This window comes from Solanum dulcamara, chromosome 6 (genome assembly GCF_947179165.1).
Source record: "Solanum dulcamara chromosome 6, daSolDulc1.2, whole genome shotgun sequence".
Classification (NCBI taxonomy): Eukaryota; Viridiplantae; Streptophyta; class Magnoliopsida; order Solanales; family Solanaceae; genus Solanum; species Solanum dulcamara.
In genome coordinates this window covers 2,935,738-3,063,730 of record NC_077242.1, presented here as the reverse complement: position 1 = coordinate 3,063,730, position 127,993 = coordinate 2,935,738, and the positions used below count along the sequence as shown (strand labels likewise).

General features: G+C 34.1%; 10 protein-coding genes across 15 annotated transcripts; 5 read left to right on the top strand and 5 right to left on the bottom strand.

The window, feature by feature from the left end:
* Positions 1–1,098: 1,098 nt before the first annotated feature.
* On the bottom strand, positions 1,099–5,492 carry LOC129891972 (TPR repeat-containing thioredoxin TTL1-like). Its single transcript, XM_055967482.1, has 7 exons — positions 4,353–5,492; positions 3,172–3,367; positions 2,901–3,082; positions 2,491–2,824; positions 2,163–2,367; positions 1,973–2,079; positions 1,099–1,864 (listed from the first exon to the last, which is right to left on the bottom strand). The coding sequence occupies exons 1-7, from the start codon at positions 5,264–5,266 to the stop codon at positions 1,712–1,714; spliced, it is 2,091 nt and encodes a 696-aa protein (XP_055823457.1). The 5' UTR covers positions 5,267–5,492; the 3' UTR covers positions 1,099–1,711.
* Positions 5,493–24,750: 19,258 nt separating this feature from the next.
* Positions 24,751–30,902, bottom strand: LOC129893177 (probable beta-1,3-galactosyltransferase 14). 3 transcript variants are annotated; one of them, XR_008767396.1, is made up of 8 exons: positions 30,279–30,896; positions 29,321–29,473; positions 29,157–29,239; positions 28,940–29,039; positions 27,478–27,591; positions 26,774–26,916; positions 25,974–26,160; positions 24,751–24,925 (listed from the first exon to the last, which is right to left on the bottom strand). XR_008767396.1 is itself a non-coding variant. In XM_055968667.1 (7 exons), the coding sequence occupies exons 1-7, from the start codon at positions 30,644–30,646 to the stop codon at positions 26,069–26,071; spliced, it is 1,053 nt and encodes a 350-aa protein (XP_055824642.1). In that variant the 5' UTR covers positions 30,647–30,896; the 3' UTR covers positions 25,712–26,068. The 3 variants fall into 3 exon arrangements, 1 of the variants encoding a protein (XP_055824642.1); XR_008767397.1 differs by lacking the exon at positions 24,751–24,925 and having other exon boundaries at positions 25,712–26,160; positions 27,453–27,591; positions 30,279–30,902; XM_055968667.1 differs by lacking the exon at positions 24,751–24,925 and having other exon boundaries at positions 25,712–26,160.
* A 673-nt stretch (positions 30,903–31,575) lies between these two features.
* LOC129893128 (increased DNA methylation 1-like) lies at positions 31,576–55,500 on the bottom strand. Of its 2 annotated transcripts, none has more exons than XM_055968622.1 (9): positions 55,197–55,500; positions 51,193–54,053; positions 45,178–45,301; positions 44,803–44,885; positions 43,779–44,020; positions 43,167–43,253; positions 32,815–32,914; positions 32,253–32,454; positions 31,576–32,140 (listed from the first exon to the last, which is right to left on the bottom strand). In XM_055968622.1, the coding sequence occupies exons 2-9, from the start codon at positions 53,884–53,886 to the stop codon at positions 31,719–31,721; spliced, it is 3,954 nt and encodes a 1,317-aa protein (XP_055824597.1). In that variant the 5' UTR covers positions 53,887–54,053; positions 55,197–55,500; the 3' UTR covers positions 31,576–31,718. The 2 variants fall into 2 exon arrangements, with proteins under 2 accessions (XP_055824597.1, XP_055824598.1); XM_055968623.1 differs by having other exon boundaries at positions 31,576–32,137; positions 55,197–55,498.
* Positions 55,501–61,299: 5,799 nt separating this feature from the next.
* Positions 61,300–65,705, top strand: LOC129892032 (protein DJ-1 homolog B-like). Its single transcript, XM_055967555.1, has 8 exons — positions 61,300–61,510; positions 61,664–61,864; positions 62,659–62,808; positions 62,910–63,092; positions 63,886–63,966; positions 64,514–64,714; positions 64,791–64,931; positions 65,260–65,705. The coding sequence occupies exons 1-8, from the start codon at positions 61,346–61,348 to the stop codon at positions 65,455–65,457; spliced, it is 1,320 nt and encodes a 439-aa protein (XP_055823530.1). The 5' UTR covers positions 61,300–61,345; the 3' UTR covers positions 65,458–65,705.
* A 1,562-nt stretch (positions 65,706–67,267) lies between these two features.
* Positions 67,268–71,670, top strand: LOC129892033 (protein DJ-1 homolog B-like). Its single transcript, XM_055967557.1, has 8 exons — positions 67,268–67,620; positions 67,760–67,960; positions 68,703–68,852; positions 68,952–69,134; positions 69,928–70,008; positions 70,558–70,758; positions 70,835–70,975; positions 71,307–71,670. Exons 1-8 carry the CDS (start codon positions 67,456–67,458, stop codon positions 71,502–71,504), a joined length of 1,320 nt encoding a protein of 439 aa, XP_055823532.1. The 5' UTR covers positions 67,268–67,455; the 3' UTR covers positions 71,505–71,670.
* Positions 71,671–80,055: 8,385 nt separating this feature from the next.
* On the top strand, positions 80,056–85,822 carry LOC129892201 (cold-responsive protein kinase 1-like). 2 transcript variants are annotated; one of them, XM_055967757.1, is made up of 7 exons: positions 80,056–80,139; positions 81,168–81,312; positions 81,774–81,889; positions 81,970–82,180; positions 82,282–82,519; positions 84,363–84,513; positions 85,135–85,822. In XM_055967757.1, exons 2-7 carry the CDS (start codon positions 81,240–81,242, stop codon positions 85,498–85,500), a joined length of 1,155 nt encoding a protein of 384 aa, XP_055823732.1. In that variant the 5' UTR covers positions 80,056–80,139; positions 81,168–81,239; the 3' UTR covers positions 85,501–85,822. The 2 variants fall into 2 exon arrangements, with proteins under 2 accessions (XP_055823732.1, XP_055823731.1); XM_055967756.1 differs by having other exon boundaries at positions 80,120–80,304.
* A 364-nt stretch (positions 85,823–86,186) lies between these two features.
* On the bottom strand, positions 86,187–88,726 carry LOC129892146 (ABC transporter G family member 10). Its single transcript, XM_055967697.1, has one exon. The coding sequence runs from the start codon at positions 88,480–88,482 to the stop codon at positions 86,620–86,622; it is 1,863 nt and encodes a 620-aa protein (XP_055823672.1). The 5' UTR covers positions 88,483–88,726; the 3' UTR covers positions 86,187–86,619.
* A 10,820-nt stretch (positions 88,727–99,546) lies between these two features.
* LOC129893100 (uncharacterized) lies at positions 99,547–106,516 on the top strand. 2 transcript variants are annotated; one of them, XM_055968594.1, is made up of 6 exons: positions 99,547–99,756; positions 102,915–103,102; positions 103,281–104,730; positions 104,865–104,978; positions 105,841–105,989; positions 106,071–106,516. In XM_055968594.1, exons 2-6 carry the CDS (start codon positions 103,013–103,015, stop codon positions 106,269–106,271), a joined length of 2,004 nt encoding a protein of 667 aa, XP_055824569.1. In that variant the 5' UTR covers positions 99,547–99,756; positions 102,915–103,012; the 3' UTR covers positions 106,272–106,516. The 2 variants fall into 2 exon arrangements, with proteins under 2 accessions (XP_055824569.1, XP_055824567.1); XM_055968592.1 differs by having other exon boundaries at positions 102,898–103,102.
* Positions 106,517–107,632: 1,116 nt separating this feature from the next.
* Positions 107,633–111,044, top strand: LOC129893101 (malate dehydrogenase, mitochondrial-like). Its single transcript, XM_055968595.1, has 7 exons — positions 107,633–108,033; positions 108,596–108,769; positions 108,881–109,049; positions 109,165–109,226; positions 109,405–109,526; positions 110,015–110,132; positions 110,750–111,044. The coding sequence occupies exons 1-7, from the start codon at positions 107,779–107,781 to the stop codon at positions 110,888–110,890; spliced, it is 1,041 nt and encodes a 346-aa protein (XP_055824570.1). The 5' UTR covers positions 107,633–107,778; the 3' UTR covers positions 110,891–111,044.
* A 212-nt stretch (positions 111,045–111,256) lies between these two features.
* On the bottom strand, positions 111,257–116,742 carry LOC129893099 (transcription factor GTE4-like). The gene is made up of 5 exons (XM_055968591.1): positions 114,293–116,742; positions 114,145–114,190; positions 113,936–114,040; positions 113,744–113,809; positions 111,257–111,660 (listed from the first exon to the last, which is right to left on the bottom strand). The coding sequence occupies exons 1-4, from the start codon at positions 116,348–116,350 to the stop codon at positions 113,748–113,750; spliced, it is 2,271 nt and encodes a 756-aa protein (XP_055824566.1). The 5' UTR covers positions 116,351–116,742; the 3' UTR covers positions 111,257–111,660; positions 113,744–113,747.
* Between the last annotated feature and the right edge of the window lie 11,251 nt (positions 116,743–127,993).

Sequence of the window (127,993 nt, the reverse complement as noted above, 5' to 3'; positions counted from 1 at the left end):
AATGATCCCTTAGAGTTTGCTATAACATTATTTCATTATAACGATCAAGTTCTCTTTAGAACCAAATTTTCATATTATGTTATATTATATATTCTCTATTATTGCATTTTGCCATAGGAGTCAAAAAAATATTCAGAAGAACATCTTTATAGAAAGTTTGATTGTATATAGATTTTTATAATTGAGGTGTTTAGGTTAACTTGCATACACGTTAAACTAATTTCATGGATACCTATAATATTTTACCATCTTTCATCAATACAAATATCAGATAATTGCCCACCAAAACTTGGACATATAAAACGAAATCATTTGGTACTTTTACCTTCGCTAGATTTGAAAATCAAAATTTAAAGTTCTCGATCTATTTCATTGACTACTAAGTCAATCCTATACGGACATCCCATATTCAAATGTCAAATCCTACACATCCCCACCTAAAGCCAATGATGAGGTAGGTTTAGGAGGACAATAGATTAAGGAGTTTGTGTATTTCATGTGAGCAAAATAATATACGAGCATTCCTTAAATGAAAATGCTATCTATCCCAATTCCCAACTATAACCTAACATGAATAAGGTGATAATTTTTTCCCATTTATTCAAGTTTCCGTAAATAAAGTTATCCAATATCTATATTATTGACTAATAACAAACTCAATAAAATAGCTGTGTGCGCAAAATGACTCGACCACTACATAAGTAAAGATTTTGAAGGATGGAAATAGACAAACCAAGAAAGGGACAACAGCAACAACCCCCTTAATTAAGAGAGTAATTAATTCTATCAAACCCTGACACTACCCTCTTTGTTCACCAGACCCACCACGTCATTAGAACCGTCCATCAATTTAAAATTTGTGTACTTGTGACAAGCTGGAAATTTAGAATCTTTATGTGCAATGACTATATTACCCCTATACCTTATCATTGAGAAATTAATATTATAGTGACCAAGATTGTACTACTTGCCATTCTTCAAGAGGATTGTAAAAGAGAGAAGAAAATTATACGTAATGCATGGATTAAATGGTGTGCAATCAAAAACCTCTCTATAATTAGAGTCGTATAAAGAACCTATAATATAACATAATAAGAATTTGAAAAAAGTAAAAAAATGAGAACTTTTATTGATAGAATAGTTGAGAAAAGAAACATAGTATCAATAACATCATCATATTCATCCTTCTTTCACTAACCCATAAATAGCCACCATATATCCAATCACCCCCCCCCCCCCCTCCTCCTACTTGGCCTCCAATAGCTTTTGTATATATATAATCATATATATACATGTTCATGATCATCATCCAAAGCCAGCCACTTCATCTCTCTAAAATGGCCATAAAAATAATTTTACAAAGTTCACTATTTCTCCTCATGACTGAAGTTTATACTAGGGAAGGGCAGCCTAAATTTTTTTTATAAGAAAAGTGATTTGAAAAGGAAAAGAAAAGAAAGATTAATGGAGATGGGAAGAAGTTGGAACCAAGACAGCAATGAATGAATAAATTGAAAGGGAAAAAAGGAGACTAAACTAATCCCTCTGAAGGCTGCTTGCATTTGGCTGAATTGGCTCCTTAATGAGATTATTATGTAGTAGTAGCTCAATTTTGTCATAGGTAATGGCAAGAATTCCGGGTGATTGGAATGGAGAGATAATGTAAAGGGATAACAGGGCGATGAAGCACGATGACATTGTAATCATGCACTCAAATACTGTAATGCCTCACCGACGATTCTAACACCTCTTGACTTGGGGAGATCATCTCCTTCACGCGGCTTCCCTTTTTGTAAATCTTAAATGTTGGTACGATTCTAACATTCTCTGCATTAGCAATTGCCGGGCTCTCTTCCACATCCACCTTCAATATAAAAGAGGAAATGAATATATAAGGTTGCTTCATATGTATATGCATATAAGATAGATAATCAGAAATTGCTGCAAGACAAGACATTGCTAAAAAAATTACCTTGAGAAAATTTATGGAAGGATACTTGGTGGTTAAAGTATCTAAGAAAGGAGATATCTGCTTGCACTGTAAGTTAGATGCTGCTTTAAAATGGACCACAGATGCACCTGCAATTTCCAATATAATAATTAATCTCTGAATTGCAGAAAATGACTGGGTTGAGCTATAAGTGCAGGAAATTAAAACATACAAGGTGATGAAATCGCAGCTCGGAACTGCTCGAGACCAGAAACCAATTCCACCTCCCCACCAAATTTCATATTGTGAATGTCTTCTCCCCGTAGTTTCTTTAATGCAACTTGAGCGTGGAATAATGATTCAGCAACCTCAGTGTCATATGGAAGCTCTTTCCTCAAAACCTCATAATCTCTAACAGCTTCAGCCCATCTTTCTAGCTATAATTTATCAACAGTCGAAATTAATTTTATTTACTCAACGGCAGGAACAAGCAAGTGATAATATATTAATATTCTTCGAGGAACACATATATTAGAAAAGATTTTAATATGGCATGTTACCTTGGTGTTTGAGGCAGCCCTTCGAAGAAGGGCTTTAGTGTAATTTGGTTGGAAAGTGAGCGCTCGATTGCAGTCGTCCACAGATTTTTCCCACTGCCCGAGTTTATACCAGCAAGCTGCTCTATTACAGTAGAGAACTGAATTTGAAGAATCACGCCTGAGACCTTCCCCATAAGCAGCACATGCTTCAGTATACCTTTCAGATTTAAATAGATCATTGCCACGAGTACGAGCCCGTCCCACCGACCTCGTATTGTTGAGAAAAACTGATACTTCAATATTTCGAGGATCAATATGTCCAGCTCTCTCAACTGCACCGATTGCACTTTCAAACCTGCAAATATTCATGATCCAATTTTTCTAACTCCCGCACAACCATCTAAAAACTTAGCAAATCACTCTGTACTGACCTTCCCATTGCTAGGTCAATCTGAGCTTGAACAAAGAACATGTATGCCTCTGAAAGCATCCCAAAAATTTTTGACTGCGGTAATCCAGTAGATGGTTCATGCTTCCGAGTAATTGATAAGCTCACCTCTGCATCCTCTACTTGATGTAGCTTCAAAAGAGCTTCCGCTCTACAAGCAAATAGCTGTAAAATTCAATTTCAGTAATTCAGTATCAGCATTCAACTTTCATGCATCATTTTCTTCTACATTTGAACCACTAGAATTGCTTTACCTGAGGAGACACATCTGCTCCAGAAGTAATTGCTGCATTGACTTCTCTTAACGTGCTTGTCCAATCACCAACTCTTCGTGCGTCAGTGCACTTGCCAATATACTTTTCCACTGCTTGCAACTTCTGCAATTCAACTTGATCTGGCTGATGCTTTTGGAAACAAATGTGACTTCTGGCTTTCTCAACCTGCCCGAAACTGCAAGAATTAGATTGCTTACATCACAATGCAAAACAAGCAAGGTGAATTCCAAGAATCTAATTCAGATAAGGAAGTGGCATGATGCTAAGCAAGCATGAAGAAAATTAGGTGTTCGACAATAGAATTGTTAGTGGAAAAGTTACCAACATCAAACTAGAGGTATATAAATTGAAAAAGGAAAAGAATTTAACTATTAAGCTGAAGTCCAATGGAAATAAAGGCGACTACAAAAACACTAGGCCTGCTTACACTCATTGCATTTATGTGAACAAGTGTCGCCATAAGACATAAACTTGAACTAGGATGATGCTGCCAGCGATTACTAAAGATGACTGATAAACCACAAAGTAAGCAACTACAGTAATCACAATAAGATGAACAACAACGTGGTGTTTTGACCAGATAAGAACCAGGAAAAAACAGTATTGAGAGGGGGTAAAACAACAGGAAAAATGGTGGAAGGACAACCCAATGAGAAATGGGCTGTCCTGTGAAAAATGGCCAAACATAAGGAATAAGTAACAATGAAAAAGAAAAAATGGGCAAACATTGGGTATAAGTAACAGTAATATGGCCAGAACAATCCAAAAGAGGCCAAACCATCAACTCCAGATCGGCTAAAACCTAAGTTGTGCACTCTTCACTTTGGATGAAGCACCTGTGTCGGATTCTCCAAAAATATGTACTTTTGGAGAATCTGGTAGGCACCCATTGACATTTTTTACCATTGACATTTTTGAAGAGTTCCGACAACATAGGCTAAAACAGCTAAAAGGTGCATCCGCCCTTGCACAAGTGAAGATCAAATCATGAAAGTTCATAAATTTTTTACTTCTAATTGGATAAATCACAGGCAAGAAATTGCAACTTATGGCATTAGACATGTATAACCTACAAATTATTCACACATTGCGAAGATTTGTGATAATCAATAAGCAAAACATCATAAACATTCTAAAGATTAAGACTTTTATAAACTTACCTAAGTAACAAAGATCCTAATCGATGGTGTGCTCTTACATATGATGGATCCAACCTAATGGCTTCTTCACACTCCCTCACCGCCTCCGATAATCGCTTCAGACCGATCAAAGCTGCCGCCCGGTTACAATGGTAAGCAGCATTGCCCGGAGAAATAGCTATAGCTTTATCATAAAGATTTAAAGCTTCAACAAAATACCCCTTTTTATAATTCTCATTTCCTAATCTCTTCAACTCCTCTGGATCATTATTCAACATTCCTCTTTTCCCTGTCTCTCCAACCATTAACCCTCTCGAATTCGCCGTCTGGGTAGTACCGGCGTCAACCCCACCGACAACACCGCCGCCTGATTTTACACCGGCACCTCCGCGCATTATGCTGCCGTGGCCGTAATAACCCGTTCCAGATCCTAAAACATCAGTCTTCGATGACTTGCTAGCCATGCCGGTTTTCAGTATCTTGCCGGAGGGACAGATGTTTCCGGTGGGAAGCGTATTTAGTGGAGGTGAATTTACGACATTGCCACCACCGGAATAAGACCGCGCGTGACCTGGATATAAACCACGCGCCTTAGGTGAGCTCTCAACTGAACCTGATAGCTCACCGGAGTGACTGGAATCGGACTTTTTCGGACCCAAATGAGATCCATTCCGACCCGATACCGATCCAGATCCAGACGAACTAGAGCTGCTACTAGTCGTAGTCGTAGTCGTCGTAGTCGTCGTAGTAGTGGCAGTGAATGCACGCGGTCGATTCCGTAAAGGAGAAACAGGTGAACCCAGATCGAGTTCTCGAAAATCGGGCTTGTTAATTTCGACTTCATTTTTATCTTCAACGCAAGTCAATGAGTTCCTCAAGCGATCAGTTACCCCATCTACCCCCATTTCTGACATGGGTCTTCCAGAATCTGCCATTTCTAAAACCCCTCAGTTCTCTAGGCCGGAAAAATGCGAACTTGAATAGTTCAAAGTAACCCCAGTTTGTTAGTATAATGAAATGAACCTCAACAATTGAAAGACAGGATATGGAGAAGACATGAGAGAAAGAGAAGAAAAAAGATGGGGATCTCGTGATATAAAAGGAAGAAGCAAAGAATGAATGCGAGCGTTGGGAAGAAAGAGTAAGAGAACGAGAAATGGAGTTTCTTTATAGAGAGAAGATGAAGAAAGAGAAGTTGATTTATGTGTTATTAATTTATTATTATTATTTGTATTTTTTTTTGGAGAGGGGGAAAAATTAAAATTAATGGATAATATATAAATATGACATTTAATTTGACATTAGTTGACTAACATTTATTTTCTTCAATTTTAAATATGCACAAATAGATATTTATATAAAATTAAATAGATAAAAATATGTGTTTTACATGGCGTCCTATGTGGCACTTCACACTATACGTGGCGTTTTATGTGTGTTACGTCATTTAAATTTGTATAAATTTGAATAAATAGATAATTGTGTCTTACGTGATGTTCTACATATTAGTTCACATAGTACTTGACGTTCTATATATATTACGTTACGTAGAAAATGTGTCTCCTTATTTTGTTTTATGCAAATTTAATTGTCTGGTCATGTATATTGAAAATTGAAAAGCATACATATTTGTTGGGCTTAGTCATCATTATTAGGGGTGTATATAGGTCGGTTTGATTTGGTTTTTCATTAAAAAATAGTCAAATCAATTATGCTGATTTATTAAATTTATAAACCAAATCAAACCAATCTAATGTCACTTTTACAGTTTCGACTTTAATCGATTCTTTCGGTTTTCTCAATTTTTACAGTTTTTTTTAAAATTACACCGTGATTGAAAAATAAATCAAACGGAAGAGGTTGTTCCCTTGTTAGTGTGATTTAATGCCGCACTTGAAGTTCTTAATTGAAGACTGTTTCCTTGATCGTGTGATTACATTGCTTAATGACATTTCAAAAATACTTGAATAAATAAAATCAAAAAAATAAGTCATACAATGTCATCTTCAAGACATTATCTTAAGAAAAACATATCAAAAACTCAGGTAAAAACACAACAAATGTCAATTTTGTTTAGTCATATTACAAGCCCAAATATGAAATAATATATGTAAATATTGAAAGTTATAAACTAATTTTAAAAAATACTTACAAAGCATATTATAATTTAAAATATTGTGTATAAAAAAATAAAATTATATTGTATTGCGTCGATTGATTTGAATTCGATTTAACTTTTTTTCTATTAATAGCAAACCAAACCAAATCAATAATGTGACAAATCAATCAAACCAAACCACAAATCATTTTTTGATCAAATTGAATTAATTGGTGGATTCAATTTGAAGTTACCATTTAACTTATACACCCTGATCAACATTATGGATCATATATATGCTGCTTCACGAGACAACTTTACCTTTGTCACTCTTGGTTTTCCCCTCTCTCTCTCCCTCATTCACTCTTCTCCCTGACCCCTCTTTTTCTTCCTCAATAATTTACTACTCCTTGTTTTGTTTTGTTTCTCTTCTTTCTTTTTTTTTAATGCATATATTCATACCCCCTCAACTTCTTCTTCTTCTTTTTTCTACTTTATCTTTTGAATCTAATATTTATATTGAGATGTGATTTAATTTAAATTTGTATATTGCAAAAGAAAAAAAAGGAATCCAACATGTTATAATAATTTTAAAAAACAAAGTCACTCAAAATCAAATTTGCATCTCTAGAAAGGAAAAACTGAGTTTTAACCATTGACATCATAAGCTTTATTATCATTTTAGATACGATGATTTATATTTATATTATTCCTCATACATATATATAGGGAGTTTCACTCGAAACCATTGAATATCGTGACACCCTTAGTCTTCAACATAGATCTGTCCTTGAGTATCAATATTGAAGTCACATTAGACTCCAATTTATAAATATATGTTCTCTTTTTTTAGGATAGCACTTTGCTAACGATATTTTCAATTTCTAGATACTCGAACCATCTAGTTAAAAATGGAACAATTCAACTTCATCACTCTTTCTTCTCCTTTATCCCTTTTTTTTATAAAAAAAGGAAAATGGTTAAAAATATTCTTATATGTATATTAATTATTAAGTGAGAAAAGTACGTGTATATATATGTGCAAACATATAATATGCATTATTGGTTTGATAGTAAATCTTACCATAAGAAATGTTACAGGCTTTTTCCTCAATGGTCCAACTTTAACTATATGTGCCAATGTGGGCACAAACATAACATCATTGCATCTACTTCTTTTTTCCGCTCTTTGGATTTACATCTAATTAATTTCACTTTTTAAAACTTTCATGGTCTTATCCATCTATGTTAAACATGTCGTATAAGAAAAGGCTTTGCACTAATATTATTTAATTAAGTAACATAAGCTTCATGCACATTTAACAATAGCATTTGGACTTGATCTATGTAGTCTATATTATGATACCTTTCTATCCTCAAACACATCTTAACCTAATAGCCCAGACAAATAAATAGATTTCTTACTTATATTTAGTATTTAGCAATTCATGTCTAACGTAAGTATTATGTTATGTAGGACGGATGTATCTACTTGTTCAATTTTATACAAATTTAAGTATCTAATTATGCACACTCATGCTTATTCTCCATTAAATCTGCGTGGCAAAATATCAAGAAGTCCAAGGCCAATTTTTTAACAAGCAGGACGATGTGGCACAACAAAATTCCTTTCAAAATCTCTTTCCTCATGCTTAGGCTACTCAAAGGTACATTAGCCACTGATGAAGCACTTTGCAGATTTAAGGTTCATGGAACCTCAAAATGCTATTGTTGTATAGAGGGAGCCAATGAAACTATAAATCATTTGTTTGGAGTTGGAGCATTGCATGTATTCTTTGGAAACATTTCTCTAATGCTTGTGGAATCCTTCACAACTCTGATGAGAATGTCAAGGCTAAGATTATTAGATGGTGATTGATCAAACCTGTCAATAAAGTTTACGAACTCCTCCTCCAGAGTCTTCCATCTATTATTTGCTGGGAAATTTGGAAATATAGGTGCAATTTCAAACATGAAGGTGTTAGAACTCCTATTCCTAGAATCATTGATCAAATCTCCAACCTCCTCCATTTGATTATTAATTCTCAGTTTCCAGAGCTTCCACTTTCTCCTTCTATTATCAGCATCTCTCATCTCATAGATCACATCACACCAAAGCTAGAAATCAAATTGGTGAAATTGATGAGACCAAACTATAATGAGCTAAAACTGAATGTGGATGGCTGTAGTGAAGGGAATTCTGGAAGTACTGGAGGTGGAGGAGTTCTTAGAGACTATGCTGGACAAATGATTATGGCTTTCAGTGCGTATTTTGGTTTTTGCTCAATTAATTTAGCCGAGGCTCTAGCGTTAAAAACTGGCCTACGATGGTGTCTAGATCATGGTTTTCATAGAGTTACTGTTGAGTCCAACTCTTTCTTGATTATTCAAATGTTTAAAGGTAAGATCAACCCCTTTTGGCAAATCAAAGATGATATTCAACAGATTCAATCCATGAGTTGACTTGGTCATTTCTCTTTCACTCACATCTTCGGAAAAGGTAACACTATGACTGATTTGCTCGTGAATATGGTTGAACAATGAAAAACAACTACCTTCTTCACTGAGGCTATAAATCTTCCATCTAAGATTACATCCACCTTAAAGAATGATATAGTTGGCAAACCCAACATTAGAATTCGAGTGAAGAAGGGCAACTTCATATTCGACCCTATCTAAATTTTGTTTGGTTGCTTCTAGATTTATAGATTCTAGAATTTTTGTAAGCTTATGTGACGAGGAGCAACCTCCTCCTCTTTTCTTTCTTTTATTTGGATAAGTTAGAGAGTAAGAATGCGCCATCACTCCTAGTTTTGTAATGTGGAGATCAGGTTTCACTCCCCTCCATGCTCCTTTAGCTTATCTATTGAATCCCCTTTGAGGAAACCTTCGGGAAAAAAAAGTTATGCACACTCAAAGTTGGAAAATGTAAATGAAAGCTCAGAGAAGTTGAATGACCATGATTGGGGCCGGCTCTAGCCTTTAAATAATAAGGCATATGCCTTTAGGCCCCCAATTTTTGGGGGTCTCAATTTTTTATTAATTTTTTTTTATAGAAAAACTGATTATTTATGATAAAAAATCATTTTTTAAAGAAAAAAATTATATTATTTTATTCTCTTTACCATCATTCAAATAGAAGAAATTAAAAAAATATTGTTTTGTCTTCGTACATTCTCTCCGCTAACACTCGTATTATTTTATTCTTTTTAACACCTTTTGTGCTCTTCTTCTTCAAATTTTTGATGAGTTGGAGTAATACGTTGTCAAAAATATGAATCAATTATGTTGAACAAAGTGAGTTGCAAATTCTTTATTATATTTCTTAAATTTTCAAGCATTACAACAAACATATTAAGTGAAGTATATTAAGTTATCAACTTTTTGATATAATGATTGCTTCGGTGAAAAATAATTCAGCTATTAATTGATAAAATTTTACCTAAGACTAATAACTAGGAAAAAAGGTATTTGACGAAATTATTTATAAAAAAAAATATTAAGTAATAATTTGCATCTAAATAAGAAAAATAAATTTTAAATAAATAAATATAAAGTTATTTAGATTTTAGACCTCTAATTAAAATTTTACTTTAGGCCTCTAAATATGTTGAGCCACCCCTGGCCATGATCAACTCTCCACTCATCCAACCCCTACGGCTCTACCCCTTAACCGTCCCATCCCTTGTCAAGTTTAAACCTCAATGTGACCTCAATCATCTCATCCCTATTGTATTTTGTTAGATTACATATTAATATTCTATAAATAATATTTTTTTGTATTACTCATCGAACATCAAAAAATAAGTTAAAACACAATTTATTTTTAAGGAAACATCTCCATTGTACCCAACACACCCTAAGTAACAACATATGAATTGTCAATCACAAACTTTATAGTCAATGAAACAGTTAAATATATCGTTATTTAATTTCCTTTTCGATTTTCAATTATTATTTTTCTAAAAATGTAAGAGGTGATTCTATTCATAACTTGACTTCTTATATTCAAGGAATAAAACATAAATCATTAGACAAACAATTAACCTCAATCTATTAACATGATATAAATTAATGTTTTGAAGATTACGCATTAATAAAGCATCTCTACTCCATCATATCATAGGGTCCATATTTTTTAAAAAGAAAATATAATATATTTCCAAAAAAAAAATGAAAAGAAAGAACAAGAAAACTGAATTTGCTATGTAATTTGGAGACAATGCTTCCGTTAATTTCTGTTCTTAACAGAAAGCTAACCCAAGACCTTGAGTTTGACTTGGACCCGCATACTTTCTCTGTATCAAATTATTTATCGTGATTTATAAAAATAATTATCTCAAATTATTGTCATTTTAAAAATTCATGACAACATTAATTATTTTTTCTCATTTTATTCTTAGTAGTAATTGTTCTTGAACACTACAAACATTTTAAGAGCAAATATTTAAGGAAGAGAGATTATGTTTTAAAATATAAATAAAAATAAAATAATCAAAATCCTTTCTAATTAATATTTTTTTAAAGAACATCTAAAAAGAAACACCATAGATAATAATTGAGACATAAGAGTATTATATATTCCTCTTTAATTAGCAGTAATTTGTAAGTCATAACAGCGATTTCCTTCTTCTATTATTTTTTTTCATAATCCTTATTAATTTAGTTTTATAACTTTATTCGTTGGTGGTATAGAAAACAGTATATATACAGTCGAATTACTTAAAAATCATTTATAAAATTAAAGGAAAATATTAATTAAATTAATCATTATCTGTTTTACATTATCAATTATATAAATTATGCACATATCTTTTATTCATTTTCTTATTCTCACTTTCACATGGAAGCCTAGAAATTGGGATGGCCATTAAAATTACCAAGGTGCCCTTTAAGTCACACTTATTTTCTTTGTTAACCTTCATCACCATCGAGGATTGCGGTGACACCAAAAGATGTGTCATCGGGAGACGGATCTAAAATTTAAAGTTGATAGATTTCTATAATAATGTTATGTTAATATAAAAAAATAACTGAAATTGTATTTAAATATTTAATGAATATTTACACTGGTTAAAATAAATTAAGTTATCAGTTTGAAAGATGAAATTACTGTATTTTGAACCTACATATTACCTTTTCCATCTCATTTTCGTATCCAACTTTTGTTCAATGACTCAAGTTTTTATGACACAAATTAACGGTGGAAAAGTTCCATCATAGTTACAAAATTCATCATTTGAAAACCTAAAAAGGCAAAATTTTAAAAACCAAAAAGAAGAAGAAAAGGAATTAAAGTGAGGACGATATATCTTTTATGTATTGAGGCTCGATCATTCTTTACTTAAATATGATTATCTTCTCTTTACGTTTTAACATAAATAAACAACTTCTGTCAAAAGCAAAAGAGTTAGGTCAAATTTGTAGTTAAAACTATAATTTCGTCTTTATTTTTTTAACTATTGTGACATATTATATTGGGCTAAATTTTCTTCGTGATTCGAGCTTATAGAATTTTCGAGATGCCTTAAAAAATATACTGCCTTTTATATAGACATAAACTAGGATTTATGATCGAGTAATCTCCAAAATTCCTAATCGAAATAGAGCTCGTCTCGTAGAATCTTACAAAATTTCAATTTCTTGTAGTTTTGTGTGGTTTGTAAACAAAAAATTACAAACTCCACATCCGAATTCATATTAAAAATTAATGTATTTTTGACATTCTTATTTTTAAAATTAAAAGCGACCACATAATTAAAATGGGGAAGTAATTACTATTATAAAAAGAAAAAGAAAAAATGGGGAAGTCGTCCCACGTGGTCACTTCGATGAGCTCGAGAGAGTGATGTGGAAATGTCCACCTCAAAACTATCAATAAGCCTTTTTCTTTACTCGGCATTTACGTGAAAGCCACATTCAAACAGGGGTAATCTAGTAAAATCAACCCGTAATATTTTCGACTGTAAAAGCTGGCCATGTGCTGGAGTGCATTTTGCCAGCTGGCCCATTGAAATTCTTAGGTGTTTACAGTGGCATCCAGCTAAGCAGATAACGCCGAACTGCGACGGCGTTATTATGATTTTACTCTCTGCTTTTTTTTCTTCTTCCCAATAATCATATTAAACCTCCAATTAAGTCTCAATTCTAAGGCATCTGATTAAGAATGGTGATTTTACTCATCCTAACCATATTCTTAATGATTATATGCTATTCATTAATGTGTTTCTAGTGATATTGAACTTAAATATTTAAAATCTTAATTCAGATATTAATTTTTTTTAAAATATTTCATATTTTATTTTATAAAATTACACTGAATATGCATATCATTATATTTCAAGTGTAATATTAATTGATATTCATAAAATCGATAAGAGGAGTATTATACAAGCGATTCCCTCTTATCTGTTAATAGTTTTTCTTGGTTTAGTTTGAAATTATTGTCCAAAAAAATGTAGTGCTTGGTTCAATACAGGATAAAAATCCAGTTAGTTGATGGAGGAGTAACGTAAAGGCTAACGATTGGGACAGAGGCGTGGAATGATGAGCTGGCGATCTTCTCAATCCTTGCCAGGTCATCAATAAAAGAACTCATTCGAATTGGCTCATTAAAAATAATTGACAAAACATGAAGTATTTGAAACTAGCAACTAAGCAATTTAATTTTGAGAGTGCATATTTAGATACCTTAACATAATCTCAATTGACAAAGGTAAAAAAATAGGAATTATAGTAATTTCACCTATTTGATTCGAGCGGAGCTCGTGAGTCAGTTAAGAACCGTATTATTGGGGAAAGCTTTAAACACTTTTATTCATTTTCAGTGTGTCTCATGGACATTCAGAGGTGGATCCAAGATTTGGAGGTTCTAGGTGCCAAGTCTTAAAAATACGAATAAACGGTCGGTTTCTTCAATTGTGAATTACAATTCGGATTATTTATAATTTCGATTTTTATAGACAAATCGATCGAATATACATATTTAGTAATGTTTTCTTTTAGATATTCTAAGATTCAAGATACCTAATTAGCCGTTCATTTTTTTTTAGGAATTAGAGGTCTCATTCTCTAAAAATTTGACAAAGAAAAAAAAATTCCATTTAAAATATGAATTTATGTGAATCATCTAATATTGTTACCTCAGTATATTTATATTGCATGAATTGCCTTTTGTGTATTGTTGCATATATATAGTTTTGAAAAAATTAATTAAAGTAAAAAAGAGTCAATTTGAATTAATAAAGAATAGAAATAAATAATTACGTGTTTGAATCAAAGTGATGAAATTTATAGTGATGGTTTAATTTGGTTGGTTAGAATTAAAAGTGTAAAATACTTTCTAAAAAGAAAAAAAAACTTATAACCTGTAAAATCACACATTTGGAGTGATTAACTTATAAGTTTAGCCAAAACACTTTCTAAATGTTTCAAATTACTTTTTTTGTTTTAATCTATGTTGCATAAATTAACTAATCACGATATATATATATAATATGACATAGATTTTTGTAATTATAACATTTGATGTGTACAATATTTATTTATTTAACACGTGACGTGGAAGTGAAAGAAAAGGTACGCACATGGTGAAGAACTTTACAAGTAAAGAAATTGGATTGGCTGATTTGGCAACAAGGTGGCCATGTGTTCCCCCATTCTTCTTTTGGGCCACGTGGTCCTGAGGTGGCTTACAGCTGGAATTTTAACAACGTGGATGCATATTTTGGCCCCTTAATCAAGACCCAATTGATTTACTTGCGGACAGCATTCATCGATTGGTCGGTGAGATAAGAAATAATAATTTCAAAGTTAATTTATATCATTATTATTATATTCTAGCTCACGTAAAGGGTGGAACAATAATTTGGAAATAAAACATTACAATAACAAATATGTCTTTTTTCAAGACTCTTCCCCCAAAGTCCTCTAACAAATTCAAGGTTAAAATTGGAAATAAAATTTAATAAGTACTACCTTCATTTTATATTAGATGAACACTTTCAATTTTATACGGTGATTAAGAAATTATTAATATATTGAAAGACTTTATCATTTTATCTTTTGTTTATAACAATGCAATATACATAGAGTATAGAAATAGCTAGTACTGAGAATTGTTTACATTCAAAAGATTATATTAATTGTAGGGGTAAAATAGGAAAAAAATAATTAATTCTATCTTGATTTAGTAAGTGATCAAGTAATATGGAACAAACATTTTAATAAAATGATCATCTAATATGGAACGGATGTAATACTGAAAATCACCTTAAGCAATATTAGTAATTGCCCTTTCTTCTCGATAACAACAACAATAATATATTCAGTGCTAGTATTGAGAATTGTTTACATTCAAAAGATCATATTAATTGTAAGGGTAAAATTGAAAAAAGTTAATTAATTATATCTTGATTTAGTAAGTGATCAAGTAATATGAGACAAACATTTTTATTAAAATGACCATCTAATATGAGACAGAGGTAGTACTAGAAATCACATTAAGCGATATTAGTAATTGCCCTTTCTTCTCGATAACAACAACAACAATATATTCCGTGTAATCTCATGTAAGGTTGGGGAGGGCAAAATGTATACAGACTTTACCATTACCTTGTGAAAGTAGAGAGAGTATTTTCTGAAGATCATTGTCTCAAGTGCAACAAATCCAGTTATAAAGAAGGAGACAATGGAGAGAATAAAGCAAGTACCAAGGTAACAATGCGAAGTCTACCAGAAAGGAGTCAAAAACAATAATAAAATAATATAATAATCGAAACACAAAAAATAATATACTAGGATCGATTATTGGAAACAATGATGGACAATAATAGAAATCAAAAACCAAGAACTACAATAAAACAATTAGTACCATACAAACACTAAACGCCCTAAACAACGCAACACTACACTATTTTAAAAATTGTTGAAAACTAGTTTAGAAAATTTATGAATCTCTGATAGTGAATCTACAATAATCATGACTCATATCATTAATCACGAAAATCCTCATAAATAGGATTATTTTTTTGTCCACAATATAATATACATGCAGGTATACACCAAACATGTACATATTTTCTATTATATTATGTTTATCGCATTTTCACTAGTCCAATTCCTCATAAATAGGATTATTTTTTTGTCCACAATATAATATACATGCAGGTATACACCAAACATGTACATATTTTCTATTATATTATGTTTATCGCATTTTCACTAGTCCAATGAAGTAAAACTTGTTTGAGAAGTATTGTAAGTGATATAATGATTGTTTCTCCAATTCTTTTTCAAAACGAAATTTATATTAATAAACAAACTCTGTTCTGCATAGGGAAATTAATGTGCATCTTTAGCCTAATTAAGTCAAGTCGTGACTTAAGTTGCAAGTAACTGAGATATTGTTGTCGTTTAATTGCAATTAGTATAATTTTTTGCTTAATTTTTTGTATTCATCAGAGTAAATGACTCCTTGGTTAATTGAATAACGACATTTTGAATGATAATTTTTCAAACAATAATTGAAATGTGTTCCCTAACTTAGGGGGGCCGTCATGCAAAGGGATAGAGTTAATTATGATATGACAAAAATGGTAGGGGCTTTGTAAAACAAAAATTAAAATTGTTATTTGCTTCTACATTTTCTTTATTTTATTTTTTTATAAATATTTTTGGTACATTTGCTTTGTCCTATATATATATGGAAAGACTTAATAATGCTTTAACACTATTCTTAAAATTATATAGCCAAAAGATATTATTGATGCCTAGTGTTTCTGACGCGGCCATGAAACATCAAGCCTTAGATGAGCAAAGCAATGTGGTCATATGGAAGGCCAGTCGGGTCTTCAATTCTCCTGCACGATCGTGAGGAGACTCACCGCGATCACGATGAGTTATTTTATTTATTTATTTATTGATGCGAAGGAGCATGCCTACTTACTATTTTATAATTTTGGTTTAGCTGATCATTTAATTTCAATCAAAGTTGAAAACTAGATCAAGAATCATAAATAATTGTGTCTGAGTTAGGGAGAAAGCTAAGTTTAACCAAATGTGTATAAATTAATTATTGTATTATTGTTCGAAAAGAGCCTACTCAATGTGAATATATTAGTTAGCTTACGTTAATTATGTGAATTAATTAAGGCGTCGTTTGGTTCATTGTTTGCTTGTAATTTACATTTGGCATCATATTGAGTCTTCTCTTTTTAATTTTTATAAAAGAAGATGAATAAAATTCCTGCCATGACGGGAACCAAATTAAGCTAGGACTCACGTGAATCTTTATGATTTAATAACGTGGACAATTAATATAGGATGGAAAAAGTATTTTTTTTTTAAAATAAATTATTATTCATTTTATTAATGCCTCATTTATAGGTACGATGAAACAATTATTCAATTTGGATAAGTTTTTACCTTTCATATTATTTGTTTTATGGTTCGATTTATTAGATTTTCAAATTTATTTGATTGGTTGTTACTTAATTGTATTATATTGTATAATTTACTTTAAATATAGTTTTTGTTTTTGATGGTAACAACTATCCAATCAAGCTGAAATTGAACCCAATATTCAAAGTCAGTATATTTAAAATTCGTGAGCTTTATTTTATATGTATGTTTGCATGCGTCTGCTAACAAATTATTTTTATGTTACATCGAACTAAAAAATATAAAAACAGATTTGCACGCCCTCCGTCTCAAATTATTTATTGTGATTTTTTTAAAATATAATTTTTTCGAATTATTCGTTATTTTAAAAAATTCAAGATAAATTTTTTTTTTTTAATTTTATCATTAGTATTTATTGTTCTTAAAAACTGCAAACACTACTCTTGACTAAATAATATTTGATGACGAGAGATTATGTCTTAAGACATAATCAAGGATAACATAATCTCGTCTAATTAATATTTTTTAGCACAAAAAATAATTTGAGGCGGAGAAAATAATTATTTTGGATCGATCATGTTATTGCCAATTATAAAGATGCATGAGTTATATTTTGCCCTTATTTTTAAACAACTGATCCTAATTGGGGACTAATAATTCGTCGTCCTTAATAACCATGCTTTAGCACAGGTAATTCATTAAGCCACATGTAATCAACTAATCGTCATGTTTAGCCTCGACTGATGATTCATCTTTTAAAGAAGCACGATTATAAAATACGTATATCCCTCCTATCGCAGAAGGTAATGGAGATATTCTAAGTATTTCATTAATTAATTATACATCAACGTTTCAACAAATAACTTGTACTAGTGATCGAGATTAAAATCTTAGAGAAATATTGAATTTTCTATCTCATGTTTGTTTTTCGTGGGAATTAATTAGAGTTGTTTAAAATCGAATCAAAACCGATAAATTAAAACAAAAAAAAGTTATTGGTTTAACGATTTCGGTAATGGTTTTAATTTTTTTATTACCTGGTTATCGGTTCTTAACGGTCGAAGGTATTTTCTTTAACTGGTTAATCGATAACCCGATACTAACTTAATAATTTATATTTATTACTATTCGGTATATAAAGTCCTTCACTTAGAATTTAGTTTTCATACATTTATTTTTTGCTATCTCAAACCCTTGATTATTATATAATATTTTACATTTATTTTTGAGCAATGTTGAAATGATAATGAGAGAATAAGAGTTAGCTATGTACAACTGGCAGATTCTGTTATAACAGAATGTTCAGTAGGTTTGTTAGTTAGTAGAGCTGGTAGAATTAGTTATAAATAGAGCTAGTATATTAGATATTTTGCTTAATCCATTCATTTTGTAAGATCAGTAGTTATCAATACAAAACAGTTAGTTAAATTTCTCTCTAAGCTTTTTCCTAGATCTTCAAAGCTTCATCTGAAATGATGAAGTTTAACAAGCAAGACACAATTTATCAATTCATGTGCACGGTTCATTAGATTTATTACCTTGTTTCTTAGTAATTTTCAATGAATTTTTTTTGATCAAATCTTAATGGTTAAACTGTTAAACCGAGCCAATAATGATCAATAACCGATAAACCAATAAACTAATATCTTAATGATTCTATAACAATTTGGCATGTCTATAAATCAATAATCGATAAGTCAAATCAATAAACTTCAAAACCAAACTAAACCGACCGATACGCAGCCTAGAATTAATATAACTAGCCATTGAAGTGAGTTTTCGAATATAAGTTGAACTATATAGTATAAGAATATTACCTCAATATAATCCTTATGTTCCATGAAATAGCGACCAAAAACACAGCATAAAGTATTGACGTGAACTAAAAAAGTTTAAAGTCATGTCATTTTTATTGCCCTAAAGGTGATATATAAAGGCTGAATTTTACAGCCTGAAAAATAAAGAAGAATAATTTTTACAGCCTGTGAATCAAATCATTTTGTACTTTATCCACGTCAAATTAGAATTATATATCTCTTGAATATAATTGATCACTTCTTTACTATAGTATTATACACTAATTATTAATTAGGACAAAATAAAATAAAAGACGTAGACGAATCTGATTCCTTCAGTCTATATTACAAGCTAAATACATCGATAATTCTTAAATTCACTAATAAAAATCATTTAGACATTCAAATTATGACATGTTTAAATTATATTGAGCACTTAAATACATGATAAAATATTTTTATTAGTTACTTCGACTCAAAATTTTGAAAAAGCTTATGCGTGTGTTCTCAACCATTCATTACGTAGATAAGTTAATCACTTAAAATATGTCACTTCTTTTAATTAATTATATGTATTAGTCCCAATAAGCGTTAAAACCTCAAACATGTTTCAATTGATGCCAAGAAAATATATTTTGTGTGATTAACCTATTTACGCAATGAGTACGACACACGCAAAAACTTTCCTAAAACCGAAAGTGTCTGATCAAAATATTTTATCATGCAATCGTTCAAGTGCTCACTCAAGATAGATTATATATAATTCGAATATTTTATTAAAATTTACCACTAACAAATTTAGGGGCGCGATCAATATATTAAACCTAATTATTATTATGAATCCTCATTAAGAAAGAATCCCAATAGATATGATTAAAAAAAAAGGACAGTCCGGTGCACTTAAGCTCCCGCTATGCGCAGGGTTCGGGGAAGGGTCCGACCACAAGGGTCTATTGTACGCAGCCTTACCTTGCATTTCTGCAAGAGATTGTTTTCAAGGCTTGAACCCGTGACCTCCTGATCACATGACAACAACTTTACCAGTTACTCCAAAGCTCCCCTTCTCCAATAAATATGATTAATAACACATAAATCTTGAAATTAATCGAGATATATTCAAAATTGATTGGAACATCGCAATTATGAGAATATATACTCTATATAAGAAGAAAAAGAGGTACTATACAAAAAGAGGAATATTTAGGGGAGTAGAGTAGCTTTATTAGACTGTTAATAAAATAAACATACGTGAAAGTTACCAAAAGTTTGATATGCCAATCTGTACCTATATGTGTAGACATAATTTTAAATCACCTAGTTAAATTTCCCTCAAAACTATTGGTCCATGAATATTAAATTCCCTAATCAGCTTTTTTTGAATTCTTAATCATCCTTTGCCCACAGATTAGAAGGTTACAACCTAGCTAGCTAGCTACCAAAACTTCCCTAATCAATAGGTTGATTAACGATTAATCTTTGAAAAAGAAAAAGACTAGGAAAAGTGTACTATACAAAGAGAAAAAAAGCTGCACCTTTAGTGACGTATTCAACAGTTTTAAAGAAAATTCAATATCAGTTATACATGCATAAATTATTCTTTGATCATACATATACAATATAAATTTTTAACAAAGAGGTTCAGATAAACTTTCTTTTTTTAGATCCCCTCTAGCTCGCTATTATTCCCAACGTCCTAATTTATTTGACTGATAATGAATTTTTTAAAAATAAACTTTTGAAATTTATGCCTAAAACAAGTTTTGAATATTTATTTTGTTATAAATTATCTCATTAACAGTAAAACTTAAAAATTAAAATAATTTTAATTATAGAAAGATGATAACTTTTAGGAGAGACCGAAAAATGAATAATATAGGAAAGAGCGAAGTTAGCATTCTACTCACGAATTCGCCGGAATTTGATAGCTTTAATGCAAATCATATATATGTATTGAAAAATCCACTTGACATATATAAATTATTATTTTTTTAATAATTATAGTGTCTTGATTAACTTTCACGTATCTCGACTAGTTTTACTGGATATCTATCACCTGTCACCGATAGTAAATACCAACTAATTCTATCCATCAAGATTATACATATGATAAAGAATCACCTGATATTTTTTTTTCCGCTAAAAATTAAATTTGAAACCTTAATTTTTAGCTATTTTATTAATTAATAGGCCACACCCTTGAATCATCCTTAGGATGCACTTGACATAAATAAATAATTTATCTATAAAAATCATAAATTCAAAATTTTAGGTATCAATATAGTAGGAACATTATTAGAGTGGAAAGGTATATAGACATTTGAGAATTCCCAAATTTGAGGTGCCATGTGATTGACATATGGAAAGGAGAAGTGAGAACTAAACAAAAGAATGTATTGGTTTTGACAAAAAACCTCAGTGTGGAAGAAAGAAATGAATATTTATTGCATATTTAATTAATTAAAATAGTGAGTTCTATTTGGAGTTTTTTTTAATTGCAAAGATAGCCAATAATAACCATTAGATCTAGCAGGACACACCATGTTCTATCCTCACATGAAAGAAAGAGATTAGAAATATGAGTATCATTTAAATAATGGCTAATTCCTTATAAGTTTCAAGTTTGAACTTGATTAAGTCCAAAGATGGAAATTTGTAGTCAATATTTTTGTCCTTAAATGAACGTGTGTTTTGATTTTCGTGTATGACCATTTTTTTATGGGTACTTTTTTATGTTACCCATAAAAAATGTTTTTACAATTTTTTGTATTTTAGAAATAATAATTTGAGATCATGAATACTATTTCGTCAATTTTAATTTATTTGACTTAATTCAGAGTGTAAGGTTAAACTAATTAATATTTGATTTAGTTTAAATATAAAATCCTCAATTTTTTTTTTTTTTAAAATATAAATTTATTTAAAAATTACGTACATAGTTAATATGTCGATCGGAACAGTCAAGTAATTCAAAATATTTATGACTAAAAAAATATTTTTTGACCGTTAAATAGTAACTAAGTATCTGACTTTGATCATGAATTTTTTATTTTATTTTTTCGTATTATTATCTGAAAAGTTGGCTGGACATAGAATTGATACAATTTTCAAGTTGAATTTCTACAGATGTTTTCACAATTTTCATTCAATATGATTCATAAAATTTAAAAATAATCTCAATTTATATTCATGCCCAAACATAGCTTTAATTTTAATTTTAAAAAATATTATATTTTTTTTAATTTCACATTTTTTATGTCCAACATTTTTCTCATTATTTATGTCCAATCACTCACTAAGATAAATGAATTGAAACGAATATGTATAGTAACAACTAGCTACTCCACACCCAAAAAAAAACTCCCACAAATTATTAATTTTTCTTATGGAGTTATTGGATTATGTAGAGATATGGGACTTGTTAATTTGTGATATCCTTTTCAGAAAAGTTTGTGCCTTTCTTAGCTTACATATCAAACCTATCCTTATCCTAAATTCTAAAAAAGAATACATTATTAATATAATTTAATCTGTAAGACATATATGTTAGTTAGGATTCTTATCACAAATATTTACTTATAATTGACTTGATGTGATTAAATGCATATATAATTTTTACATTGTTAATACATCGAACTTAGATGTCGTTTGCCCAGAAATAAAAATATTCATCGTCTATTAATTCCAATCAATATCTATTTATAACTAACTCCATTAAAAAAAATAACTTAATTTTGATGGATTCTAATTTATCTTGAATCGATGACAAGTTTGAGTATGTAATTATTATACTACTCTTACTCATATTGTTGTTTTTGTTATTGTTGATCATCAATTATATTATAAGATATTATTTAACTAAACATGTTCATTATAAAATAATAATATAAATAATTTTAATAACTTTTATAACTTATGAATATAAGTATTTTTTTTAAAAAAATCATAAATTTCTTCCAAAATTTATGATGAAACGCCAGTCATCTCCAAATAGTCAGAACAAGAAAAGGATAAGAAAATTCTGATATTTGCTGCTTTACTCTTATCATCACCAAAAACTCCCATACTGAATAACAAGAATCTAGCAATGTCATGTTTGACTGAATAATTATTATTTTTTATTTTCTTCTCCGAAGAAATTGAAATGCCACGTGATTGAAGGACCAGAAAGACAAAAGGTTGATCCAATTTAGGATGTCTTTTTAACCTTAAAATATTTTTTTATTTAAAAAAACTAAATTCAGTAAGAACAGAAAAGAGAAATGAAAGGACTAAGGAGGGTACGTTTTTTTTCACAAAGTTCAAGAGAGAAAAACTACAGGACACAATAATGATCATCATTAGTTTTCACACTTTTCATCGTCTGTTTAACGATGGCTTTAACTTTTTTTACCCTCATTATAAAAATAATAAATAATACTATATAAAGCCGTCTTTAGTTGGCAGTGTCTCTCTTTACCTCTCCAGAATGGAATTTCACGAAGTAAATTTGAATTTGAATCAATCAGGATTTATTATAATGAATATCAGACATCGAGAAATCAAAGAACTAAAACAAAATAGAAAAATTTAGTTATGATAATATCTTAGTTATGGTGTGCAAATAAACAACAAATATATGGAATTATGTAAACATATTCCCATAAGTTAATTAACATACGTTTAACCTTATTATATGAAATCATGATAAGTCTAATTTCTTCTTTATAACTATTAAGTTAATTTAAAAAACTAACAACATGTAACTTTTTTTATATACAAATAAATCTGAATTATTAACTTATAGAAAAGAAGCTATATTAATAACTATAGAAGTTAAGCTAGCCTATGTTGGTATATATTCTTCTGACTTCTGTTCTCTGCCAGATTTTAATTTATTAATGTATGCAAAAATCACAAAGATGAACATTAAAAAAAATAAAAATTAAAACCATTGTGTAGTAATTATCCCAATTGTCTCTTCATGGGGTTCATTGGATTCCTCTTAAATTCACAAAAAAAACAAAAAAAAAACAAGGGGGGGTGGTTGAGGATTTGTTATTATTATTGGGGGTGGGGTGGGGTGGGGGGAGGGGTATGGGCATCATCAGAAATTCAGAGTAATTTAAGTTATTCAAGAAAATGGAGTTCTCCTCATGTTTGTGTTGTGAACATTTTTTGTCATCAAGTGCTTTTTTGGTTAGTATTTCTTCACTACCCATTGGACACTATTTGTTTTTATATTTTGAACTTAGTATATATTTATATTTATTTAATGTGAATCTTTATTGTTCAGAGAAGATGCCTCTGGCATATGACATTTTGTTGGATTTTGAGTTAATTTTTTTGGAGAAAAAGATGATAACATAAAATAATAATTGCATGTACATCAAAGGACATAAATTGGTATGTCAGATATGCTTAACTGGCCCGCTAGATTAGACTTAGGGTGTGTTGTGAAGAGTAATATTTTTGATGAAAAATATTTATTTTAAAAAGTAAATAATTTTTTTTAATGTTTAATATATAATTTACATAAATAATATGGGGGGTAGGAGTGAGGTGAAGGGGGGCGGCAATAATATGGGAGGTAGGAGTGAGGTGAAGGGGGTGGCGGGGTGAAGATAAAGTGTGTTGAAGAATGCGATAAACAAGATTAATATGAGATATCACTAGTAGAACTTGTTTTACCAATTTTTATTAGAGATTTTCCTAAATGAACTTGTTTTCTTAAATAAAATATTTTTCAATTTTTTTGACCAATCGAACATGGGAAAAAATATGTATTTTCATCCATACCAAACACACCCTTAACCTCGACTCAGAATCATTTTTTATTCATAATATGTTTTTACACTAAGCTTTAAGGGCGAAACTAAGGATGCACTTGTTCATTCGGATTCCTTTCGACGAAAAATCATACTATATATACAAAATAAAAATTACTTTTTTACGTAGATATAATATGTGTTGAATCTACATAGATTTTCATATGATTATTTCTTTATATTTTGATCTTTTTAGTGAAATTCTACCTGCACCACTAGTTACACCAACCTAATAAATACAAGTATATATTTTGATGTGAACACTTAACCAAATTACTTAATACATATATTTCACACTAATTTAATGCAAATTTTAGAGGAATGTTGTGGAAGAATTGGTCATGTGAAATTTGACAAATGGGATAAACCATAAATCTGGTGACCATAGTCTCGTGAATATTGACTTTGGATACTCTCTAGTCTCTACAATCATAAATATAAAGAGGATCTACACACAAGCTGTTCCTTAATATAGTGGGGTCCTCCTTCACCACCCTAAAGAAGAAAACAACAAAAATATATATAAAAAAAATTAATTTTGGCAATAACACTTATAATATGATAAAATCATATTAGTTAAGTGATTTAATGAGGTAAGAATACATATTATATAAAATATGGCTAAGCACTAAAAATCTATGTACAAATACCTATTATTATATGTATATCTACCAACTTGATGTAAACACGGAGTGCGTAATTTATTTTACCAATATACCATTATGCCAAGTTTTCTTATACCTGAATTTGGACAAGAATGATTTTTCTTCCAATATAACCGAATAGAGACAGATTTAATATGTAAACTCTATGATTTCAAACTTCAACGTTTTATTATTGAAGATATTGTATTTTCTCTAGGGAAACTTCCGTAGATGTACACTTTGACCATGGACGAAATATATACTACATACACTTCGGTTGTATATGTTGTGTATAAGTAGCTATACATAATATATGTATATTTAGTAAAGTATATACTATCTATATTGTGTACATATTTTGTAAACTAGATGGCTGGGCTGCAATTTCCCCCTTTTATTGTTATGGGTTCATTTTGATAAACTCTACAGAGTTGATAAACAGGTTCATTTTGTAATTTTACCAAATCCATGCAAATGTATTTTAACAACATATTCAGTGTAGATGGGGTATGAGGAGGGTAGAGTGTACGGAAACCTTATCCCTACGATAGAGAGGTTGTTTCCGAATGACCCTCGGCTCAAGTATCCTTGCAAATGTATATCTTTTCATGATTCTGATTTGCTAGAGAAACAATCATTATCATAATTTACATATGAATTCTAAAAAATCTTTGGATTGTTCATAGATAAATATTACTACTATCTTTTCCCTCCACAGTGCTCAAACAGGTCTAGGACCTCAAAATTACAACTGTGTAATATCTTGCTCCTACAAACTACTCCCATAAATCTCCTACTGCTACAAAACTCTGATCTCTAAATGCAACAACAACCGGAAAAAATATATATTCCTCAACTATTGCTGAACAGGGTAACTTACAAAATGGAGGTGAACTTACAAAATGCACGTGACATTCAGCGGAGGCAACTTCCAGCAGGAATGAATCAATCTGTAAACAATCTGCTAGCCTACTGTGTTTGATAGCAATGAGCTCTAATCATCCTCATCTGATGGCAGAGTAGGACTCTTGGAGCAGGCATCTTTTGCATGAAGTTCCAACATTTTCTTCTCAGGGTTACACAGCCCTAGAGGATAAAGTTAAGTCAAGAATGGTATCAGATGTTGGCAAGAACAAGTATTGCGAGTGAAATAAGCTGGTGCAGTGATGAATTAATTGCCCAAATGAAAAGCGCGAGTATCTCTTATAAAAGATTTTAAAAGGGATTATACAAAAAGAGCCTCTTAAAGATATCATCAAGTACAGCTCTTTCAGAAAACTGAGATTCACATTTACACAGACAGATCAAAATCAAGAAATCAAGTGTTAAGATGCAACAAGATGATAAACCAACTGATTCAATAGCCTTGGAACAGAGTCATATAATGAGACTGACTAAAATTATCAATGATATATATCTAAATAGTAATAAATCCAATATTGTGTTACTAAAATACGTGTCATTTAAGGAAATGGCCAAAACTAGCAACTTCCATAGAGAGTGTTGCATATTCAAATTCATGATCTAACATGCATCAAAACAAAAGATTTTTTTTGTCATTTATCCCCATGCCGTATGTTCAAATTCATAATCATTCAATATGCATCAGAGCAAAAGTTCGTAGGCTATTTGTCTCCGAACAAAATCACCAAGGGAACATATGTGAAGCACTGATTTTCAAAAGAACAAGAAAACAGACCTGAACACTTGGGAATGTCCCACACAGCAATGGATGAAGGGGTACACTCTGGTTCACATAGCTGTCGATTATTCTCATGATTGACATTCATTGCAAGCATCCAGGAACCAATAGTAACATCCTCATTGCTAAACATTCGGAAACTGAAAATTTAACAGCAACGGAGATAACTTATCAGCTATTATGCTTTTGACTGGGAATAAGAAGAGACACAAGGTTGAATTAAAATAGAGAAAAAGGTACTGAAAGCAGTGTGATGTGTAATATGTATCCAACTTTTATATCAAAGATCTTATGCTATCTAAATTTATTATTCACACCAATTAAGAATTTCAAATTGAAGAATTAATTGATGAAGACAATTTATATAACTATGGCAAGTCTTTCAATATAATAGCATGATAGATGAAGATGCAACACGTTTTGAAAAAACATAAAATAAGAGAGTACTATGCGGGTGTTATAAGATAACGCGTATTATAAGATAAAGACCTAACAAAGTGAAAAGAAGTTAGTTTAGTCTCCGCGTTTGTTAGTTCTTCTTCTTCTTATGTGATGAGAAAAATAAAGGTCTGCCCAGATGTAATATACCCAACAGCAGTAAACAGGACCTACAACTAACTTTCTGAAAATAAAAATGTATGGAGTAATAGTGTGCACTTCAGGATAGATGAATTACAGAATTTTGTACAAAGCCAACTTGCCTATTGTTCCTGAGGGCAACTAAACTCATAACAACATCAGCAGAAAGAGCATAAATAGGACCATAAGCATGGAGAAAATACTCCTTCCCGAGCATATATCCAAGTGGTTCATACCTGCATCAGTTTCAGAGAGGTTATATTTAATTATGTTTGCTAAAAATGGATGGAAATTTTTAGTATAATGAAGAAGGATCTTCACATGATAATTTTTCACCTATAGAAAGCATATGAGGGAGTCAAAAGTCCTCTGACAATGTTGCAGAATAAAGGGATTCATATCAAAGTTTGTTTATTTTTTTTGAAATTGGTAATGTTGTATTCCTCAGCAGGGATTCATATCAAATCTATAAATGCTACAAAGGATATGTACAATACAACTATCAGAAGAAAGAAAATAATCAGAGAAGATACAGAGGAGTTTCACATTACGTAGGTTTCCACCAGATCTGCCTTGAGACAATACTTGTTTACCATAATTCTGAACGAGAAAACCAATAATATACAAGACGAGACTACATGGTGTATTGGTGTATGCTACTATTTTCTTTTGGAGCCTTATATTAGTGTAAGTGTTTCTTAAGATAAAAATGCATCGAAAAGTGTCAAGATCTGCTGAGGCTCTCAGTGCTAAGCACAATTAATGCCTGGACATTAGTGAAGAAACGCGTAAATGAAAAGAAGATGAAAAAAGTTCTATACATTAAATGAAAGGGAAAATAACTATAAACTCAAACAATAATTATATGGACAATAAATTAGAAGATCAACAATTAAGTGAAATATATGAAGTAAAAATACTATGAATCAAGGTCAAGAACTATTTCAGATTTCTAATTCAATCGCAAAGATGCATTTTCAAATTTCTAAAATTGATTTAGCAACTGGTTTTCTTCTACTAGATTTCTAATTTCATATGTTTAGTTAGTATCATTCATACTGGTTACTTAACATTAATATTACACTTTGCCAGCTATGCTTGTTGTTTAGTGCCATCCTTTTCCATATAGAGCCAATGGGTGATGTAATGCTTGGCTTAGCTCTTGAGTGTCTACACTTAAACGCTTGTAAGCAAGGCATGGAGTCCTAAGCTTAAACAAGATTGCTAATAGTGCGCTTAGTTTTGTCTTCACCTCCTTCATCCATTTATATAGTTCTCTGTTTTTGGTGCACGGATTTGTTACAATCTTTTAGATTCGCTACCATGGTCTGCTTAAGAGTCAAGTTGTAGCATTAAGTAATGTGAGTTTGTGTAGTAGCTTGGTCGGACACCTAATAAAGATTGACACTACTTACTTGTAAGAAAAACATAGTCAACTCTCATCTCATCTTGTTGGTCCTCCAAAATAATACTGAGGCATTCAACTAGAAATGGAAGGACTAAGTTTCTACATGTATAGAGCAAATAAACTAGATAACATTATATTGGGAATATATTGGCATGCAGGCAAATTATGAGACTCACCATTTGAGCTTGGGGTCAGTGAAAACTGGACCCTTTTTCATGCATCCAAGGTATGTTTGTGAGTGAGGGCGCTCTTTGGCCAAGAGCAGTGAAAGGCGATCTGTAATAGAAAATTAAAGCAACTCAAGTACATCAAAATAATAGGACATGGTAAATGCATAACAAGAACCACATGTAAAGAACAGTAAGAACAGAAAAGGTTCAACATTCTAGTTACCTGGCCGCAAATATATGTCGTCATCAGCTTTCACATAAAATTCAGAGTCATAAAGCGCATAGGCAGCTTTAAAAAAAGCTATGCTGCAAAACAACTTGAGTAAGTATAGGTTTAAAAAAAAAGGGGAAATGATGAATTATTACATGAGAGCAGCCAGAACTAACGTTTTGTATGGAAGCTTACTGTACTTTTCTTCAATGTCTAATAGTAAAAAATCATCATATTGTGCTACCTCTTTCCTAAGCTCTGCCATTTTGGATTGATCACTTGTTCTACCAATTACAAATCTAAAAGTCAAGCCAGTAGCTTCTTCTAACCTGCAATTTCATTTCAGTCAGTTTAGCAAAGTACAGATTCATGAAACACATAAAGACAAGGCTGCACAATTGCATATAAACATAATAAATAAAGGAATAAAATTGAGTTCATTTGTGGAAATCTGGTTCTAGGTGCTTAGCAGAAAAGGAAAACCGTTTTTTTTTTCTATTTCGTTTTTGTCGCAAAAGGAGACAGAAAAGGTATCATCACCTTTTGGATTTATATGGCAGGAAGCTTCCAGTTCAATTCAACAAGAGCATGATAAAATTGTTTTATAAACAACTCAATTTACGCATGCTAAATTAAGAAAATGTCTTCTAACCGCATGTCATACACAGCAATTTATTCCCCATGACACAAGCATATAAAACTACAAGAACAGTGCTACCAGAAAGTAAAAACTGATACAGCATTCATAAAATCAACTAAACTAAACTAGATTTCTAATTTGATTACGAGAAGAAAGACTACATAGTAAATACTCCAAACACCTCATGCCAAGTTTCATAAATGCATATCTATTAGATAATGGGAATTTCCAAATGAAGATAATCTCACACCTATCCCTTCCATAGTTCCATTGTGTTCTTTTTTCTTAGCTAAGTCTGCAGTAATTCCATGAGGTTTTATGAAATCTCACAGCAGATCAATAAACTACAACAACAACATAACCAGTGTAATCCCACCAGTGTAATAGAGTTTACGCAAACGTTACTTACTGTTTCCAAAAGCAGATCGATAAACTAAGTAATAATTTGTTTTTATTTCAAATGCATTACAATTTACGGAGAGAAAGGTAAATACCTTTGAAGTCCTTGATGATCAGAGGGAAACCAAGTCTGCCGCAGGGACCGGCGGCGACCGGTGGAAGCGAACCCGGTTTGGATCCCAACAAAGCCCATAACTTTATGCCGCTTTTGCCCTTCATCTGAAAACCCACCAGTATCTTCACTTACTTTACTACCAGTTTTATCCCATACAACAGAAACAGATCGAGGTTCAGCATATTTACAATTTGACCCCAAACCCTGCTTCGAAATTGCAATAAAACCGAACATAAACCCAGCTATACCGATAAGGGAACAGAGGATCAGGACCGTCGATCTGCGGGAGTAGACGGAGGAGGAAGAAGAAGATGGCCAAGCATTGAAAGATTTAGGAGATGAAGGCATTTCAAATTATGAACAGATTAGCACATAATTTACAGAAATTGAAAGATGAAAGGTTCAGAAGGAAGCTATAAGGGAAGAAGAGCAAAGTTTAACGTTTCGAATTGGTGTGGGGAGTTGAGATTTTACCTCTGTAATGGAATTTGATGAGTTCTTGCAAATTGCAATGTTAGGTGTATTTCATTTCCTTCATTTTTGTCCTCTTTTTAAGAAATTAAGTAGTATGTTTAGATACCGTTTCCTTCTAGATATTGAAATATATCTACTAAAAGTAGTTTAGTCATAAATTTTTTATCAAATTTTCTTTCAATATATTCAAGTTATCAAAATTTTAATTATCTTTCAAGTAAAATGCATAAATTTAAAAATTTAAATTTTTAACTTGAAAATCTATGATCAAATAAGAGCTAAAAAACAGTAGATAGAAGAGAAGATCTTTGATGAGAAACAATTGTAAACGGATCACAATGAAGTTTTAGAAGCCGGTTATATGTTCTATAACCAATAAGATTATAGGGTACCCATCAAGAATGACACTGCACCCTTCCAAATTTTTAGACGATTGCAACTCTAGTAGAGCTTATTATTAGCGAACCTTCTCATTATAGGATAATATTACAATCGATTAGTTGGTTCTATTGTTAATATTAATAATTAAAGAATGACAAAATAATGTTATTATAAAAACTAGACGAGGAATAGCGTGATGGAGTAATTTACAAGTAAAACTAGTTTTAAATGCGTCTAGGTACCTGATTCATTAGGGGCTATTTCTGCTTTTTCTTTGATCAGGTCTTGAATTTGTTCTTTTCCTTGCCAAGAATTAAAATTTTTGACCACTTATAAAATAAATAAAAGAAAATAGTTTTTTCAAACATCTTGTAAAAATAAAAATCTCTCGTACTTTTTTTTAAAAAAGTAAAAATTGTAAGTGGCCTGAAAAAACAATTCGCCCATTTTTTTCATTTTCCGCATCGTTTTGCTTATACTTTCTATCCCGCTTGACAAAGTCAACTGGTGTAGAAGGACAACAATTATAAATTATCACCGTCATTTCTCATTCCCCTGCAACACATTAATTCACTTCATCTAAACAAAAATGGCTTTCCACATTTATCTGCAAATTATCTACTCTACAACCTACTTCCCCATGGCTGATATATGTCAGAACCGGTTCCTCAGAGAGTTTTGAGCACTTGCCAGGCAGAGCGTCAACAACATACTGGACTTCCACTAATTGTAAATCATTTGAGTCCGGCAGTCTGGTTTCAGTTTGATGCTCTGGATTAATGATATTTCTTTCACAGCCTTGCCCAGGCTCATGACCAGCAAGATTACTACCACCTTGATCTTGACAGAACTGCAAACTCTCAGACTGAGGTGGGTGTCTGACATCAGCTCCTGTGTTGGCATCTTGAGATGGCACACAATGTTGCATGGGCTCGATAATGGTTAGGCCATTTTCATGGCAGGATACTGTTCCTCCCGGATGAACTGCTTTCAAGAGTGAAACATATCAATTCCAGTCTTTAGAATCATACCAGTTGGTACTGTTAAAGAAAGAGAAGATTTCTTTAAAGCTGAAGAACATCAAACACTAAATACTCACCACTCGGTTGATCTGCATCAGTAACTTGAAACAAAGACTTCTTCAACCATACAGTTCCAGGGAACACCATGAGGTTGATATGACTTAGACTTCGTTTCTCACAATCTTCCAAGGGTTCAAAGCCAAAGCCACAAGTCCATGTTTCCACTAAACCTGGGATAGCTGATATTACAAGTTTCTCAACCTTGAACGACTTTAGCATCTGGAAGTCATCATCAAGGAAAACAAGTAATCATGCATGGAAAAACCTTGCTTCACCGTAAAATAAAAGATGATATGCATTGCAAATTCTACAGTCGAGGAAAAGAAGGGAACAAGCAAGGGGTTTCATAAGTATAGCATGTTAAACATTTATGTTAAAATAATTCTACACTTTATATAATATTTAATTATATAATTTTAATGCATTTGTTATTTTGTATTTTCAAACTAGGTATAGATTAGTAAAATTAAATTCCATAGGATTTACAACCATTTCTGGGGCTAAGTCCCAACCGGTGCTAAGTAAAACACTCTGAGTGGGACCCCCAGCGTTTAAAACACTGCTTCCCTGTCAAATTACCTCCAGTATAGAATTTAGTAGGCGCCTGCACATTCCCTGGCGGCGGTATTTACTGCATGTTGCAATTAGAGGCATCTCAGCAACTGTTACCCCATGGATCCTGCATAAGAACCAAATTTTGATTCAGAGAGAGATTCGTTGCAGCAGAAAAAATCCTGATTTTAGTGACACGGCTTTATCAAACGGACGGCAGGGAGGCCACAGCTTGCTAGTCACAATTAATGATCGGGATTATGGGGAAAAAAGTCTGGAGTAAACTATAACTCCTTTTGGCATCCCCATATGGTAAATGTAGGGATTGGATACTGATAGTTTAGAAATTTCTATGGCCTTTTTTTTTTTGGTCAGAAATTTATAGTCTTTTTCTTATTTTTTTTGGTCAGAGAAATTTATATACTAGTCGACAATGCTTAAAGTATTTTTATTCTAAGCACCTTCTGTAACAGACATGAATGCACCAGTTATCCAGAAACTTCCAGATGAATAAAATTTGAATATTTTTTCTTTGAAATTCCAAAAATATCTTTTTGTCTACCAAGCATAAATAACAGAAACAACCTACAATGCATATGCAATATGCACATGGGCATCTGATACTAAATCACAGTCCAGCCTTATAATTTTAAGCAGCCGATAGTAGAAAATACTTCTAATACTCGCAAGAACAGAAAATACTTGATGCATATCAAATTGAAAGGCATACAGTAAGAAACACAAACATAGCATACAAACCAAAAGATCAGGTCAAGATGGAACCGTGAAATTCAAATCGCAAGCTTAAGATGTCATAATAAAGTACTTGTAAGAAGCTTCAACTCCAAATGTATCGTTTTTCCTTCTAAAGTTCCAACTCCAATAGCATAACACTGACATTTTTTTCCCTTTAAAATAAACAAAAGAAAACAGGCCGCAAATAAAAGGTAAAGGAGCACATAGAAAATCGGAAAAGATGCATATGCTCCAAGAATATCTGCACATTGCAATAGAGGTGTGGAGTTTATAAAACAAGCAACGACAATGGACAGTTTCTGTAATGACCTTGAGGGTGATTTTCGTAAATTTGTACAAAACACGCGTGAACAGTAACACGCGTGAACAGTAACACGCGTGAACAGTAACTTTTTGGGCAGAAAATGCCCCTTTCTTCTCATTTCAATATTTTTCAACATTTGTTTGAGTTCTTGAACTCCTTGAGGTGATTTGAGAAGAGATTTTCGAGGCAAAGTGTTGGGTAAGTGATTTTTGACCTAAAACCTTCCTTTTTCATTAAGTTTTTGACGATTTTAACTCTTAAATTTTAGTTTCAAACCCCAAAAATCCTTGTTTCTTCCCTAATCCGAATTTAAGGAAAATTGTGATTTCCAACTCGTTTTGAGCTCTATTTTTATGGGTTTTTCAACCATGAGTTCCTTATTACCAATAGAATGGGATTGTTCAATAAATTTACAGATTTGACCCTTTTCGAAAATAGTTAATTTTTGGACCATTTTACCCCCGGTTCCGAAACCTATCAATATGGGTGTCATTGGACTCCTTGTGACGTGTATGTTTCATTGTTGATAGTGGGTTGTCATTCCGAGCGCTGAATTCGAGAGTTACTTGTCCGGTGGAGGTATTCGAGTGCGGTTTCGGCAATTGAGATAGGTTTGGCTATCTTTCTTTGAGATTGAGATGGGGTAATTAATCATTCATATGTTATAGACTTTGGGATGGGGTTGTAGTATGAGTTGAGAATGTTATATATATTATGATGTCCGTGTGGAGGCTTATTTATTAATGTGTTGCCGTGACGGGGTTTATTTGTATTACATAGCCCGTGTGGGGGCCTTATTTGTTATCTTATTTGCTTTGAGAGCATGTGAATTATGATTTGCCTAAGAGAGAGGCTTGAGTATATTATTTGACTTGTGATGCCGCCTGAGAGATTGAGTTGGGGGTTTTGAGCATACTTGAGTATTGAAATATTGTTGAGAAAGGGGTGAATATTTAAATGAAAGTGTGTTCTTCCCGTTACTATTTATTGAGGGTGAATATCATGTGTAGGTTAAGTTTTGAGAACTTTGAACATTATACCACATGTGAGTTGATTATTACTTCCATGCATATGTGTTTTGATGCATTCATCCTCATTCATCACATCATGAAACATGGGAAGTTGAGAAATATGGAAATTCTTTTTGAGAAAGAAAATGAAACACCTTTAAACCTTTGTATCTTGAGTCCCTGACCGAGGCAGTTTTCCGGTAGGGTAGTGGATGCATTGTGATCCCAACCTTTGTATCTTGAGTCCCTGACCGAGGTAGTTTTCCGGCAGGGTAGTGGATGCATTGTGATCCCTTGACCACGAGGAGGTGGCAAGGATAATGAGATATTGTGATTGAGGTATATGGTCTGCGAGACCCCCATGGGTCCTGCTTGGTAGCACAGCTCGGCAGGTGTATACGACAGGCTGTGCGACAGTCTTGATTCCACCGTACCACCACATCATTGCATCATCATATTGCATTGCATTGCATTGACATTTGTGCTGCTTGAATTATTTGATTAATTGTGATTATGAGTTGTTATTATACTTTATTCGTGCCACTATATATATAAACTGGCGGCACCGATGCCGAAGTGGGACTTTTCTATATGCAGGTGGAAGCGTTCCTTAGTTTATTTCATAGGTTTGATTAATTCCTTATACTCAGTCAGCTAAAACCTACTGAGTACATGTGAATTGTACTCACCCCTACTTCTGTGTCCCTTTTTGATGCAGATACTAGTCGGGGTACCCCACGTGGCAGTTAATATTCTAGCGGATTGTGTAATTCTCAGATTAGTGGTGAGGTCCCAGAATTCGGATCGTCACTAGTCTATCTTTATTTTTCAGTCTTTTGTATCATTCAGAGACTTATGTTGTATCTTCAGATTCGAACCTTGTATTAGATGCTCTTTATACTTATGACACCAGGTTTTGGGATAATTTCTTCATTGTTTTTTTTTCTTTTTATTTAAATCGTGGAATCACTTTCCTCTTTGGAAGTCTTGTATGAATTTTATTTTTAGGGTTACACATCAGATTGGGTTTTGAGATGTGTGCCATCATGACCTCAGTTTTTGGGTCGTGACAATTGGTATCAGAGCACTAGGTTCACCGGTCTTATAAGTTAAAGAGCAGGGTGTCTAGTAGAGTCTTGCGGATCGGTACGTAGACGTCCGTACTTATCTTCGAGAGGCTACAAGATACTTAATAGGAGAATTTCTTTCTTTTTACTCCCTTCGTGCGATTTATTCATATCAAGTGTTGTATACCTCTGATCTATTCCTTCTGCGCAGATGGTGAGGACTAGAGCCACAATTACTGAGGGTGAGGCTGCACCTGCTGCTCAAGCCCCAGTACGCGGGCGAGGTAGAGGACGTGGTGGAGTCAGGGGACGAGGCCGAGCAAGGGGAGCGGCACCTGCTCGTGGACGAGCTAGAGAGCTATCACCTGAGCCCATGTATGAGCATGAGGATGACTTAGAGCAGAAGACTGAGGAGGAGAGGCCATCCCAGCCTCCTGTGGTTCCCGATAGTACTCCGATGCTTCAAGAGCTATTGGTTCGATTATTGGCTAGACTGGATGGTGCTCCTACCTCTGGTATTATTTCAGGTACTATAGGTTCTCCTATCACAGTTGGTGCTACACCGCCAGTTCAGGGGCCTAGTGTAGGATTTCAGACTCCTGGTTCATCTTCAATGCCTTCTATTGCACCTCCGAGATTTGCAGCTCCGCCAGTTTCTGCTAATGCTGCCATGTCGGTAGCTGAGCAGAAGAGTTTTGAGAGGTTCGTTCGATTGGCACCTCCAAGGTTTGATGGTAAAGCCGGAGAGAAAGCCTATGACTTTTTGACTGAGTGTCAAGATAGGTTGTTCAACCTAGGCATTTTAGAGGCACATGGAGTTGCTTACACTTCATATCAATTTGCGGGAGTGGCCAAAGAATGGTGGAGGTCAGTTCTTGCTCGTAGACCTATTGGTTCTCCTATGATGAGTTGGGAACAGTTTACTGAGGTGTTCCTTGAGAGATTTGTGCCATATAGCCTTCGTGATCAGCGTAGGGATGAGTTTGACAAACTGGAGCAGGGCTCCTTATCTGTATCTGAGTACGAGACTCGCTTCCATGAGTTATCTCGTTATGCTATGTCGAGTATTCCCACCGAATTCGAGCGGATTCGCAAACTAGTGAAGGGATTCGCCGGTTATCTCCAGGAGGCTACAGCCTCTCTTGTATTGTCTGGGGGTACGTTTCAGAGTATTATTGATCATGCCAGGATGATAGAGAGTATCCGACGTGCTAGACAGGGCGGGGCCAAGAGGTTCCGTCGGCAGGGTCAATTCAGCGATCATTCCTCCAAGGGTAGAGAATATTCGGGTTCAGGAACCCATGGTTATCAGGGCAGACCAGTCCAGGCAGCTATTCAGGGTTCTTCGAGCTCCGGAGGTCGTTTTGACAATTCTAGTTATTCCCCACGGAGTTCAGGTCCTCGAGGTTGTTATGTGTGTGATGAGTTTGGGCATAAGGCCCAAGATTGCCCCAAACGTGCTCCTTCTAATGGACGGCCTGGGGCACCAGTTGTTCATTCTATAGATGCTCCAACTATTCGAGGTTCTTCGCAGAATACTAGAGGTGGCACCCATGGTGCTAGGGGTAGAGTACGAGGTGGTGCTCGTGGTGGTTCGCAGGCTAAGGGTGACCGTCAGTTATGCTATGCTATACCGGGTAGATATGAGGCAGAAGCCTCTGATGCAGTTATTACAGGTATTGTTCCAGTTTGCCATCGTTCTGCTTCAGTATTATTTGACCCAGGGTCTACCTATTCTTATGTGTCGAATTATTTTGATGTGGGTATTGATTATGTGAGTGAGTCCCTTATTGTGCCTATTACTATTTCTACCCCAATAGGTGAATCTTTAGTAGTGGATCGGGTATACAAGGGATGTTTGGTGATATTTTCGGATAGAGAGACCCGTGCAGACTTGATTTTATTAGACATGCTTGATTTTGATGTGATACTGGGTATGGACTGGTTATCTCCTTATCATGCTATATTAGATTGTTATGCAAAGACCGTGACCTTAGCTTATCCCGGTTTACCTAGCTTAGTATGGAAGGGTAATCCGAGTTCATACCCTAAGGGGGTGATATCTTATATTCGTGCTCGTCGCTTGATGGATAAGGGTTGTTTGTCTTATTTGGCTCATGTACGTGATCTCACCACGGAGTCATCTCATATAGAGACTACGAGGGTGGTGAGAGAGTTTATGGATGTATTTCCTACAGACTTGCCGGGAGTTCCTCCTGATCGTGATATCGATTTTGTGATTGATTTGGAGCATGACACTAAACCCATCTCTATTTCTCCTTATCGGATGGCTCCGGCAGAATTGAAAGAGTTGAAAGAACAATTGGAAGATTTATTGAAGAAAGGGTTTATTAGACCTAGTGTATCACCGTGGGGTGCACCGGTTTTATTTGTGAAGAAGAAAGATGGTACTATGAGGATGTGTATTGACTATCGACAGTTGAACAAAGTCACTATCAAGAACAAGTATCCTCTCCCTCGCATTGATGATTTATTTGACCAGCTTCAAGGTGCATCGGTGTTCTCAAAGATTGATTTGAGGTCGGGTTACCATCAGTTGAGAGTTCGAGAATCTGACATCCCGAAGACTGCATTCAGGACTCGTTATGGGCATTATGAGTTTGTGGTTATGTCCTTCGGGTTGACTAATGCCCCGGCTGCTTTTATGGAGTTGATGAACCGGGTATTTCGACCTTATTTGGACTCGTTTGTGATTGTGTTTATTGATGACATCTTGGTTTATTCCAAGAATGAGGCGGATCATGTTAGGCATCTGAGGACAGTCCTTCAGAGATTGAGAGAGGAGAAGTTGTATGCAAAATTCTCCAAATGTGAGTTTTGGCTTGAGTCCGTGACATTCTTGGGTCATATAGTGACCAAGGATGGTATTATGGTTGATCCAGCCAAAGTTGCAGCGGTTCGTGATTGGGTTAGGCCTACTTCGGTTACCGAGATTCGGAGTTTTATTGGGTTGGCAGGCTACTATCGTCGGTTTGTTCAAGGATTCTCTTCTATTGCAGCCCCATTGACTAGGCTAACTCAAAAGACCGTGGCATTTCAGTGGACTGATGAGTGTGAGGCGAGCTTTCAAAAGCTCAAGGAATTATTGACTTCAGCACCTATTCTAGCCTTACCCGAGGAGGGCGTGGCATTTATTGTGTTTTGTGATGCTTCGGGAGTCGGCTTGGGTGGTGTATTGATGCAAAAAGGTAGAGTTATAGCTTATGCTTCTCGACAGTTGAAGGTACATGAGAAGAACTATCCTACCCACGACTTAGAGTTAGCAGCAGTGGTGTTTGTTCTGAAGTTGTGGAGGCATTATCTCTATGGAGTGCATTGCGAGGTCTATACTGACCACCGTAGCCTTAAGTATATCTTTTCTCAGCCGAATCTGAACATGCGGCAGCGTAGGTGGTTAGAGTTATTGAAAGACTATGACATTACCATACTTTATCATCCGGGCAAAGCTAATGTGGTAGCGGATGCCCTGAGTCGCAAAGCATCTAGCATGGGTAGTTTGGCCTTTCTTAAGGCTGTGGAGAGGCCTTTGGCGTTGGAGGTTCAGTCATTGGCTAGACAGTTGGTCCGACTGGATATTTCTACACATCATGGTATTTTGGCATTTGTGGAGGCTAGGTCTACTTTGATGGACCAGATTCGTACACACCAGTTTGAAGATGAAAAGTTGAGGGCCATTCGAGACAAAGTGTTGAGTGGTGAAGCAAAATCAGCCTCTCTTGATCAGGAAGGAGTTTTGAGGATTAATGGTCGCATTTGTGTGCCCAAGGTTAGTGAATGGGTACGTATGATATTAGAGGAGGCTCATTGTTCCAAGTATTCGATTCACCCGGGAGTGGCAAAGATGTTTCATGACTTGAAACAACATTATTGGTGGTGTGGCATGAAGAGAGACATTATTGATTTTGTGGCTAAGTGTCTAAATTGCCAACAAGTGAAGTATGAGCATCAGAAACCGGGTGGTCCTATGCAAAGGATGCCCATTCCTGAGTGGAAATGGGAGCGTATCACTATGGACTTCGTGTCTGGATTACCCATGGCATTGGGTAAGTATGACTCTGTCTGGGTGATTGTGGATCGATTGACCAAATCAGCCCATTTCCTTCCGGTGAAGACTAGCTACAATGCGGATCAGTTAGCTAGGATCTATCTTCGTGAGATTGTTAGGCTGCATGGGGTGCCTATCTCTATTGTATCGGATCGGGGTTCAGTGTTCACCTCTCACTTTTGGAAGGCATTACAGCGTGGTTTGGGTACGCGACTAGAGATGAGTTCAGCATTTCATCCCCAAACCGATGGTCAGTCTGAACGGACTATTCAGGTGTTGGAGGATATGCTTAGGGCCTGTGTGATTGATTTTGGTGCCCGATGGGACCAACACTTGCCCTTAGCAGAGTTTGCCTATAATAACAGTTATCACTCCAGCATTCAAATGGCACCATTTGAGGCATTGTATGGTCGTAGGTGTCGATCACCCATTGGATGGTTTGATTCTGTTGCGGTTGATGCATTGGATACTGACTTACTTAGGGATGCTGTGGAGCGGGTACGTTTGATTCAGGGTCGACTATTGACAGCTCAGAGTCGTCAGAAGAGTTATGCTGATAGGAGGGTTCGTCCCTTAGAGTTCATGGTGGGTGATTGCGTGTGGCTTAAAATATCGCCCATGAAGGGTGTGATGAGGTTCGGAAAGAAGGGCAAGCTTAGCCCAAGGTTTGTTGGCCCGTTTGAAATCCTGAGGAGAGTAGGTGGAGTGGCGTATAAGTTGGCCTTACCCCCTAAATTGTCAGCTGTCCATCCGGTGTTTCATGTTTCCATGCTTCGCAAGTACATACCGGATGAGTCTCATGTGATTTCTTATGATGCGGTAGAGTTGAGTCCGGATTTGACTTATGAGGAGGAGCCGACAGTTATTCTAGATAGGCGGCTTCGTAGACTCAGGACCAAGGAGGTCGCTTCGGTCAAGGTGCAGTGGCAGCATCGGCCTGCTGAGGAGGCGACTTGGGAGTTAGAGTCTGATATGCAGGCTCGATACCCTCAGCTTTTTGAGACCCCAGGTACTTTATTTTATCTTATGTTCGAGGACGAACATCCTTTTTAGTGGTGGATATTGTAATGACCTTGAGGGTGATTTTCGTAAATTTGTACAAAACACGCGTGAACAGTAACACGCGTGAACAGTAACACGCGTGAACAGTAACTTTTTGGGCAGAAAATGCCCCTTTCTTCTCATTTCAATATTTTTCAACATTTGTTTGAGTTCTTGAACTCCTTGAGGTGATTTGAGAAGAGATTTTCGAGGCAAAGTGTTGGGTAAGTGATTTTTGACCTAAAACCTTCCTTTTTCATTAAGTTTTTGACGATTTTAACTCTTAAATTTTAGTTTCAAACCCCAAAAATCCTTGTTTCTTCCCTAATCCGAATTTAAGGAAAATTGTGATTTCCAACTCGTTTTGAGCTCTATTTTTATGGGTTTTTCAACCATGAGTTCCTTATTACCAATAGAATGGGATTGTTCAATAAATTTACAGATTTGACCCTTTTCGAAAATAGTTAATTTTTGGACCATTTTACCCCCGGTTCCGAAACCTATCAATATGGGTGTCATTGGACTCCTTGTGACGTGTATGTTTCATTGTTGATAGTGGGTTGTCATTCCGAGCGCTGAATTCGAGAGTTACTTGTCCGGTGGAGGTATTCGAGTGCGGTTTCGGCAATTGAGGTAGGTTTGGCTATCTTTCTTTGAGATTGAGATGGGGTAATTAATCATTCATATGTTATAGACTTTGGGATGGGGTTGTAGTATGAGTTGAGAATGTTATATATATTATGATGTCCGTGTGGAGGCTTATTTATTAATGTGTTGCCGTGACGGGGTTTATTTGTATTACATAGCCCGTGTGGGAGCCTTATTTGTTATCTTATTTGCTTTGAGAGCATGTGAATTATGATTTGCCTAAGAGAGAGGCTTGAGTATATTATTTGACTTGTGATGCCGCCTGAGAGATTGAGTTGGGGGTTTTGAGCATACTTGAGTATTGAAATATTGTTGAGAAAGGGGTGAATATTTAAATGAAAGTGTGTTCTTCCCGTTACTATTTATTGAGGGTGAATATCATGTGTAGGTTAAGTTTTGAGAACTTTGAACATTATACCACATGTGAGTTGATTATTACTTCCATGCATATGTGTTTTGATGCATTCATCCTCATTCATCACATCATGAAACATGGGAAGTTGAGAAATATGGAAATTCTTTTTGAGAAAGAAAATGAAACACCTTTAAACCTTTGTATCTTGAGTCCCTGACCGAGGCAGTTTTCCGGTAGGGTAGTGGATGCATTGTGATCCCAACCTTTGTATCTTGAGTCCCTGACCGAGGTAGTTTTCCGGCAGGGTAGTGGATGCATTGTGATCCCTTGACCACGAGGAGGTGGCAAGGATAATGAGATATTGTGATTGAGGTATATGGTCTGCGAGACCCCCATGGGTCCTGCTTGGTAGCACAGCTCGGCAGGTGTATACGACAGGCTGTGCGACAGTCTTGATTCCACCGTACCACCACATCATTGCATCATCATATTGCATTGCATTGCATTGACATTTGTGCTGCTTGAATTATTTGATTAATTGTGATTATGAGTTGTTATTATACTTTATTCGTGCCACTATATATATAAACTGGCGGCACCGATGCCGAAGTGGGACTTTTCTATATGCAGGTGGAAGCGTTCCTTAGTTTATTTCATAGGTTTGATTAATTCCTTATACTCAGTCAGCTAAAACCTACTGAGTACATGTGAATTGTACTCACCCCTACTTCTGTGTCCCTTTTTGATGCAGATACTAGTCGGGGTACCCCACGTGGCAGTTAATATTCTAGCGGATTGTGTAATTCTCAGATTAGTGGTGAGGTCCCAGAATTCGGATCGTCACTAGTCTATCTTTATTTTTCAGTCTTTTGTATCATTCAGAGACTTATGTTGTATCTTCAGATTCGAACCTTGTATTAGATGCTCTTTATACTTATGACACCAGGTTTTGGGATAATTTCTTCATTGTTTTTTTTTCTTTTTATTTAAATCGTGGAATCACTTTCCTCTTTGGAAGTCTTGTATGAATTTTATTTTTAGGGTTACACATCAGATTGGGTTTTGAGATGTGTGCCATCATGACCTCAGTTTTTGGGTCGTGACAGTTTCATTCAAGATTGTAAAGAATTACCTTACTGATGCTACAGCTACTGATATGTCATCTTTCTCCAGGATCATCGTGTAGAATCCAAGATAATTTAACCGAGCAAATTGTGACCTGTAAAGATTTTAAAGATAAGTCTGTCAGCACCACGTAAGTGTCAATTGTATTTTGTAACATTGATATGAACATAGTCAAATGACACCATGGATGCAGGACCAAAGGCACCTTTTTGATTTGGCTCATCGAATAGATGAAACTTCATACATTTGTTTGCATATTGTCATTATATTCCTTACAACATAATGCTTCAGATAAAATTGCTCTTATAAAGTTCTTCTGTCATTTCAATATAAAATATATTTTTTGATGGCTCAATATAAAATATATTATTCTTAAATTTATAGTTCAACCTTCCATTCAATTATTTTGGATGAGAACCGAATGAACAAGACATGCTAGGAATAATTCCTTAACTATCAAGTGCGGGTTTCGCAAAAACTACTTGTAGGCTGTAGCTAATTTCACAACTGCTTTAAAAGAATGTGGAAGAATAAGCATTAAGCGATATACCCAACCACACAGGTAAGCACAGCAGTATGCCAAGATAGAAAAGAATTGATGGGAAGCAGAAATACTCACCCCCAGCTGTATATCACATGGGGTATCATATCTATGCCAGTTCTTGGATCCACCATGGGAAGAAAGCACTCCTCCATAATCGTAAGGGCAACTGCTAACTTTGAGTTGCATTCTGCCTTCAAAGCAATAAACCGCTGAGAATGAACTCTGTGGTCACCATGAATGCACCTCAGAAGAGTCCACGAAAAGCCATCAGTCAGAAGATTAACAAACCCGATGCGAGAGTGCAGACCTTCATAAACCTGCAAAAGAATATCACTTAAGTTTTCCCGAAAGACAACTAAAATAATTCATAGTCAAGCTTGCAATGAAGTTGATATTTATTTCAGCAGAATTTACATCCTAGATTTCGTGTTCTCATCTAAAACAGCACCACCTGGGGGACTGATGACTTGAACTATAGATTTACCATGCCAATGTTTCATTTCCTTTATTAAAAGAAGTTCGCATAGGGTCCGTCATATTTTCTCATTTGGGGGGAGGGGGGGAAGCATTTTGCGAATACATACTTCAGATTTCAGATACTAGGAGTTCAAATAAATAAATATGATCAAGTATTTCAGATCTCAAAGAAACCATCAAAGAGAAGACTTAACAGGGTGAAGTTCTTTCATGCTAAAATTAAATACACTTATCAAGAAAAAGATCTAACAGGTGAACTTAATCCAAGGCCACAGAACAGTACTTTGGCAGTGAAAAACAGATGTTTTTTACTATTACTATTCATGGTGCAAGAATTTCTGTTATTAGTTTAGCTGTTACTTCTAGATAGACCTACTCATATGATACATTAATGATACAACAATCATATTTCATATCACATTCTCCTGCCGAGTCATAGCACATGCAAAAGGAACTAATAACCATCAGATAGCACTTCAAGACTCCACATTAAAACCCTCAAAGAGACAAAAATATGAAAGTTGATTTGTTTTATGTTACACTGAATTGCATCAGGGACTTGCATCATTGAACAAGCTTGTGTTATAATAAAAAAAAGGTAAAGCTGAGATGTCTAGCTCACCTCCTGACAGCTTTCGCTGCAGAACCATGTATCAGAGGCCAGACCACTTTTTGTAATCCTTAAATTACTGCATGTTTCATGATCTGTTCACAAATAATCAAAAACATTGAGGAATTTAGTAACAGAAAAACAAGGAAACTTCTGTGAAGGAAGATATATTTTTCCCGCTCCCATAACTGAACAAATGTGAAAGAAGATGATAATTCTCTGATTGAGGCTTGTGAAGTTTGCCAGATGCAAAATCTTAGTATTATTTGAGACCATGCATTCTGGTAAGAAGTGAATACAGAGCTCCAATAACAATATTTGGACATTTTCAGGCCTGCAATGGGAAAAGAATGAAACCAAACAAGTCAAGTTCATGGGAGAACGCACATTTATGTTCACATTGTGAACATTTTAATCCGCTGGGAGAACTCAATGCTTCACTATATTTAACCACGTCCCCACATTTCTGGCAAGTGCACTGTGAACAATACCAACTCCCTTCAGGAAGCTCCTGAAACAAGAAATAATGAGTTAATCTACTAGAATTTACATCTCTTGTCCAGTGTCGTTAAACAAAATTCAGTACTCAACTTTATATGATACGCAACAAAATCAAAGGAAAACCAGACATATGAACAGATGTGTTATTTTAGAAGGATCATACATTCATGCCTCGTGCAGACACAGAAACCAAAACAATATTGGTAAATAATTTGTTTTTGTTTTTTTTGAGAATGAACAATATTGGTAAACAAATATAGTACAGGTTTGTAGAGAAAACATGATACGACTTACGAAAATGGTAAAAAAGGCAGTACAAACAAAGTAAAAGAAGTAATTAAGAAGAAAAGTAAAAGTAAGTTATCAAACCAATCTAAATCAGAACATCACTCACAACCATTAATTTTAGCAGTTAAAAAAGTGAATCTTGCTAAAGATCACAAAAGTGAGTTGTATCACAACCAAAAGTTAAAACACCATCAAATTAGAACTAAGAGAAACACCAAAAAGCTGGTCAAACATAATCCCATGGTTCTTCAAACATGGTAACAAATGTCAACTAAGCGAGACATCAACAAATTAAGTATAAGGAAAGACCGAAGAAATAAAGGGCTTCCACCGTCTTTAGTCCTCCGTGTGTAAAAGGCAAAGGGCATGAAAATTTCTTGATTTTAAAAAAATCATAAGAAACATTTAGCCATTAATTTGTGTTTATAGCATCGCTAATAAATAAGCCAATTGACTGACTGTCATAACTCTCAAGGAACTTGTAGACGAGCATTAATGCAGAAGATTAGGATAGGAAATAACAGTGAATGGAAAGCCCATTCAGACCAAATTGAATCCTCCTCATTTCTCTCATACTACAACGGCCTAATATGGGTAATGATCTCTGTGCCACTTATTTGTTAGAGCTTCTCTGTGTCTAAGATAGTAAATTGAAACCTGGATCAAACCTGGCTGTTCTTAATAACTAGATCAAATTGAATCTACCACAATGGTGAAAGGGATCTGATCTAGATTCGTGATAAAATAGGGGGGAAAATACATACTTCTAGAGTTCTAAACAACAGCCTTACTTTCTAATTAAGCTAGGGCTCATAAATCTAGTTCAATTTAGCCAGTAGGTGAACTGTAGATAAGCACAAACTGGGACATTCCAAACCAAATAAACTGTTTAGATTGTTAAAAAGAAGCTGTGAATTCTCAAAGTACCGAATGACACTGAACATGTTAAACTTCATTGATTGTTCAGGAACGGAATATCAATTTGAATCAGATCAGGGTTGCCAGGCACGATGCCAAAATATTTTAACAAGCTAAGAAAAAAACAGGGAAAAGAATTTTGTTAAAGGTTTAGTAGGTCTAATTATGGGTTTCTGCACTCTTCTTAATTCAACTATAATCGTATTTACTTTTTAGAAAGAAAAAAAAGCTAAAAGAACCATTATGGTGGACAAAATACCATCTCTTTACATATGCTTGCTCCTTTTTTTTACACAAAAGAGAAGGATAACCTCAGGGGTAAATTTGTTGGAAGGATTTGAAAAGTAATCCTCTTACATAACTTATGCAAGTATTTGGTTGGCCATACAAGAAAAAAGGGCAAAGGGTCAAATTTGCCCCTGAACTATGAGAAATGAATCATATTCGCCCTTCTTTAAGAGTTGAGCTCACCGTTATTAAAATAGACTACGATGCCCTTATTTTCAAAGGGCAGAAACTTAGCACCCAATGCAAAGGGTCAAATTTGCCCCGGAACTATGAAAAATGGAGCATATTATCCCTCAGTTAATAGTTGGGCTCACTGTTACGAAAATAGACTAAAATTGCCCTAATTTTCCAACAGCGAAAGCTTAACACTAGTGATGACACGTGTCCCACAATTAAGGATAACTTTTCTTAAATGAGTGGCAAATTTGACCTTTGCATATTTCAGTGGTAAATTTGACCTTTGCATATTTCAATGGCAAATTTGACCCTTCTCCTTAATTTTGAGTTTTAAATTTTATTTGTTCCTCCTCTCTCTCCTTCCCACTACCTCTACCACCTATCACCCTGTCTTCCTCTTCCGACTTGAACATGCAAAATAGAATATTGTTTACCATCCCCATAGGAGTCAACGGAGAAAGGGTGATTTGCGGTAGAGGTAGTGGCGGGGAGACAAAAAGAAGGAACAACATACACCGAAAGATCCTCGGCTCAATAGAGAAAAGAGGAATTAAAAAATTAAAACTCAAAATTAGGGAGAAGGGTCAAATTTGCCCCTGAACTATGTCAAAGGTTCAAATTTACCGGTTAAAAAATAATTCTTAATTGCAATACACGTGGCATCACCAAGTGCTAAGCTTCCGCCGTCAAAAATGAGAGCAAATATAGCCCATTTTAGTGAAGACAAGGACATATTTGACCGCAACTAAATAGAGTGCACATATGTTCCATATCGCATAATTTAAGGGCAAATTTGACCCTTTGCCCAAGGAAAACAATTCATGCATAATGTTATGCAGCTTTTGGTTGGTGATATTAGACAAATATCCACATTTAGTTATGCGAAAACCTTTCTATTATTTTATGGGGAATAGAATAGAAATAAGAATTCATGTTAAGTAATATGCAGATTAAAGTATTAAAGACAAAAATGTCATTAAAGCAAGAAATACATGCACAGCAACATCATTATTGATCACCACATAACAATCTCTACATTATTTATAGCAGCATAACAATTCATTTATAATTTGTCATTGCATAATCCCCAAATTATAATCTCCATGGAAGTAGCACGTTAACCAAACCACCTCTAAAAACAAGCAGGACTAGTTTGCTAATTCCAGAAAAAGAGTAAAGCTCAATTTTAGCAGAATTTTAACAATCTGTTTGATAGAATAGAACTAGAACAATTTAATGTTTCTTTTCAGGAAATGCCAATAGTAACAAAATCGGTGTTGAGAACTGTCCTAGGACCAAGTATCAGTATCTCATAGGACTACTGGATAAATAATTTTTTTAACCTGTTAACTTTATACACTAAGATTACAAGTAATACCACCGAATGTAAGACAAATTTAAAGCTGATCAACCTGTAAATGTCATAATACTAAGTCACAAGCTATGTTTCTCGGACTCTTCAAAAATGTCATCAGATGTGTGTCGGATTCTCCAAAAGTAGTGTATTTTTGGAGAATCCGACACGGGTGCTGCATCAAAAGTGAAGAGTCCGCACAACTTAGATCACAAGTAATTCCATGAAATGCAAAACCAATTTTGACGTCGATCCTAAGATGCTCAGCAACAGAAATAGGAGACTTCAATTTTTTGTTAAAGGAATAAGCTCTGAAACTATTAAGTTCACCTTTCCATACATCAAAGAAGTTGCATACAGATAAAAAGAACACCCAAGAAGTTGCATGTCCTGTTCAGTCATTACTTTCAATTATTTCTCTTTTAAGAACATTCCTTTTCCTTATAACCGAGAAATACCCGAGGCTCCATGGCAGACATTTGAAACTTGGTGGATAATGAGCATGTCCCTCTAAATCTTTTCCACTCAAATACCATGTTTTCCTCTGTGGCAGGGTTTGAACCTGTGATGTACGTACATGCAACCCATAGATCACACATTGCGCTATTAGCACTAGAAAAGCACTGGGAGTCTTTGCACCACAACAGTCCTTATATGCATAAAGCGGAAAAGGATATTATTGTTTTTTATAAAGCACGTACTATTTGTTTATTTTACAACTGTCCTATATAATATGAAACATCTTTTTTTTTCTAACTTCTATGAAGGGAAGCAGTCCTTCCATCCAACATTTGTTTAATACATTACTTTTTGGATGTCCCAAACTGTACTCCCCTTTTCAATAAGAGACGCACAATAACTTTTTGACCTTCCAACATCACCTCCAATACACCTAAACTGGATAATTCTAAGCTTCTACAAAATAATACAATTGGAAACTTAGGGCCTTTCCAATGTCAAACACCTATTAAATCATTAAAAACATGCTCTTTTAGAACTCAAACTTGCCAAAAATGTACTATATTTAGATCATGGAGGGAGTATTATCTGCAAAACATTCAGGGCTTCATAACAATTTCCAGGCAATATTCATTTTCATCCCTTGAATGGACCAAAAACTTCCTTTTCTAAAGTATATAAGATGCCTGCTATATACCTAGAGTGCAATTTCAGTGACGTGACGCATGAGACAGAGGTGGAAGTGAAGATAGATGTTCGAGTCATACCCAAGAAAGGAAATTTCAAGTATCTTAGGTCCATAATCCAAGGAAATTCCGTACTTGCCTTAAGTTGGTAATATACCAGTACAAAGTGGAATTCAGGCCATTAAGAATGGGGATATCCATAAGTTCCATAGTACAATTTAAATCATGTGCGACTTCTCTTCTACAGTCTACACAAAAAAAATGCATGTTCAATAAGCATTTAAACTTTTTTTTTAGGAGTTTGGTAACTGTTTCTATTTCTGTAAATCAGTACATGGGTTGTACTGAAAACCATATTTACATAATGAACTCTAAAGGCACTGTCCTATCCCTATAATGAGTCTAAAACATCAATGATAGAGACAGTGTCATTAGAGTAAATCTGATTACACCAAAAAACAACAATAAGCATTTAAACTTTATAAAAGACAAGGATAAAGCTTTGTCCTCAAAACACCTATGATTTCTTTTTGACCATCTCGTCCAAAATATACACAATGGTATGTCATTCCCACCCACCCACCCCCAAAAAAAATAAACAATATGGTTTCTTTCTAACCACACTGTCACACACAAAAAATTCTTTACAAAATATACCAATGTAAGGCAAAATATACACAAAATCGAAGAACAATAGCACACTGAGGTAGGTGTAAGAGATTTTAGCGCATGAAATGCAATCTTCTCTGCAATGGAACATCTGTGGGTGTCCCTTTTTAACATGAACTGCAGCTTTTAACAGCATCAATGCTAAAAAAGAAAATATAATCAGGCCTACTTCAGTAGATGCAGACCACACTAAACATTACAGTTCTATCAAGCAATTAATCAACTATCCATTCCCCAATCCAGGGCCAAATCATTCAAATACTACTTCGCTGACAAACAATGGGGGCTTCTCTGAACTTTAGTACACTATTTCATTTATTTTAAGAGAGACCATAGAGAACAGGAAAAATGAACATGAAACAGATAAGAGAAATGCACAGTATAATCTATTAGTACTAATGCCATTAATATTCCACCTTGAGATAACTGAAATCAATTATGTCTATTAAAAAAATCCATCCTTAATGGAGATGTATTTCAATGTCCCATTTTCAGGAAGAGAAGCTACCACATACACAGAGATGCCGTGGAAACACATAATAAAGCAGTAATCAGCACATCCCTGGATATTAAATATCAAATGGTTCATGGCAAAGCTGTAACTGAAATGCATACAATACTGCTTCATCTTCAACAGACCAATGATAACTTCAAGAGGTCAATTACTTCCTCAAAATCAAACTTAACCACCACTATATGTTGGTCACTGAGGGTGTCCAAGGAACCTGTAGCTACATATGGGATAGCTGATTTAGAAAGTTAAAAGTTGATGCTGGCTGTTCACCAGCACTCTAATGATAAAACACATCAGAATCTTTTAAAGAATAAGACGGATTAGAAACTGTTTCCGAGAATATATTTCCTTATACTTTCACAATATAACGTCAGCTAAAATCATATAAGAACCCATGCATAAAGTGCAAGGACGGATCTTTGACATCTTACAATTTACAAGTGGACTAAACTTAAACGTTGAGCAAGAAAATTATGTATTCAAGGCAAGATAAAGGCATCAAACTGACTCGAACAAGTAAACCAAGTGAAAAGGGTCAAAAGACGAACCTGTGAGAACAAACAGGCTAGATGAAAAGTAGCTGGACAATTATCACAACAGATCAACTCGCCACCATCACCACATCGCCCGCAACTATCATCATTTTGGTCCCTTTCCTCAGCTTGGGCAGTTCGAGAAACAGCTCTCCGTGTCTTGTATTCATCTGACCAAGCCTCAAGCTGACATAAGGTGAATGGCTTACCATTCTCCATGAAAAGATTCAAACAAGGACGATTGAGCTTAAAACCAGCATGACTTTTGAACTCAGAGATGGATAGCACCTTGTCACAGCAATTACACAATATTCCATCAGTGGTAATAAAGCCGGTTTTTACCACAGAATCATCCTTCAAGTTCCGATACTGGATCATTTCGTTTAGGGAGACAACCCCAGAATGAATTAACCAGGATAACACAGTCCTTGAGGCAAAGGTAGGCCATTTTGCTTCGGGGAAGTGTTTTCCACCCTTGTTGAGGCTACGTAGAAGCAACTTACAACCACTTTTCTGGTTCTTCCTTTTCCTTAGAGGTTTGATTTTACCAGAGGACCTTTTGTTGCCAGATCTGCATGTCGTGTTTCTAAATACGGCTGAAATTAAGAGATCATCATCACTAAGACGACATCTCTTACGTTTCTTTGACCCAATTTTGCGCTTGCTTGTAATTACTTTACATTCAATATTTCCTCGCAAAGGATTATCATCATCAATATTCCCAGAGTTGACCCCCTTCATAGCTCTTGAACGTATTTGCATGCCAGATCCACTGAATTCATGAAATCCACTCTTATTATAAGATGGATCAAACTGATCATCTTGGTAACCATTAGTAAATTCCATTTCTGATAACTTTTTTGATTTCTTTGGGACCTTCCTTTTCAAGACTGAACTTTCTGCATGAGGTATACCGTTGGAAATTATTGTCAGAGATTTGGTGTCCATCATATTACTGTTTCTATGGACTGAATCAAACACCACAGGCTCCTTAAACATGGATCCTACCAAATTCGGAACTTCTCCACCGTCAAGACCACTCACTGGAACATTTTTGAAATACAAATCATCAACATGATCAGAACTCTTTACATCACTGCTTGAGAAGCTTTTACTGCTATCTTGCTGTGTAAGAACAGTATCAGATCCTCCAATTGAGGTTAGTGCATTTTCTGAACTAATAGGAACTTCAAACAAACAATATTCAACATGTTCACTGGTGCTTTCAGATCCACAAGCTGGTAAAGGAGTTAATTCCAGTACATCATTACCATTTTCCAAGAGTTTCCTGTATTTATTAGCACCTTGACTGTCAGTATCCCTTAAGCACATGGATCTTTCATTAGGATAATAACAAGATACGTCATTCATATATTTGCCTTCACCGATCTGCGAGTCTGTTAGGTTGAGAGAACTTTCATCACCATACTCCTTGAGGATCCATTTATCCGTCTCAAGACTTGTCAATGCACTATCTGAGACAAAAGACGTGCTGCAAGGCTGATTCTGCAAAGTCCTCTCAGCAAATAGAATTCCTGTGTCATCTACATTCTTTAACCTGTTATGTTTAACAGGAGCGGTGGCCAAAGTCATTTTGGCTTTAATTGTTTTTCCTTCTTTGAGAGAGCGCAATGCCTTGTCAATGAACACCACCGTTACAAAGGGATCAAGGAGACTCCAAAGCCGAGCCAATGCAGAAGCTGTTTCTAAGGTAGCCAGTTTTTCTTCAATTTCCATCACTGTAACTGAGAGGTCACTCAAAAATTGTGTCATATCAGACCACAACCTACAATCCTTTTCTGGAAAAATACCATCTGCATAAGTAAACAAACTCTGTCCACACAAGGTCCAGGCTCTCCAGAATTCACGGATTGGTCTTCCTTCAGGTGACTTGTAAACATACTCACCAATTCCATGAAATTTATTATTGCGTTTACGCCTCCCGATTACCCATCCTGCTGCTATGAGTAAACGATGGATGTGGTACCGGAGAAGAGGGCGAGGGTCATTTGGAGAATCCTTAATCGTTAACAATTCAGCTTCATCCAGTTCTACAAAGCAATGGTCCCTCCACTTTGGCTTGCCAGGTCGAAGAATTCCTGATGACTTTGCAGCACTTCCAACCAAAAACTTGGTTGCATAGCTCTCCTGAGAAGCAGGTGATGCAATTGCTTTACCAACAACATCCTTCCATCCATTTCCTTCTATTTTAGATGATCTTAATGCTGATGAATCCATTTCACCAAGCACGTGACTTTTGCCCCGCACAGTGTGCCACTTCTGCAAATAAGAACTTGATTTAACGCCTTGCTTCGAAGATTCAACTATATGACATATCTCACCCAGAGAAGGGCAGGAAGAAGGTTGCTGAGATATATCTGCAGGTACTATATCCAAGGAAGGTAATGGTTCGGATTCCTTTTCCGCGTGACTATTAATTAGCTCTTGTTCACATGGGTCTTCTCCAGAATCTTCCTTCATGTCATGAGAATCATGATGTACTGTTGAACCGGAATTTTCACCACACAAATGTCCAGGTTCATCTGTCTGGCTAGTAAGGTCGCCCTCCAGATTGATCATTCCGGTCATAAGACACCTTTTGGTAACACCCTCATTTCCAAAGAACACATCTGAAAATATCCGTGTCTCATTCACTGACCCATCAAAGCCATCATCACACAGAACTTCAATGTCTTTGTTGAACAGCATATTTGCTGAATTATTACTTTTCCACAATCCTAAAGTTCTTCGTGTATCCTTGGTCAAATGCTAACCATCAAAAAGGAATGAAGGACCAGCATCAAGCCTCACTACAGAATAAATCTCATTGTCGGAATGATCTGTAGTCTGGACATATAATATCCACTTGTATACTTCTGCACAGAAACAGAAACACAAAATTCTAAGAAATTCACAGCAGTGAAAAAATTCATATCCATGACAAATGAGTCAACAAGCAGATCTCTTTCCACACTAAAGTAATGCAATTCAGAAAAATCAAATCCTGATTGCTTATTCAAAACAAAGCCCAGAAACTTATTTAGCCACAATGACTACTGGTCTGTTGCCTCCAATATCAGGTTAAATTATCATTTCTTTCCATCCTCAAGTCATAAACACGATAAAAAAGATTCTAGATGAAAGTAGAGGGTTGGAGTAATTAGTATGGAGCAAATAGTGTTTCATGGACCAAGGAATATGGTGTTCCTGTCTGATTCTTCATAATTATATACGACGCTTGATCATTATCAAGGAAAGGATGTCATCTAAGACATGTTAATTCTATAAGAGGCGGCTGTCGTAACGAATTAAGAAAACATTGCTGCAGCAGGAAGCATCTGAAACCAAATGAAGTAACATCAAGGGTTTAACAAAGTAACGAACTGCCAAATTAAGGAAAACTAATTATTCCTAATCATGGCACAGAATCAGTGCATCAAAATCAAGGTTTTCTTTGTTTGTGCAGTGTTTTTGAAATTAAAAGTAGACATTGATTACAGTTAAATTCAAGCAGACTCATAAAATTATAGACTATAGACCTTTTATCCTTTTTTGTTAAGTGTTAGGCTATACAGAATTAGATAATCGGGAAGTTTAGATACTCAAAAATACTACCTTTCCTAATTTGATGCACTTTCATCATAAATGTATAACACAAACGGAAAAACACATCAAATTATAACAGAAATCTAACAAAAAAAAACACATTAGAAAAAAAAAACTAACAACATATACAGGAAGAGTAGCTGCCATTCAATCGTTCAGCAAAATGACCGAAAAAAAGAGAAAACCGTTCCGAGAAAGTTAAACATATCCAGAAATGATCGAAAAGGAAAACATGAATAAGTAATAATTCAGCGAAATTCAATCAAAAACGCACAAAATTCAGTAACTTTCCGGATCCATAAAGCCGAATCCAGACAGCTAGGTAGATATCAAGCATTCAATTAAACAAGAACAACAAATCCGCCGCTGCGCCGCATTCACCGCTTCATTTAAGAAGAAACCAAAATACTGACCTGAATTTAGAAATGCATTTCGCCGATGATTGTTAGGGTTTGGGAAACTCCGTGCGGTTAAGGACGAAGAGGATCTGACGATAAGGTCGTTAAGCGGTGGTAAAATTTTACCTCCACATCGCCGGAAAACTCAGAAGTGAAGAGGTGACTGTGTGAATGGCTTTGGCTTTGGAAAGACCGAATCGCGCTCCAAAAAGTACAAAAAGATAAACACCATTAACAGCGGCATCCACTTTCTTCTTTCTCTCTCTACTCCGTCCGCCATGTGCGTGAGTGACCTTATATACTCTTAACCCACTTTGCACTTGCTTGTCTGTTTGTTAAATTTTATGCTTGCGCAATTATTATTATTTTCTTTGGAAAAAAATATTTACCGCTTAACTTTTTTCGCCGTTTGAGTTTTGATGGTTTTAGTGGAATTGTTTTATATGAGCACGGCGAACGCATCGGTGACCCCTTAAAGTTGGCATCAATTTTTACTTAGACATCTCAATTAACTTTTGTTCATTTTAGATACCTTAAGTAAAGTTTTGATGTGTCATTTTGACACTTTGTGCTGACTTGGTACATTGCGTGTGCTGCAGCTATTTTGAGCGCGTGAAGAACATTTTTTAAAAATATATATTATTTTTTTCTTGTTCTTCTTCTTTTTCATTTTCTAGATGTTTTCCTCCATAACTTTGGACCTTGATTTTGTAATCTCATTGTCATTGTCTAGATCTAGTTCTTGTTTTCCTTTTATTGTTAATTAGTAACTGATTTTTTAAAACTAAAGTAGAAAAAATTATATCTTTGTAAAATAAAATTTTCAAAATAGTTTCTTTTGATAGTGTTTCTTGAGATGACAATATGGGTGGGGAAGGAGTTGGGGTTGGGGTGGGTGGAGGTGGAGAAGACGACAACGACTGGGTGGGATGGGTGAAGAAGACAACTAGGTGGGGGAGGTTTTTTTTTTTTTCGAAAATCACTTTTTTTAGAAGATGAATTTCTTCTTTTTTTAATTATTATTTGGGTAAAAAATGTCATATGTCATCAACTTAATGACCACTTTTTTTTCTACTCAAAAGTCATTATTTTAAAATTATTTTTGATATATATGCCACGTGTCTTCATTTAATTGGTCACTTTGACACATCATCGGCAAGTGTATTACACACACTTTAGATATTTGGGTGATTGTAAAAAAAGTGTCAAAATAACATATCGAAACCTTACTTGAGGTGTCTAAAATGAACAAAGCTTAGTTAAGATGTCTAAGTGAAAGTTGGTGCCAACTTTAGATGGCCACCAATGGATTCCGCTTATGAGCATTTTCATGGGTTGTTTTTTTTAGTATGTGTGTGTAAAAAGACGTTTGTCTGGACTCGAATTCAGTTGCATTAAAATGACTTGATGATATCATATACAATTCATAGGAACTTCATGCGATATTGTATTTATATTTTTTAATTAAGTAACATACATAAAAAAAAAAAAACGAATTAGATCTAGAAAAACATTTACCGATTGAAATATATGCAAGCAAATTGATAAGAAAATTGATGACGTATTTTCTTCGTAAATCTATACTTTTAAACAAGTTAAACTAATATAGTATTTAACTCTTTATACATTAAAGAAGAAACTTAATAATGATGATAGCAAGAAGAATCAAATCGGAGATATTGCTTGTGGGGGATCTTTAGAAATGATCAAGACACAATTGATATTGGATAATCTTGTAAGTTGAAGCTTACGTCAATTCCCACTATAGAATAGATATATCAAACAAGGTCTCAAATTAGCAAAAGAAAGGGACTATCAAATATTAGCAATAGAGAAGGACTGCTTACTTCTTGTCATATTTGTTGAGGATAAGTATATACAATATCATCATCTTCGTGTCATTATTAAAGATTGTTGATATTTACTGAAAGTAAACAATAATAATATCACATAAATCTCGAAAGAGATAAATAAATGTGTAGATTTTGAGTGAACGAAATTATAAACATGTAATAGATTTACTAATTTGAAAAGACACATTCAAAAATATGAAATTTATTCTTTTAACAAATTTAAGTCAGATACACTTATAAACGATACTTAAAACTTATTTAGATTTTTAATGTAAAAAAAATAAATTTATTTTCTTTAGTTAAATTTCTATTTTGTTGATTACGCGTGAATCTAAATAAATATCAATGTAAAAGCGGTCTAATGTTTCATTTGCTTTTATTAATGTTAAGATGCTTGAGTTTAATTATCAAGATATTATATTTAGATCTAAAAATTAAATAACTAAAACATGTGTTTACTCAAAATTTAAACATGTATAGTTTACTTTTAATTTGTAAACTAATAAATACAAGATTACCGGTGGGACAATCATCATTTATTCACAGTACCCCGATGAATACTTATTAGAGTTGCGGGTGGCAAATATTATTGATTTGGATACAAGAACTTGGAATACTCACAAGTTGGAGCACTCTTCTTCACTGATGAGATAGATTGCGTTAGGCGAATGCTATTGGAATTTACCCTCAAGGATGATTAATAAATATGAAAACTTGATAGAAAAGGACGATACACCATCAAAAGTGGGTATTCAGAGCTGCACAATGCTACTACACATGTCCTGAATGGACAATTTTGGTGGAAAATCTAGAAATTGAAAATGTCTCATAAGGTGTTGAATTTTGTTTGGAGAGCTTTGAATGGTGTTCTTCCAAATTGTGATAACTTAGTGAATTAGAAGATTCTTCAATCCGATATATGTCAAGCATGCCTCCCAGGGACACAAACAATAATGCATTGTTTAATCGAGTGCAATGTGTCAAAACAAGTTTGGCTTAAATCATTATTGGGATGGCGACTATCTGGACCATTGCTTTTGGATTGGTTCAAGTCGTTGATTGATATTGTGACCCTTGATCAATTACATGAAGCTATCATGATCCTATGGGAAATTTGGAATGCTAGAAATAATCTTGTGTGGAAGGGAAGTTCTTTACGGCCTGAAATTATTTTTTAAAAGGCAGTCCGATTTTGACAAGACTAGACTAAAGCAAGAACACCAAACTCCAGTTTTATTACGATAGAACCTAATTTTGCAACAAAATAGGTTCCTCCTGGTGAGAATATCTTTAAATGCAACATTGATGCTTCTTGGGATCTTGCTTTTGGAATAACTGGAGTCGGCATGCTAGTTTGGGATTCTCATGAAAGCTTCATCAGAGGCCGCTCTAGTCGATTAGGTAGACAATATGATTCACTTAGGCTGAGGTTGTGGGTGTTTGAGAAGCACAAGTTAGCTAAAGGAACACTTTGCAGCAATGACGATAATTGAGATAGACAATTTTTTGGTTAAACAAGAGCTGGAAAAAACCTATGGAAACAATTCGTACTTTGATGTTATTATTCATGATTGTAAAGCACTCATCTGTGGCTTTACTTCTATTTCTTTATCTTTTGTTAAAAGATCAGCGAATCAGTGTGCCCACTAGTTAGCTCGGGCTTCGAGTTCTATAACTGATGCTATAGAGTGGATAATAGATCCCCATCTTTGATTCACGATGTACTCAACTTTGATTTGATCAATAATTAATCAAAAAGCTTGTTTCAAAAAAAAAAACATCAAAATTTAATTAATACTAATAAATATCATATTTACAAAGATGCTTAATAGAATGGTATTAGTTTATTTGCACATATTTGTATAGATTGTTTATTTAATGGAACAGAATTCAGAAGTTTGTAATACTATTGATTGACAATTGCATGTAATATGATTATAATGCAATTGCACATAATATAATTATAATATAATAATTAATTAACGATAATCATGACTGAAAGAAAGAACTTGATTTTTCATCTTCTCATCTTCGTTTATCTTCTTTTTCTGCTTCTTTTAATACTTTTTCTCCTTTCTCGTTTCCTTCTCCACTTCTCCTTCTCTTCCTCTCCTTTGAATTCAGTTGCCTTCGTCTCCTTATCCTCCCCTTTATTTTCTTGTCGTCATCTTCTTTCTTATTTATTGTCTTTCTTTTTTAATAATTTTATTTTTAATTTTTTATTTCCTAATTTCTTTCCCTATAAATTAGATAAATCTTAAAGATATTTGAAATTTTAAAAGCAAAGATGTTATATTGATATGTATATCATACCCTAGACTAGCATATCACGATAAGATATATATTAAAATAGAGTTAAAGTTTTGAAAAAGTAAAGGATGAATCATGGAGCTTCAATTTTTTGATGATATTTTTCTTTAAAAAAAATATTGCGGAAAGGAAGAAGATTCAAGCATCATTAATTAATATGTTGAGACACTAATCATATTTAGTTACTTCTTATCGAATTAAGATTAATAGGAGTAAAATTTACAATAAAAATATAATATAATTTTTTATATAAAATTTAAGATGTGATAGTTTGAACTTCAGATCACGATAATAAAATTTAAGATTTGATAAAAGTTAATATATTATAATATTAATTAAATGTGATATTTTTAATTTGAATTTTTTTGATAGATCTCAAGTTATTATGTCAATGACTCGACTAGACCTAAGTAAGTACACAATATTAATAAGAATTGTAGTAAATTTTGTTATTTGACCATCTTTTTAAAAATAAAGTGTCGCGTGATTCCTACTCCTTCAGTCTTATACAAATTTGAGTGGAAATTTTTTTGCTTTCTTTACATGGCTTGATAGTCTTAGGTGAAGGTTTTTAAGTTTTGTTACGCCTCTTTTAATTAAAGAAAGAAAGTTATTTAAGTTATTGGATCAATTATTCAATAAAGAGAAAAAAGGTAAACAACAAAAGAATAATCTTCCTGTTTCTAAAAAATAACTTATGAAAAAAAAATGTAAATACCTAACACGATCCATTTAGGTTAATCTTGAGTCTCTTGAAATACTTAAAAGAAGAAAGGTAAGTCATGAATCCAATTGAAAGCTTTCCTTTTCTTTATTGTTGGACATGAAACTGTTCTTGTTCATTGTTTGTAATAGATTAGTACGTAGTAGTGCAATTGAATTGTTGCAGTTTGAACAAATATTTTTGAAGACAGTCAATCTCGGGATTCTTCTTGATATGAGGCATTGGCAAAACGTTTGGAAACTAATTACGTGTGAAGCTTAATCATGTGAGGTTTATACTGCATTTAATTTTACATTCTTAACATGTTTGACCATAATTCTTTGACAAATGAATGCTACTTAATACTTTTTCACCTATAGCAATAAAAAGATTAAGAAGAAATCAAATAACAAATTGTATGCATATTTAATATTTGAGATCACTTGATGTCTTCATGCTTTTTTGTCTTGTCTCAAAATAGTCATATTATTTTATTTAGTTATTTAAAAATAATTTTATTCTTATTCATGAAGAAAATGTTTTAATTAGTTTATTAATTATTTTCTTTATAGTATGATGGTAATGTATATATAAGAATTTGTGATTCTTTTATTGTTTAAAAGTTAAGATGTAAGTTGAATTTCATCTCATAATAACCCTTATACTATTACATTATTTAAACTTTTAAAATCATGTTAAAAGTTTTTTGGTCAATGAATTTCTTTAATCACGTTTAAGTTTTTTTTAAAATTATTAATGTGATTTTTAAAAATAAATAAATTTTGTGTTAATAGATTAAAATTTTAAATATTTCTAGGATTTGCATTTTATGTCTCGAGGCTTATGCCTAGCTTCATATAAAATAAGATATCCTGATTTACGCTCTAACTTCTTAAAAAACTAATTTGAACTTTGTTTTAAAGTTCATTACTTAAGTTTAATAGTTACATCAAACTTTAGATCAATAGATTTGAAGCTCAATTTAATATTACTTTATGGACTTATTGTTAACACATTATAAATGTGTATGTCTATAATTTTAAAATATATATATTTTTTAATTAGATTCTACTAAATTTATATCCAGATTTCTAATTTGACCTTTAACATATTTTTATATTTAACAGCCATCGCAACGTGTAAAGGCAAATCTATTATGATACGATATTCAACAACTAATTCCCACAACGTGTTAACACAATGCATCCATAGGACCCATGAGCAATTTTTATTAGCCATCTCTATCCTCGGCTCGAGTCTCGACCCTTCTTTTGCTCAAGCGTCTAATAGAAATAAAAATGGCAGCACCAATATTGCGACACCTCACTACTCCTTTCCCCTCCTTTATAAAACTCCACCAAAACCCCAAAATTCACTCATTTTTCACTCTCTCCACTCCTCCCAAGTCTAGAAAATTCTCTCGAGTAACTTCAATTTCAGCCATGGCTTCTGCTACTAAGAAGGTTCGTATTATCTATACTTTTCTCTTTCGGAAAATGATTTTTGATAAGAGACAGAATTCAGAATTTGAAGTTTACTCGAACGATTTCAAGTAAATATATATGATAATAACTATAGATTTGTTTACGGTTCCTTTATACATTTGTATGTTATAGGTATTGGTACCGATTGCGAACGGGACAGAGCCTATTGAGGCTATAGTGCCGATAGATATACTGCGGAGGGCTGGTGCGGAGGTTACTGTTGCTTCCGTTGAGAATCAGCTTCAGATTGAAGTTATGTATGGAATTAAGATTGTTGCTGATGCTCTAATTTCGGATTGCGTAGATACTGAATTCGACCTTATCTCGCTTCCGGTATGTTTATTGTTCTAGTTCACAAAAGTAGGGAAGAATCGGGGGTAGTTTTGTATATAGGATCTGCGGAGTTGAACATTGGTTAGATGAGCACACTCAAGCTGTACTAAATCATTTGCTTAGTTTCCGAATAGCTAATACCTGCATTATTTATACCCTCAGTTTATGTGTCTTAGTCTGGACACAGATCGTTCTCTTTTGAGCCAGCTCGTATTAATTGTCTGTTATATTTTGGTGGAAGACTTGAAGTACGGATTCTAGATAAAGTCGTCCTGAATTATAGAAGTCTATGTTCATTATTATGTGATTCAGTTTTAGCAAGACCATTATGATCAGTTGTGTAAGAGCGCAGATGCTATGATGATCATTTTATAATGTCCATTTTTGCATGTGTCCATGAAAATTGTTGTAACAATTAAAGAGTTAACAATTTTGCATTACATTATCTTTGTTACTTTCAATGAGGTTAAAAGAGACGTGCTAAAAAAGCAAAGTGCTTAGGGTTTGGGGGAATGTAAGAGGATAAAGAGGATGCATATACAATTCTTGTCCATTTTACAGACCTTTGTGTTGGAAAAGCAAGTAAATTCTTTACAGTTGTATTGGTTAGTAACTGGAAATGATGAATATTGCAAGAAGGATCTCTTCTTACATGTTCTGTCCCTTTTCCTGAGCGAACATGATGTATGATGCTTAAATGTTCTTGATACTGATCAAGTCTCATTCAGGGACACCTGACGATAGCCTCTGTAGTTATGATTCTTTTTTGGGGTAATATTTTCGCCATTCTGCAGGGAGGGTTACCTGGTGCAGCCAACCTTGGGAACTGCAAAATTTTGGAAAGCATTGTAAAAAAGCAAGCTGAAAAAGGAAAGTTGTATGCTGCAATATGCGCTGCTCCTGCGGTAGCACTTGGATCATGGGGCCTTTTGAAGGGGCTGAAAGTTAGTTCATTCATTTCTTTCCCTGCTTAAAACTCAAGTATGTTATTCTTTCTTGAAGGGACTGAAAGTTAGAATTGTGTTTTCTCTTTATTCTTTGATAGGCAACGTGTTATCCATCGTATATGGAGGAACTATCATGTCATGCCATTGCTGTTGAGTCCAGAGTCCAAAAGGATGCAAAAGTTGTGACAAGTCGTGGGCCGGGAACATCCATCGAGTATGCTGTTGCATTGGTTGAGGAGTTGTATGGAAAAGAGAAGGCTAATGAAGTTTCTGGCCCACTGGTATATTTCCAATCTCACCCCCTTCGTTTTTTATCATAGAAGTGGAAGCAATGTCTTGGCTTGACGTGGGAGACGGTATTGTAGACCTAAAATTTTGGATATTCAGGACTTGGATTTGCATCTGTGTCGTATGTTAACATATATATATGCTGAAACAAGCAAGTTAATTCCTTTCTCTTCAATGTATGATTCTTGTTTGAAGGAGATAAACTAACTAAAATGTTAAAATGTATCCTACTATGCTGCAATAGAAAAGAAGGTTGTTTCTGAATATTCTATGTCATAGTTATGTGAACAAGTAGCTGGAGGAACTGTGGGTGTTCAACTGGTGCATAATTGGCTGAAGGTTGGGTAGCATAATGGTTATCTTCTTCTTAGAATCTGATCTTTTGGAGGAGAGTAGAGTGGTTATGTCAAGTGTTGAAAATCAGAGGTCGGGCTCACCTTTGTTGATTTCGATACAAGATCAAGATGCAGAACGCAACTTTATGGCCTCATAGCTTTTCTCATCATATATCAATTTGGCCCACTGAATTGTTTTGTCCGGATGATTATCTTTATGTGTACAGTTGTTGAAATTAGTTCTTAGTTGGTTCTTCTTCTGGTATTGAATCTTTTGTTTGTTCATAGTACATTTTTCAGTCAATATGTATTCTATACATCCTGCTATTAGTCAATGCTTTTTCTTGATCATTTTAGCTTTGGTATCGGAGACCTAGATGCTTTCATTTTGCAGTTCTAGTATTTGCTTGGTGCCATTTATTTATGAAATTTTGGGATTATTCATATTCAGGTGATGCGCCCAAATCACAGTGAAGAATTTGCATATGCGGAGCTTAATTCAGTAAATTGGACATTCACGAGTAAGCCACGGGTAAGTTTTGGCTGAGGAGTGCAGCTCTGTCAGTTTCTCTACAATAATTTATGTACTTAATTTTTTTAATCATTTCTCTACAATGATCCACTTGGATTTTGCATATATTAAGATCTACTATCATGTGTATGTTGATACATTTTTAATAAGGATGTTTATGTTGATACATACATTGTTGAGCTGGTAAATGTTGTAGGAGAACTTTGTGAGTCATAATATATATATGCTCAAAAAGCAAAGGATGAGGTATTCTATGGGCATCCGTGTATAACCACGTCCCCAGAGTTAAGGGTTAGCAAACTTTTACGCAAACCATCATTCATGAAAGTCTTTTTCACCTTTGGAAGTAATAGCAATGTCCTATTTCTAGGTAGAGTGTTTAGCTTCTGAAGGAACAGCAATATGTTGTACTTATAGTATGTTATGAATTGTTCTTCGAGTTTTGGAGCTGAATCACCACCATGCTAATTTTCAAGTTCTTAACTTGTCAAAAAAATGTTCAAGTTCTTAATATTTCTTAAATTATCTAGAGTTACTTGTTTGACAGATTCTTGTACCTATTGCAAATGGTTCTGAGGAAATGGAAGCTGCTATTATTATTGATGTACTTCGGCGAGCAAACGCCCAAGTAGTAGTGGCATCTCTGGAAGATACATTGGAGATTGTTGCTTCCAGAAAAGTTAAACTAGTAGCAGATGTGCTCCTTGATGAAGCTGCTAAACTGTCATACGATCTCATTGTTCTACCAGTGAGTACAATCCTCTGGAATTCTGCTTCTAAAGCTCCTTGAAGTTCTTGTCTTACTGTAATATACGAATATGCAGGGTGGTCTTGGTGGTGCCGAAACATTTGCCAAATCAGAAAAGTTGGTTGACATGCTGAAGAAGCAGAGAGAATCAAGCAAACCATATGGAGCAATGTGTGCATCTCCCGCTCTTGTCCTAGAGCCCCATGGGCTGCTCAAGGTAACAAGACATCTCATGCTCTTGGATTTTGAAAGTTGAACTGTTTTTAAGCAAGCGATTACCTCGAGTACTATAATTTGTACATTCCCTTGGTTATCAGGATATAAAGGCCACAACTTACAGGTCTTGTTGGGCTTAACCTTGTTGAGCTAGGTTATATTGGTTCATCTTAATAGGCTTAAAAACAACAGTATTACATTATTGAATGTACAAGGGACTTATTGTTGCAAATCTTGCAGCATAGCATGCTTTGCATTACGCTGTTAATGCATTTGACTGCTTTATTTCTGGTCTGTTAGTTGACATGCATCATTTTCCTGCTATCCAGGGTAAAAAGGCTACTGCATTTCCAGCTTTGTGCAACAAACTCTCTGATCCAAGCGAAGCAGAAAATAGGGTGGTGGTTGATGGAAATCTCGTTACTAGCAGAGGACCAGGAACTACCATGGAGTTTGCACTGGCCATTGCAGATAAGTTTATTGGGCACAAGGAAACATTAGAGGTAGCAAAGGAGATGGTTTTCTAAGTATTAACTCTTTTTGCTGGTGTCTTCCGTCTTTAGTATCATATATGTACACCCATAGTTGTCGTATAATAAACTTTGCCATCAGTGTGCACTTCCAGCCTGTTTGGATGGTTGTTACTTATTTGTATTGCGGTGTAAGTGTTAGTTTAAATTATGTTTCTGTTGTTAATTACTTAAATTTTATTGCATTATATCATTAAATTCATTATTAGATACGGACAAAAAAGTCCCATCGATTTGGTAGGATTGCCCGTTACCTTATACTTTTCTCTCATTTTATCTTAATTTATTATTTAATAATTTTATTTTAATTTTTTATAGTAATTTTATCTCTTATCTTTTCGTGCTTGCCTTTGTCTTACTTGAAAACCCACATCTCTAATGTAGAATGCTTGGGAAAAAAATAACAATAGAAGCTAAAGCTATTATTTCTTTGGGTGGCATTATGTTGTCAGGGAAAAAATAATTTATTGGCGCTATTTTTTCAAAGGTATTTTTTGAAAAGCGCCCCTAACAATTTTTTTGTTCTTCGAAATGAACAAATTTTGAAAGCTCGGTTTTTTTTTCTTCGAAATGAACAAATTTTGATTGCGCGTTCAAACCAGTTATAAGCTAAATGTTGTGTGGGGATTGTTGGCTTAAAAGAGATGTGCATCATTTAATGATTATTTACCATAAATATAGTCACATTTAATTTACATAAGAAATAGTCAAAAGACGAAATATATATTGATTATATATTATGGCTTGTCAAAAGTCATTAAAAAATATATGGAAAAGAATCAAAATTATCCTCGATCTATTTGAAATAACTCAAATATACTATTTAATTATCTTTGGGATCAAATATACACTCGTCGTTACCAAATGAGACTACAAATACCCTTCCACTTAATGATTCACCGTTAAAACTGACGTGACAGTACCACATGAAAAAAAAAATCACATGAACGACCACGTCAACTTCTCTCCCTCTTACTCTTTAATTTAAAGGTATTTTGACCCATTTTTTATAATTTTAATTTTTTTTCTAATTTTTCCGCACCACCACATACCTTCTCCCTCCACAATCCCATCCATTTTTTTTTAATATTAATTATTATTTTAAAAAAATTTTCTACAACACCACATAAAATAAAAATTCAATCTACTTCATATTTAATTTACCTTTTATAAAAAATTTATAAAAATTAAAAGTTTAAGTGGTTAAAAATTTAAAATTTTGAAGGAGATGGTGGGCTGTGGGGGTCTTGGGGTGGGTGGTGTAAAAATCCCCAAAAACAACTTTTAAAATTTTTTTAAAAAACTTTTTTTGGGGTGAGGATGGTGGGGGGCTAGGTATGTGGTGGTGTAGAAAATTCAAGAAAAATTTAAAACTTAAAAAAAAATCAGATATTGACGTGGCCGTTCATATGAATATTTTTTTTCATATGACACTGCCACGTCAGCTTTAACGACTAATCGTTAAGTGAAAGGATATTTGTGGTCTCTTTTAATAACGATGAGGGTATATTTGACCCCCAAAATAATCAAAGAATATGTTTAAGCTATTTTGAATAATTCGAACCTAATTTTAACCATTTTTTCAAAAAATATATAATGACTATACAGTTATAACTTATCTATTACATTAAGTATATATTTACTATTCAGTTTCGATCAACTTAAACATTCATACTTTAGATATGAAATTCTCTTAATAATATTTCGAGTATTCCGTTACATTGGTTTTTAAAAAAAAATTAAAAAAGAAAAAAGAAAAAAAGGAAGCCGAAGAAGCAGCGTATCAGCGGAAAAGAAGCAGCAGAAGCAAGAAGCAAGAAGCAAGAAGCAGCGATGAAGAAGAAGACGGGCCAAATTTTGTAAGGAAATAATGTTGAATGGCCATCAAACTCATATCCAGACTTTTAACTTCGCGTCTAACAATACAAAATAAACATATTTTCATATTTAACAAGCATCCCCACAACGTGTAAACACAAGAAGCGTCTTATAAAAATGGCAGCACCAATATTGCGACACCTCACTACTCCTTTCCCTTCCTTTATAAAACTCCGCCAAACCCCCAAACTTCACTCATTTCCCACTCTCTCCACTCCTCCCAAGTCTAGAAAATTCTCTCGAGTAACTTCAATTTTAGTCATGGCTTCTGCTACTAAGAAGGTTCGTATCATCTATATATACTTTTCTCTTTCGGAAAATGAATTCAGAATTTGAAGTTTACTCGAACGATTTCAAGTAAATATATATAATAATAATTGTAGATTTGTTTACGATTCCTTAATACATTTGTTTGTTATAGGTATTGATTCCGATTGCGAATGGGACAGAGCCGATTGAGGCTATAGTGCCGATAGCTATACTGCGGAGAGCTGGTGCGGAGGTTACTGTTGCTTCCGTTGAGGATCAGCTTCAGATTGAAGTAATGCATGGAATTAAGATCGTAGCTGATGTTCTAATTTCGGATTGCGTAGACACTGAATTCGACCTTATCTCGCTTCCGGTATGTTTATTGTTCAAGCTCATAGTATAGGGAAGAATCAGGGGTAGTTTTGGACCTAGGCTTTGCTGAATTGAACAGATTCAAGCTGTCCATTTGTTTAGTTCCCGGTATAAAGCTAGGAATAACTAATACCTGAATAATTTATACTCCTGGTTTATCGGATCTTCTATTTTGAGCCAGCTTGTATATATTACTTGTCTGTTAATCCTTTTATTTGTGATATTTTGGTGGAGGACTTGAAGTATGGATTCTAGATAAAGTCCTCCTGAATTATAGAAGTCTATGTTCATTATTATGTGATTCAGTTTTAGCAAGACCATTACGATCAGTTGTGTAAGAGCGCAGATGCTATGATGATTATTTTATCATGTCCATTTTTGTGTGTGTCCATGAAAATTGTCAATTCAATTAAAGAGTTAACAATTTTGCATTACATTATCTTTGTTTCTTTCAATGAGATCAAAAGAGACGTGCTAAGAGAAGCAAAAGAGGATGCCTACGCAATTCTTGTCCATTTTCCAGACCTTTGTATTAGAAAAGCAAGTAAATCCTTTATGGTTGTATTGGTAGTAACTGGAAATCATGAATATTGCAAGAAGGATCTCTTCTTACATGTCCTTTCCCGCTTCCTGAGCCAACATGATGTATGATACTTAAATGTTCTTGATACTGTTCAACTCTCATTCAGGGAATAGCCTCTGTAGTGATGATTCTTTTTTTGGTTAATTTCGTCATTCTGCAGGGAGGACTACCTGGTGCAGCCAACCTTGGGAACTCCAAAATTTTGGAAAGCATTGTAAAAAAGCAATCTGAAAAAGGAAAGTTGTATGCTGCAATATGCTCTGCTCCTGTGGTAGCACTTGGATCATGGGGGCTTTTGAAGGAGCTGAAAGTTAGCTCATTCATTTCTTTCCCTACTTAAAATTCAAGTATTTTTTTATTTTGAAGGGAGTGAAAGTTAGAATTGTATTTTCTCTTTGGTGTCTGATAGGCAACGTGTTATCCATCGTTTATGGAGGAACTATCATCTCATGCCATTGCTGTTGAGTCAAGAGTCCAAAAGGATGCGAAAGTTGTGACAAGTTGTGGACCGGGAACATCCATCGAGTATGCTGTTGCATTGGTTGAGGATTTGTATGGAAAAGAGAAGGCTAATGAAGTTTCTGGCCCACTGGTATATTTCCAATCTCACCCCCTTCGTTTTTTATCATAGAAGTGGAAGCAATGTCTTGGCATGACATGGGAGACGGGATTGTAGACCTAAAATTTTGGATATTCAGGACTTGGATTTGCATCTGTGTCTTATGTTAACATATATATATGCTGAAACAAGCAAGTTAATTCCTTTCTCTTCAATGTATGATTCTTGTTTGAAGGAGATAAACTAACTAAAATGTTAAAATGTATCCTACTATGCTGCAATAGAAAAGAAGGTTGTTTCTGAATATTCTATGTCATAGTTATGTGAACAAGTAGCTGGAGGAACTGTGGGTGTTCAACTGGTGCATAATTGGCTGAAGGTTGGGTAGCATAATGGTTATCTTCTTCTTAGAATCTGATCTTTTGGAGGAGAGTAGAGTGGTTATGTCAAGTGTTGAAAATCAGAGGTCGGGCTCACCTTTGTTGATTTTGATACAAGATCACGATGCAGAACACAACTTTGTCGCCTCATATCTTTTCTCATCATATATCAATTTGGCCCACTGAATTGTTTTGTCCGGATGATTATCTTTATGTGTACAGTTGTTGAAATTAGTTCTTAGTTGGTTCTTCTTCTGGTATTGAATCTTTTGTTTGTTCATAGTACATTTTTCAGGCAATATGTATTCTATACATCCTGCTATTAGTCAATGCTTTTTCTTGATCATTTTAGCTTTGGTATCGGAGACCTAGATGCTTTCATTTTGCAGTTCTAGTATTTTCTTGGTGCCAATTATTTATGAAATTTTGGGATTATTCATATTCAGGTGATGCGCCCAAATCACAGTGAAGAATTTGCATTTGTGGAGCTTAATTCAGTAAATTGGACATTCACGAGTAAGCCACGGGTAAGTTTTGGCTGAGGAGTGCAGCTCTGTCAGTTTCTCTACAATCATTTATGTACTTAATATATTAATCATTTCTCTACCAGTTATCCACTTGGATTTTGCATATATTAAGATCTTCTACTATCATGTGTATGTTGATACATTTTTAATAAGGATGTGTATGTTGATACATACATTGTTGAGCTGGCAAATGTTGTAGGAGAATTTTGCGAGTCATGATGTAAATGCTCAAAAAGCAAAGGATGAGGTATTCTATGGGCTATCCGTGTATAACCGCATCCCCAGATTGAAGGGTTAGCAAACTTTTGTGCAGACCATCATTTATAGAAGTCTTTTTACCTTTGGAAGTAATAGCAGTGTCCCATTTCTAGGTAGAATGTTTAGCTTCTGAAGTAACAACAATATGTTGTACTTATTGAATGTTATGAATTGCTCTTTTGAGTTTTGGAGCTGGATCACCACCATGTTAATATCCAGGTTCTTAACTTGTCAAAAAGAATATTAAATTCTTAATATTTCTAAAATTATCTAGAGTTACTTGTTTGACAGATTCTTGTACCTATTGCAAATGGCTCTGAGGAAATGGAAACTGCTATTATTATCGATGTACTTCGACGAGCAAACACCCAAGTAGCAGTGGCATCTATGGAAGATACATTGGAGATTGTTGCTTCCAGAAAAGTTAAACTAGTAGCAGATGTGCTCCTTGATGAAGCAGCTAAACAGTCGTACGATCTCATTGTCCTGCCAGTGAGTTCAATCCTCTGAAACGCTGCTCGTAAAGCTCCTTGAAGTTCTTGTCTTACTTTAATTTACTAATATGCAGGGTGGTCTTAGTGGTGCCGAAACATTTGCCAAATCAGAGAAGTTGGTTGACATGCTGAAGAAGCAGAGAGAATCAAGCAAACCATATGGAGCAATATGTGCATCTCCAGCTCTAGTCCTAGAGCCCCATGGGCTTCTGAAGGTAACAAGATGTTCTCATGCTCTTGGATTTTGAAAGTTGAACTATTTTAAAGCAAGTGAATATTACCTCGAGTACTGTAATTTGTACATTACCTTGGTTATCGGGATTAAAAGGCCACGACTTAGAGGTCTTGATGGGCTAGGCTATATGGGTTCATTTTAATAGACTTAAAAGTTAACATATTACATTATTAAATGTACAAGGAGCTTGTTGTCGCAAGTCTTGCAGCATAGCATGCTTTGCATTACACTAATTATGCATTTGACTGCTTTATTTCTGGTCTGTTAATTTGGCTCTGTTAGTTGACATGCATCATTTTCCTGCTATCCAGGGTAAAAAGGCTACTGCCTTTCCAGCTCGGTGCAACAAACTCTCCGATCCAAGTGAAGCAGAAAACAGGGTGGTGGTTGATGGAAATCTCGTTACTAGTAGAGGACCAGGAACTACCATGGAGTTTGCACTGGCCATTGCAGATAAGTTTATTGGGCACAAGGAAACATTAGAGCTAGCAAAGGAGATGGTTTTCTAAGTGTTTAAACTTTTTTTGCCGGTGTCTTCCGTCTTTAGCATCATATAACTCCTAGTTGTAAACTTGTAGTATAATTTACTTTGCCATCAGTGTGCACTTCCAGCTTGTTTGGATGGTTGTTACTTATTGTATTATTGTATTGTGGTGTTAATTTAAATGCAATGTTAATTTTGATTGTTATTGTTAGTTAAATTTTATTATATAGTATCGAAATTCGTCGAATGATAATGTGACGATCGATTTGTTGTGATCGTTTGTTATCTTATATTTTTTTCTCATTTTGTTTTTATTTATTATTTAACAATTTTTTTATAGTAGTTTTATCTCGTATTTAATTTTTGCGTAGGTTATTTTTCAAATTGTTGTGTTATATTACGTACCTATCAAATAGGTGCAATAAATTTCTTTTAAATGCTGATAACGCGCGTGGTTGACTTGTTTATGGAACTCTGGAATTTTGAAATGGACTTTTATCACAAAAGGTTTGTGATGGGGACTTTTAAATCCATTGATTGTTTTTAATTTGTGTTGACAGAAAGGTTTGGAACTCTGGAATTTTGAAATGGACTTTTATCACAAAAGGTTTGTGATGGGGACTTTTAAATCCATTGATTGTTTTTAATTTGTGTTGACAGAAAGGTTTTGATTCTTTTGTACTTCCCATTATTTTCCAAAATTTAAGATATATTATAATAAAATATTCATATTAATCATTGTCTCGAGCGTGAACATATGCCTTTGCCTTACCATCTTTTTAAGTGTAGGAAAAGACCATAGATTATTCAAAGTCTTCAAGAATCCAGGCCCAATAAAGAAGTCTTCAAAGAATGCAAAACTTGTGCCAGTTAATGCATTTCTTTGCATTTTCATGGCACTACTCAATAGTCAATACCTACCTCACCGTTATGGACTCCAAATTGGCCCCAATTATAGATAGTCAACTATTCCCTTCGTTTCATATTAATTGACCTATTAAGTTATTAGTGATGCATCAAAAATTAATAAAATTTTTTTAATTTGCTATAATAAAACTTTTTTAATTTGCTAAGATTGACAAGTAAAATGATTTAAGTATGATCGTAATGTGACCAGAAGGTCACGGGTTCAATTCTTGGAAACAACTTCTGGCAGAAATGCAAGGTAAGACTGCGTACAATAAATCCTTGTGGTCGGACCCTTCCCTGAACCCTGTGCATAGTAAAAGCTTTAGTGCACCGAACTTTTTTTTTTTTATGATCGTAATATCCATTGCTAATTATATCGGCGTATCCCATGTTAATAAAACTCTGTTAGGGTTGAGCATGGGTTAGTATTCTGAATGGATTTTATTTGCTGAAGAAGTTGAAATTCATCAAAATAAAAACAGAAAATACATAAAATCCCCCTTAAACTTAGCCTGTTTTTTAAGTTGACAACTAAAATCTGTGGGCGTTCTATTACCCCCCACGAAACTACTTTTAACTATTATAAATATATTATTTTAGCCCGTTTTCTCAGCAGCCGTGTTATCACGTTTACCAAGCGCGTGAAAGAGTAAAATTCAGCTCCAAATCAGTGCAAAAATGACACGTAGCATAGTCAATTTGAACCCTCAATTACTGCATATGCTTCGTTTAAGGCAGAGGGCAACAAATTTGTAGAGCTCCAGAATTCTAAGCAAAAAGCTTTAGCTGAGTTGAAATAATTAATGTTGAAAATGCTCTGAGAAAACATGAATTCATTGCTCTACCCCCCGCCGGCCAAGGAGAAGTAAAAGAAATCAGAGGCTGAAACCGCAAAATTTGTAGTGGTCGCTGTGATCAGCTGGCCGTCGATCAAATTCTTCGTCGCCGATGAACCAAATGGCATAATCTTTGATGGACTGAGACTGTATTATTCAGTTATAACCGAATCTCTCCATGGAAATCCAATCTGAAACAACCAAAAAAATTACCCACAATTTAAATAGTGAAATATGTTCGATTTACAACTCTAGACTTCAAAATTTCTAAAAAGTAAATAAAATTGAAGTCATTAGAGAGTGACCAATTTGTTGCGGTAGGATGACTTTGAGCCCGTTTGGATGGGCTTAAAAAAAGTAACTTTTATGTATGAAGTGCTTTAGAACTTTGAAGTGCTGAAAGTTATTTTTATAAATAAGCAGTTGAGTGTTTGGATAAAAGTGCTTATGATGTGAATTTTAGGGTTAAAAAATAAAAAAAAATAGTTTCGGAATTTAGTTAAAATATAAGGGATATAAAAGTAATTTCCATGGTCAAAGAAAATGATTTAAGCACTTTGGAAAAAAAAGTTAGGAATCCTAACTTTTCATTTTTGACTGCTTTAAGAACTTTATGGCTTAAAGTCAGCATTAGGCAAACACGTCCAGAAGCTAAAAAGGGGCTTTAAGTTGGTTTTGACCAACTTAAAGCCAATCCAAACGGGCTCTTTGACTAATACTAACTTTAAGTCATAAAGTTTTTAAAGTCAGTCAAAAATAAAAAGTTAGGATTTATAACTTTTTTTTTCTAAGTGCTTAAAGTAATTTTCTTTGATCATGAAAATTACTTTTATATCTCATATATTTTAACTAAATTCTCAAACTATTTTTTTATTCTTTTAATCCTAAAATTCACATCATTGTAACTTTTATCCAAACACTCAACTGCTTATTTATAAAAATAACTTTTAGCCTTTTAAAATTCTAAAAGCACTTCATACATAAAAGTTATTTTTTTTAAGCCCATCCAAACGGGCTCCTAATAAAATCCAAAATGTACTGAGTAAGCTATTTTGGGATCAACACACCATGACCAATTTATAATCCAAATATCAAATTTATTCTCTGATGGATTTAATTTATCTTGTTCATGGTGGCATTTGAAAAAGACAAAAAACAGAGCGGTAGTTTGAGTGGAAAGAAGGAGAGAAGGAGAGAAAAATGAGTAATCCATTTGGGTTTGAAGGTTGAAATAGGAAAGGGTTTGTGTTTTACCCGATTTTTTATTAAATGAATTGTAAAAATTAAAATTATATTATTTAATTTTGGAGTGAACACACTCACAAGCTTTGAGATTACCGTTGATGTCAAATGGTGTATTTATAATGATTGAAAATGGTTTTATGGGCCTGCAAATTTTAGGTGTCTACTTGAAAAACAGGCATAAATTTAGGAGGGACTTTATGTATTTTTTCAAATTAAAAAATAATTTGATCGTAATAATAAAGTTCGCGAGGTATTTTCTTATTAAGTTTTGTTATATTTTTTATAATATATTTATGATCACTTGTGATTTTGGTCGGTAACCTGCCAAATATACATGGATAAAAGGGAGCTAGATACTTAAGCAACTTAGTTAGTGTCCATGTGCTAAATATAATTTCCATTAGAAAATTACTTTAAGAATTTTGATTTGCATGCAAGCCTTGTATACACTTCGTCTCTCCTCTTCTTTTCTCGTTGATGCACATTGACATCAAAAATTTTAATTTTACGAGTAAAATATTTTCTATCAAATGTGATTTTATCTATCTAAAACTTCTAGTTAAGGAGGAGAAATACTTACTATTACTTTCCAAGAAGCCTTCAATAGCTATATTGGGAATTCTTATAGTTTGATTGGAGAGAGAGTAATTAAAGTCGATTGAATCAACAATCAATCTGAAAAAAAATATTTTTAATTTTTGATTTCTTAAAAAAGGTGCAAAAGAAAAAAATGATAACTAATATAAAATAGAGATAGCAACAACATTGAATTCACTTATGACTCACTCAACCTTTAATTTAATCTTGAATTATGCTTCAAGGATTAGGAAAATGCCCTTTTTTTATAGAAAAAAAATGTATTTAAAAAAAATCTCCATTTCAACCTGATCCACTAGAGGTTAAATTCTAGCCAATAATTTGGAATGTAAATAGCATGACAAATATTATTCTGTATTGATTTTTTTCCCTTTTTAGTATTTTTTAATATTAACTTTCCGCGTAATGTGTTTAAGAAATAACATTTATTACATTACGTATCTTTAATTAAATATTACAAAATTCAAAAGTCTTCTTTACTTTTTTTATACTACAAATCAAGTCAAAATAAGAAGTCAAATAAATTAAAACGGATGAATTATATATAGATTATAATTTTTTAAAAAATTAATATTTTTAAAATGCTAAAATTCAAAATCTACTTATGAGCATGTAAGTAAAGGAAAGTGGCAATCGTGCGGTACTTAATATATTTTTCTTCTTCTTAATCATCAGAGGGGAGATGTCAGTATATGTTTTTTTAATTTTATTTTTTTAATTGTTATTATTATCATTATCATCTTAGTACTATTCTGTAATAGTTTTTTGTTCGTCTATTGTTGTTATCGTATTTATTATCTGAGTATCGCACTAATTTGTTGTTTATATTATTTTTTTGTATGCTATGTTTTATTTCTCTTAGCACTTTATTTTGTTGTTGTTATTATTTTTATTTTTTTATTTCTTTTCTAAAACTAATTAGTTGAGCCAATTATAAAATTATTTAGTTAGAAAATCTTTATGAGGAATGTAAGATTTTTTTTGTGCGTGTGTGTATGAATTCAAATTTAATATACCAAAGCAAACATCATGAAAAATAAAATAAAATAAAATAAGAAAGAATAGATAGAATTTTGTCATCATGGTGCAGCCAAACTTATCTTTTCTACTATATTTTTCTTTTATTAGTATATTATTATAAAGGTACTAGAGTTTAGACTGCCAATATATATTGGGACAGGTGAATAATACTACTAAATATTATTATTGAAGGGATTAGTTGAAAAAGAAGACGAAATTAGGTGATAGAATTAAAAAGTTAAAGAGAATACAAAGATTTCAAAGAAAATTTAAAACAAAAAAATTTATCGCTAACCAAAATAGTGAAAAGTAGAATTTTCATATAAAGAACTGACTTTTCAAATCTAAATGTAAAAAAAGAAAAGAAATTTTGACATAATTATTTTGACTCGAAAGATAAAAAGTATGATAAATATGAGACTGTACAAAATAATACTCATCAAATTTATTATTTTTAAGATTATTCTCTCACCAATGGTCTTAAAATTAAAAAAAAATAAAAAAAAATGATTCATTTGACTTTTCCTTCCCTTTTTTGGTATTCAAAGTCACATTTTTATTTCAAATTTTAATCAAATCATTAGCGGCTGCTAGTATATCTCGTGGTAATAAAAATATATTGCTTTTGATTAAATATATTATTATTATTTTGTCTTTTTGATGTTTACACTTGTCCATATTTTCCACGTACAAAATAAAGGACAACAGTTGATTTTTTTAATTATTTTTCAATAAGGGAGGGATATTTCTAAGATCCTGCTAATAACGTGCTAACATAAAAACAATGGCCTACAACCAGGGGTGTTCATGGTTCGGTTTGGATCGGTTATTGATTAAAACCATAACTAAACCAATTTAATCGGTTATTAAATGTCTAAAACCATAACCAAACCAAGTAAAATAATAACCACGGATTTGGTTATTGTCGGTTTGGTTCGGTTTGATTCGGTTATTCGGTTTATGACTAGCAGAGATAATTCAAATATTCTCTCTCTACATTCTTCAAATTCTTATGAAGCTCTTTTTTCCTCACGACCCACAAAGGTTCAAAACAGAAATTGAAACAACTTAAACATTCGGAAAAAAAAGAAAACAACTTAAAATCAATTTAAAATTTGAAAAACTCCTTACAAACCTTCTCAAAATTTGACAATCTTATACTTGGGGTCGAAGAGTTGAGGTTGCTCTTGAGCCTTCACTGTTAGTCTATGACTGTGAGTCTGTGACTTTGTGAGAAACCAACGTGAGAGGAACAAAAATGTAAAAGAAAAATAGATACTAGGGTTTTAAAGTTTTAACTTTTACTTTATGTTGCTGCTTGCTGGTCAAGTGCTTAGTGCTTATTAGAAATTTAGGATTTAGAATTTAGGATTTAGAATTGGGCTTGAGAGTTGGGCTAATGGGCTTGGATTGTTGGACTTGGACCGCTGTTTAGTGTTTATTAGAATTTATAATTGGGCTTGAGAGTTGGATTTGGATTGTTGGGCCTTAAAAATAAGTATATTAATATTAAGGGTAAATTACCAAACTACACACATTTTATTATTATATTTGCTAAAAGTCCCACTCCTTTAAAAAAATTACCAAAATCCCTTATTTTTAGTTTTTCCTTCATCTTTCAGATACATCACTCAAAAAACATTCTCTCTCCTCTAAATCATTTTCTCTCGTTATCTCTCCATTTTCAAGATCCAAAAATTTAAGAAATTTACTAAGCATATCCCTAATTTCTCGCCTAAAATCACTCACACAAGTTAGAGATTACAATCACTCACACAATTTCTCTCGTGCAGTCAGGACGTTTTCTGCCAGGGGCATAGATCTACAAAAGTATACCTCGTTCACCTAGCTTAATGCTTTTCATCTTCTTTCTGTATGAGCCTCATTAATGAAAATGTCTTTCTAATTAGTGCCCTACCGGAGGATGAATGGTTCAGAGAAATTGCAAAAGGAGCCATAAACAAGCTCCTAGGTGGTTCTGGATCAGATACATCTGAGATTGATGATGAACACATCATTATACATAATGAGGGGATGTCGAATATGTCGAATGGTTATGTATCAGCTATTCTCATGTATCAGATTCGAATTTAAGAGGAAAGTATATATGTATCAGATTCTCATGTATCAAGCTTTACTGCTTCTGATACATCTACAACCTATATCAATGTATCAGATGTTATGTATCAACCACAATTCAGTTGAAAACTAATACAACAATCTTCAATGTATCAACCCTTAATCTGTCGAATATGTCGAATGGTTATGTATCAGCTATTCTCATGTATCATATTCGAATTTAAGAAGAAAGTATATGTATCAAGATTTACTGCTTCTGATACATCTACAACCTATATCAATGTATCAGATGTTATGTATCAACCACAATTCAGTTGAAAACTAAAACAACAATCTTCAATGTATCAACCCTTAATCTATCGAATATGTCGAATGATTATGTATCAGCTATTCTCATGTATCAGATTCGAATTTAAGAAGAAAGTATATGTATCAAGCTTTACTGCTTCTGATACATCTACAACCTATATCAATGTATCAGATGTTATGTATCAACCACAATTCAGTTGAAAACTAATACAACAATCTTCAATGTATCAATCCTTAATCTATCAAATATGTCGAATGGTTATGTATCAGCTATTCTAATGTATCAGATACGAGGAAAGTATATGTATCAGATTCTCATGTATCAAGCTTTACTGCTTCTGATACATTTACAACCTATATCAATGTATCAGATGTTATGTATCAACTCATGTCATAAAGACTCAAAATTAAACCTTGTGCCTAAAAACAGTAACAACATGTCCTCCCTAAAAGTACCTTAACCAGATAAAGACCCTTTGTTTTCAAAGAAACAGAGTTTCATCTCCACCCTTCTTCCTTCTGACACAGAGTTTCCTTATAGACGTTGCAACAAATTTAGTCAAGAATCTAACCCCCAAACCTATATCAATACAAGATCTGATACATCGCTGTTATGCTCTGTTTTTAAAATTTTTTCATGTCTCTCATAACTGTTACTCTTTGTATGAATTATTTCCCTTATTTAGCAAAGTAATTGATTGAAACAAGGAATCTTAACTTAAATTATGTTACTATCCATAAATAACTCAACAACATTAATTATTCTACACCCCAAAACGTGATGTATCAGAAGAACCACAAATGTATCAGAAATATGGCAAAAATCAGAGAAATCGGGTAATTTAAGAAAAATGAGGGATAAGTTGTAATTGAACTTTTTCACTATGAGATTTAGGTAAAGTATACTAATATTAAATTAATAATTAAAACGTATAAAATATCTTTAATTATTTATGAAAAACTAATATTATACATATAAATAATTATAAATTTTAAGTATATAATTATCGGTTTGGTTCGGTTATTTATTCGGTTATTTTTTTCTATAACCATAACCAAACCAAATATTATCGGTTATTCATATTTAAAACCAAACCAAACCAAACTGAATGTCGGTTTTTTTATTCGATTTGGTTAAATTTTCGGTTTGATTTTGGTTTTAACCAAAACTGTGAACAGCCCTACCTACAATTCTTTAAGGGGTTGTTTGATAAGTATAGATAAAGTAAAATATTTTAGGATTAAGTTTAAAATTAAAATTAGCTTCATTTAATCAAGGTCAAATCTAAATATTTCATCTAACTTGATAGAGTATTATTTTATCTCATTTTCAGATAAAATAAAAAAGTTTTAAAATTATAATTTCAAGATTATAATCTCGATATAACTTCATTCCTAAATAGCCAAATCAAATAAGCTAAGAAATAACTTATCCTAAATTTAATATTAGAATAAATTTATTCAGATTTGATTGTGATAAAGTCGCATAATAATTTACCTCAAATTATAAAAATACTTTCACGTGAAATAACAATTCTGATATATAATGACAACTTTTATCCGTAAGTTAAACTCCTCTAAATATAGCAACCAAACTCATCTCTCCCAATAGTCAAACAAAAGCTTTTTCTCTCTTATAATTTTTTCTTCTGCTTGCTTCAACAAGTACGTAAATTCAATTTTGTGCCTTTTATCTTCAATTTTCATCTTTCTTTTCTTCCTTGTAATTTCACTATCTTAGTTTAGCTGAATTTAGCTGTTTTCCCCCTTTAAAACGAGCTAAATTTCACTTCTTTTGGAGATTTTTGTGCTTTTTGATTGATCAATAAGGTTAGTGATTTCTCTCTACGCGGATCTGGAAAAAAAGAAGTTAATGGATTATTTTGGAGTATATACAGTTATTCTATCCGTAAAAGTTTGAATTTTTCTTGTTTTTTTTAGTAATTGAAAGTATTTAGAACCTGCTGCGAAAAGCTAGCTTCGTAGCTGTTCGAGCAATGGATCTGCTTTTACGTCAGTTTTATTATTTGTTGTAAAAGGGGCATTTCAATTTTTGGGGGAATTATGTTCTATTTTACTAGTGCTGCAATTTTACTGTAAATTTTGATTTTTTTCTTTGAAGCTTTGGATTTTCATAGCTGTTATTGTTTTCTGTACGTTTTGTTGCCATGTCGTCTTGATTTTCGAAATGGGTGTCCGGAATTTCTGTTTATCTCTCCCTCTTTTTTCTTGAAGTCTGTAAAATCAATGGATGTATTGATTCACTGCTTGTTGTTTCCCCTCAGTTATCTTATTATCTTGTTGTTGTTTCTGTTGCTTCTTTTGCACTGTTTGTTCAGCCAACAGTCTTTGGGAAACAACCTCTATACCTTCTGTGCGGACACTCTAACCCCTGTGGACCCCAATTGTGGGATTACACTAGGTTTGTTGTTGTTGTTGTTGTATTAATAGTAGTGATGAAATGTAGCTCCTGAGCAGTAGGTTCAAAATTATGCTTGTTTGAAAATCTTTTTTGGGTTTGATATAGAGGAAATAAACGTATTGTTAATATGGTATGTCTTATTCAATTCGTTTTTTGGGTAGAATTCAGGTGCAAGATGTAAGTTTTTGTCCATTATGTGCCATATCTCAACCAGTAATAAAGGGAACTAAATTTTGGAGTGTTGATAATGTGTTGTTTTGTTATGTAACAGGCTTGGCAGCAGAGTTCTTTTTTCTGTGGGTTGACCTGCCCTTCTTTCTGTTGAAAGAGAAACACTGGTGTAATGACTTGTTTTGGTCTCTGCCTAGGAGGGAAAGCATCTCCCCCTCACAACCATGTTGTGGAAATTGATGAAGGTTGAGATTTCAACTTTTTTCTCAACTCTCACTTCTCTTTCTTGTAACTGTTGCCAGCTTCCATGGCAGTATACCATACTTGAGCGAGTTGTTGCAATTAGGATTCTTTGCTCTTCTTAAGCATGGACGAACATTGCCTTTTCCATATATGATCTCTCCATAACGATTCAAGTTGTTGTGGTTTAGTGGTCAATGAAGTGGGAGGAGAACCATGAGGTCTCATGTTCAAATTCCAATTGAGGCCAAAAATAACTAGGTTGCCACCGTCTTCTCATCTGCCTCGTTGGTGGGAAGAGTTATCCGGTGCCTGTGTTGGTGGGAGGTAGCAGGTACCAGGTACTTGGTGAAATAATTGAGGTGTATGCAAGCTGGTCCGGATACCACCTTTATAAAAATGATTCAAGTTGTTGCTATCATTCAAGACATGTTAAGGTTCCTCACTAGATTTAGAATTGTTGCAGAAATTTCAACCATTGAGAATGCAAGGGTGTACAGCTACCGGGAATTGCGTGCTGCAACCGAAGATTTTTGCCCTGTAAACAAAATAGGGAAAGGAGGGTTTGGTTCTGTCTACAAGGTATTTTGTTCTCTACAAAAAGAATTTTCAATTTTGCAAATCCATTCAATTAATAAGCTAACTTAATATTCTGTTGTTAGGGGAGGCTAAGAGATGGAAAAATGGCTGCTATTAAGGTACTTTCTGTTGAATCAAAGCAAGGTGTAAAGGAGTTTTTGACAGAAATAAAGGTGATCTCAAGTATAGAACATGAAAACCTGGTGAAGTTGTACGGTTGTTGTGCGGAAGGGGATCATAGAATACTGGTGTATAACTACCTGGAAAATAATAGTCTTTCCCAAACTCTGCTTGGTGAGTTGAAGTCCTTTGTCATTGTTATTTTTAACTTTTCTTTATTCCTTCTCTTTGGTTTGTACTTGTGGCAATGGTTACTGATGTTTGCTTACTCACAGGTGGTGCCCATAGTAGCCTCAAGTTTAGCTGGAAAACACGAGCTAAAATATGCATTGGTGTTGCACGAGGACTTGCATTCCTCCACGAAGAAGTCCAGCCTTATATAGTTCATAGAGACATTAAAGCAAGTAACATCCTTCTCGACAAAGACCTGACCCCAAAAATTTCAGATTTTGGTCTTGCTAAGCTTATTCCAGCTGATTTGACCCATGTTAGCACTCGGGTGGCAGGAACTCTGTAAGTTTACATATTGTGTTGCTTTTTATCTTCTTATACAAATTTCTCTTGGTGAATTATAGGTTATGAATTAAAATGACTAAGCCATTCAGAAACGATCAAGAATGTTCTGACGTAAGAATATCCAAAGAACAAGATGATGACTTTTTAGTATCATCTTTTTTCCTATGCAGAGTCCCATTTTAGCTTTATTATAGACAAGGTCAACTTTTGATGGGGTGGACAATGAATAGTGAGGTCCACTTGGTTGGATTAATTTTGACGGTGTAAAGCGGAAGAAGGATTTGGTTTGACTAGATTGGCATCCAAAATATTTAATGTGGTGTATTATCCAAAACCTCAATACCTTTTGGAATAAATTAGTACAAAGTATGGCATTCAGAAACCAACACCAGATCTGGAAAATTACCTCTTTCAGTCTGTGGAACTTTATTTTGAGTTTAATACATAGATTCTTCCTTGTGTTTGGGTAAAGGTTCTTCCAGTTTAGAAGGACCATGAGAGTGGCGGTTTTATACTTTTCTTGTACACACTCGTTGGGATCATCTTTTTCCTATTCATAGTGCTCCCATTTTAGCTTTATATCCCACAGATGAAGCTTCCATGTCTAGGAATACTATTTCCCTAGTCTAAACTATTGGAGGTGGATACTTTAGTTTGCACTTGAACTTGACAATTTACTTCTTTCTTTTTTTCCTAATTTTAGTCTTGATCTTTGAGAGATCAAGCATGCTGCTCATCTCATAGTCCTTCTTTCGCCATCTTTGTCCTTTATAATTTTCCTTGGCCTTTATTCTTGTAATAGAGCAAAGGGTTTCAGTTGCATTTTAATTTTTGCACTGCTCTTTCTCGAGGAGTTGTCACTGAGGCTGTTTAGTTTTTGTTTTAGTTCAGTGATAGTTCCGCTCCTGTGAATAACTTCATTATCTTAATTTTTTAGCTGTTTGAACTCAAGATGGTAAGATACTCTAGGATTGTCCAATGCCTGGAGTTGAGTGGTGTATTCGAGTTGAACTTGATGTGAGAGTGCTAAGTAATCCTCTGAGCCCTTATATCAGGAAAAAGTTTGTTATTGTCTTCTTTGTAGTGTAAAGTCAGGGTTATTTAAAGATGATCTTAGGATCAATTTGTGTGCGGAGCCGCAGAAAATTGTATACAGATTATGGAGTTGGGAGTATAATGAATGATGATATCAATGAATATTGTATTTACTATCAACTTGGTTCTTCACATTTTTTATTGGATATTTAATTTAATTTTGTAATGTCAAAGCGTCTTGTCCTTCTTCACGACACTTGTTCTTCCTAAATTGAGTAATGCTCTATCTTGAAATTTGAACAAATCTCTGCCAAAAGAGTTGTGCTGCAATTCATGGCACCTTTACTCTCTGAGTTAGTCAAAGCAATGGTAATATCAAAGTAATGTAACAAAGTAAGTTTGGAGTACTGACGAATTGCCAGATGCTTAAATTATGTAACAATCACTTTATTTTTTTGATAAGTATGTCTCAGTCACTAATTTTGTCAATGAAGTGCAACTTTGTAGTCTAATTTAGTAGTAGCGAGGAGTTAATGACGCAAAACTTGGTGGTAGTAGTTTAAATTGTAAGAAAAAGAATGAAGAATAGTTTTTCCCCTTGCCTACTTCTTTAGTCCAAATCTACCTGCTTGCCTCTCCAGCTCTATATATTCTCCTTCCTGATCCTGATCTAGTGATGTTATAAAAGAAAATGTTGAAAGGCTATTGATGGTCTTATTATATATTCAGCTAAAACTGGAAACAGCATATCATTATTACTTGCTTATCATAGCGTATAAATTCTTACATGCTTATTTATTTGTAGAGGTTATTTGGCCCCTGAATATGCAATGAGAGGACAGTTGACACGGAAAGCAGATGTATACAGTTTTGGGATTCTCCTTTTGGAAATCGTTAGTGGAAGATGCAACACAAACAAGCGGTTACCTATTGAGGAACAATATCTTCTTGAACGGGTATGTAGTTGCTTTTAACATTATTCTGTTTCTGTTGGATCCCGGCTACCTGCTGAACGAAAATATCTAAGAACGTAATTGTTTCTATTCATTAATAAATATGAGGGATCTATGGCCATTGGATTCTCGACTGCTCATAGAACATGATGGGAAGTCAGCATGGGTTGTTTAAAAAGTATTATCCTGGCAGTCTCTTTGCATGTTTATGACATTCTTCTTATTGAGATAATGACAGTCCAATGCCTTCGGGTGATCTAGTTTACAAACTAGCCTGCAAATGTATAGGTTTTGTATATTTGGGCTAGCGCCGGTAATTATGTTTGGCCGACGAGATAAAAAAAGAAAGAAGCCCATTCTTATTTGCGCTCCTGCAGACAACATCCTTGAACCTAACCTTCTAAAATGGCAAGAAATGTGGACATCTAATCCATTGTTTGTATGTTGTTTTTCTCAAGCGGGCTTATCAATATAATGTTGAAATTATAATTGCTTGCTTAAGAACAGAACAAAAAGTACATATAAATGTTATCCAGCCATTGAAAATGAATAGGATTTCCATCCCTAATTCAGATAGAGAAGATATTGGGAGAGTGGTATCACATTCGATAACTTGATATGCAGGCATGGAGACTGTTCAAGAAGGGAGAGCTCATTCAATTGGTAGATGCATTATTGGGAGATGACTTCAGTGTTGATGATGCTTGCAGATTCTTGAAGGTATCTCTCTTATGCACCCAAGTCATGCCCAAGACCCGACCATCGATGTCCACTGTGGTGAAATTGCTGACTGGTGAGATGCAAGTGGATGATGAAGAAATATCTGAGCCAGGCATGTTATCAGATCTAGTGAGTCTCAGGAATCAGAAGAATACATCATCAGACTCACTATCTGCTGGCTCGGGAAAACAAGTTGATTCCGCTGCATCCATGAACACGACGACACATGGTACTTTGACTTTCACGACAATAGATGACCGAAGTAGCTGAGCTAAACACAGCATGGTAAAACATGTGCTTGTCTATCTTCCTTTAACTGTTGAGTTTATTTCTTCATAAGATTTTGCTCCGTAGTGCGTGGAATTAGGAGCTTTTTCACTTCATTTATATTCTAAGCTGTAAATATAACCTGAAATTTGTATAATTAGATTAGGTATTCATTGAGACTTTCCCCTTTTTCTTTCTATTTAAGTACATGTCGCAATTGTACCACGAGAGAATTTTTCTTGGTAATGCCATGATTTGTAAGAATAAAGCTTCCATGGAACTTAAGAGTATTAGTATATAAGTACACTACAAATGCCTTGAACAATATCTCCTTGCACGTCATATTTATTATCTTGCCATTACTATTCACATGGTCACCATCATCATTTATTATCTTACCATAGTATTCACGTGTACGCACTAACACTACCTCAACTCGCAACGAAGTATTCGATTTCAACATCGATTTTACAAATTTTTGGGGGGTTTGAGATGCCTGGTTGTGCCAATTTCCCTAGTTGACAATATGACTTTTATGCCTGAAGGCTCTGTTGCTCGGACTCTTCAAAAGTAATGTTGCATCTGTATCGGACTTCACTACTTTGGGAGGATCCGACAACATTATTTCAGAGTCTTGAGCAACATAGCTTGAAGGACACTGAGGACATGGATTGTAAATGACAAAGAAATGAGTCTCCTGATGCTGTAGGTTTGCTCCTGGACCGAAGTTGATGAGACATAAAGGGCAGCTCGATGCACTAAAGCTCTCGCTATGCGCATAGTCCGGGGAAGGGCCTGACCACAAGGGTCTATTGTACGCAACCTTACCTTGCATTTCTGCTAGAGGCTGTTTCCAAGACTTGAACCCGTGACCTCCAGATCACATGACAACAACTTTACCAGTTATTTCAAGGCTCCCCATCAAGTTAATGAGACATAATCCTTACATAATTATAACAATTGGAAACTTTTATTTCATATGAACTCTCAACATGAAAAAATAATATTCACCTCAATGACTATATCATCTTCTTCAGTGTAAACTACATCTACTTGCCCAATCAATTTAATCATCAGAATAAGAACAAATGAAAACTGTAATAATACAAAAGAATGAAAAACCTAATTTCTAGTTTTGTAACATCTGCACCATAAAATTAGATAACAGAGAACTCTGTAGCCCAAGATGAAACACAACATCACTGCTAAGTTGCTCCATTTCTGTGATTCTTTGAGGTCTTGCTGTTTCAAGAAGTCAATCGCGAACAACTTGCACTCTCCTCTTTCACTTTCTAAACATCTTTTTCCTCCCTTGCCTCCATACTCATTTATCAAGAAACACTCGAACGGGTACTTAAACAGACTTAGGTAGTGCATGAAGATCCAGTAACTAGGTATCTTCTCCTTTGTTAGGAAATAGCCTGAGAACAGGAAGAAAGACCCCATCAAGCCAGCAATAATAGATGTTCCCATGATGAAGTTTGGGACAAGCGCGCTGAAACATGCAGTGAAAGAATTTGACATTAAAACAACCATCCAAACTACCATGGCAAAATAGAGGAACCCGTCCATGTTTCCCCTCAGACCAACGAGCCAGTAAACCGGGACAGTGTAGAGAAGGCTAACCATTAAGAGGAAAGGAAGAAACACAAAGGTGTTTGCCACAACATAAGAGGATACTCTGTATGCTCCTCTTGAAGTCTCCCTCATAAAGATTGTTCTCTCTTGTAAGAAAATGGGTAAGCCTTCTGTCATGGAGGAGAGCAAGAACGTTAGACTGAACGCGAAGAATCCTAATCTGGTTTGTAAAGCAACCTGCCCTAGATTGTTGTCAACATTCATGAATATTGACCCCAGTATAAAGCCTGCTACCAATGCTTGTATTATTCTGGTTGCAAAAAGTTGCTTAGTTCTGAATATGTTCTTGCAAAATCTTCCACCAAGTATTAAAATTTCCTCAACATGGGAATTCGCGTAGGAAGGACACTTCTCTACCATGTCATTGTGGTTGGAAATTGTAAATCCATCATCATCTTTCCTCAGACTTTCCTTCTTTTTGTGATGATCCTTGATATGGAAATGGACATTGGGAGTTTCTGAAGTTTGAATGACAATGCTGCCAGTGACATCAATGGCAAATTCAAGCACATTGATGTGGGGTGGAATCTGTAGACCGGAAAACTTGATCCTCTCTTCGAGATTCTCCAATGAACCATTGTGAAGAACACACCCACTCGACAGCAAAACAAGTCGATCAAACAGTTCAAGAATCCGAAAACCAGGTTGGTGGATAGTCAAGACAATTGTCTTGCCTTGACGAGCCACCATCACTTGAAGAAGTGATATAACATGAAGTGCTGACGCTGAATCCAGCCCAGAAGTTGGCTCATCAATGAGAATCACAGCAGGATCATGTACTAACTCAACTCCAATCGACACCCTACGCCTTTCACCCCCCGAAATTCCCCTGTTTGATCCTCCCCCAACTCTTGCACCAGCTACCTTTTCCAAACCAAGCTCTTTGATCAGCACTCCAACTCTATTTGCAGCCTCTTTTTCCCCACCTTGTAGTCTCAGAAGAGCACTATACATGAGTGTTTCTTCAACTGTGAGCAGAGGAAACAGGGCATCTTCTTGTGTGACATAACCAGATAATCTCCGAAAACACGTGGCATTCACAGGATGACCATTAACTAGTACCTGTCCAGTGACTTTTGTTGGTGATATTTTCCCTGCAAGAATCTCTAGCAGAGTTGTTTTTCCAGCCCCACTTGGACCAGCAATAGCTGTAATCTCTCCTGGCCTTGCTTCACAATTTACATTCTTTATGATGAACTTCTGAGGCCTCTTAGGATTCTTGCAGAAAAACATCCAACTGAACTCATCATATAAACTAGGAAGTGCATAGGAAAGATCTCTTGTTTCTACAGTATAAGAACCTTTTTTCCTGCCACCAGAATCCGGTGTCGTGACCGGAAGTTCCATAGTTGAATGAGATGTAAAGAGGGTAGAGAATCAAAATCTAGAGAGGGAGATGAGAAGATAACAAGAGGAGATGAGCTAACACACCAACCATAATAGTCCCCTTGTGTAATATTTGTATGGGAAGAAAATAAAGTTGTTAAGTGTTGAAAAGGAGCTTTCTTGAACTTTTGTTGATGTTTTTTGGTGAATTGAAGCTAATGTGTTTGAAGCATAAAGGAGAAAAGAGAGGTTTCTTCTTTGTGATTAGTCTTGCAGGTAAACTGTATTGTTGACCATGCAGCCTCTTTTCTTATTGCATAACTAGTCTTCTTTCTTCTCTACCTGCCACCTCTATTCATTCTACTCCCTCCGTTCCATTTTATGTGGCATCATTTGACTTGACACGACGTTTAAGAGATTTTTTTTTTTTGAAACTTGTGATCTAAAACACAATCCTTATATATTTGTATGACTGTAAATCATTTTATGAAGGGTAAAAGAGAAATTTTAGAGTGAAATCATTTGTAATTATAGTAAGATGACATTCTTTTTGGGACAAACTAAAAAAGAAAGGATGTCACATAAAATAGGATGGAGGCTTCTTTTTTTTTTTAAATTCTTCCTTTTGATTATTCTTTTTGACACTTTAATCATTTACAATCACACAATCATTCAGGAATTATTAAATCAAAATAAATTCTCCCTAGCAAGAAAATTGTATTATGCAATGGGCTATATTGGTCATGTTCTTCACAAATTATGATGATGAGTGTCGAATCCTACATTTTTTTGAGAGTCTAAGCATCATAGGCTATGAGTATCAGAGTAATATGAAATTATAGTTAATTAATACATATTTTCACTTTATTTTGACTTAACAATGCTAAATTAGTATAGTTTGGTATACCTACGGATGAAAAATAAATTTTCACCCATGATTAATCAATTCAATCTTATACCCTTGTACTTTGTCTCTTCAACCATCAATATTTAAGAATACATAAACCAAAGGCCATCCAAAATATTTAAAAAGTTATACCATTTAGGTATAACTTGAATGAATATTTTGCTATTATGAGTATCTTTGTATAGTGAATTAGAGTAATTTAATTCCATAATGATTAGTCGTTAGTCCTAATATCAAATTTGATTCACTAATATATTATGACCATTTGTTAAAAATATTTTCCACACGCTTTAGCAATTACAGCATATTATAAACAGTAAACAAAACATCAAAATCCAAACCAACTCTCAGAGATTGTTCCAAACAAAACAATAACGTGCCCAAGCAAGCCAACCCTCTAGTAAACAATTTCCTTTTCTTAATTTATTGTGACGGTGGTGGGCTAGTTTACACGCACCTCAATTATTTCACATGATTTCTATTCTCCAGCATTCTACCAACACAAGTATCACGTAATTCTGTCTACCAGTAGAAGCAAAGTTGTAGTTATGTTTATGTGTTTGAAATAATCAGTAGTTTTAGCCTAGACTATATATTTGTGTTATAAAATTCACTTATTATGTATAAATCTAGAATTCAAAATTCATAAATTCGAAATCTTAATTCTATCTTTGACCATCAAAATTTTGATAGATACAAAACGATCACCTACATAATATTATTATTATTATTATTATTATTATTATTATTATTATTATTATTATTATTATTTTTGTCTCGGCTAGAATTTGAAATGATTCTCTCCATCTTATTGACCATGAGAATAAACAACTATTAGATAAAGATGTTGCACTTGTCAAGAATTTGGAAAAAAACAAAGTAATGATAGATATTCTTCTGAACTTTTTAGGTAGAGAGCAGTAATAAAAAAGAAACATTTTGGACTTATAGGGTTCAATAATATTTTTCAATAGTTAGGTCTTGACAAGTATCAGTGGATAAATAGTAATCAAATCTATGTTCACATATGTGCTTTGTTAATAATGGTAAAGCGCAGAAATACATCTAAATTATAGTAAAATTAATAATCACACTCTTTTATTATATGTAGCTAGTATCTATTTTAATTAATAAAGCATAATTTTTTTGATTCTTTTTATAGTTGAAAACATTCTCTGTATTTAATATACAAGAGGGGTGTGTACTTATTTGTTTCAATATGTTCTATGCAGAATATTTAGACTTGACTTTATTTCTCATGAAGAATTCTTGATTAAAGAAATGCTGAAAAACAAAAAATACCAAAAATAAATTAAAAAGGAATTAAAATAAAACCTCTACATAATTTAAAAGTGTGTAATTCACAATTTTAACTTTTAAGAAATTAAGTAACAAACTTTTCGTTTATACTGTCTATGTTAAAGATTTAATTTAAAAGGACAAGAAAGGACAACAGATTATCCATAAGAAAGAGGTTACCTTTTGAAATGCGTCTATAGAGTGCTGTCATCTTCAAATTTTTATATTCTTTGATTTTTTTTTAAAAAAATATTGATGAATGTGTGTTGTATTTTTTAAAAGTGATGTTTTTTTGAACATTTCAACATGAATATTGTAATTTTTTTAAAGAGTTCGAGGAATATAAATATACACACTTTATAAATGTTGTTATAGGCGAACTTAATATATTTGTTTGTTTATTAAGAATGACAAAATTAATTCATAAAAATATGATCAATTCATTTATTGACATTATTAAAAAGGCTCTAGAGATGTATTATATATACTATCAACTATTGCTTGATCAAATTTAAGCTCTCCTTGGAATGTTAAAGCTATGAATTATCCTTTTACCAAATTTGGCCTTGCAAATATATGTAGAATAAGAAAGCAATAATTGTTTCTCTCTCATACTCATATTATTATAGGGATTTTTTAAATTTATATAATTAAGAAGTGATTAATTTTTTTCTTTCAAACTATATTTATTTAAATAAGTGAATTTTATGTAATCAAGAAATCATATTAAATAGATACTACTTAATTAAGGGTAATCTAGTGAAAATATTTTTTACTTTTTAAGAATGAATGAATACTTTAAGAAGTGCGCTCAAAGCTAAAAACATCATATAATATGGACTAAATAAAGTAGTTCCTTTTAACTTGAAACTTTTGACGTTAAAAATAGTCAAAACTTAGTTTTGCGATTTAATTTATTTTAAAACGCCGTTACATAAAATGAAACAGACTTACCGAGGCAATATAAATAATCTTGACGATGAGCTTTTAAATCATTTTTGCTCATTGTCCAACAAATTACAAGCAAAAAGGAAAGTACTACACACATAACACATTTTACAATAGCGTTTATGAATTAAATTTAAGTCCATTATTCATGCAAAAATCTTTTTTTCTGAAATTTGCATCAAAAGCTAATGAAGAGCAGGAGCTATATTGAGTTGCTGAAAATGCAAGGAAAGGCAAGTAAAATTGCCCCTTCTGAAAGCCCATAAATACATGAAATAAACCAAAAATAAAGAGGAAACTTACCGAAATTTCACTAGTTTAAGAGCTAATTACGTAGATACACTCTAATTTATAATGTTATGAATCGTACCAGATTTTGATGTGTCCAGATATTTGTATCTCGGGATATATGAGTTCAAAATTAGGTGTAATTTGTTCTAGACACGTTGTATCCAAGTGGATTCGCATGTATACGGAATACATAGACAAATCTCTCTCACCCCCCCTCCAATCTCACTCGCCACTCTCCTATGTATATGGTATCTCAAATACATGACTATCGCGCTCACTTATCTCCCCATTATCTCAAATACATGACTATCGCGCTCGCTTATCTCCCCATCTTGCTAAGAAACGTGATTATTTAAAAATATAAGTAGAATTAGTATATATGATATGGATATATGTCTAATGAGGTAATTTCTCTAAAATAAAATAAGCTCTAAAAATATTTAAGGTCACTATTGCTTGATTAATGTCTTACGAGGTTTATCATAAATTGAGAAGTCCCCACTCGTTATCAGCCTATTGCAACTCTTCTCTTTTATCCATATTTGGAGTCGGGAGTGTGAGCAAAGCTCAAGTGGCAGAGTTTTCTAGTCCTATAGGAGTTTTATACGCCAGTAGAATATACAGTGGACTTTTACTCAGGGGCGGAATTAGTAAGGGCAGAGGGGTTTACCTTTAACGAAAAATTATAATATTTATATATGGTTAAAATTAATTTTTATATATATATAGTAGATAGTGAACTCTTTTGGCCTCTTCGTGTGTTTATTTTTTATATTTCGAATTCCCTTAGTGAAAATACTGATTCTACTGCACTTTCATTCCTATTTTGTGCTTTGTCTAACATTGACTCGTGATGAGCTTATATTTAGCGACATGTTCACTATTTATTCTAATAATCGACCCAATTTACTTGAGAATGAGGCGTAATTGTTGTTGGTTACTTTATTGTTTAGTCAAAGTTAAGTTTGTTAGTAAACTGTATTGTAAAATATTAAAACAGTAATAATAGTTTCTGAAAATAAAAGACAGACATTGAAAATAAGAACAGTGTCAGGAAAAAAATAATTATGTAAGAAAAGAAACTGATCCCACTGAATGCATAGTTGGGATACTCTGACATAAAAAAGAAATATCCCTCCAACGTACCAAATAGGGGTTGCGGTGGGATGGTTGGGATACTCTGGCTTAATCAAATGTTTCGAGTTCAAGTCTTGAAAATGAAAAAAAATCTTATTAGGAGCGCCAACCCCAGAAATGAATCTTGCGTATGCAAATTTAGTCGGCCTCAATGCAATGCAGGTGTCGAACCCGAAACGGGTGAAAAAATATCCCATCAACATCAAACACACATTGACATTTAAATCAGTCCTCTATATAAACCTTGGGGAAGCACCAGAGAAAAACAAGAAGCAAATCATCTGTCTCTCTTCATTAGTACTAACTTTTGACTATCAAAAAAAATGAGTCAAAATCTTGGATTTGTTTTCACTTCAAAACTCAAAAATCTTTCAAGAATGTTCTTCCTTAAATGTTTGCATTTCCTAAATGCAATAGAAATACGGCTAAATTTTCATTCGAACAAGAAAAATGAATTACAAAAGATAAATGAACCTCTTTCTCATGACCAAATCAACAAAATTGTTGAAGGCATATCTGTTTAACTCCCCGGGGTACTACAAAATGTACTTTCCAGGACTAAAACTACGTCCTTCATCGTAAGCTCTTCATTGGAAGTCTAGGGTTTCATACTACGTTACGTCTGAGACTCTATATCGAATTTTCTCTGCCTATGGAGAAATCAAAGAGACTTTCGTGGTTATAGATAAATCCGGTGTGAGCAAAGAGTATGGCTTTGTGATATTCAAAAATGTAAGGAGCGCGCTAATGGCGTTGAAAGAGCCATACAAGAGGATTGATGGTAAAATAACGGTTACAAAAGTTGCTAAATCGAAAATTAGAAACGTAGTGGATGAATCTCAACGTACTATTTATGTGTCCAACGTGCCACATGATATTTTTTCAGGTAAATTGTTGGAGTACTTCTCGTCTTATGCTGTGATAGAAAAGGGTCCATTTGGTTTCGATAAGGTAACAGGAAAGTCAAGAGGTTAGGCCATTTTCGTGTACAGAACACTCGAAGGTGCGAAAACAGCGATTTATGAACTAATAAGTGTGTTGATGGACATTATTTGACTTGTGAAATGGCCATTCCGAGGACAAGGATGAAAAAACCGCGCGATGGTCCTAATTTAAAGTTCAATTTTGTACCCGGTATCCATGACCGTTACAATAATGCAAGATCAAGGTTCGATGGTTGTGGCTCGAGGCCAGAAGTGTCACGAGTTGGTACTCAGTATGCCCCTTATCAGGGAAACGGGCAAATGTATGCACATGAATGTGATTGTGGTCTGGGGCTCAATCGCATGGGCTTTGGGCTTTGTTCTAATATGGGCCATGCAGATTATAGACTTTGGGCCTCCGAATTCCCAAGGCCCAAGCCATTATGGTTTTGATGGTCCATCTCTTTCCATATACAAGTTATCAAGAAGTAACATTCTCTTACAAGCCGAACTGTTTTTTTGTTCACATTTTGCTAGCTAGATATGAATGAAGTAGGTTTATTTAACAAAAATGTACTAGCTAGGTAGTTTCCTTTTTGAAAGTTGGGAAGAATCTTGATTATGAAGACTTATTAATGTTTTAATTAGCATCTTGTTGCTCCATACTCCCTCCATCTCAAAATACTTGTTATTCTTCTTTTCACGAAAGTCAAACAACAGTATACCGAGTGTAATCTCACAAATGGAATCTGAAAATGATAGGATGTATGCAGATCTTACCGCAACTTTTGTAGGGCAGATAGATTGTTTCCAAGAGGCCCATGACTCAAAAGATCATACTATTGAAGCAAGATTACAAGAACAATATGACAACAAGATAATATTACAAGAATAATATGACAACAAGATAGTAAGATGCAAAGTACCAAAAGATCATACTATTGAAGCAAGATTACAAGAACAATATGACAACAAGATAGTAAGATGCAAAGTACATGAGTTGATTTGAATAATTAGATTTTAAAATTAAAATTTAGATACTCAAAAACCATACAAAAAGATTATATTCTTCTAAGAAATACATCTAAAAAATTCATGTAATTTGAATCATGAAATGCGAAAAATGACAAGTACTTTAAGACGCAACGAGTATTACATAATATTTTTGCAAGTTTAAGTTTTGTATATTATCCGTGTATAGATTTTTTCCATCATCACACATTCATTCGACTTATAATAACATCATATTTTTATACCAGCAAGCCTAATATGTAAATATGAAAAATTGAGTAACGACCTATTATAATAGGTTAAATCGAACTAATGGTGTAAACAATACTTTACACTGCATATAAATTAAAAATCAATTTTTTTTATGGTACAATATTTGGATCTTTGATGAAAAAAACTGATATTGATGCATCATGTCAACACAGAGTGAAAAGGACCAAACATGTCGAATCTATCACTTTTTGAAGGATAAAATTGCTAAATTTGGTCACATCAAGGGCTCATAGTGGTTATGGTGAAGTGGGAGAAATAATCAAAGAAAGAAAAGAGAAAAGCTATCCAACTTAGATAAAGGGTACAATGATGACTGAGAAAGGTATACAACACCAAAAGTGAAAAATTTATCTAAAATAAATAAATCAATAATGCATATTTATATATATATATAGAGAGATATTGTCATATTACTAAATAAGCATTTTTTTTAATTTTTACACATCATCATGTCACATAAGCGACACGTAAGTGCCACATGTGTATCGACCCTTTAGGTCGTTTTGAATATTATGGCTTTTTATTCATAAAACACTCATTCTGTAAATTTTTAATGGATACTTTGGACTATTCGATAACTACAGGTATTTAGTTGAGGGATAAGTTTAGATAATTAATTTAATTAGTGAGCTAAATTGATAATTTAGTTAATATGTTATACCACTTGTCCCATATGTATTAAAATAAGTTGTGGGATTTAACTATTATTTATTTATTGGTTCATAATTAATTATCCTAATTTGTAAAAGAAAAGAAACGAAAGAACAGAGAGAAAACTTACCTGCGGCGTCCACGCGAGCGACAACATTTAGGTAAGGTTGCAAATTGAGGTTCTGTAGCTATTCTTTACTTAGTGATGGTCAAGTTACACGTTAACATATGTTACATGTAAAAAAACAAAACAAAAAAAAAATTAAATCAGTTGATTGCTAATTGTTAAGATAGGAACCATATATATATATACATATAAGTATATTATTAGTATGATTAGGTTATAAGTGAGAGAGGATAAATATATAGATGGTATATTTAAAGTTAAGAATCAATAGTTGTTCGGTTTTAAGTTTTCGCCACTGGTTTTGTGACCAGTTGGCTTCAATTTTAATTAAGTATTATTTTGTTGTCATGGTATAAATTAATTTTTGATATATTGAGATAGGTAATTAAATATTGAGTGTATTATATTATATGAATACCATTAAAGTTATGTTATTTGGAAGAATTAAGACCTAACCCTAGACTTGAGATATTAGTTGGTATCAAAATTTAAGAATTGATTATAGAGTTGGGGTGAGTTGTTGGGTCTAGGTTAAACATATATATAATACTGGTGTCTACGGGTTCGTTTACTTACGAATATGGTATGCTTGATAGATTGAAAACGTGAGGCATCGAAGAAAGAGAAATCACCTGTGAATTAACTTGCTTGACTTCGGTTCTTCGATTAAGGTAGGTTATGGTTTTATTTCTATATCATAGATAGACTTTTAATAGTGATTGATATTCATTGAGTAATGTGTGAAGTTTACTACGCATTTAATTGTTGTGGTTTGGATGGTTGATATGTTGTTGTGATTGGTCTGAAATTCCGAGGCCATGAAATCCATAATCTTGAACTTGCCCTATCAAAAATGGTGTCTTGAATATAGAAGGCTTGATGAAATATTGTTAATGAAGTGGAATGTAATCATGAAGAATGATAAATTAATTATATTTAGATCGGGTGTCACGTTCTGACACGATATATTTGGATCGAATGTCACGTTCCGGCACGGTAATATTAAAGGAAACAAATAAAAATGACTTAATGTTACCTAATCTTCAATAACTCATTTTTCAAAAGAGCGTGATGTGGAGGCCTGAGTCCTCATGTGTGATCTTGATATTGTTGACTGGTTATGTAATTGTTCATTGATTGCCACCTGTTAAGTGCTATGGTTGATTTTCTGCTATTATTTATTGCATATTGATTCCTATTTTGAGTCGGCTGATGATACCTACTCAGTATATGTTGCCCTGTACTGACCCCTACGTGTATCTTTTCTTGTTTTATTTTGTGGAGTGCAGCAAGTGTTCCACCGACTTCGACTCAACCTCAGCTCTAGTCAGTCTCAAGATCATCAGATTTCAGGGTGAGCTATCCTTCTAGCTCGTGATGGATTCTCTCGGTGATGGCATAATGTCCTTAGTTTTCGGACACACTTTGTTAGTTATTTATTCTGTTGTTTGACATTTTCAGACTTAGTTTAGAATTTAGATGTCTTTAATGTGATGACTTTCAGATTTTGGGGAGCGTTATGTAATAGATTTTTGTGGCTTTTGTTATTCCTAACTTTAATAAGATTGAGCTTCTGCATTATTGTCGTGGTTTATAAGTTGAATCGTTAATGTAAGTTGAGGTTTGTATCGTTGGTTCTCCCACCTAGGAGGTTAAGTGTGGGTGCCACTCATGGCCCAGATTTGGGTCGTGACAACATGACCAAAATTGTTCATGTGGAAGGCTTACCTAGGAAAGAAAGGTACTGATTGGTAGAAGATTCTAGAGATACGTGGAGAATTCGCTTGGAATACCTTAGAATTTAATGAATTTACATGGAATGTCTTTAGAATATTCTAGGATTGTAGAGTATTCTAGAGAAGGAACTTATTTGTAAATATATAGGGACTTGTTTAACAATTAGTATTTATATATTAGTCACTAAGTTAGTAGTATAAATAAAGAGGCATTCATTTGTAAAATCATCAAGAAAAAATCAACTTTCTCTACAATATAATTGTTTTTAGCAATCTTCTTGTGTTCTCTCCCTCATTTTTTTAGCAATTTTTAAAATCTTAGACTGATTTGTCATAGCAAGATTGTGAGCAAGTTGTGCAAGAACATGAGCAATTTGTCGAGTGTTGCACGTGTGCTTAGTAGAACACTAAGGGGTCGTTTGGTTGGGAGTAAGTTATCCTGCGATTAACTACTCCAGAATAAGTTATCTCAAGATAAGTTATTCCGTCATGTATATAGAACTTATTTCAGCATAAAGGTATAAATGATGAGATAAATAATTTCATGACTATCTAATACTCCAATCACATACAAAATAAAATAATCCTACATTTTAATGTGAAATTATTATTCGTTATAACTCCTAAAGACATAACAAAATGGACATTCATATTGACATCCTTGTAACTCAATAGTCACATGTTTTTGTTTTATTAAAAAAGTTTATCTACTAATTGTAGGCCAGATTTCTTCTTTCTAATCCAAGTGTTATGTTAGATATGCAAGTGCACACGCTCACACTCATTAATTTTGACTAATGACTTGGACAACTTGTTTATTGTCAATACGTTGCAGACCCATAGCCAAAACCTTCCTTCTCTTCTTTTTTTTTTTTTTTTGTTATTGGCTACTCATTTTGAAATCTAAATTCAAATCGAAAAGTTTTTAATTTGGGGTAAAATATTTCTTACTTAAGTAGTTATGTACCTTGAGTTTAAATTTGAAATATCTAGTTAAAATAGAAAATATTTACTATTATATCACAATCTTTATGGTCAGCCAAAAATAATTAAAACATTATCTCACTTGTTCTTCAATACTATTAGTTGTGCTATTAATAATAGTATTACTCTTATAGTATATTGTTCTTTCAATTTTGTCTGAATTATTGAGTTGTTTTCTCTTGAGTTGAGGGTCTATTAAAAACAATCTCTCTACCTCTAAGATAGTGATAAAATTTGCGTACACGTTATATTTTTCTAACCATATTTTGTATACGTTATTGCTGTTAATGATGATATAACACAATTTTGAAAATCCCATGTGAAAAAAGTTAAGTCATATCTTATCTAATCTCCTAACACATTACCTATAAATCATATTAGAATATACCAGTTTGATCATGAGAATTTTTCATTTTTTTTTTCTTTTTTTTTTACTTTATTTGAAATTAGTGTACTACTTTTAAAATTTAAGAAATTTTAGCAGTGAATTTTTCAGAAATAATTAATTAGAGCGTGATTTAATTATCAATACAATAGAGAATATGACAATTTTGCACTAAAATAAGGGTTGAGAAATCCGACAAAAAATTACTCGCACGGTCGCACCCAATATCTATACTGTATACTAAATAAAAAGATACATTATACAATATGTTTATAAATAAAGTTTTACACTTAATCATCATTGCTTTAATAGTATGTATTTTACCCTACTAAACAACTTAATTGTAATTAATTTAATATAATCACTTGATAGATAAACTTTGGGATTGACTGTTGTGTGATCCCAAAAGATATCACACTTATAATTCTATAATTATAAACAAAACAAAAAGTGAAGTTCCCTATTAACATAAGGAAATTGCTTAGAAAATTTCCAAACCAAAAAAAACACAACTCCAACCAAAATTTTCTGAAACTTTTTTCTATGAGAGAAATTCTTCTGCAGCTCCAAAACCCTTCTCCAAATTTATCACTTTATTCATTATCTGCCGCTAAAAATGGCCCGTAAGTTCATCTTTCTTTCACCTCCCCCCCCCCCAACTTCAGTTTCTTGGTTTCTGCAAAGTTTTGATTTTTATTGTGTACCCACTACCCATATTGTTTTTTACCTTGGGTAGTTTGTAATCTTTGTTTAATGATAACCCTTTTGAGATTTTGCTTATTATTTCAAAATATGACAGTCTAATTCTTCATATATTTTTTGTTGTTGCTTTCTTTTGATCATGTATACTTTAGTAGAGGATATAGGTAATTTTTTTCTTTTGTTTGGTTGACATAGAAATTAAAGTTGAGACCTTTTGATGCTTGTTTAGTTCTTTTTTTTTTGGGAATTCTCAGATAATGAAGTTGACTGGTTTCCACTGTAATTTGGTTCATTAAGCTGATGATCATTGGTTATTATGCTTTTTTCTTGGCTTTGATGTTTTGTTTTACATAAGATTTTGTGTTCCTGAAAAGATGGAATCTTTCTACCTGTAGGGGTAAGGTCTGTATACAATCTGTCACGACCCAAATCCGGGGTGTGATGACACTCATCTCAACCCATCGAGACAAGTTAGCCTAATACCTAGCGGAAAGTAGATGCGGAAGAAAACGAAATAAATTAAAATTTAACTTAATCAAAAACACATAAAACAAACTCAAATTTCTCAAAGATTGGTTGTCATGTGTACAAGCCACTAATATATTACCAAAGTACAAAAGAAAATACAGTCACAATGTCTTTGTCTCTAGAATAGGACTAAAACATATTAAAGGAATAAGAGGTGTCCGCTGGATGGATGTAACAGCTACCTCTACATTCGAAATGATAGCCTCGAATGTGGTAGAAAAAAGTAGGAGATCAAGCAGGTCCGGGCTCACAACCTACACAAGTGTAGAAGCAAGGGGTGAGTACCAAACAATACGATACTTAGCAAGTGGATAACTAAAACTAAGCTAAGCTCGATGGATACAAGTACTTCTGTCATTCCAACCGAACTTTCTCAACTACAACCTGCATAAAACCAACCCAACTCTACACTTGTACAATAATAACAGCAATACAGTCCACGAATACTCATCAATAGTCTAATCAATGAATCATATCAAGTCAAGTTCAACATATACAGAGCAATATATGGGTAAACACAAATTTACAAATATCAGAAAGATGCAATGCAATGCAATGAAATGATGCATGTCTGTCCTATCGGTACACATCTGCTGAATCACAATCCGAAATCCATGGGGGACATTTCTGTCCATGTTACCTGCCACGGAGCGTGTGACCCGACCCCTCAATATACATATCCTTCCACGGAGCGTGTGACCCGACCCCTCAATATACATATCCTGCCACGGAGTGTGTGACCCGACCCTTTTTGTTTCATAATACTTGTCACGGAGCGTGTGGCCCAACCCCTTTTTTCATATCATTTTCAGTCTCAGCACAGTATGTCAGAACCAATGCAATCAATTCATGTTCATATGATTCACGATAATAACATGACAACAACAATAATTTTTTCCTATCTCACATCAACATAGTCATTTCCCATGTCCAAAATAAACCCATAATCACAACATATCAATTCCACCAATACATGTCATTGGATCAACATTTTATACCACTCATCTCCATTTTTAAGGTCAATCATATAGTCAATAACCCAATCCAATTCTCATTACTCCGTAGTACACATAACACGGAAATACAAGCATCTACAAGCTTAAACTAAGGTTTAGAAATTCACTTGCCTCAATTAAATTGAATAATCACTTTAAAATTTGAGCCTTTCGTAACGCTTTCGAACGATCAAAATCTGTTCAAATACATAATCTTCATAAGAATACGAATCCAATGACACCCATATTGCTATATTTATTTTCGGATAAAAAATTGAGTCAAAAAAATCATTCTGAGTCTTTGAAGTTAAATCTGAAATTTTCTTTCCGATTATGTTTACTCGTGATAAAATAATCTCACATGTCAAATTTCAGCTAAAACGGATTGTTATTCGACCCCCAAATCAAACAAGAACCCTAGGATCATATTTTCTTATTTCAGCGTTATTTCTCCACCAATATACCCTAAAAATATGTTTATAATGTTATAAAAATTTAATGGAAAAGATGAGAATAATTACCTTGACGTTTTGGAATGAAAATCCCTATTTTTCTCTTCTCCTTTATTTTTCTTTTCCCCTTTCTTTTCTTTCTTCCTCCGTATTTGTTTTTCTATTTCTGCATTTAGCGGCGCTGTTATTTGTTGCTCACGTTTGATGGCTCCAATGCCATCATACCCCTATCTTAATTTATTTATTTTTCCTTTTCATTTATTCTTTTTTTTTTAAAAAAAAGAACTTAATTTCTCGTTCTTCTTTCTTTTTCATTATTATTAGCAATAAAATAATCCTTTCATTAATCTGAAAATCGTGTCACTCATTCCACAAATCATAAATTATTTATAAAAGTTAAGGGTTAAATAGGAAAATCAACAAAAGTCACAAATTAAGGTCGTTACACAATCTATCCTCTGCAACCACAAAGTGGGACTACAGTGGGTATGTTGTTGTTGTTGAGAAGATTGAATCTTTGTTCATATTGCTCCTTTGTTGTTATTTTAAGAGCTTGATCATTACAAATGCTTTGATGTCCACTTTGCTTCTTAATTTTATATGGCCTAGTTCTAATTGTTTTTTTTCCTACTCAAACACCCCAAACTTGTAATCAATTCATCCCTTAATAGTGTGTAGTATTTATTCTTATTAGTTTGATATTGGGCCATCGACTTGCACGATAATAATTCAATTTTTAACAGTGTGGTGTACTTCTTGTGCTTGAAATCTCGCTGTACTCTTATCTGCTAATGGTGTTATAGATTGGTTACTTATGAAGTGGTTTCTAATTGATAAGTCTGAGAAATTTCCAGCTTCCTGTGTACTTAGATACCAAGGTAATCGATATTTATTTGTCTTGTGTTGCAAAGAAATTTCTCTTAAGGATTTTAAGATGTTACTATAACTTTTAAAATTATGTCTGTAACCTATGTCTTTTGAAGATTTTCGAGGAAGCTGAATTAAGCTGCATTGGGGTTGCTTTCTCTGCCTAGATTTATGTCTCCTGAGTTATGTGTCAGAGTGCTTAATCATGATGTTTATGCAGATTATTGCTTTTGGCAGGTGACACTGCTATTTTGGATTAGGACACTGCGTAGTCTTTAAATGATCGTGAAGTGTGATCAGCATATAGTCTCCTAATTGATTCATAGATTGCACCAATGGAGAAAAGCAGAAGCAAAAGTTGGGTTGGGAACATTTACCACAAGTTTGAGGCTGTGTGTCAGGAGGTTGATGAATTTGTAACTAAGGTATGTAAATGTGATCCTTTTTGGCCATTCACTACTTTGAAGTACTTTAGTATATCTTCTTTCTCTCTGGTCGTTTTGTTTCCTTGGAATCTACATTTTTATAGTTTGTTGGAATGGACAAAACTTTGTAACCATGTTACGAGTAATTTGGGTTTTAATTTGACTTCTTAAATATTAGGACACAGTTAAGTATGTTGAGAATCAGGTGCAAAATGTTGGTGCAAACATGAAAAAGTTATACTCTGGTGTGGTGCCAGATTTTCTTATCCCAGTGGATGATCATGTAAAAAGAGAAGCACAAGCTGTCAACGGGAAGCCAAAGCACTCCGTTGGCACTAATACTAGTTCAGTGACAGGCACTGCACAGAACCCTATCAAAGAGCAATCATGTCTGGATCAGTATGCCGATAATTCCCTTGAAAGCCATAATGCTTCAACTTCAACTGAACTTGATGGTGTGATAGCTTCTGAAGAAGCAGAATTTGATCTTTCTGTAGGAAATGAATGTGCCACTGCAATTTGTAAGAACTCATGTAAGGTTTTTAAAGAGAATATAACAAAGGAGGCAGCACTGGTAGATGACGAACCAAGTACTTCGGAAGACAGAGTTTCATCTGAATCCTGTTCTGACAAAGATTCGAAAGATACAATGTGCTATAGCTTTTCAGATGATGATAAGTGTCCTTCTGATGTATCAAGCTCTCAGATTTTAATACAAGATAAAATGGTCCGGGAGGAACAACCACTGGCTAAGGGATCAAGTTCATTTCTGGATAATTTGTCTATATCACAACTCACGGCCTCTATGAATGAAAAAATGTTTGATTGTTCGTCTGATGCTATCAACTGTATTTCTAATGTACCAAGTAGTCAAATGGTTTTGCAACGGAATATCACTAGGGAGGTGCAACCAGTCGCTGATCAACCAAATTCTTTTGGAGATATGGCTCTATCAAAGTCATTACCATTTTCAATGGAGGAAAGTCGAGGAAATTCCACCATGACTAAGTTACCACATCCAACTTCACTTTATGACACAGAACTTTGGACCTTACCGGCGGATGAGAAAGGATGCAACAGGTCTTCTGATGCTGCTGAGAGCATTTCCAATGTTTCAACAATTCTGACGAACTTGCAAGACAATATCACCAGTGAAGATCAATTTGCATCCAAGGAATCAAGTCCTGCCACAGAAAAAATTTTGCCGCAAACCTCAGCATTGGCATCTTATATACCTCCAACTTCACAAAATGATGCAGGATTTGAGGTGTCCATGACCGTGTGTAAGAGTTTTTTGGATGATGTTACTTGTGTTTCTAAAGAGTCAAGTACGACTTGGGCACTTGAAGATGCTCCAAGCACATTTCAGTCATTTGAACCTGTACTTTCTCGAGTTGTGAAGAATGAAAGCATGGATGTAGGCGCTGGAATATCAAACTCTTCTCTGTTAGCAGAATCTTCAAGCCTGTCGACTTCCTTGATTGGAAACTGTATGCAGGAAGCAGAGTCTGATTTTAGTATCTCCACTGGCCTCTCATCTTCCTTGTCTACTTCTTTAGCGAGTGCAAACAATGTTGTTTCTGTCATTCCAGCTCTCTCAAGTACTCCGTTGTTGACAGATTTCAGTGGTAAGTGGATTCCTCTTTCAATCCTCTGGTGTAGTTGTAAAAGATAAACACTGTCCAATTTTTTGTTCTCTCTGTTTCTACTTTCCTTTTTTTTCTGTTGTATCCATATCTTCAATAGATTTCTCCTTCTGCAGAAGTAAATGCCTCCAGTTCTCACGAGTCGGTTGGAAATGCTCAGTCAGTTCAAAATGACCTTGAGTGGTGTCCAAGCCCTCAGTTGAAAGTTCTTATATGTCCTGCAGAAATAGGTACTTTGTGGAAGAACTTTGTTTTTTTCTTCCTTTCCCTTGAAATTCATGTGTTTCTAACAAAGTCGCATTTAAACTATGGCAATGTAGCCGAGATGATGGTGCATGTATGAAATGATGAGAATAATTAGAAATGAGTGCAAACTCGGATCTCTGTTGCAATACATGCTTATTATGTAGTAGTTGACTGCCCATGTTTGCAGCAGGGATGCTATAACATATCATATTTTCGGAAGGAGAGTTCATAGTTTAATTGTGAGTTTGCAAACTTGAGATCTATATGCAGCATTGATCAAAATAAAAGTAAAGAGTCCCAGATTTTCCTTGCTTTCCTTCCCTCCCCTATAAAAAAAATTGAAAAAGGAAATTTGAGTGTGAAAGGATGATATTGACTCGAATGCTTTGTTGTATCAACTGTATCGCGTTGACTATAAAACTTATGGTAGAATAAAAGGATTGTTCTTTTATAAAATTTGCCAGGTTTCTGGATGATAACCTTCTTTGGAAAGATCGTACCAGTTGATCGCTACTTCATTTTCTGTTATGTCCTCATCATTTCATAGAACATGTAGTATCAATTGAGATTTAATATCCGTATCTGGCCAAGTCTGCATTAATAACGTTCAATCTATTTCACGAAGGTATAAACTATTTCTTTCTTTCTTTGGAAATATCACAGCGAGGATTGATGTAGATCCATTAGAAAAAACTTGGGGGTTTATAGGTTGAGAGCAAATAACATGGAATTATACATGGTCATATATACTGCTTTCTTCAGATTGATGGCTTGCTTCTCAAATTTGAGCATCCGTATCCTTGCTTTTCATCTAAGGTTTACTTACTGCTTGATGTTTTTTTGCAGGATGTATGAATGATAGCTCCATTGATCTTCCGGGCATGGAAACAATTGATCTAACTGATAAGGGAAAGGTCAAGGAAAGCTCTGCCCTCGTTGACAATAAATTACACAATCTTGTTTCTTTTAGGCCAAGAAAATATAAGTCGTACAAGGTAACCTCTCTATTTGTAAGCTTCCCTTTTACTTCAAATCCTGAACTCAATTGACGTTCAACTTTATCTGCTATACTACAGGAATTAATACAGGAGGCATTTGCTTCTAGAAAGAGATTGATAATGGAATACAAGCAATTGGCTGTTTTGTATGCAGACGTGGATGCTGAAACGAGCCAGCACGTTGAGCTCTCTCAGTTACCTTCTCTTCCTTCACCATGTTTACATTCACCGGAATCGTCCACATGCAACATCTGTGAACCTGGGTGGGAGCTCCTGTAAATGAGCCTTCCTTCCTGTGAAAACTGCTCCATGTTAATAATTTCTGCTGAGAATTCTCCCTGTAAAGGTTACAGGAAAACGGTTAGCTGCAAGCGAGCTATTCATTAGTCTTATTTTTGTGATAAATGGTAGAAACTACAATCTTTTTCCCCCCTTTTCAGGCTTGGTAAGGCTTTTGAAATCAATTTTGGATAAATAATATCATTCTGCTCAAATAATATGATCATTTTGATCTCTTTTGTTCACTTGTGACATGGTCTGCATAAAGAATTTGGAGACAGTCAGAGACCATCTGGTTTTGAGGATTAATACTTGATTCTAAGAAATGTGCCCAAATTTATAATGTCAAAATATATGCAATGGCTATATTTTGTTCTTCAACTTTGTCAGGACACTTGCATATCTGGAGAAATACACTCAGATAGTATACTACAACAATAACATACCCACCGTAATTCCTCTCCCATCTCCCACACACAGTACGACGACACTCGCCTACCAACCAATTTTCTTACCTAATCCCTAATCTTTGATCTCTACCTTTTTTATCTAGGATCATGACTTCAGTAAGCTTAAATTGTGTCATGATCATGTCTAATCAACTCCTCTGATTTTTGGAAGTGCCATGATACTTCAAAGTTCTACAACAATCTCTACCCTTGATTTACTTCTTTTTCCTCGGCAAGTACCCCGTGTAATCAATTAACCATGTTGCTACATTTAGCGATAGTTTGGTGGAGTGTATAAAAATAATGCTAAATAGGGTGTATTAGTAATGCTTATATTAATAATGCTTGCATTATTTCTTATATACTATTTGGTTTGATGTATTAGAAATAACAAGTCTTACATAAGTTTTATTAGAAAATGGTTGTTTACAAAATATCCTTCACCCTCTTTTTCTTTATAAACTTTTTAAAAGGCTTTGAGGGTATTTTTGTCATTAGCTAATCTAATGCAAGTGTTTAAATGCCTTGCATTACTACCTAGAAATCCATGGTATTAGTAATGCAAGTCTTAATACACAATAGAATGTATAACTAATGCTTGAAAAAGTGTACCTAATAAGGTACTACTAATACATAGATTTAATGCATATATTATTTTTGCTAACACACTCTACCAAACGATCTTTTAGTTTGTAATGTTTCCCATCAAGTCCAAAGGAAAGGGTCGTAGTAAGTTGACACTCAACGTAAAACTAACCAAATTTACATGGGATCGAGACATAGTTATTGTAATTGCCAACAAGAAAATAAATTAGACTACATGGTAAGCTGAATTCGAGTCTTGTATATGTAATTGGCTTTGTTTATGAGTGTTTACCTAATAAACAAATTTTGAAGGCAAATTCAAATTTAGTTTCCTCGAAATCACAAATGAAAGCTTTGACAGGCTTTTCTATTGCCAATAAATAGTGCGCATACAGTCACACACCAGAACTCCTAATCTATTTTCCTCCGCCGCAGCTTTTTACCTTTTCCTCATTTCTTTTGTATATTCCAAAATGAGGACCTCCATGTTGAAATCAATCGTCCGCCGGAGCTCCACTGCCGGCGCATCCTATGTCTCCCGCCGTGGATTAGCATCGGCATCCGCACCGGAGAGGAAAGTCGCAGTTTTGGGGGCAGCCGGAGGGATCGGACAGCCTTTATCTCTTCTCATGAAGCTTAACCCTTTAGTATCCAGGCTTTCACTCTACGATATCGCCGGAACTCCCGGTGTCGCCGCCGATGTTAGTCACATCAACACCAGATCTGAGGTAGCTTTCTACTCTCTCGATCTCTCTCTTCCATTTTCTGCTTGGAGTATTGGCGAATTTGATAATGAGGATTTGCATAGCTAATTTGGAACTAAGATGTAACTGGCTGGTTGATTGATTCTTTAAACATGATTTTTGGTCTCCTGAATCTTGAGCTTCGATCCGATTTACGTTAGTCAATTTTCAGTATTTTAGTTCAAGTTTGTTGCTTACTTCCCTTTCACTCTTTACTCTATTATTCGGGTGTGTATTTCCCCTCTTATCACAGAAATATACATAGATTCGTGAATGAGTTATGCAAGTACAAGGTTTTGTGCTGGAAACCAGGTGTGTATCAGCAATGCAGAATTTAACACGAGATCATTGAGCACTTACAATTTGCATCAGTAGCCTGTTATAATTTTAAGATGATTTGATCTCAATGTTGTTGATGTGTCCAATAGTTAACAATTCGAAGTCCATCTACCTTTTGTGTCCTAAACCTGTCTAAATAGTGGCTGTGCCAGTTTCTGGTTCTCTTCCCTGCAATTCTTATCTGTAAACATATTTGTGGACTTTGCAGGTTGTTGGTTTTGCAGGAGAAGAGCAGTTAGGGCAGGCTCTGGAAGGAGCTGATGTGGTTATCATTCCTGCTGGTGTGCCCCGAAAGCCTGGTATGACCCGGGATGATCTGTTCAACATTAATGCGGGTATTGTTAAATCTCTTTGCACGGCCATCGCTAAGTACTGTCCCAATGTGAGTAAGCTTGTGTAATTATCTCTATATTGGTTATATAGGAGTTCAGGCATTCTCGAAATAGTTACTGATTTCTTCTCCCATCTGCTGCTTGCTCTGATCAACTTAAAGGCTCTTGTCAATATGATCAGCAACCCTGTGAATTCCACTGTCCCAATTGCTGCTGAGGTGTTTAAGAAGGCTGGAACTTATGATGAAAAGAGGCTGTTTGGAGTTACCATGCTTGATGTGGTTAGGGCCAAGACATTTTATGCTGGAAAATCTAAAGTAAATGTTGCTGGTGCGTCTTTCAGTCTAATTCTGTGTTTGAATTGGTTTTGTTTTGCTTTACATGAAACAGTAAATTCATACAGTGCTGTCTGTCTACTTTACTTACTTTTTGCTTCGTTGTTCAGAGGTCAATCTCCCGGTAGTTGGTGGTCATGCTGGCATAACTATCCTCCCATTATTTTCTCAAGTAATTTTTCTTTTCTTGTCCCTTGTTATAAAGCTTTTTCTTTTTTAGTATGTATTATTATCTTTTTAATGTTGTAAGAGTTGAACTCTTTTTAGTATGTATTATTTAGGTTGTTATTGGTGATTTCCATATTATGACATTACTGAGTCCTGTTTTCATCACTAAATTTTGGATATAGGCCACTCCAAAGGCAAATCTATCAAATGAGGAAATTGAGGCTCTCACAAAGCGAACCCAAGATGGTGGCACGGAAGTCGTGGAGGCCAAGGCTGGAAAGGGTTCAGCCACCCTCTCAATGGCGTATGTCTCCACTTTCATGTTTTTCTTGATTTCTTTTTATTTTTTTTCCATTGAAGGCTTTTCACTTTAATTGCAAGATTTTATTATATCTGGGTTCGAATACCTGCTTAAGTTGTGATGCTGCCCATAAACAAATATTTAGGGATGTAGAGACTATAGTTGCTCTGCTAGTATGCTATTTTTAGATCCATCAGGTTTCCACTACAATAATATGTTGCACTATGATACTCCCTCTAGAGTTCAAACTTATTTTTGCATATTCCACCAGATGATTACATGTGCAAAATAAGACATCTTCATGCAAATATAGTACTCAAAAAAACTATTTTTTTTTGCATGGAGTAATTAGTGGAACTTGAGAAGAGATATGGAGAAACAAAAAAAACAGAAACTTTTTTTGCTATTACTGGCCCAACCACTTTAATTACTGGCTTTTCCTGTTTGCTAAGGCCTAAGTTGGTTCTAAGCAGTTAGTCTTACTTCTGCAGCTATGCTGGGGCTATTTTTGCTGATGCTTGCTTGAAGGGGTTGAATGGAGTTCCCGATGTTGTTGAATGTGCTTTTGTGCAGTCTAATGTCACCGAGCTTCCCTTCTTTGCATCCAAGGTAATAATCCATTTCCTATCCTACAAAGACACTCGAGGTCATGTATACTACAAATGTGTCTTGATGAAATTTGCCTTTGTGCTGGATACTAAACTTTTTTTCTTTCAACTGTCCGATTCATTTGGTAACTGCCCTCTAATCATGTGGATATGAAAATTGTTCAACTGTGAAGTAAAAATAAATTATATAGTTCAAGTTTAGGTCCGGGAAACAGGATGTGTATTCTTCTGTCTGTTCAAGTATGTCTGAAGCTCTGTCTATTCTGGATGTGTTCAGAGATAGTTTTGACATCACGAGTCATTGATTGATCTTGATTATGCATGTGTCTCGTGTGGAATGGTAGGTGTAAATCGAATGTGTTAAAGAACTATGTTGACATCGTAGGTTATTATTTGTTCTTAGTCACATCTGAATGTAGATAGCTTGTTGAGTTTGAATCATGGGCTAAAATTGGATTTTTCTGTCATCAACTGTCCAATGGGTTCTTGGCCAAGCAAACTTAACACCATACATGGTCACTCTTTTCATACTTCTACATGCCAATATTCATGATTTGATCTCTTACTGGTTTTCAAATTCTGAGTTGGTCACTCTGCTTTTTACTCTCACTCTTTCAGGTGAGAATTGGTAAAAATGGAGTGGAGGAAGTCCTAGGATTGGGTCCACTTAATGACTACGAGAAGCAAGGACTTGAGGCTCTTAAGCCAGAGCTGCTCTCCTCCATTGAGAAGGGAATCAAGTTTGCCAGAGAGAGCTAAAAACAAAATTATGGTCTAGTTTTCTAGAGTGACAGTTTTGGATCCTTTTGGGCAAATTGTATTGTATCCCTAGCAAGTTTCTTGCAGCCGGAGGCATAGAATTACTGTACTGTAATTCATTTAACCTTTTCTGTTATACTTTTGAATGTGACAAGAGGGACCCAATCGCGCATAAGAGCTCAAACTTAGCACACACCTTCGAGAAAAGTCAACCATTAAAGCTTTAAGTTCATAACTTGTCACAAATTATGCCAAGACAAAAATTGAGAAAATATGTACACCCTACTGTTATTTCCATTTTAGTTCCTGATGGTGATTTTACAGTGCAATAAATAATGCCAATGCCAAAGCAAACAAACAATACAGATCAACCTATTATGCTCTTTGTACACCCAGGTTACAGCAGCAGGACCTTGCATGATCCTGCCAAATTGCTGACAATGAACACTGAAAGGATAGATTTTCAGCACAAGATTATAATTCAAACTGGTTTAGCAAACTTGGCAACAAACAGGTGTTAAATATCTCATAGTACCACCATAACCACCTCCTGTGTATAACTTGACAAGCTATATCAGGAGAAGAATGTGAGAGCGGACTGTTAACATGCTCCCAAAATCACTAAAGCAAGGGCCCCAACCCTAGGACTTCCTCCCATACTTGAAGTTCTTGAAAGAAACTATCATGCAAGAGCCACAAGACGTCTTTTAGACGAGTGTTTGAACCGGCATCTGCTCCAATGCATTCATAATCAAAATTTCCTGTAAGAACTATAAAATAGACAAAGTTACACAACACTTTTTCATGATAGGCAAGAAACACCATGACAAGCGTTAAAATAGAAGGCAAAGAACCATAGAATATACAGAGCCTAAAACCAACGCAAATATATCAAGAAATAGACAATGAAATAACACAGTTACAGTTCCTCCACTAACTTCTTTGTTTCACAGAACTACTCTGCCGCGGTTTAGTGATAAATTCAAAGGGGAAAGAAGCATTACAAGCCAAAAAAGTGGCAAACCTCATCTTCCCCTTCTTCCCTCTATACAACGGTGTCCTTAAGTGCATGAGACGACCGGGGAGCCACAATAACAGAGTGGATAGAGGATATAAAGGAAAATTGCAGGAGTGCCTAGTTCTAGGGAGGGAAAACTTGATGCACATGCTGCCCTGCTGGGCAGAGTAGGGTACCTAAGGAAACGGAGCTAGAAAATGGGGTAGAGGGGGCACAACACATTTATTTATCTATTTCTTGATCAGGATTTACTTACATCTTTTGTATCTGCAGCAAGTCCTAGAAATGTAGCCATTTTAAAACACCATCAATCAGCTTATTATGAAAAAGTATCTATGCGCCTCTTTCATATTGACAGTACATACACTAAGTCACTGAAGCAACGGATAACCATGATTAGGGAATTGCCCTCCTAAAATGGCCAATCTGCATGGTGGTTCTGGTATGGAAAAGGCCCAAAAAGTCAATGCACCACCACAGAAAACAACCAGAACTTTAGAACTAAGAGTTTTCATGTAATAAAAAGCATGATTTGCTGGTTTAAAGTATATTAGAACAACTCGTCTTATAACATAACTAAACTGGAAACAGTAGCTAAAAAAATGGAACAGGAGTAAGAACCCAAAATAAAATAGAATACCTTCTTTGTTTTTGTTCCTATTCTGCTTTCTTAAATTTTTCTTCTTTTTCTTTGATCAAAAGACACAAAGTTTGAGTGGTTTCCCAGTGACAAATGTTTTCCATCAGGTTAAATAATCATATTGCTAAATAAAATTGTACGGTTGGTAATCAACTTATTAATTTGTTATTAAGAAAGAAGGTGAGCATTGGTTCTTTATATATATCAATGGTCGACTTATTGAACAAACCAAATATCATATCTTGTCAGATTCTGAAAACAAATGTAGCAGTTGACCATATAAGATATGCAAGGAGAAGTAGTGTTGCTCAACTTGTTCAAACTAGGCTGGTATTTTTCTCAGAGTTTGATACAGCTTGAGCATCCACGAAAATGGAGCCCAAGTTGAGACACCTAATACCCCCTTGACTTAAGTGTGTTAATCATCAGCTATATGAGTCCAATAGTCCATAAGGAATGAAGTTTCAAACTGTCAGCTTCACTCACTACATAGATGTCAGAAACCAGAAAAGCAAATGTGTAACTCTAAAAAGACCCTCTCCACTCGTCATGAAAAGTTGTCCATTACACCACCCGCCGCCGGATGTAACATCAATTCCATATCTATCAGATAAGAAGCTCTCCTACCCAAGCTATTTTACGGTTCTCATGCAGTCATAAGATCCATTGCCAAGCTACTCTATCAAAACTAATCTATGGTGGCTTAAGATGGTCCCTCCTTACAATCAAGAGTTTCTAAGACTTCCTACACCAAAACAAATCTCATGCTCCCAATTCCAACGAAAATTTTCCATCAAGACAAATGGTTATTGGTTCTGTTCATCTAATATGTATCTAGCATAACACCATAAGTGAACTTAAAGATAGTAATAGTCCTCAACCATACTTCCAAAACTAGTTAGAACTGGAATCACAGACACAATCAAACCAATGCCAAAGAGCATTTTCCTAATCATGCCATGTCATCCCTAACAAATGCAGCAATAAAGAGAACTTAACAAACAGCATACTCAAAAAATACATGACACAGAATCCAAACTACACTTTTCAAATAAATATGAGAATAAAAACAAAGACAAAAGGCTTGTACGAAAAAAAATTAAGTTCACATTCACCAGGGAAAAAAAAAAAGGGGGGGGGGGGGGGTCACAACCGCAGAATGATCACGTGCACTAGCTAAATCAGTCTTACTCACATTATCATGTCCTAGGTGACTGCGCTGCCTCTGATCCAGATGCTGAAGAACTATCACTATCAGAATCTGCACATAGTGTAGCAAATTAAATTAGAGATACTATGAAGAACTTGCTGAAAATTAGTTAAACAATGAACATGAACAATCATTCTGTGTGTAGCGTTGAGACTTGGAGGAGGGTATCATAATTACCACTAGAGGATGAGCCTGAATCACTGCTGGAACTACTTGAGCTGCTACTTGCACTATCCGCCGGTCTTCCACCTTCAAGGGTAGCAGGAGTGGTATCCTTTTCACCTACTCATACACAACAGCAAGAACAATAAGTATTTTTCACCCAATGCGTGAATCTTTGAAACCTATCCGAGGCGAGGCAACAATTCCTCCTATGAGACACTTACCAGTTCCATTTTCTTTCAGTGCATCAGCAACCATTGACGTAGGGTTCTACAATGTAATTTTCACACATTAAGCATCTCAACCAAACAAATACACAATGACTACTAGAGGGGGGATGAAGAGAAGGATACATTAGAGAACAAAGCTCACCACAATTCGAGCAGTCTGAGCAGCTCCTTCCCTGGCTCGAAGAGCAAGTTCAGCTTTTCTCTTGTACTTGCTAAAACTCTTTTTGAAATTTGTTACAAATCTATCAAGCTCCCAGAGTGTTTCTGCATCAACACTATCTATATCTACTTCAATCTCATCGTTGTCTTGACTAAGTGCTGTGTTCCTCTTCTTAATTATCTGAACAATTGCATCAAGCTTTTCTGAAGGTAAATTCTGAAGATTTGTGCTAAGTTTCTGCTTTTCCTCATACGTCATATCTCTCTTATTGAGATCTTTTGCCTTCGGTTTCTTAGGAACTGGTGTCCTAGCAACATGAACTATATTTGAAGTCTTCATCTTGGGATTAACCGGCCTAGTCATTGACTCAGATCTATCCAAAGGCTGCAGTTGACGGGCATGTGGAGTAAGAGAACAAGAAGACACGGGGGTGTGGAGAAAGGGAGGGGCATAAGAGGTCCTTCTTGAGGTGGGGGTGGGAGGAGCACCACCATCATGATACATTTGGTACCTCCAATCTGAATTGTACTCGGCCTCTATAACTGCCCACCTCTCTTCGAAAATCTCTGATAACTGTTCGGCCATAACATGAACATCTTGCCCTCTAGGGTTATAAGTCATGGCATTACGAAAGACAAGTCGTACATCCTCTGCAAATTCCATTGGAGACTTGTACCAATTTTGGGATAACCTAGTCTTAATGGTGCCCAAATCCATAGGATGCTTAATGATGTCATGATAATCATGCAGCCCAAGAGCTTTCACGTTCACTGGCTCATTAAACACCCAACTGTGCTTGTGTTTCATTAACCTCTGAAGCAAGCTGCAACAATTCCTAAAAACCTGAAGTATATGCTTATCAAACCCAAACCCATTCTCTGAATTGGCACTATGCTTCTTCGCAGAGCCATTACTCTTCAGTCTTTTATTGCTTTCAGGAGGCAGTCTATCCTTACCAAGGAGGAACTCGGAATTCCTGTAATATTGATTAGCCTTTGGGGTTCTCTTCTCCTTCTGCACAAAGTCACTAGAACCATTACTGTTTTCCACGATCAGAAAATTAGGTCGCTGGAATGGTCTTGATCCAATGTGCCCAGCAGAACGCACCTCTGAATTCATTCGCACTAAAGATCTATTCTTGATCACACCATTATCCATATACTGAGGATGGCTGTAAGAGCTAATAGAACCACCAGGGACAGTAGTAATACTACCAGCATTAATACTACCCGGAAAAGTAGTAACACTACCAGCATTAATATTACCACCATTTATACTAGTCCTATATGTTGTCAGCTGAAGCTGTTTTGCTTCAAGCTGCTTTACCAAGCTCCTAACCTGATCAAGCTCACTCTCTAGGCTCATACCGAGCTCTCTAATCTCATCTCTGGACCTCACTCCAGTTAAATTAATCCTAACTCTATCTTGAATTCTTGAAATAACCGGCTTACCATACCCATTCTCCACTTCAAGATTGTCACTTTGTGGTTTATCTCTATGATTCTGCATTGCAGGCTGGCTTCCGCTGCTGCCTTCTGGGACTCCTCCCCCACTAGACACCACCACCACTGCACCAGTGCCGGTGCCACGACCAACTTCAGGTACATCTCTAGCACATGAACCCTCCGCCGATTCCCCATCTTTATGCTCCACAAGTTGCCTAACACCGACATCTCTAGATTCATCTCTACCACATGAATCTTCCGTCGATTCCCGCACTTCCCCACCATTACTCACTGCTACTAGCTCACTCCCTGTGCCGCCTTTAAGAGTCGAAGAATCCCGAAATTGAACTACTCTCTCGGTGTCTAGGGTTTGTAAAGACGGCTGCGTCACATCATCATTCTCGTTCGTATCCCTCCCGCTGTTCGAGGTAACCTCCGGTACAGCTGCGGTTGAGCTAACGGTGGGGGTGGCGGCCGGAGTAACTTCAATATTAGTATTCTCTAGGGTTCTGCGGCGCTTGCGGGTATAGACTTTGTAATTATCACCCCAACGCAACCTATTTCTTGAATTCAAATCGTTTGCATCTGAATCCATACATGTAATCACAACCTAACAACCTCGTTGTTCAAGCAAAAAAAAAAGGATGAAGACACTAAACCCTAACCCTAAATTATCCGAAACCCAAAGCACAAAACACAACAACTAGGATTGAAAAAATCGAAACTCTCCCCTAAAACCCTAAAACCCCATGGATTTGAAATGAAAAATTGAAAACCTTAGCCCGAGCGGAATCGATATTTTCAGGGAAATCGAAGACGTACGGAACTAGGGTTTTTGCGAATAGAATGACAAAAACAAAAATTACAAAAAGTTGAAGGATCTATTGAGAAATAAGAAAACTAAAATTTCAGGATTTTGTGAATTTGGGGAGTGAGATTGGAGATTTTATTTTTTTCGGGGGAAAAGAGGAAAAGCGATTGAGAGTGTGTCCTCCATCCCAACTATACTTTTAACTACTTGTCACGTACTCGTCTTGTTCCATAGGGTGAATTAGAAGAAAAAAAATTAGTGATTTTGTGAATTTGTTTCGAAAAGTTAATTATATGTTTAAATTATTATTAATAATTTATTACATATTTTTATAATTTTAAAATAAATTTATTTACCCGACGTAACAGAAAAATTAAAAAAAATTGTACCTCAGAAAAATTAAAATCCCCCTTCCTCCACCCCCCACATCTCTTTTGTCTTTACGCTTCATCCTTCTCTTCTTCTTCACACCCCATCCAATATACTCTTTTTCTTCATTCTTTATTTTTCATCATCACTTCAAAGCACAATTTTTTTTTATTCGCAATTAGGTTAATTTTATGTAAGATTAATCCAAATAAATCAAAAAAAAAAATCAAATTTTTTTGTAACCTTGAAAGATTTGAAACCTAGTAACTTTTCCATATCTTGTTGCTCTCTTCTCCGGTGAAATGACAATCTTTCTCACCTCTTCTCCACAATCATAGTAGGTATGTCTAAATTTTAATTTTTCATTTCAAAATTTTGCTCCACTATTAAAAATTCTCAATTTTGACATATTTTTTTTTACCTTCTCTTGTTATTGAAATAATTGGGTATCTTGTCACTTTCAAGTACAGTTTTGTTCTCCTCTTTCATGTAAGCTTCTCCCTTAATTTTTGCTTTAATCTTCTCCAAATTCTTTTCAAATTTTTTAACATAGATAAAAGGATAGAATTAGTTTCAATTTTTTTGTTATAAGTGAATGTAGCTCATCAAAAGCTACTGAGATTTCAAGTTTAGCTTCCAAGAAATGTTCTTCTATTGTTGATTCAATAATTAATTAAGGATTAATTTATGTAAAATAGAGTTAGCCAAAGAAAAGTTAATTATTAATAATAATAAAAAAAGAATAAAAATATATATAAATTCTGACGTGGCGATGACGTAGCGTTGATATGGCAGCGAGTGTAATACACCACATACTGTGAGAGTAGTGTTACACATCTCAGGGTGGAAATAAATTCAATTTTAAGTAGTAAAGGTGTGTAATAGGCCGTCGTGATAATTTAAGCGTGTAACTTACTTTTCGAGACAAGTTCAAAGGAAATTTATGTCCTTTTCCCAAAAAATAAGATATGATATTAATCATGCAATAGTTTTGCAGTATAATATTGTAATAAATAATTATTATTATTTTAAAAAAATATGTCGTGCATATTATTTTAAATAACTTAAATCAAACAGTTTACACGAAATAATCTCAGTATAACTGATATTAATATTACTAATGTCAACATTACCAATACGTGATTATAAGAGATGGTTATGGATGGTTTCTGAAAAGGTAGATGTAGATCGATGAAATATCGAGGATGAATAATTATACAGGATATGACGCAGTTCTTGCTTATCGAAAACATGACTTTAGACAGGAGATTGTGAAGGACACAAATTAGGATAGAAGGTTAGTAGATAGAAGTGTGTTGTTTTGTTATTTGTTCATTCTAATAGTTGTAGCATTGCTTTTGTAGCGTTTAATCCTTCAATTTCTATTATTATTTATGATTTTGTACTTCGACTATCATAATATTCTGTTTTGGGCTATAATTCTCTTGAGCCAAGAGTCTATTAGAAATAACCTCTTTATTTTTGAGGTAAATGCAAAGCTTGCGTGCGTGCTATTTTCCTCATACTTTACTTTATAAAATTATACTATATATATTATCGTTGTTATTGGTGTCTGGCCATGATCGTTTGAATAAAGATTCTTGAACATTTTAATTTTTCCACAAGTTCTCTAGATTTAAGGTTTAGTGTTCAAGTTGATGTTCATATACACAAATTCATTGAGAATGAGTCTTATCTTGTAAAGAGTTGCGCCAGAGAGATAGGGATGTCATAGGCCCATGGAAATACAGGCCTAGAAGCCCAATAGGGCCCGAATCAAACAGTTGTCACCAAAGCCCATGATAGATAATACAGGCCTAGAAAATCAATTTCGATTTTTAACCATTTAGTATCAAGCTTGTTACACTAATTGCTCTTGTTCTACGTCTTAAATTTCACTAGACATAAGTTTATAAAACTTTTGCCGCGTAAGTTTTATAGAAATTAAGTTTTATACCATAAGTTGTGAAGTATTTCTACGACCTCTTTCACTAGGTGTAAGTTTAGAGAATTTTTATCAGTTTAGAGATAATTTTGTAGGAATTAAATTAAGATTTTTATGATATAACTTATGCATTCTAAAACTGAAGTTTTACCTTTATTGACATAAGTTTGATAAGAACTAAGTTATGTCTTTTACTATGTTCCTCAAATTATTATTTAATTATCTTTATAATATTTTTAAGCTAGATAAAATTATAATCATGTATAAATCTTAATAACATATTAAGTAATTTAATTTTCTTTAAAGTGCAGAATACTTTTAAGTATAAAGATTATTAAGCGTAGAATTCATGTGAAATTTTTTATTAGGTTAAGATAAATTATTTTTTATTTTATTTTTAAAGGTTATTTGATTGTAGAATTCATGTGAAAATTACAACTCACCAAACTAAGAAAATAACTTCTTAGAATTTTTTTTATAGGGTTATTCAGATTTGATTTTCATCTCGGATATTTTCTATTATAGATCAAGATATATATTCAAAAATAAATATTATATTTATGAAGTGATAAATATGATGAGTATTCATTTATATTTAATATATTTGGTTAGGTTTTCGTTTTTCATTTTGACTGTTAATATGTTAATATTTTCACACTTTTAAATCATTTTTGAGTCATAATTACAGAATCTTATTCATCGAATTTGTATCAATTTTGTTTCAAGGTTTTCTTCATCAATAATTTCGCGTTGAAGTTTTCTTTTTAATATCATTTTTATAGTAACATTCAATAATATTTTGTCGGAAAATTAAACTATGTATAAAAAAGGGCAGTCCGGTGCACTAAAACTCCTGCTATGCGCAGGATCCGGGGAAGGGTCCGACCACAAGGGTCAATTGTACGCAGCCTTACCTTGCATTTCTGCCAGAGGCTGTTTCCAAGGTTTGAACTCGTGACCTCCTGATCACATGACAACAACTTTACCAGTTACTCCAAGGCTCCCCTTCAAAATTATACTATGTATATACTTAAAAATTATTTTTATGTATATATGTTACAATGTTAGATCAGACCCAGTTTTTTATCTCTCAAATGACATTATTTTGTTCACAGCAAAATTCCAGTGAATTAAAATCCATAAAATCAAGTTTCTTTAACTTACTTTTATTGCATGGAGCAACAAGCCAACATGAGAGGGAAAAGGCAGGCACAATTCCGCCACATACTAAAATAAGCATGTCTACAACAACATATCGTAAGCCGAAAAATAGAGCGATAACTTGGTATAACAGATTAAATTCCACTCGTAGCTGCAATCAAAATACAAACGTACAACATATGACTTAAATCAATTTAGGTACACGCACAATTTTGTTAATTCTTGTATCTTATGACATTGTAGGTGATTGAAAATGATGTTGAGCATCTGGTCCTTGTGGAGCAACCCTCGTGATTCCTACATCTAACAACATTGCCCTTCTTTTGTAATACTCCAATGTTGATTCATCGTAACCAAATTCGCGTAAACTTAGACGACGAGTCCTAACAATTGGCCTTTTTATGGCCTCATGACAACATCCCAGAATCATCGACTTAACAGCCAACGTACATAGTAACAGTACAAGTTTCATTTTGATGCTAAATGTAGACATGATAGAGGACTATATGTATGAATATATAAGGTCAACAAAATCTAAGTATAAAATCAAGAAAAAGGAAGAGGAATGTGTGTAACAAATGTGAGTGAGTATTCAGTCCCTTTTATACACTAACCAAACCCACCCCCCCCACCCACGCCAAAAAAAAAAATGGATAATGAGTTTAGAGTCAATAAATTGAGCAGGGACAATAAGTCATGAGACAAAACAAGTGGGAAGAGATGATGGGACAAGGTTGTTTTTGCCGTCCAAATTCTGAAAACACTGTCGATTCAAAGAAAGTAAAGACTAGTATTTTTGCTTCTCTTTTTTTCAAGTTAAGAAATGTTCTTGAATTCTTAGATTAGAGTAAATTCATTAGCATAGGGGCATGATGATTCTTCGTGGTAAAATTAGTCCACAAAATATTGTCAATTCAACTCGCTTAAGTTTAGACGGATTAATGATTCGTTCAGTTTAAGCTCATTTAAAAGTTTGAATGATTTGCACTAAATATGTATCCCAAATTGACCAACAAGAAACAACAATAACGAGTGTTGTTTTACAAGTAGGATCTCTGGAAAGAAGTAGAATGTATGTGCCTAACCTTTGTGAGTGAGAGATGTTGATTTTGATAACCCCTTGACTCAAAAGAAATGAAATCAAAGCATTATTGAAAATAAAATAAAAATGACAAAATAGCAAAATGAACAATGCAAAAGAATCTACGTGTAATAGCAAAAATAAAAGAAAAGATACCAAGGAAAAACTAACTAAAACTGCTTAATAAGGAGAAGATGAGCAGAGGATACTAGCCTTCTGCCTAGCTCTCCAACATAAAAAGTATGACAACACTCAGCTACCTACTATTCTACTATCTTAATATTTGACCTTCATATATATCTTTCTATTTAGGGTCGTGTACTAAATAAGTTGAAGATGCGCCATATCCTATTTAATCATCTCCACCAATTCATCTTCGGCTTATCTCTACCTCTGCTAAAATTTGCTAAAGCCAGCCTCTCACACCTCCTTACTGGTGCGTCCATGCACCTCCTCTCCACATGCTCGAACTAGCCCAGTCTCGTTTCTCACATCTTGTCTGCTATGGAGGCCACTTTCATCTTGTCCTGTAGAACTTCGTTCCTAATTCTACCTCTCTTGATATGCCCACACATCTATATGAGCATCCTCATCTCTACTATATTCATCTTCTAAACATGAGCGTTCTTGACTGACTAACACTAGCTCTGCTTCATACAACAATATAGGTCTAACCATCAGTACTTTATAGAACTTATTTTTACAAGAAATTAAGGAAATAATAATATGAAAACTTGATAAGAATTGAACGTGATGAATAATTTTGACTCATAATTTAATCCATTTTAATCTATCTTATCCTAATCCAAGTATTATTGAGCACGTTAAAGATCCATCCTTTTATTAGCCTAAAACATTTTGAACAGTTCAAATTCAACCTAATCGATTCATTATTTGATCTCCATAGTTGGTCCTTACTGTTCCCTTGACCAATATTACTCATTCATTTAACATCTGTCAGCATAGGCACATTATTTAATTAATCATCTAGTCATCTTTTCTTCTATTAATGAGTTAATTTTAAAGAAGATAGACAAGAAGAAAGATAGGCCGACAAGCACCATTATATTCAGACATAAAAGCCTTTATTCCCATTGTCTATTTTCTTCAATCCAATTATCTAATTCATTTGACTTTTGATTCTTTTTGTCTATTTATTTTTAGTACTACAATATGTCACTTCTATTATTTTATTTATTAAATACTTTGTTCAACTTGTCAATGTATATGTGTCATACCCTTAATTAACGATTTTTGGGCACACATTGTATGGGTGTGGCAGATGTACCAAAGATAGAGAGAGATACATGAATATAAAAAAATGAAAATGAAATCATTTTTTTATGGAGTCAAATTGTAGTTGAGTACTAATTACGTGGAAAAGAGAATTTTCTTTATGTATAAAGGTAAAAAAGATGAGGAGGATGACACTATGGATTAAGTTGAAATTATCTTGCATTATCATTACCAACGACAAATTTATGTGTAAATAAATTCATGAAGAAAAATTCAGAATTTAAAATTTATAAATTTAATTTTTTTGTGAGTGTCGATCGTTAAACTCTTAACCCATATTGGATTATTGAATTAATAACTTATTGTACATGCATATTTAATGAACTTCACAATTTATATATAATTAAAATAAAGCTACTAAATTTTATCAAACTCGAATTTCCGCTCTTTTGGATAAGTAGTGGAAATCAAATTGTCGGCTAATTGTTCTGTACTAATTATGGAAAGTCTACGTAATTAAGAAACGTCATTGGCTAGTTTATTTATTCATACTATTCCCACCGCCTATCTTTACTTATTAAAGTTTAATTTGACACGCCCTTTAAGAATTAAACAATAAATAAAAGGGTAATTCTCTATCTTACTTCTATTAGTAATAAATCATTTAAATATTGGAAAATGCCTATTATTTAATAATACGGATAATATATATATATATTTAATAACTATTTTTAATGTACACAACAAATATAAGAGAGAGAGAGAGTATATGATGTTAGAGCACTGAAATAGTGATAAATTAACCATTCAAATCACAGAAGTTGTTGGCATATTGGATTTGATAACCTAAATGTTGGGCTCCAAATAGACTCTAGTCATGTGCATTATCCATAACCCAAAAGGTTTTAAACATTTTTATTTTTGATAATAGTACCAACTTTTATCCATTCAGTCTGAGGCAAGAAGGAAGTTCTGTCTCCGTCCTCTCCCTTCTTTCCAAGACTTTTGAATCAGTCTCGTCTTATCAATTGGGTACATCTTGACTATTTCATTGAATATCTAATATCTTTTATTAATCATCAATGTAGGCATCGAGTAACTTTATTATTCAAAGCTTACATAAATATAAGGATAATATTCATTGTAACTTGTGATATTTCGACAAAAAATTGATTAGCGAGCGATATTTCAATGAAATGGGAAAATACCACCTGGCAATATTTAGTTTGCAAGAAGATTCAAACCATGATGAAGTTATTAATATTTCTAATTTCTATAGCTAATGGATCAAGAATTTTCCATCAATTTAGGTAAGTCCAAAAGTAAATTTATACCTGTATTTTGAAGTTTGCTGTAAAGATATCAAGAATTGAACTTAAATTTCTTACCTATAGTAGGTCATATTAGAGATTGTTGGAGAAATTATAAGATTACAAATTACAATTAAAAAATAAAATGAAGAAATTAACTTCACTTCTTGGCTGAGGCGCGGATATCTCGCTCTCTTTAAGGAGATTCAAGCCCACTGCAGTAAATCGTTTCACTGGTCCAGCAGTAGTCCTCTTGACTTGTCCCCTCCAGGATACAACAGCCTTATCACAAAAATGTAACTCAACAAACTCTGGATAAGAGTTGAGTTTAAAGCTCTACACAAAGAACACCTCTCTTCAACTAATAAGAACTCTCTTTTTTATATAAACTTAACTTTCTCAATTTTTTCTTCTCTTATTCTCCCTTCAAAACAAAGAAGACCTCTCTATTTATAGGAGAGAAAATCATACAAAGATGAAAAAATAATAGAATGCCATCATTATCATCATTTAGTGTACCATTATGATTTAGTGCACCATTATGATTTAGTGCACCACTTATTAGTGATAATTAAATTAAAAATACATAATAATATGATTTAGTGCACCACTTATTAGTGATAATTAAATTAAAAATACATAATGGAATGATTTAGTCTTGCACTAAATAAAGATGATAATGAAAGACATTTTTATGCACTAAAGAAAGAATAATAAAGATGACATTAAATGTCATCAATGGACAATTGCTAAAATTGCAATTTAATAAAATGTTAAAATGTTCACACACTAACAATCCCCCACTCATTTTAATATTGTATAAGAGAGTTTATCAGCTGAAGGAAGATTACTATACATAATGAAGGTGTGCTCTGCATTGAACCTCCACTTAGTGAAACAATAACTTTTACTCCAGAGTCGTAGTGGTCTCAGACTTGAACTATGACTGCTTAAGGGACATAAAATATTACTGCTCACACATAGTAATCAAGGTATTGTCACGAGCTTTATAAGCCAGCACATTACGGCCTTGTGCTATCCCGGTTTTATGAGTGCTTTTGAGAATAAGCCTAATTCTCATAGGAAGCGGCCTACTTCCATACTCACATAGGTGAAATCTATCAAGAGTGCTCCTGTAAATTTAACACTCCACCCATACGGGCTACAGATTTTCATTAAGAGTTTTTAAAACTCAACCTCCTCAATTCACTACAGGAAACAATGCACTCACATCATAGGGAGGGAATAAAAATAGTGCATTTTTTTCACAACAAGTCATCATATGATTCGTTTTTCCCATTGAACCTGGTTATAGGATCTCTAGTCTCCAAGTTGGGTTTCCTCATATATGACTCATGTATTTATAGGCTTCAATCCCATCCCCCTCGATGTGCTCCAGACCTTTTCTCTTGTTAAGGCCTTAGTAAGAGGATCTGCAAGATTTTCACAAGATTTGACATAATCAACATTAATGGTACCACTTGTCAAATATGATCTTACATTACTGTGTTTCCTCCTTATAGGTCTGGATTTACCGTTGTAATAACGATTTTGAACTCTACCAATTGCTGCAGTGCTATCACAATGAATTAAAATTGGAGGAATTGGTTTTTCAAAATAAGGTATTTGAAATAATAAATCTCTTAACCAATTCGCTTCCTCACTAGCTGAAGCTAAAGCAATTAGTTCAGCCTCCATGGTAGAGTTAGCAATTATAGTTTGTTTTTTTGATTTCCAACAAACAGCACCACCACCCAATGTAAAAATGTAACCAGTGGTAGAACAGGAATCACCTGCTAAAGTGTTCCAATCTGCATCAGAAAAGCCTTCAAGTACAGCAGGATATTTTTTATATAACAAACCACAAGTTTTTGTTCCAATTAAATATCTCATAACTCTTGTTATAGCATGCCAATGTTCATTACCTGGCTTGCTAGTAAACCTGCTAAGTACTCCTACTGCATATGCAATATCAGGCCTAGTGCAATCAGTCACATATCTCAAACTTCCAATTACGCTAGCATATTCCTTTTGATTTATCACATCAATTTCACTTTGAACAGGAAACAAGTGTACACTTGAATCAAAAGGAGTTAAAACATGCTTGCAATCAAGAAAGTTATATTTTTTTAAAATTTTCTCAACATAATGTGACTGGTCAAGGAAAATTCCATCACATGTTCTAGTAATTTTTATTCCTAGAATAAAATTTGCCTCACCAAGATCTTTCATATCAAAATGGCTTCTAAGAATGTTCTTAGTATCATCAATAACATTCATATTCGAGCCAAAGATCAATAAATCATCAACATATAGGCAAATAATAACATGTGTATTATTCCAAGACTTATGATATATGCACTTATCACACTCATTTGTTTTAAAATCATTTTCAATCATGCAGGAATCAAACTTTTCATGCCATTGCTTTGGTGCCTGTTTCAAGCCATATAGGGATTTAGTAAGTTTACATACTTTGCTTTCTTGGCCTGCTTCAACAAAACCTTCAGGTTGTTCCATATAAATTTCTTCATTAAGTTCTCCATTTAAAAAAGCAGTTTTTACATCCATTTGATGAATATGCAAATCAAAAATTGCAGCCATAGCAATTAAAAGTCTAATGGATGTAATTCTTGTTACCGGAGAAAAAGTATCAAAAAACTCTAGGCCTTCTAGTTGCTTAAACCCTTTAGCAACTAGTCTAGCCTTATATTTATCGATTGATCCATCTGGTTTTAACTTTTTTCGTAAGACCCATTTGCAACCAATTGTTTTACAACCTGGTGGTAAATCAACTAACTTCCAAGTTTTATTAGAAATTAGTGATTCCATTTCATCATTTACAGCCTCTTTCCAAAAAATAGAATCATACGAAGATAAAGCTTCTTGTAAAGTGAAAGGGTCATCTCCAACATTAAAAACATAAAAATCAGGCCCAAAATCTTTTTCTACTCTAGCTCTTTTACTTCTTCTTACCTCAAAATCATCAATTTCTTTATTTTTTAAAATGGAAGAAGAAGAACTAGGTAGTGATAAAATATTTTGTTCAATTCTTTGACCCCCACTATTTTTAGAATCAAAAGGAAATTTATTTTCATGAAAAATAGCATCACCTGATTCTATTACAATTTTATCTTCAAGATTAAAAAATCTATAGGCTGTACTATTTGAAGCATAACCAAGAAAAGCACAAGTAGTAACTTTCTTACCCAATTTTATAACTTTGGAATCCATTAGCCTCACAAAGGCTAGACAACCCCAAACTCTTAGATATCCCAAATTTGGCTTATGACCTTTCCACAACTCAAAAGGTGTTAGTTTAGTCTTTTTATGAGGCACTCGATTTAACACATAACACGCAGTCAAAATAGCTTCACCCCAAAAATTCAAAGGTGCATTTGACTCAATAAGCATGGCATTAGTCAATTCAACCAAAGTTCTATTTTTCCGTTCCGCTACACCATTAGATGAAGGAGAATAAGGAGGAGTAGTTTCATGAATTATTCCCAATGATCTAACAAAAGAATTAAACTCATTTGACTCATATTCACGGCCTCTATCACTTCTAATTCTTTTTATTTTCTTCCCAAACTGATTTTCAACCTCATGGAGAAAAAATTTAAAATTTTCAAAAGCATCACTTTTATTTTTCATTAAGTAAACATATGTAAACTTAGAAAAATCATCAATGAAAGTGATAAAATATCTATTTCCTCCACGAGTTAAAATTCCTCCAAGTTCACAAATATCAGTGTGAACTAATTCTAATAAATCAGTTTTTCTTTCAACTTTAAAATGAGGCCTTTTAGTGATTTTTGCTTTACTACAAGCTTCACACTTTTCAAAATTCTTTTTAATCACTGGGATTAATCCTAAATTACTCATGATTCCAACATAACGATCATTAATATGACACAAACGAGCATGCCAAAAATTAGTAGAAGAAAGCATGTAAACAGAAGTAGAAATTTTATTCATTTCAACATTCAGTTTAAACATCCCATCACAAGCATACCCCTTTCCCACAAAAATACCTTTTTTCACAATTACATATTGATCAGATTCAATAATTTGTTTAAAGCCTGCTTTATTAAGAAGAAAACTAGACATCAAGTTTTTTCTCATGGAAGGAGTATAAAGTACATCTTTCAAAGTTAATATCCTTCCAGAGGTAAAACACAATTCGACATCTCCCGTTCCAAGCACTTGAGTAGTATGAGAATCACCGAGCATGATGGTTTTGGGCTCTCCAAAAGGAGTATATTTTTTAAACCAATCTTTGTCATAACAGACATGACGGTTTGCACCAGAATCAGCCCACCATC

Coding starts and splice junctions, on each gene's coding strand:
- LOC129891972 (XM_055967482.1), bottom strand. CDS start 5,266: ATGGCAGATTCTGGAAGACCCATGTCAGAAATGGGGGTAGATGGGGTA. Junction 3,368..4,352: donor TTAGGATCTTTGTTACTTAG/GTAAGTTTATAA, acceptor TAATTCTTGCAG/TTTCGGGCAGGTTGAGAAAG. Junction 1,865..1,972: donor CTTCCATAAATTTTCTCAAG/GTAATTTTTTTA, acceptor TTTATATTGAAG/GTGGATGTGGAAGAGAGCCC.
- LOC129893177 (XM_055968667.1), bottom strand. CDS start 30,646: ATGCCTTCATCTCCTAAATCTTTCAATGCTTGGCCATCTTCTTCTTCC. Junction 29,474..30,278: donor GATCATCAAGGACTTCAAAG/GTATTTACCTTT, acceptor ATGAAATTGCAG/GTTAGAAGAAGCTACTGGCT. Junction 26,161..26,773: donor GGACATTCCCAAGTGTTCAG/GTCTGTTTTCTT, acceptor TTTATCCTCTAG/GGCTGTGTAACCCTGAGAAG.
- LOC129893128 (XM_055968622.1), bottom strand. CDS start 53,886: ATGCTGTTCAACAAAGACATTGAAGTTCTGTGTGATGATGGCTTTGAT. Junction 44,886..45,177: donor TTCACAATGTGAACATAAAT/GTGCGTTCTCCC, acceptor ATTTGTGAACAG/ATCATGAAACATGCAGTAAT. Junction 43,254..43,778: donor CATGTGATATACAGCTGGGG/GTGAGTATTTCT, acceptor AAATCTTTACAG/GTCACAATTTGCTCGGTTAA.
- LOC129892032 (XM_055967555.1), top strand. CDS start 61,346: ATGGCAGCACCAATATTGCGACACCTCACTACTCCTTTCCCCTCCTTT. Junction 61,511..61,663: donor TGGCTTCTGCTACTAAGAAG/GTTCGTATTATC, acceptor TGTATGTTATAG/GTATTGGTACCGATTGCGAA. Junction 61,865..62,658: donor TCGACCTTATCTCGCTTCCG/GTATGTTTATTG, acceptor GCCATTCTGCAG/GGAGGGTTACCTGGTGCAGC.
- LOC129892033 (XM_055967557.1), top strand. CDS start 67,456: ATGGCAGCACCAATATTGCGACACCTCACTACTCCTTTCCCTTCCTTT. Junction 67,621..67,759: donor TGGCTTCTGCTACTAAGAAG/GTTCGTATCATC, acceptor TGTTTGTTATAG/GTATTGATTCCGATTGCGAA. Junction 70,759..70,834: donor ACGATCTCATTGTCCTGCCA/GTGAGTTCAATC, acceptor ACTAATATGCAG/GGTGGTCTTAGTGGTGCCGA.
- LOC129892201 (XM_055967757.1), top strand. CDS start 81,240: ATGACTTGTTTTGGTCTCTGCCTAGGAGGGAAAGCATCTCCCCCTCAC. Junction 82,181..82,281: donor TCTTTCCCAAACTCTGCTTG/GTGAGTTGAAGT, acceptor GCTTACTCACAG/GTGGTGCCCATAGTAGCCTC. Junction 82,520..84,362: donor ACTCGGGTGGCAGGAACTCT/GTAAGTTTACAT, acceptor ATTTATTTGTAG/AGGTTATTTGGCCCCTGAAT.
- LOC129892146 (XM_055967697.1), bottom strand. CDS start 88,482: ATGGAACTTCCGGTCACGACACCGGATTCTGGTGGCAGGAAAAAAGGT.
- LOC129893100 (XM_055968594.1), top strand. CDS start 103,013: ATGGAGAAAAGCAGAAGCAAAAGTTGGGTTGGGAACATTTACCACAAG. Junction 104,979..105,840: donor TATATGTCCTGCAGAAATAG/GTACTTTGTGGA, acceptor GTTTTTTTGCAG/GATGTATGAATGATAGCTCC. Junction 105,990..106,070: donor GAAAATATAAGTCGTACAAG/GTAACCTCTCTA, acceptor GCTATACTACAG/GAATTAATACAGGAGGCATT.
- LOC129893101 (XM_055968595.1), top strand. CDS start 107,779: ATGAGGACCTCCATGTTGAAATCAATCGTCCGCCGGAGCTCCACTGCC. Junction 108,034..108,595: donor ACATCAACACCAGATCTGAG/GTAGCTTTCTAC, acceptor TGGACTTTGCAG/GTTGTTGGTTTTGCAGGAGA. Junction 110,133..110,749: donor TTCCCTTCTTTGCATCCAAG/GTAATAATCCAT, acceptor TCACTCTTTCAG/GTGAGAATTGGTAAAAATGG.
- LOC129893099 (XM_055968591.1), bottom strand. CDS start 116,350: ATGGATTCAGATGCAAACGATTTGAATTCAAGAAATAGGTTGCGTTGG. Junction 114,191..114,292: donor CTCAGACTGCTCGAATTGTG/GTGAGCTTTGTT, acceptor ATTACATTGTAG/AACCCTACGTCAATGGTTGC. Junction 114,041..114,144: donor ACTGAAAGAAAATGGAACTG/GTAAGTGTCTCA, acceptor GTGTATGAGTAG/GTGAAAAGGATACCACTCCT.